General features: G+C 37.4%; 2 protein-coding genes across 3 annotated transcripts; one reads left to right on the top strand and one right to left on the bottom strand.

Annotated features, from left to right (window-relative positions):
• Positions 1-22803: 22803 nt before the first annotated feature.
• On the top strand, positions 22804-122087 carry LOC129247085 (zinc finger protein ush). The gene is made up of 12 exons (XM_054886000.1): positions 22804-23975; positions 47720-47764; positions 107125-107899; positions 107992-108304; positions 108416-108516; positions 108576-108830; positions 108918-109220; positions 110551-111550; positions 111621-111919; positions 115839-116121; positions 116191-116303; positions 120192-122087. Exons 1-12 carry the CDS (start codon positions 23969-23971, stop codon positions 120703-120705), a joined length of 4008 nt encoding a protein of 1335 aa, XP_054741975.1. The 5' UTR covers positions 22804-23968; the 3' UTR covers positions 120706-122087.
• A 17613-nt stretch (positions 122088-139700) lies between these two features.
• On the bottom strand, positions 139701-140858 carry LOC129248472 (SUMO-conjugating enzyme UBC9-B). Of its 2 annotated transcripts, none has more exons than XM_054888027.1 (2): positions 140729-140858; positions 139701-140672 (listed from the first exon to the last, which is right to left on the bottom strand). In XM_054888027.1, exon 2 carries the CDS (start codon positions 140513-140515, stop codon positions 140036-140038), a length of 480 nt encoding a protein of 159 aa, XP_054744002.1. In that variant the 5' UTR covers positions 140516-140672; positions 140729-140858; the 3' UTR covers positions 139701-140035. The 2 variants fall into 2 exon arrangements, with proteins under 2 accessions (XP_054744002.1, XP_054744003.1); XM_054888028.1 differs by having other exon boundaries at positions 139701-140669.
• Positions 140859-144179: the final 3321 nt, after the last annotated feature.

Here is a 144179-nt window from a genome sequence, read left to right as displayed (position 1 = left end):
TGGTTATCGCAACCGGAAAGGCAGCACCGTAAAAGGAAGGTGCAATAAAATTTTTTTTTTGTTTTTTACTACTTACAGTACATATGCTGTGTTGTTTTTGCATTGAGTTTTAATGCTACCCGCAGCTACAGCAAAAAGTTCCCCTTTCATTTTTAAGGAAATAAAATTAACTTGAAAATTTTGTACAGAAATTTAACGATACGAATATCAAGTAAATGTTAATGCAGTGCGATGAAAAAATTGTGCCGATAAAAAAATTAGATACAAGTGCATTCATATTTAGGGCTTACAATAATAATAAAAAAATTAAAAAAACTGCATAAAAGGCAACAACATTCATAACTAGAATTGAGTCATAGTAACGCTTAATCACACGCACAGCACTTCCACAAGTGCACTTGCTGGGAATCATACCTTCACAAGGCATAAAGTATGTAAGTGCCCTGCAGGAAAAAAAAACTTTAATTTATATATTTTTAAAGTTGGCTCAAAGAGTAAGTCTTACAAGCTTCTTCTTCTTCTTCTTCTTAATTGGCGCTACAACCGAGTTTAACAAAGCGCGCCAGTCGTTTCTTTCTCGTGCTAACCACCGCCAGTTGGACACACCAACTGCCAAGTCCTTCTTCACCTGATCTTTCCAACGCAGAGGAGACCTTCCTCTGCTACCACCAGCTGTTACCGCATCAAATACTTTCAGAGACGGAGCGTTTGTATCCATTGACCCACATGACCCAGCCAGCGTAGCCGCTGGATCTTTATTCGCTGTGCTATGTCTATGTCGTCGTAAAGCTCATACAGCTCATCTTCAATTGAATGCGATATTCGCCGCTGCCAACGTGCAAAGGTCCAAAACTCTCACGCAGAATCCTTCTCTTAAACACTCCAAGCGTCGCTTCATCGGATTTTGTCATCGTCCATGCTTCTGCGCCATACGTTAGGACAGGCATGATGAGAGCCTTGTAGAGTGTTAGTTTTGTTCGTCAAGAGGGGACTTTACTGCTCAGTTGCCTACTTAGTCCACTTTAAACTTAGCCTACTTTAGACTAAATAGGCAACTGAGCAGCAAAGTCCTCTCTCGACGAACAAAACTAACACTTTATGAGGCTCTCATCATGCCAGTCCTATTGTATGACGATGATCTTTGGACCTTTGCACGTTGACGTAGCACAGCGAATAAAGATCCAGAGGCTACGTTGACTGGGTCATGTGGTCGGAATGGAAACAGACGCTCCGGCTCTGAAAGTATTCGAATAAAATCCATTGCCGAAAAGTTAAATACGCAAACTTTTACGCCTGGTTTCAATAAAGTGCTGCACGAGATTACTCAATCTTTTCTTTTCATTTAGTCATTTGAGACCTGAACAAACTTAACGCCCTCTTTAGCTCTAGATGACAGATACAGGGTGCAAATTCGACATCTTACATCTCCTTTAATTATTGTTTCACTCTGTATTTATTTATCAGTATAGATGAGTCTTAAAATTTCGTGTATAAAACAAAATCAATTATTTTGCACACAAATTTACTACTGGTACCGTTCTATTCAATGACGAACTAATGGGATTTCTTCTCTACAATGCCAATATCTGAACTAGAGTATTTCCATACTACTATTGTTTGGTTTTTCCCGGCAGGGTCTTCACATAAGGGCATATATGCTAAGCAACATTATAAACATACATACTAAATTTCCCTCGCACCCACCATCCACCTCGTGTGCTGGCTGGCAACACTCTTCAGTTGCGTAATGGGTGCAAGTGCATGAGTACTTAATGCACTGCCGTTTATGAATCAATAGGTATCTCACTTTGCCTTTGCCATATCAGCTAGGATGCACGGTAGTCGATTGTATTGGTGTGTGAGCAAACTGGTTACATGTAATGAAGTCCGATAGACAGCGCTTGCACAACTAAAAATGCACTCAAAAGCACTTGAAGGTTTCCTGGACGATAAGAGACGTTCTTTTATTGGCAATCGCTTTTGAATCCTACAATCGGTGATATGGGTGGCATGACTCATTGTCGCCGTTGAAGTCTTGGGAGTTAAGTGTAATATGTAAGTGAGTGAATGTTGCATAGTCTGTAAAGTGCTTCATATAGTAGAGAATCACAAATTTACTGCATGTAAATGAATTATTGATGTCGGTTGGGCTACAATTTTCCACACACGCGGGTCCTCTTTGTGGCATTTGTCTAAAAATAGTTGATAACCAATTTTCTAGAGGAGTTTAAAAAGTTCCACAGAACTTTAAGCTCAAAATTTGACTCTAAATCGCCATAGATTAAAAACTCTTACAAATAAAAAAAATTGCATAAAACCTGAGAACGCGTTTGAGCAATGATAAAATGATTTTGTCGTACCGCGTTAGCGCACTTGTTGCATAGCAAGAATATGTCACCTGCGAGCGGAAAAATATGTCAGCATCCTCGAAGAAGGACTCTAAGGAAATACCAATCAATGGATGTGTCGGACATTGCCTTACAGCAAAACAATAATGCGAAACTCTCCGCTAAAATTACAAACGTTTGGATGCGAGACAACCGCATTACATTTCTTGATTGACCACACCAAAGTGAGTTCAAGTCAAAAGACCTACATACATTCTGTCAAAAAAGTACCGGGATTGTTCAATAAAACGCAAAATAATTGTTTAATCAACAAAATTTATTTTGTCGCCTTCAAAATAGAGTCCATTCGAGGCAATATGCCAATGATTAGTCCAGTCATCGAAGCACCTTTTAAACGCGTTTGAAGAAATCGTCTTCAACTCCTTCAGCGAGACGATGCGTTATCATGGTGCCCGATTTATGAGTTTTGTTTCCACAAATTGGGCCGTTTCCTACGCAAATTCCCGCTCAAACGTTGCATAACTTCCAAATAATATTCTTTATTTACCAGAACCATTTGGAACGAGTGCACAACACCACGATAACCAAAGAAAACGAGTAGCAGGACTTTCACTTTTGACCCCCTTTGACGTGGTTTTCTGGGTTTCGGCTTATGTGGATAGCGCCATTCAACAGCCTTGGTTTGATGTTCGGGAACAAAATGAAATCATTAGGTGAGATATCAGAGCTGCAAGGTTGGATGAAGCATTAATTCGATCTTTTGAATGCTCAAAACCTCGCTTGTGTGAGCCAATACGTGAGAGCTCGCATTGATTTAGTGAAGGATAATTATCCGAAAACTTCTTGCAAAAAAATGGTTGTGTACCCCTCAAAACTGACCAAGTTTCTCTAGTATTTAGTATAGTTGCGACATGCCCAGATTACCCGAAGTAACAGACGTCCATTTACTTTGTGGTGTCCCTTCTACGAACAACTTCTGGTGTATTAAAATCGTCTTAGAACACCCGTACTGTAGATGAGCTGGAGCTTATATGAGCAAATCCAAAAGATGCATCGCCTGTTATGATGTCACAGAGGTGCTTTGAGCTACCGCGGCTCAATTTCTTCAACCTTTCTTTATACAATTGACACAAGTCCTTTAGTGATGTAAGTTTCAGAATTCATTAATTGGATAATTTTCGAATATTGAATGAAGGTAGCAAATCTATTCAAATGAAGTTTTGAGGAAATATTTTTTCAGTAACTTTCGTGTGAAACTCATATTGTAATATTTTATTTTAAATATTGAATCTAATTTTGTTTAAATGATATTCTTGATCTGAACCCTACCCTTGTAGTGCTGTTTGTAGCCTATTATAGAAGGTGGCGCAAAATTAATCATAGATTTTTTTTTTTTTTTTGCTTTATAACTTTATCAAAATCCAATTTTTTAAGGGATGGAAATCTTTGTTTTGATCTTTACGCGCTCCATTACTTGTCTGTTCGATACCGCAGTTGTTTAGGTAATAACTGTCTAATATGATTGACATACAACGCCATTTGCAAAAATTATGAATTTTCCGTAGGGTGAAACGATTTCTGCGATTTGCATTAACTTTTTCTTATTTATTGATATATAAAAAAAATGTTTTTCACTGCTTCTGTGATTTTATTGATACTGTGATCTATGCTGAAGAAAATAAGCCAAACCGGATTGAAAAATATTAATATTTAAAAAAGTTACTAGGGTTTTTAGAAGTTTAAACTTTAACTGCTGTTTTCTCGAAAACTTGTTTTCGCACGTAAGGTACCTTTTCGTAGAGCAGGTCACATATTAGTATTTTAATTTTACAGTCAATGAGAATTTTATTCATTTGACTAAATAAATAAATAAAATTCGTATATTATTATAAGTTTATATGGCAACCCCACTCAAATGAAGGGAAGATCTCATTCCCTTTATAACCATATTGTAATTCATGTTTAAACTCATATAATATTTATTCTAGTTGATTAGTCAAATTCATTAATCAAATTGATTATATCAAAAAATATGTGGAAACTCTGCTCAAAAATATTTCTGTAATCAAATATTTTTAAAAACACATTTCGTTTTATGAGTATGTACTTATATAGCAGCTCATCCTCAATCTATAAAAAAACACCGAAAAGTCATTGAGGTGCTGACCCTTAAGTACTCGCCCTGGCATGTAAGTAACTCCGAACGAAACATTTTTAGATGTCAGGCGTTTGTGTGTTATTCACAGAGCCTGAACTAGCATTTATTTCTAGAACACTAATTTTAGAAATAAATTTCCACGTTGTTTAGATATAAATAATTACACAGTAACTATCCAAAGTGTATGGCACAGAAATGGCAAAAACATTTGTTTACTCTGTGTATAAAAAATATATTTACCAATAGATTCAAAATTTGTTACTGAGCCGTAGAGGATATCCTGTGAAAAAAGCAGGTAAACAGATAAGCAATTTCGATTTTTTTTTTTTCAGTAGTAATGCATATTTCTAAAATCGCTACCAAACTACTCATTTCTTCCTAAGTACACAACTCGAAATTACGAGGCTTAACAAAGTAGTGGAATTTTCTTCTATAATAAACACATTTCTTCCGCTACCTCCAAGCACAGCGTCTTATCGATATTCCAAATCAAATAGCCAAGTCGACAGCGCACGAATCAGCGAAGCATCATAAAAGATAAGTAAATATTGTAAACAACCAACCAGCAGCCGTCTGCCAACAAATACCAACCACCAGCCGCTGTGGGCTGTGCGGTAAGAAGATATAAAATTTAAATTATTTGATTGATTGCAAGATTAAGTGTTATAAATTTACTGAAAAAAGTCATTGAATCTACTGAACTCGTGGTGGGAAATCAACGTAAGCCAGGGTGACAGTACTTAGAAAAGTTTTACTTTGGCTGCCAAAATCTTCAGAGCTTAAAGACTTTTTTGATAAGATGGCAGCAATGCGAAAATATAGGGAAATGCATGACTTCTTTAGCGTTATTTTGAGTACCTTTATTTCGTTTTTTTGCAGTATATTGCCGTAGAGTTGAGTTATTGTTGTTACTGTTGTTTATGTTCTCACTCAAATTCGACTAAGTTCGTTGAACATGTGGAAAGTGTTCATTGAGGTAATGCAATGCCTGGATCAAAAAATGTGCTTGTTTCGAAAAGCTTGCATCTGAAAGAGATAGAAGGGCTTAGACTAAGATGTTTTTTTTTTGTTTGCAGGACATATGTATATTTTATCTTATAAATGTCGTTATTATCTGGAATAAGCCTTATAACATCATTGAAATTTTCTTTGCTCAAGCGGGACTAAATTTTTCGAACTTTCTGACTGGTGGTCTAAAAATCTGAAAGATGACCTGCACTAAAAATGGTTCCGGATGCGTAAAGGCGTTTTCCAGCTCGTCGACGATCCTACTTTCTTCGAACGTACAGTGTAAAGGTACTCATGTACGTTTTACTACCCGAAATTGAAGGGCATCAAAGCACATCTTACCAAATTTGGGTCTAAATTTTTTCAGTGAAGAGAGCTATGTTGGCCGTTCGGCTATCAGAAAAGATGTATCCTCGTATATGTACCTAAATTGAGATTTATGCTGGTGCAGCTCAAAATGACAAGCACCGTTTCCTGAAACATGGTACAGTCGGCTTTCGTTAATTCAAACCTGCGATATTTCGAACCTCTCGTTAATTCAAAGTTATCACGAGTCCCCTACAAAATCTCTATATATTTCGAATTATGTCCATACATTTTTATGCACTCCGTCAATCGAACTCATACAGTCAAACACTCGTCCATTCAAATTTGCAAAAATTCTTGGAGTGTTAATAAGAACTTTGAATTTTGGGACTCCCCTGAAAATACCTTTACTGTGCGCGGTTGCGTGTTACGCATAAAACACGCATAAAACATAGGCACATTTTGACGCACGCTTCCGCACGAATCGCTTCGTTGGTATACAGATTCAAAATCTGTATTAAATATGAGTCCTAAAAAGTATAAATGTTTGACGATTGCTAAAAAGAAGAAATTAATTGAAAAAGTAGGGGGGTGAGAAGAAAAGCGATGTTGCAAAAGAATTTAAGATTCCTCTCAGTACTCTTTCAACTATAATAAAGAACAAGGAGAAAGTTATTGTTGCTCAAACTGCTGGAGCACGGAAAAGAACAACTAAAGATGAATTTTCTCGTCTGGAAGAAAGTCTGGTCATTTAGACAGTGTAGGGGACCATCAATGGTACCAGTAGTTGACATCAGCGGTGTGAGTTTTTCTGACTATGTGCAAGTGTATGAAGATGTTGCTGCCTCAGGATCACTAACCAATGGTGAAATTTTATCTGCAACAGATACGAATGAAAAGAGCAACGATGAAGATGAAGACGATACATCAGAACCTTTGGCAAAGGTGTCAATTAAGCTAGCAAGAGCCTCATTCGATAACTTACAAAGCTTTAGTCTACAAAACGAAACTGATGAAACAGCATATCAGACACTTTCTCTCCTTAAAAAAATTATTGAAAAGTCTGAGCAGCAACAATGTGCTTCGAGGCAAACCCGTATAAATGAGTTCTTTTCAAAGATTACTCGTAATTAACTCACATTATGAAAATGTAAAACGTTAGCAGTTAAATGAAAACACTTGATATATATATAATTTTATTTTAATTTACTCTATTTGAATCTAATTTTCTTTCTTTATATTACCTATATTTATTTTTGACGTGATAACGTCTTATAATTCGATTTAACAGGCTGCACGCACGAAAAAATGTGTCGTTACCTTGCTCATTACTGTTCATATGTAGTTACCTTGCTCATTACTGTTCATATGTAGTTACCTTGCTCATTGCCGTTACCTTGCTCATATTAGTGTTACCTTGCTCATTACTGTTCATATGTAGTTACCTTGCTCATATTAGTGTTACCTTGCTCATTGCCGTTACCTTGCTCATTGCATTGAATGAACTGCAAGCGAAAGGGCGGAACGAACGACAAAGCAAACAAAGCAAACGAACGGCAACGTTCGATATCTTGCTCTCTCCTACTTAAGTGAGCGTATATATGTATGTATGTATATGCGCAAATGTACATATATAAATTCACGTATTTGTATTTGCATATGCCTTCTTATTGATTATTATTAATTTGATTTACTTGAAGAATTTAAAATAAAACCAAGTTTGTTAATAATACCTGTTGTTTTAATGTTATAATTATTAATTTTTTTATTATATATGAAGGAAAAAATGTATGGTAATATTTACCATATACCTTATAAGATATGTTGTCTATACTAATATTATAAAGAGGAAAACTTTGTTTGTTTGTAATGAATAGGCTCAAAACTACTGGACCGATTTTAAAAATTCTTTCACCATTCGAAAGCTACATCATCCACGAGTAACATGGATTATATTTTATTTTGGAAATAGGGCTCGAGATATAGGTCAAAACGTGGACCCGGGTAACCTTTGGATGTGTATGTACAATATGGGTATCAAATGGAAGCTGTTGGTGAATGCTTTAGTCCAGAGTATGTTTCATGCTGCTCCGTGACTAGGGTCTCGAGATAGAGACCAAAACGTGGACCCTAGAATGTGTTTGTACAATATGGATATCAAATTGAAGCTGTTGGTGAATGCTTTAGTACAGAGTATTTTTCATGCCGCTCCGTGACTGGGGTCTCGAGATATAGGTCAAAACGTGGACCCGGGTAACCTTTGGTTGTGTATGTACAATATGGATATCAAATGAAAGCTGTTGATAAGTGCTTTAATACGGGGTAATTTTCATACCTATTGATGACTAGGGTCTCGAAATATATGCCAAAACGTGGACCCGCCGTGTCTTTGAACCGAATTAAACCAAACTTACACACATTGTTAAGTAGGTATTGAAGATGATTTCCGTATAGTTTGAATACCTATTGGTAGATAGGGTCTCAAGATATAGGTGAAAACGTGGACCCGGGTAACCTTCGGACGTGTATGTACAATATGGGTATCAAATGAAAGCTGTTGGTGAATGCTTTAGTACAGAGTATTTTTCATGCCGCTCCGTGACTGGGGTCTCGAGATATAGGTCAAAACGTGGACCCGGGTAACCTTTGGTTGTGTATGTACAATATGGGTATCAAATGAAAGCTGTTGATAAGTGCTTTAATACTGGGTAATTTGTTATGTTATGTAATGTAATGTAATGTTATGTTATAGTATGTTATGTTATGTTATGTTATGTTATGTTATGTTATGTTATGTTATGTTATGTTATGTTATGTTATGTTATGTTATGTTATGTTATGTTATGTTATGTTATGTTATGTTATGTTATGTTATGTTATGTTATGTTATGTTATGTTATGTTATGTTATGTTATGTTATGTTATGTTATGTTATGTTATGTTATGTTATGTTATGTTATGTTATGTTATGTTATGTTATGTTATGATATGTTATGTTATGTTATGTTATGTTATGTTATGTTATGTTATGTTATGTTATGTTATGTTATGTTATGTTATGTTATGTTATGTTATGTTATGTTATGTTATGTTATGTTATGTTAAAGTATATTATGTTATGTTAATGTTAACTCATTCTCTATATCCATACAAAATATCTATCAAACAAATAAAATTAAAATTTTCTTTTGAAAATGCAACCATTCAATCAGTATTTTCTTATGACGTTATCACGTTAAGCTATCGTCAGTAAACCGACTTTACAGACAACCTCTTTTTTTTTGTTTGTAATATTTGTAAATACCAAGTCAGTCCATATGTTCGTGCGTTTTTTAAAGGTGGTTTTAAAATTAATAAAATAGATGTTTAAAGTATGTATTATTAAATAATATATTATCCCTCATTATTTACAATATCTTCCTAATATTCAGACAAATTTTTAATTCCCTACTCAAAAAATTGTTTGTCCTTGGAGCCAAAATACGCTTCGATATCCCTTTTTATAATATAGTTTCTTTTGAGGAGTATTTCTTGTTACTCGTATGGGATTGAAGTCCACGGAAAAGATGATAATCACAAGGTGCAATATCCGGAGAGTATGGTGAATGCGGCATTATCTCCCATCCGAGCTCGTTCAGCTTGCCTAATGTTTGCCTTGCGGTATGATGTTTTACGTTGTCGTGGTGAAACAAAACTTTGCGTCTATTCACTAAAGACGATCGATTTTTGTTAAGTGCCTCATTCGGGTTTGATAGCTGATGGGAATAAAATCAGCAGTTATCGTCTGGTTTGGTTCCAGAAGTTCATAATAAACAATACCGGCCATATCCCACCAAATAGACAAGAGAATCTTCTTGGGGTGAAGGTTCTGGTGTTTCATCTTTGTCTAACCATTGGCGTTTGCGAACTGGATTATTGTAAAGGACCCATTTTTCATCACCAGTAACGATACGGTTCAAAAAACTTTCATTTTCAAGCAGTTGCAGCAGCTGAGAACACACATTCACTCTCTGCTGAAGGTTGGCGACGGAAAGTCTATGCGGAACCCATTTTCCCAGCTTTGAAACCTTTCCCAACTGAACCAGGTGCCTGTGAACTGTTCCATGCGACGAATTCAAACTCTGAGCTATATATCGACTGTCAAATTCGGCTCAGCCTCCACGTGTTCGAGCAAGGCGTCGGAGTAAAAGACTTCAGGACGGCCAGCGCGTGGGGCATCCTCCACGTCGCAGTTACCACTTCGGAATTTTGAAAACCACTTTTGCGCAGTCCTTACACTCACGATATCCTCTCCGTGAACAGTGTTTATTTCTGCAGCAGCAGTTGTTGCATTTTTACCACTTTTATAAAAAAAAGTAGAAAATATGCCTCTTATACGCGTTCGAAGTTTCCATTTTATTTTTTAACAACACGTGCTTCTACCCGCGACTAAATCACTTGTTAAGTGCACTATATATCAAAGGAAATATAAATAGTTCCGTTATATTCCGCGAATAATTTTTTGTGTGCAAAAATCGTACAAAAGTGAAATTATGGGTAAAATACGCACGAACTTATGGACTGACCTGATATTTTAGAAATGTATTTTATTAATTTTTTTACTTTTTTTATTAATTAAAAGTATTAAATTTCTTATTTCATTATACCACATTTTAATATGTTTTATTTTAATGTGCCTTGATTTATTTCATTATTTTTTTATTTGTAATTAAAAATAGTAAAGTTAATTATTAAAACAAAAAAAATATTTTCTTGTACTTTTTCCAGTTCTATTTTTTGTTCTTTATTGGTTTTATTTTTTCATATTTTATTGTGCATTATTTTTAATTGGTTTTACTTTGTGTTATTAAACACATTTATTTAATTTTATTTTATTTTAATTTCATTATTTTTTATTCTTAGTCGTCTGTGCTATTTTCAGTTAGCTTGGCAAATAATTATTTTATTTTATTTCATTTTACTTTATTTCCATTAAATTTTCTTTCATTTTACTTAATTTTTTTAATTTTTAATTTATTTTGTATTAAGTTTTAAATATTTGCATAAAGTCATTACACTTTATTGTACTATTTCCAGTCCTTTTTTGCTTCTTCGTTTTATTTTGGTTTCATTTTTTTAATATTTTTCATATTATTTGTAATTATTAAAAATAAAATATTTTATTTCATTTATTTTTTACTGTACTTACTTTTTTCTGTGCTTTCTTCATGTTCTTTTTATTTTGTTTAATTTTGAATTTATTTTATATTTATTATTATATTCTGATTTTTATTTAATTTTTTTATTTATTTACTTCACTAAATTTTTTTTATAAACATTTTTTATCATACTTTGTTTTCCCTTTAATACAAATTTTCGAGTTCAGCACCGTTTCTGGACACGTTCAGTAGAAACTACTTTTAAGTATTCTTAAAAAATTGCTAGATCTTTCTTATAAGTATTGGCCCATGTTTCATGTGATCCTTCATATTTTGACAAACCATTATTGCCATGGGTATCAAATTGCTTCAGAGGCACGAATATTTTCACAGTTAATAGATATTTTATGAAAAGTGAGTGAACTCATTAACTGCATGAGACGCTTTCAAAAGAATTGAGCTGAAATACCGCATGGTCCGTATAAAATATCAGTAGCCAAACAATGGGTATGTCAAAATTGATAGTATAGGCATATTGTACGAGTATCGATCTTATCAATATGGCATCTTCAATCAAATGTTTGTCGTGCCAACGAGAAAAACACAGTAAAACTGAAGGTAATGATACGAAAAAAACGTTTCAAATTTCAAATCAAAATAGTACATACACATACATGCACATACATAGGTATCATGTCACACTCACACATGAATCCACGATATAATACATTTTGCGATAAATTTTTGTAGATAAGCAAATGCAATCATACCTAAATATGCGTGTCTGTATGTATGTATGTGTGTATGCGACTGTGTGTATTCATTTATAATACAATATTTAATGTTGTTGTTGTTATTTTTTTATTGCATTTGTACATTTGCTGTTGTTTACCGCAATGCCTATCGCGGCTGTGCATCGCTGTAGTACGCCGGCGGCGGCGGCGGTGGCACTACCAGCAGTAGCTGTAATAATATTTGAAACAGTAACAACAGCCGCAAATAAAAAAATAAATGCAACAACAGCAGCAGCCAGCAATAATGTAATAACACAAAGCCGTACACAGCAAATAAAGTAAAGGAAAAACTGAGTCACTATCAACGCCAGAATCTTATCCACGGCAACAATCTAAGCGACCGACGACGCTGCCGCTGCCGCTGACGCCACTGCTGCTGTTGTTGCCGTCATTGCCCGCCTTGCTTGCTGATTTTGGGCTGTCGATAATGCGATGTACTTGTATGAGTATTTATCTGCACATACACGTGCGTGTATGTATGTATGTGTTTTTGTTCGACGGCGGTGGTGGTTGCTGCGCATGTGGCATGCCATGCAGCAATGCCGCCTGAATGTATTTGCTCATATATGTACGTAGGTTTGTATGTGTGTGAGTTCATACCATAGCCTTCCGTTTGCTGCTGTTGTTGCAGATGTTGCACGCGCGTAGGTGTGGGCCAAACTTAAATACTACCTTTTTGTTGTTGTATTATGTTCCGATGCTCGCTTATCGCTCGCTCAGTTTCAGTTCGCTTGCAGTTTTTAATGTTGTGGCATATTTTATTTCATTCCTTATCGCACAAAGATCATTTTTAATGTTTTTCTTTACACAGCACAATTGCAGAACGAGCAAACAAACGACACAATGACACAGTCGAAACTCACTTTAATATGTTTGTTTGCATGGAAATGTACTCAGGCCGTTAGTAACATAGATAAACACTGGCCTACATACATCAATGTCTGGCATCTAAGCTCAAACAGTAGCGAATTGGAAAGGGAAAATCAATTTGGGCCGAACACAGACAAAATGTTATGGTGATAAGAGGTGAATACTCGATCACTCCGAGACTTTACACAACCGTTTCGTGAAATGCTGTCGCAGTACTCGGACAATTCAATAGGATTTTTCTCTTTCAAAAACGGCTTAACCACTCGAATCTCCCTGAGGAGCTAATCCGGATATCACATGAGATATGAGAGATCATGGTAGTACCACGCTAATGGCTGAAAATCAGATCAAAAGAAAGTTAGAGTGTACCCACAGAAGCTTTCGCTCAGCCTTAGCATTCGGATTCGAGTCGACTTCACAGCAGAAAAATCAGCTGCACTTAATTTTTCTCACGATCTCTCCTTTAACGCTGCTATTAAGACATAAAATAATTAGATTATTGCGAAACCTCTTCGAGTACAGCAATTGAATGCAAAAAAGGCGTAATTGGGCTGACCATCGATATACGAGGGTTGTTTAAAAAGTACGTGCATATTCCGAGAGATGGCACTACTGGCACATATCCAGGTTATGTTTAATTAGTAGCATCTCTTGAAAGTGCACACACCAAGTTTCAACCAGATCGATTTATTTTTTTATCTATGGCATTCGTTTGAATCGAGGAAGTTGAGTGATTTTTCTTTCCCATCACCACAACGCACCAGCTCACGTCTCAGCAGTCGCGGCCACAAAATTAATGCAAATAGGGTTTCAACTCCTTTTACATCCCTGTAACTCTCATCCATGCAACCTCTTCTAACGCACAACTCTATTAACCCCACACCTCCCTTAAACGGACATTTCTTTCTATACCAAATCTTATGTATCGAAATAAGCTACCGTCTTTTGAGTAAACACCTCTATTGGACGGACAAAAACTGACTGACAGTGAGTGTCCACCCAAGGGAGTTTCCAGTGTAATTAGTCTTAAAAGCAGCATAGCACATGCCGGGTATTTGATAACTCCAGATAAATGTGCAGCAGATAAACTGATAAGAAAACTGATTTCAATATCCCTGATAATGCGGCTGTACCGCTATCAAGTTGCATGATATAGCTTATAACGAAATTCCGTAAGCAGGCAAACAAAATTGGATGCAGAACATGCTAGTAAAGTCATGATGAAAAGAATTAAGAAGGAGAGGAGGACCAATACCAAACCGTTAACGGACTCTCTGCGAATTTGAAGGAATCGGCTGATTTGCTGACGTAACAGAGGAAAAATGTTGTTTAGAAAAACATAAACATGTCGGTGACATAAAAAAATCAACGCTGCTCATCTTACTTTGTTGCCGTTTGATAAACGGCTGATTGGACGAGCGTAAGATTACCATAAGTGTGAAATGTGCGGCCAGATTTCTGCTGCCAAATCTTCTATGACGTGGCAGCCGAAGTTACTGCCACTAGTTTGCTTCGGATGGCCAAACCTTGTAAACTATCATCCTTCTAGTGAAATAGAATCTATTTTCCATAAGATAATCTATACTATCATACACTTGGGACCCTCTTTCCGTCTCATATGTCTGAGATTATTACTGATCGCTGCATAATGAATTTTTGTTTTCAATAAAAATGAGACAGCGCAATCTCATCATCAATAAAGATATCGCAAAGGGCTTATTACCAGCCAGCTAATTTACAGTAATGCAACCTAGCTAGATGAGTGAGATTTCTGGGACGCCATAGGCACATTTCTTTCATATATTCTAAGAAGTCCCTTTTCTACGGTGGATCCTTTGAAAGTCTTATCGGAGCCTATCTAGGAGGGTTAGCACAACGCACAGGGAATCCTAATTGTATACCTTGTAGACGAGAATTACCGTAATTCACTCTCTTAGCTACTCTGCAATGCAGTTTACTTTAACGCTACAGAAGCGTTGTTTTATAGTTCACAGTATTTAACAATGTATGATACCCGAGCCGAAGATCTCATTTAGTTCGAATTTTGATTGTCCTTTCGAAGTCACCGTCGATAGCCCAAATGAATTTCCAAACTTTTAATGGGAAAGAGAATAATCAGGATGCACGAAGATCCTCATAAAACAATCCGCTACCTAATTCTAAAGGACTGGGATCTTAATGACATCTTAGTAAATTCATTACTGAAGCATGTTGGGCCGGCAACTTGAGGTCTTAGTTGATTTTTAGATTTACAGAGTAGACCTAAAATTTAAGGTCCAGGGTTAAAGAAATTAATAAATACTTCATTAAAAGTAGGGCAAACAATGGCAGATATCGCGGCACCACTACTCGAAACTCAATGAATTAAGAAATCAGTAATTGTTTTAACGGCTTTTTATGGATGACGACCGAACGATGACTAAATTATGGTTTTGTTAACCATTTCATGTTACTGATGAAATTAATCAGGTAACCACCTGGGCGGCCTACTTTTCCAGAAAGTTTAGTAAAGCAGCGAGAGCCAAGATGTCTACATCTTAACACGGTAAAGCAGCATAGCTAAGGAGAAGACGCTGAGATGATTCATAGCATGCATACTTCATGAACAAAATGCGCACACAAAGTTCGAGAGCTGAAGCTTTATTAACCTTGGAAGCTCTCCCGAGCGTATCTGAGCTAGACGTGGACAGATTGATCTTGTCGAGCTTATACCCTATGATCAAAAAAGTACCGGGAAGGTGATGCTGACTATTTTCTTCGGGCCAGACAGTCAATAAAGAATATTATTCATCCCTTTTGAAGCGTTTGAGAGATGCTGTCCATCGCAAACGACCGGAAATATGGGCAAACAATTTTTAGATTTTACATGATAATAACTCGCCATCACACCAAGCCCAAATTGTGCTGGATTATTTGACCAAACACCAACTAAATACCATCGTGCAAGCACCGTATTAACCTATGGCGACGTACGACTTCTTTTTGTTGAAGTTACCACTTCGTGAAAGGAGATTTCAGTCGATAGAGGATATCAAGGAATGCGATGAAGGAGCTGAAGGCCATCCCTTCGTCGACCTACCAGGGTTGCATGGAGGACTGGGTTAAACGTTGGCATATGTGTGTTGCTTCAGACGGGTCATATTTTGAAGGAGATAAAATAAATTTGCCTGAAATTAACTCTGTTTTGTTTTATTTAAACATTCCCAGTGCCTTATAATCATCGGGTAAGTTGGTAGTATTGCTGAGTTAATGAGAAGTCCACCTTTCCAAGAGTAGACCAGGGCTTATCCGCCCTGCAGTATCCTGAAACTACATCCTGAGCCTCTCAGTCTGATGTAGGCATAAGTGCTAGTTCAAAGGGCCCCACTAACTCCGATAAGGCCAGACCTTTGGACTCACTTCAGCTTCTTTACCGACCTTGCCCTTTTCTAATAGTGTCACCAGACAACGACTCCATACAACCGAATTGGCTTTATGATAGTATTTCAGAAGTTATTCAAAAACAAAATTGGGTGATTAATTTTGCGCCACCTTGTATATAATTAGTATATATATATTTATACTGAATGTAAAAGTATTAGCTTTATCGTAGACTGAACAATGTGAAACAATGCATTTCCCCAAGCAACAAAACAAAAGTAAAGTTGGAAGATAAGAAATAAAAATCGGTTTACATTTTTCATGCGGCATTATTAAACAGCCAAGTCAAACTTGAATTCAATATTACATGTGCATATACATACTTATATACTTACATACACACATAGCTATAAGTATCATAGTTTTAATTCAATTTATGATCTTCGACCGATATTTTATCATATCCATGCAGATCAGGCGATAAGCACTAAACAAAAACAAAAGCGGCTGAAAAGTAAGCGAGCACAGAGTCCATTGCCATTATTTTATGTGGTTCAATGAGCTTGCCTCCGCTCTAATCCGCCCCTGTAGCAACGACTTACGGCTTATCAATGCGAAACAGATACGAATATAGGATGATGTGTTTATCGCATAAGTGGCAAAACAACACCCACCAGCAAAGCACAGCACATCAACCAGTCAGCCAGTCAACCAGTCAACCAGCCGGCAGGCCAACGAGCCAGCGAGCTATGTATGTAGCTCGAAAGCCCCTTGGCGACTTGATAGTGAGCTTGGCAGTTGAACTATACATAAACACACAAACATATCTACTAAAGTATAAATGTGTGTGTGTATGCTGCTGCACGAGAAGTGGCGTTGGTGATGGTGAATACGAATAACAACCCTAAATGAAAATTTCCCAATGAATCTAATTAAAAGTCAACAATGAATGAAAACAATAACAACAACGGCTATGCTGATAGTGGGAGAAAAGTTTATCGGAGCAAACGGCAAAAAATGGATATGAAAGTTGTATGTATGAGTTTGGTTATTGGACGACGGCAAAGGGAAATTGATAGTAGTGACTTTGATAGTGTTGCGTGCAGCCCTGGTGCTGATGGTGGTAGGAATGATGGATTGCACAGTAGCTAAGACGGCGCATGCGCAACACACAACAGCTGATTGTTATGGCAAATCCACACAAACAAATACATGTAAATGTCAATTGGCATAAACTAATACATACATCTACACGAATATTTGCCTACGATAGTCAGAGAAAACACTCATCGGAGAGAGTGAGTGGCTGTTGGACAAAGAGACACGCGAATGAAGAATTCAAACAAAATTCGGAGAATAGTTGAGCAAAAATGTGAAAATCGAGCGTCACAAAAAAATGAAAGCTACTCAAGTGCAAATGAATATTAGTGCAAGAGTGCACGTGTGTGTGTGTGTTTGTGTGCGCGATGTGGCCGCCAAGATAGTGACGTTATTATTATAATGCCAAGAAAATGCAAACAGCGATAAGAGTGTTCGTTGTGGCGGACAAGCGAACGTAGAGCAACATTAAAATTGATCAGAGAAATTTGATAAGCGGCCCCAGCTAGGTAGATCCAAGGCAACAAACATAGCAACCGAACAAGCGTTCAGTGCAGGATAATATAAAGGGGCCACATGTGTGAGTCCGCAAGAGATGTCGTGGAGGGGAAGGGAAGGGCGACCAGTGGAAGTGGTGTAAAGCGGCAATGAGCGCGCACTATCTTCCCGCTCACGCGTTCACTCACCGCGTTCACTCTTCCACTGTTCACTTGCTACCCACAATCAAGACGGCTGATTTGTTGGCTGACTGGCCAGTCAGTCGGCTGGCTGATCGACCGTCCGACACAGGCAGATAGATAGATAAACATCCGTCTACGGTGGCGGCAGCAACAGCAACAGCAGCAGCCGCTGCACCATCAGCGCCAGCGATGTGTACACTGACTCGCTCACCGTTCGTCGTACATTCATAGCAGCATTCGCTTTGACTGGCTGGCTTGTTGGTTGGTTGGTTGGTTGTGGCATTGTGTATAGCGTCAGATACAGATACAATTATATGAAACGCCTTATCGCCGCACAATAATCAGAATTCCATTAGCTGTAGACGCGCTATCGCACAAAAGCATCGCTCATCGTCTCAACTTGCCACAGACACACAGCCACCACACAAGCGAAAATCTACAGATACAAAGTACACAGCACACAACTCATTTCGACTGTATTTTGTTTTGTTTTATTTAGTTCGGTTTGGTTATGGTTTTTCGTTTGGGTCACAGTTCGACACAAAATGTTGCGATTGGCATTGTACCTACACTTATGGACATACCATATGTACAAACATATATACATATATATGTAGTGACGATTCATTCTAGTATGGGTGTGCAACATATTCGTAAAATTATTTGAGTTACTCCGTAGGTATGTCCATTTGTAGCTGCCAAATAAGCCGAAAGGTACAGTGTTTTGTTTTGGGTGAGGACTAATTACAATTATTTGAATGGACTAAAGAAAATAACTGTGAAATTATTTTTAATTTGGCTTGCGAACAGTTTTAAATAAATCGAATTTTCGATCAGAATTAACTAAAAAATTTTAAAATTTTCAAAACATTTTACCAAAAAAATTTCACAAATTATTTGAACTATTTATGAAATACCAACTTTCAACATCTTTAAAATTGTCCGCATTAACAAAAAAAATAAATAGGGGAACTTATTTTTTTTTATTTTTTGATAAATGCCATAAATTACACAAAATTTGAAAATTTACCTTTTATAAATAATTTCATAATTTCAGTGATTTTTTGGATCTACCAAAATTTGTTTTAAATTAGGAAACTATTTTTGAAGTACCGATTTTCAAATGCTTCACAATTTTCTGCATTTAACAAAAAAACATCATTGATACGGGAACAAATTTTTTTCTCTTGGATAAACGCCAGAAACTACATGTAATTTAAAAATTAACGTTTTATAAATAAATTCATCATTTCAGAATTTTTTTTGAATTTACAAAAATTTTGTTTTTAATCCTGAAATCATTTATGAAATACCAAATTTCAATTTCTTTACAATTTTCCGCATTTACCAAAGAAGGAAATTGATAAGGCGCTAATTTTTTTCTTTTGATAAATGCCAAAATTTACAAGGAATTTGAAAATTTGCGTTTTATAAATAATTTCATAATTTCAGAATTTTTTTCGATCTACCGTAATTTTTTTTAATTCCGAAATTGTTTATGAAATATCAATTTTCATGTCTTCTCAATGTTCCGCATTTACCAGAAAATAAAATTTATAGAGGTACACAATTTTTTTTTAATAAACCGCAAAAACTAATATACATAGAATTTGAAAACTAACGTTTTATAAATATTTTTGTTTTTTAAATCATTACAGAATTTTTTTTGGAACTTTCAAATTTTTTTCTAAATTTTTTAACGACAAAAACTACAGAAAATTTGAAAATTTTATAAATAATTTCAGAAATTTTTTTCGTCTAAAAAAATTTATTAAATGCCAATTTCCAAATTCTTCACAGTTTTCTGCTTTTAACAAAATAGAAAAACATTGATACGAAAACTTAATTTGTTTTCTTTTGAATGAGCACCAAAAATAGACGAAATTTCCAACTTAACGTTTTACAAATTAATTCATAATTTCAGAAATTTTTTCGATCTACCGTAATTTTTTTTTTAATTCTGAAATTATTTATGAAATGCCAATTTTCAAACTCTTTACAATTTTCTGCATTTTGCAAAGAAGAAAATTGATAGAGGGAATATTTTTTTCTTTTAATAAATGCCAAAATTTACACGAAATTTGAAAATTAACATTTTATAAATAATTTCATAAGCTCAGAAATTTTTTGAATTTAAATTTTTTTAAATTTTAAAATGCTTATTTTTTAAGCTCTTAAATCCTCTGGAAGTCTTGTATAAAATTAAATAAGCACGAAATAAATAAAGGGTCTTTCAAAAGAAGGGCCTAGATGTCAATAGTGAATAATAGTGCCTAGACGGCATCTTTCTTTTATGTCATCTTTGGCATTTGTCAAATAAACAGATGCACAATTTTACATAATACAACAACAACGCGTTAAAATTATTGAATTATGAAAATGGTCGATCTCTAAGAACAACACATAGCAAAGATGCGTAATTTTTTTTGGTGGAAATAAACGTCCGAATGAGTCGACAGCTCAAAAGTTTGTGAAAAAATTTCAATAAACTAGTTTTGTCGAGGATAGAAAAAGGACTGGCAGACCAAAAACTTGCCGTCCTGTTGAGAATATTCTTGCTGATAAATCGATATCCGAGCGTTCTCAACAATTAGGCTTTCAGGAATCGACCGTTTGGCTTATTTTACCTGTCTGCTTATGATGAGCACCTTAAAATGTAATTTTTCACATAGACCTATCAGGAGCCGTATTTTGAATAAATTTAGTGAAACCTAAATGAATCTAAATTTTTACATGTTTTATTTTAAAACAACATCTCGGCGTGTCTCTTGAAATACCCTTTACATTCAAATGTCACAGAAATATTGAATTTTATAATAATAAAACTTCTACCTATAAATTGTGATTCTACGGAAGATTTTTGGACCTTTGAACATTGGCGACGGCGAGTATCGTAGGCATAGCGCAGAGAGTAAAGATCCAGCAACTTCATTGGAAGGTGTCCAAGTGGCGCCGTTTATATATATATAATTGGCGCGTACACCCTTTTCGGGTGTTTGACCGAGCTCCTCCTTCTATTTGTGGTGTGCGTCTTGATGTTGTTCCACAAATAGAGGGACCTACAGTTTCAAGCCGACTCCGAACGGCAGATATTTTTATGAGGAGCTTTTTCATGGCAAAAATACACTCGGAGGTTTGCCATTGCCTGCCGAGGGGCGACCGCTACTAGAAAAATATTTAATTTAAATGTCGCATAAGAAAGTTTGTTTTTTAATTTTCTCCCTGTTTCCTGAATTTTGAAACTCCTATGCCATCGTGCTCATCTCGTTTTACGTTAGTGAGTCTGAAAACACTCGAAAGCCGTAGGTCTACTTTACCATAAACTTTTGTCTACAACGTTATTCCTAGAAAGGTTTAGTTTTAATGTTCCGAAACGCAGTCTAGGACTCTCGTTTCACTTCTATTGAGCAAATACTCAAACTAAGTTTGCAATCAATGCTCCCTCATCCCTAGCCATGCGAGAATTCAATATGATATCCCAAATTGTTATAATAGATTTTACTTTATCTGAACCAGCTTTTACAAATTTCCTAAGCACAATCTTTCGATGTTAAATAGTATTTTTTATTTTATTTTAATTATAGTCGTAAGTCTATTAATTAGTTTGTAAGAGTTTTTGGTTTATACACTTAAATAAATGAATAAATAAATAAACTTAAACAGTTGAAATGTGTGGCCAGATGTCGAATATTCGACGTATAAAATTATTCAAAATCCTCATTTCTGACCGAGCGAGGACACTGTGCCTAAGATTGCCTAACTGACTGGCAGGCTGGCTGACTGACTGCCGGCCTGCTTCGTTGACTACTCACACATACATTCATATATATAAGTGAGTGTGTGCCGGAATGATGCATTCGTATGCTCATGTGCGCATGACCAAATGAACGTGTGGGTATGTGTGAGGGTTTTCACTAAAGTTTCAGCTGTTGTAGCTGCTTATGGATGATGTTATCTAACTGCGCTGTGCTGCGCGCTTATCAGCGTTTTATCAGTTTTTCATACCCTCTTTTTACTTTGCTCTTGCTGTTCAGCGAGTTCGTTCGAGTGCTGCTTTTTCGAAACTAAAATCAGACAAAACACAAGAAAAACAAAAAAAATAAAAGTATACGAATAACAAATAACAAATAGCATAGAGCATAGAGCAAATGAGTGAACGACAGGCAAGCCGAAAGCAGGGTAAGCGTCTGAGTGCGTGTGTGCGCGCGCGCGAGCGTATCAGTGAACAGGCATACAGCCAAATACAGCTAGCGGTTGGACAACGGCGACCAGCGGATGGGCGGTTTGCAAGTTGGACAATTGACCGTTATACAAATACCCAAAAAAATATACCCTATTTCTTAGACAAGCTCACAACTTACAACTGCCAATTTATGAAACAAACACAAGAAGCTTGTGCAACTGCAACGCAATGTATGGCAAGCTGGTTGGTAAGCTTGTCAGCAAACAAACAAGCGAAGGACGCGGCGGTCAGATTGCGAGAGCACGTAAACTGCGGTTTTAAGCGCATTCAATGCGTTACATAGCAGACGAGGATAAGGAAGTGGGAAGTGAGGTGTTTAATGGAAGTTTGTTGGGAATAAGTGCTGAAGAGTTTCGCAAACTCACTATAAAAGCTCACAATGACTTACTCTCTCTTAGGTTATAGCAATTTCAGTACATCCACCGCCCTTAACAGAAATATCCTGCACCAAAACACAATTTGCTACTTCCACTGCTGCAACTTATCACCCCTTTTGGGGAGTTGCAGTAAATGCGCCCCCAAAAAGCAACAACACTTCTTGTAGGCTACACATCAGCTGTGCTGGCAAATAACAAAAGCAAATACACCAACAAACAGCAAAGCGCTCACTCATTCACTTGCCATTCGCTCAGCGTTCGCCATTAAAGAGCACACTTTGACGCGTAGAGAGCGCATTTCCGCTCTACAAACGATTGCGGCAACGAGCACATCCAACGCTGAGTTTGTGTGTGTGCATGTCTGTGTAGCGCTTGGGAATAATTTCATTGTGGCCATTTCAGTTAGTCATAGAACGTGAAACGAGTAACATAACTTGTGTTAGTCGGCGCCAAAATATTTCGTTACGCGTTGTCCGTTGCTGCCGCGGTTACTAACAAACTCAGCCGCTATGAAATGTGTTTGGTTTTTTTTGGAAATCAGCGCGTTGTTATTCGTTTAAGGCATTATTTAATTGTGCTTTCAAATGAACGCTTTGTGTTTTTTGCGTAAACTTGACCAGAATCGCAAGAGTGTTTCGAAGTAGGCAGTTTGTGGCTCCAAATGCGCGCGTAAATTTTAGCTTTTCGAAAAATGCACTAATTAAATCTTTGAAAGATAAGCGCGAAAGAAAAACAAACAACCAGTGAATGCTGATGCAAATTCTGTGATAAAAAGTGAGGTATGCAAACATACATACTTCTTTGCGAAAAAGTGAACAAAAGAAAATTGCGAAAACATCAGTAAACATAAGCAATAAAAACCCAAAGAAAGCAAATAATACTATTTTGGAGTTAAGCATTAAATTAAAACGAATTCAATGTTTATGTAAAATGAAATGGCAAGTTATTCATCAATAAAGCGATAAAAGGAAGCTTTAATCTGTTCAAATTATTTCATATTGCAAGTGCATTTTAATCGCATTACTCAACTTTTCGAATTAACCGAAAAAAAGATTTAATTAAATAAACTCCAATTGTTCAGTCCACCAAATCGCCATTCCGTCACTTCACAATCCGTTCGTGCATTGTTTTCATACATAAATACTTACCACATACATACATACGTATGTCGGCGCTGAGTTATAAAATATGCAGCGATAAAAATCATCAACATTCAACATTTTTACTCTACTGCTGGTGTCGTGCATTTTTTTCTTGCTCTTCTCATATATTTGTTGTGATAAAATCAGAGTGCTTTTTTTTTTTTGGTGTGTTAGTGTTGTAGTGCATGTGACTGACTGCTGTTACAAACACGCTTGCACACACACTCACTCACGCATCAGTGTTTTGGCGGGGGTGCACGCCCCATTCGCTTGTCACGGCATTTGTCACTCACTAAGTGTTCATTATCGTGCGTTCGTTTATCGCGAGAGCGTTAGTGAGCGAATGAGAGAAGCGGAGAGAGACAGTTGAAATAAAGGGCGCATTTTGAGCATGCATTTGCATCCACAGCTGGTGCTTAGTGTTGGGTAGCGGTTTATACTATACTATGCTTGGTAATACTCGTATTAAATTAATAATTTTTTGAACGAATTTTATTGAAGATTATTTAATATTTTTTTTAGAAAACTTCGGATTTTTGTATACATTTGTTTAAAGCCTTAAATATATCTCAAGATTTTGGGCATGTAATAGGAAAATCTCATATCTACTGTCACCCGGAAGTATAATTACGCTCGCTTAGTGCTTTGAGCGGGCACATTTCTCCCACCCGTTTTGCTTTAATTCCACTGTACTATAATTTCAAGGCCACTCAAACCAGATTGGAGTTTGTGAATATTTTCTGAAAGTTGTGTACTTTATATCTATCCAGAAAACAAACACTCCCAAAACGAAACCTTGTAATCTGTCATCGTTGCTGCAATCTACTATCACTGCCAGGCGGAAGTATAATCCTAAATGTTTGAGTCGCTGCGCCTGCAGACCTAGAGTAGAAGTAGGGAGTTAGGAATCGATAGTACCTGTTCTTCATCTTGAAAATTTCTGACAAATGCGCTTTTAGTGAGGTATACGATCGTACACGTACATTCTTGCATTATTGCCGCTCACACCTGACCATACCGTCTTCGATCTGCGTGTTATCACGTTCGCTCTACATGTAATTTATTATGACTATGTAATATTCGCGAATTATCCTCAATAGGAAGCTTTTATTTTCGCGTAATATTTATTTAATGGTTCAAAGATTTGTATTCGAAGAATAAAAATTATATCTTTGACTACTTTAATGATAACTTTAGACTTTAATGATGACTAAAAGAACCATTAAGAAGGGACTTTATTTATTTAATGGTTCAAAGATTTGTATTCGATGGGTAAAAAGTAGTCAAAGATAAAAAGACTTTAATTATGACTAGGAGAACCATCAAGAAAGGACTTTAGATATTTAAATCTTTTTCAAAATTTTTGGTATTATTTATTCTAAAATGAAACTCTAAAATATTTCGTCAACATTTGAAGTCGAACGCCGTAAAAGTATTTGAGCATCTCTTTATTCAGGTCAACCTTCTACGGGTATTCCTGCAAAGCTTTAATGCGTTTTTCTGAAACATTTTATTTTTGAAGTCCTACTGAAATAACCTTTTTAAAATTTTCCACAGTACTATTCATATAATTCACCAGGTATACTTTAGAGTTTTCGGTAATTTTTTTTAATTATTGTTAATCTTAATTAATAAAATCAGCTTACCTTTTTAACGAAATTCGGTTTTTTGCCTTACGAAAAAACACAAATTTGTACGGGGGGCTCTCATTAATTAAAATTTTTGCTTAGCTTCCATCGTACATCATTTTTCTTTGACAGCTGTCATTTGTGAGCTTCTTAGAGAATTGTGCGGATTGACAACAATTAACTGTAAAGATCCCTTATCGAGACGGAGACCAAATTTTCCAATACTGCTTCGGAAGGTTCAGCTCGCTTCGCCAACCGCTTTTCAGACTTTATTCCCGTATATGATCCATTTTTCAGCACCAGTAAACTGCCGGTTAAAAAATTATAATAATAATAATAATTATCGCTTACACCCAATGTAAGGGCTGAGCTCCTCCTCCTATTTCCCACAAATTGCGGGATCTTAAGTTTCATGTCGGCTCCGAGTTGTAGATGGTTTTTTATGAGAAGCTTTTTTATGGCAGAAATACACTCTGAGGTTTGGCATTGCCTTCCGAAGGGTGACCGCTATTTGAAAGAACTTTTTCTATTATTTGTTGTTTCGTTCCCGGAGTTTCGAACTCATAGACTACCGAGGGTGACCGGTCAGCTATTCGGCTACGACGATTTGAAAAATCGTTTGGTTTAATTCCATTTCAGAAGTATTACGCAAACAGAATTTTATACCGTCTTCTTCCCTTTTTTGTGGGATGATTCTATTGACTTTTCAAGCAGTTGGGTAACCAGAACTAGGTTTATCTTCCACATCGAAATTTTCAAAAAGGAGAGTAGCAAACTACTATTTTTCTAAACATCAGGTTGATATCTGTTGATAACTGGTTTTTAGTAAAAAATATATTTGTGTTCTACTTCGATACTTCAGTTTGTAGCTCCTTTTGATATATTCTCCTTGGGAATGTTGCTAGGATGGATGTCACAATGGCTTGAATGGTTTCTCTTTTTTCAGCCCCAAATGCAGTTTAGTTAAAAGTAGTCAAAGGGTAGCAAACCAGGTCAATCATAACAACATGGATTTTGAAACCTCCAAGTAAATGCTGAACTAACATATCAATTTCAAAAATTTTTTCTTTTTATTTATTTTATTAACTGGTGAGCAGAAATTTTTTGTCTGTTGTTGTTGTAGCAGCATAAGCATCCGTTTCATTCTGGAAACGTAGAACCAACTGTCGTGGGAATGAGAATGGGCAGTCAGCCATATTCAATAAACAAAATTTCTGTTGATATTGAGAAAGAGAAGATAAATTTTGGTGCCTGCTGAACATTATTTTCCTATGTTTCAGCATTTGTAATATATTTTCCCATTATTTGGAAGTGTTGTCGAATTGATTCAAACAAGGATTCCTGACACTCAATAATCATTTTAAAACTCTCCAGACCCATAACAAAAATATACATTGTTAACTCTAATCCCATGTCGTTCCATTTGGCACCTTAATCCCATGATGTCGATGGGTCGGTGCTTATTTCTACTATATGACGCCAACAGACAATTAGAAAAAAACGCTAAGCTTTTCTTAAACACATCCAAAGAGATGTTTCAAAATATTTTATTTTAATAATATTTTATCATAAACAAATGGTATGAACCATGCATCGCGCAGTAGTTTCATAAAAAACGGGCCGGACTCGAACGACATCGCCATGGGATTAGGGTTAATTATTGTGATGTGAGTCCCCAGAGCGACTATGAGCAGCTGAATAAATGGTTTCTGGTTTCTTTGCTAACCCGTTGCCTTAGAAGGTATTTGGGTGTATAAGAAAAATGCCTTCAGAAGTTTCTGTCTCCCCTTTTTGTCCTACGACTCATGCTGCTTAGGTTCGGATCTGTATCGATGACGTTTCGTACTGTTTTTTTTTTTGTTTTTTCTTTTAATTTTTGCACTGAGTTTTTGTGCACTATTGCAAGGACTTCTGTATTCTAAGAAAGTATCCCGTCTTTATTGACAGCAGAATGCTTCTATTTCCACTTGGATCCAAGAAGTACATTGCCTAAACGCTCCTGCGCGAAAGGCTTCATCCGTAGTCTTATGTCTACGCAAACATGTTTTCCTTACATCCCTTTTACTATGTATAAGTATATATGTGTGTATTTCCAAGGTATAAAAGGGTACTTGCCATTCGAGGTAATTTGAGGCTGCAGGGAAGAAAATTAATCGAATTTCAAATTGCTTCAATATATACCAAAAAAATTCAATTCAAAAACGGCCAAACAGCAAATGCCAAACTTGTACTCTTCTATGTGCATCCTGAATGTATGCTTCAATACTAGTACTGATACTGAATTAAGGAAACGTGTTAAGCAGCGGTTTGGAAGTAAGATTGAGATTAAGATTAATACAAAGATAAGGGTAAAGGTGAATATGTATGTATGATGAAAGGGATAAAGGCGAAGAAAATAAAAATAAAAATTTCATAAGACAAAGACAAAAGTGATGGTAAATTTAATCTCTTAATATTATATAAGGGCAGAGGTGAAAGTGGAGAAGTATGTCGATAAGGAGTAGTATAGAGATAAGGAAAAAGGCGAAGATTAAGATAAAGCATAAAAGATAAATATTAAATGCAGGATAGAAATAGAAACAAAAATAGAGATTAATAGACGGATAGAGATAAGGATAAAGAGACGAAGGTAAAGATACAACTGAATTGAATAAAAACAACTACAGTAAAACTTCCATGATTCGAATTTCTTTGACTCGAATTTACTATATTCAAACTAAATCGAGTGGAGATAGCGTTTAGAGATCAGTATGCATTAAATTTTAGTTCCTCGAGCTTTTCTAACTATAAATTTAACATACTTCTGCTCAAATATGAACGAGACGGTATCAATAAAACGGTCCGGGGATGACATATGGCAAAAATAAATTTTTTGTTTTTTGGTAGGACTGTTATAAGCTTACATGACAAATTTCAGCGTGATATGTCACATAGTTTGTTTTCTGTGCTACTGTAAACAAGTCAAGCTCGAGTGTGTTCTTCGAATTTAACGATGGAAATTCAAAGAATTTTTTTGAAATTTTGTTATTCCAACAAAATTTCGGCTTCAGATGCCTTAAAAATGTTGCAGACAATCTATGGGGTATATTGATACCGTCTCGTTCATATTTGAGCAGAAGGTAAATGGAATAATGGCGCAAGCTTCTCTAAATCGCATAGAATAAAAAAATTTGAAATTGTGTTATTTTTTTTTTTTAACCTATTTGTTGAAGCATTTGTATATTTATAAAGCGAAAATCCTTTTTTAATTTTTTTATTTTTATATATAGTACATATATTATTTTTTAATTTTTTTTTTTAATTTTTATGTATTTTCTTTTTTTTTTTTGAATTTTTTTTTATGTGTTTTTATTCTACGGTTAGCAGGTTTTTCTCACAGGCAACACCATTATTAAGCACTATAGCACTAACTCAGCATATTCGAAATAAAGTGGCATGCAAAGTGATGTTGAGGGTATAGTGGAGGAAAATATTTATAAGCCTTCTAATGATTTTGTAAAAGATTACTTCAGAAGAACGAATTTATACATAATTTGGAAACAAATAACACTGCCACTGACGATCACTATAAGGCTTTGAACAAATTAGAATCTCTTTTTACTGAGAACTCTAAAAAGAAAGTAGGTCTTCAGTTACTAATTTTTGTTTATTTTAACTCATTGTAACTTTTACATAAGAATTAATTTTTTTTCGATTAATTTAGTAATTTCGAGTAAATAAATGTGTTTATTACTTAAGTAAAAAAAAATATTAAAAAAAAAATTGTCTATAATTTCAAGACCCTATCGGTCGAAAATTTTCATTAGATCGAATTATAGAAGTTTGACTGTACATTACTTTGGGAATTGTTATTGAACGAATTTTTTAACTATACTATATACATATATACGAGGGTCGTTTGAAAAGTCTGTAGAAGAATAAAAACTATTTACTTGTTGGAGACACTTTTTTTTATTTTTCGACATAGTTTGCGTTTAGGTTGATGCATTGCGGAACAGGGGGAATTTGGAACGAATTGAAATCCTCATGCCATTAATTTTGCGGCCACAACTGCTAAGGCGTGAGCTGGATCGTTGTCGTGATGGAAAGGAAAAATCATTCGACTTCCACAAAGAAATAGCCCGATCTGGTCAAAACTTGATGTGTGTTCTTCCAAGAGATGCTACTAAATAAACATAATCTCGAAATGAGCGAGTAGTGCTATCTTTCAGGCTTTACACAGACTTTTCAAACGCTCCTCGTATATAATGTCCTATTGCTCCGACTATTGGTATTTTAAAATTCCCGATATATCTTGAAACAAAAACTCCTGAAATGTTTTATAAAAACTTTGAACCGCGCTTTGAGGCATTAATTATGCAAGGAGTCCCTTTTCTACGCCGTAATCTCTTTGTTCATTTTCATGGAGGCGAATTAACCTGCCGTTATCTTAGGTATTTAAGTTAATTAAAAATTTCGACTTTATTTTGCTGATGGCTTAGACTTCAAATAAAAACAAACGAGACCAGCCGATTTTTCTAAGAAAAAAATTGCATCTTTGCCTTAGACTTTAGAACATAAAAAAATTGCCAAATAAGCAAAACAAAGTGGCAAAATGATGGATAAAATCGGGCTACCAAACTTTCATTAAAAATTCTAAATTGATTTATTTCATAAACTACTCAAGAATCTTCTGCATCAGTCAAATCATGTATAGCTTGAAAATCTAAATTTTTAGGTTAGAGTCGGTAGAACTGGCTGATCTGTAAAAAGATCTCACTTAGACCTCTTGGATCCATTGTGCTACCAGTGCTTTGTATTTGAAGTCGAATTACTATTTCATGTAATTCTCAATGCACATCTTCGCAAGTTTTAACAAGTCGTTCAGCCTTTTGTCAGCAATATCCTTCGAGGATGAAAAATATGTTGATCCTAGGCACATTTGTCGAGCCCTACAAAGAGCAGATCAGTGGCAAAGTAGGTGTTCCAAAGTACCCATAGTATTCGCTTCGTTGCATTTGTTACACGAGTCCGCTCTGGACTAATCCCATTTTGGCTGCATGATGTGGGGTGAGACAGTGTCCAGTCAGTACTCCAACCAGTATTTTGAAGTCTTTTCTAGAGAGCAATAAAACAAAGTTTGTAGTTTTCGTATTCCAAGTCCTAAGCATAATTTTGGTAGTTTTTTACGAGGTTGAGTATTCGCATATCGACTGTGTTTCCAGAGATAGTTCCTCATTTCGTTCGGTTTTCAGAAAGGAGAGTTGAGGGGGGGTATCGTATTTAAACTTTTCTATGTTCTATTTGAACGAATGCACAATATCTCAAGAATATTGTGTCAAAATCTCAAGTACATCACAACAAAATTTACGAGGTAAATAATATTTGAGCATCTGTTGTTCCGGGTGTCTGTACCTACACGACTTTAAAGCGTTTTTCTGATTTTTTTTTATTTACTTTTGAAGTCTGCTGAATTCGTATTAAAATTTTGCATAGTACTTTTTCACATAAGTTATCAGGTATCCCTATTTATTTTTAATAATTATTAGTTCTACAATTTATCTTAAAATTATTCATTTTTTTAGCGAAAACCAAATTTTGGTCAAGTGCTGCGAAAAATTGAAAAATCGGAAAAAAGTTCTCCCATGCAAACTTCGAGAAATATAACATATAAAGGGTGATCAATTTAGAGGTATCGAATTTTAAATTGAAATAAAATAACGAAAATTTAAATTGATTGGGCAATCATTATTACTTTTGTTTAGAACCATTCATGGCATTTATTTTTTAAAGCTAATAACTTTCAAATGTTAGCCGCAACTGCGCCATAATTCCGCCATCCGTAAACTACAATTTTAGATGACTCGCTGGAGGACCTCGGTCGATATCTCGTGAATAACTTTAGTAATATTGGCTTTCAATGCCTCACTCGAAGCTGGTTTATCGACAAAGCAGGTGTGATATCACAGGAGATTGGTGGCCAATTCACTACTCCGAGACGAGAGATAATTTATGATGGCGCGATAGCGTTCACCATTTACTGTTACAGCCTTGACTTTTAAGAAATACGGCCGATGATTCCTCCAGCCCATAGGCCGCACCAAATACCCCTGGAGGTTAACTCTCCTATGTTCCACAGTAAAGCTTGAGTAAGCTAACTACTATGAAATTAGAATTTTTAGCGACATTCTAAAAGTAGCACTTAATAGGATTCTTATATTTTCTCGCTATCTTCATTGGAAAATGGAAATATTTCTTTCTACATATGCTCATAGCTCTACACAACACTAGAATTAATGACTTTTCATATGTGTGCGTATGCATGTACTTATTGCCGACTCGACAGCATATTTCCTATGCCAATCATAAGAAATTCAAATTACTGCTAAATAACTGCCAAAACGACTGACTAACATCTGCACGAATAAACAAAATGTAATTGTCCATATTCACGCCTGACAGTGTTGGACTTCCTGCCTACCGTCTGCCACCTAACTTGCCAAACGCTGAGTTAACAAATAAACCAACCGGCCGAATGAGCGAACAAACAAACGATCAGCCGGCTAAACAAGCAGCCTTACGGCCAAGCCGTTTGTCAGCCAGCCAGAAAGTCAGCCAGTCAGTCGACCTGCCTACATAGACGTACACCTCTGTAGGGGAATATTGACTGCTGCTGCTTCTGCTGCTGCTGCCGCAGCTACTCCAACTCGGATTCTTATCAGTTTACTATCTGTTGGATACATTCATTTATAAAAACACACAATCCACCTTACATACAAGCATACATACAACCCCAAAACACGTGCACATGTTAATACAGCAACTCATACTTACATAAATAAACATCCCTATAAGAATTGGCTGATGAAAATTAGTACATACAAAATTTTCTGACTAATTCATGCGCAAATGCTTTGCATATTGTTTTTGTTGGTAAAAAAGGGGCCATATTGTTCTTTCTTGCATTCCAAAAATGTATATGCAAATGGGAAACAAATAATCGCATTCGCCAGAGTTGCATTTCTCATGAGAGAGAGATAGAGAGAGGAACTCAAAATTGATAATTGTTTTATGCAGTCCAAAAGCATTGGAAATTTTTGAATGACAAGCATTTCTCATCCTTATGATGGCAGAATCAGCTGATGGGCTGACGTCACTAGGGATGTATTTACAAAAACATTTACAAAAAAGATTCTGTTGGTGATACCAACGCTAAAATCAATCAATCATACTTTGTTGCCGTCTGAACAACGGCTGATTGGACGAGTGTGTGAATGCATGTGAAATGATCGTGCAGAATTCGACTACATTTCTCAAGTGACGTGATAGCCGAAGTTCTCTTCAAAATTTTCTTTTACACCACAGTTAAAGAGCAAATGTGGTAAATATATCATCCTTGTGATTGGATTAGTGCGTGAATACGTGCGAAAGGAGAATTCTGAATTCTGCTTCCGAGTCCCCGATGACGTGGCAGCCAAAGTTACTCGCTTAATTTCATTCTCCACCATAATTGAAGTCCAAACCTGGTAATCTAATATCCCTGTGTCCTTTTCCGATTTCACTGAACTATTTGCGATGGATATTTACATACAGTGGCTCACAGAAGTATTTTGCATAATAGCGCGTATGTACAAATTTAAGATTTTGTATGTACTAAGTATCCGAAAATAAAAATGTTAATACTTACACGCATTATTGAGCACTGTCTTAGCAATTGGGCTACACATCATGCACAAAAATTGTACCGTTAGGTGCATATAACAAAAAACGTGCGTAGCAATGAAAATGTGTGCTCACAAAAGTATTTTGCTTATTGTTTATAGATACCGTTACTGGACGCAGTTCAGTTACTTTTTCTGTTTTCGCTGAAGTTGTGGCTACAAGTGCGTATTATAATCAATTTTATTTGTAATTGAGTTCATTTCGTTTGTAATTGTGGTACTGTGCATATCGGAAATGCCAAAGGGTAAAGAACTAACTACAGCTGAAAAAAAAATTATTTTACATCTCCATAATGAAGGAAAATCTACGAAATATATTTGCAATATGTTTAGTCGATGCCGCCAAATGATAGAAAATGTAATGAAACGGTGTAAAGAACGCGGTAATTTAGAAAATTTAACCCGTTTTGGTCGACCAAAGTTGCTAACTGAGAGAGAAGAACGCCAAATATTGAAAGAAAATCGCAAAAACCCACATTTATCAGCCCCAAAAATCAATGACAAAATAAAAGCAACCTTTCAGATTGAAGTATCCGATGAGACAGTGCGCAGAGCCCTCAGAAGCAACAATATTCACGGTCGTGCAGCAAGGAAAAAACCACTGATTTCACAAGTCAATAAAGCAAAGCGGCTTTTATTCGCCAACACCTATAAAACCAAAAGTTTTGAGTTTTGGAAAACCGTCATATTTAGTGATGAAAGCAAATACAACATTTTTGGTCCGGACGGACGTCGTATGGTATGGCGGAAGCCAAATGAAGAGCTGCGATTAAAAAATGTTAAATCCACTGTTAAGCACGGTGGAGGTTCCGTCATGGTATGGGGTTGTATGTCGGCCCAAGGAGTCGGAAAGCTGGTGTTTATAGATGGAACGATGGATAAACATCTTTATTTGTCTATTCTCAAAGACAACTTACATTCCAGTGCAGAAAAAATGGGAATGTCGTCTAACCACTTTTTGTTTCAACACGACAACGACCCCAAGCATACAGCTCATGATGTCAAAATGTGGATACTTTTTAATACAAAACATTTGCCAACACCTCCTCAAAGTCCCGATATCAGCCCCATAGAAAATCTGTGGGCCTATCTCGAAGAAAGAGGGCGAGAACACAAAATTTCGTCAAAAAGTTACCTTAAAGATGTTTTACTCCAAGAATGGGAAAAATACCTCTTGACTTTTGTCGCAAGTTAATAGAATCTATGCCAAGGCGCTTGGAAGCAGTTTCCAAAAATAATGGTTATCATACGAAATATTAAATTAATAGAAATTAGTATATTTGTACACCACCTAATCAAAAGCAAAATACTTTTGTGAGCAATGAATTCTATTTTATTTTACTTTTTTTACGTTTACATTGGAACATATTTTTCTTTTAAAGTTTTAATACATTGTTTATGTAGATATAAGGTTTATGTTTAAGAATTTATGAAATAATTAACAAATGAATTTAAAAAATATACAGGAATTGAAGCGTGAACTTATTTGTCTTCTCATGCAAAATACTTTTGTGAGTCACTGTACATCAACTGTGACTAAAAATTACATCAATTCTGATTTTTCGTATGTGCTGACTATTTACTTCATTGTTGATCATAAAGCAGCATTAGAGTGAGCAGTATAGCTATATTTTCTTCTTCTTCGTTTATTTAGGAAAATTCTTGCTTACAACCACATATTTGGATAACTTTTACTGCAGTTCAGGGGGTTCAGATGCCCAGCATTCATGCCATCTCTTCGGTGGACGCTCGGATGGTGTGGATCATCCTGCCGTTCAACGCCATGCTCGCTATGCGTTCGCTCGACATTCTGCAAACATTTCTCCACATTTTACTCCTTCTTCTTAGTCACTAGTTTATGTCTGTTACATCACAAATCTCTTTAATTTCGTCATTTGGTCTTCTATCATAAGACGCTCCGTCTCTAAAAGTATTCGATGCGGTACCAGTTGGCGATTGCAGTGGAAGAGGAAGAACTCCTCTGCGTTGGAAAGATCAGGTGGAGGAGGACTTGGTTTCACTTGGTGTGCCCAACAGACGCCGGTTAGCACGAGAAAGAAACGACTGGCGCGCTTTGTTAAACTCGGCCAAGATCGCGTAAGCGGTTATCGCGCTTTGTCTTTGGCCTTTCCGCCGATATCTGCATATTTAAGTATGAAGGCGTTTTCTCAAACTTGAACAGTAATCTCTACAGGTCATGTTGTTGTTGTTGTTGTTGTAGCAGCACAAACATTCCCCCTACCTACATACGGGGAATGCTGCTGGAGTGACAGTCCTTGGCCGGATATAAATCCGGGTCGTCTCTACAGGTCATCTTCGTTTTCTGCTATCAACATAGCATAGTCTGCGAAGAAAATTATTCTACATACATCAGTTGTCATGCGGAAACCCGAGGCGGCTGTTTTAACTTGTTCTAAGATTTCAACCATAATAACATTGAACAGTGCTGGGCTTAAGTTATCGCTTTGCCGAAATCCTGATGTAACCAAAATCAACGCTGTTAACTTGCCTTTAACTTGAATCACTGTTTTCATTTTGCTGTAATTTAATTGTCGGCAAAGTCCATAAGTTAAAAGCGGGCAAATCACAGGAGTAGAAATATCGCCATCAACTTTTTCCCCATTATCATTAAGAATGTGACGGAAACTTTGTTCTGAGCATTGCTGGATATCGCCATCAATAATGACTACAATCCTCTTCGTTTGGAATAGCTGAAGCGCCTGGTTTAAAAAATATGCTGACAGCTGGAAAAAAGCTGCCAAAAAATACATTTGTTTAGGCCCCTTCTATTCGCCATTTCCCCGCTCGCTATCTCTATGGTCGATTAACTTGACGAAAAATTTGCATTCGAAAGCAACAACAAAGTTATCGAGTAAGATTCGCCGCTAGCGAGTATGACTATAGCTCATTAGGCCACACTGCCTTACCAGCACACTAATTTAAAGCAGTTCTCTTCCCGCGTTGCCGACATATGTTCATTTGCTTCGTCTATTCGCCAGCCGCTAAGTCTTGGCGAAAAAAGAGGACTTTTGTAAAACTAGTGAGCTATAGCAGTTTTAGTCGCTAGCGGCGCATCTTACTCGATAACTTTGTTGTTACTTTCACATGCAATATTTTCGTCAAGTAAGCAGAGCCCAAAGATAGCGAGCAGATAAGTGCCGAATCGAAGGCGTCTTAACGGTTAAATTCCTGTCACTGTTCTTGCAGGGATATAAGTTGTGTAAATATGTATATATGTATATGTGCGCATACGGTATCTACGATCTAGAAATGAAGAAGGAGGAAACAAAAACAAAAATAAAAATAAAACAACGAATTCTGCGGATTGTTGTTATTATTGTTATTATAATTCCTTGAAGTGAATATCAGCAAAATTTAATCACATTCTCAACAAAACACAAAAAGCCAAAGCTAGCAAAGGCAAAAGCAAAAGCAAGACGCGGGCAAGAAGGCGAAGCAGAAAAATTGCGGGGTTAGCGGCAGAGAATGAACAGTCAAGTTACTTACCACTGGAGATACTCAACCATATGGATATGTGCGCAAGTGTGTGTGCGGTAAATTCAACATCGGTATTTACATATACTTCATAGCTATACAATCGTACAATCAGCGAGTTAACTACATACAATAATGGAGTATGATACAATACAATACAATACTAGCTGTAAAAAAAAAATATATATACATACATTGTTTCACTTGAAACAATTATTATTCCCTTAAGATATCAACAATAACCGCAACAAAACAGCCAACCAACCAACCAACCAACCATCCATTTACTAAGCATATGCGCATATGTGTATGAGTGCCTGTGTGTGTGTATGAACATATTCTCAGTAGCGATTGTAATGTAAATTTGTTAAGAGGGCGAACACTTAAGACTTTGAAATGCGAAACAAAAACAACAACAATAGCAAAGTGAAAAACCCCACCACCATTTGGATTTTGGCGGCGTGTTGTCGAGTGCACTGAGCCATCGCATTATTATGCTCGTCTAAAGTCAGTGGCGGTTATCTGTGGATTAACTTAAATCTAGCGCACAGTTGAATTTAGTGGGTGGGTGGATCGTAGCCTGATTTCTTTGGAAAGTGATATGTATGTTATCAACGCATTCTAAATTTTGTCGGAGAGAAAAGTAAATACTTCATGCTGAAATGGAGTACACGCAAATATTAACACACAATTTACTCAATTTTTCGAGTTTAACCCTCGCGTATAGGTTTAAATGCATTAATATAATTTTATATAATTACAAAGCCATCGAGTAATAAAGGGTTGTCATAGCAAATAAAAGGCTTTTTATTTGGAAAACAAATAATCTTTCTTCAGATATCTGCAATGTATGCAAAATTATCGGTAGCAGTGAAAATTATCAGAATCAGTTCGGGTCGTGTTCGTTGTACTCGATAATTACAGCGATACTGCAACCCTGTTATTATTTTGCAATTCTGCTGCCTATACCCAGCTGGTATTTAACCAAGCATTTGCTATAAATGAGATTTTAATAATGAATTTTTTGATAAATTTACCAGTGGCCAACTTGGAAATCAGTGGAAGGAGTCAAAACTTGCTGCGGATGAAAAATGGCTTATGAGTGAAGGAAGAAGGGAGCGCGAAAATCATCAAATTTCTTTAAAATAATTCAATAGATATTTCTTATATTTTCGGATGCTGAAACATTCAATGAAAACAGTGCATTAGTGCCTGTTTTTTTTTTTTTTTTGGTGAAGTAGGGTTCAAAATGCCTTCGCATGCCTTCAATGAAAACAGTGCATTAGCGCCTGTATTTTTTTTTTTTTTTTGTGGGTGAAGTAGGGTTCAAAATGCCTTCGCACTTACAGCAACCGTCGTCCACTACGTCGAGTGGTGTGGCCACTAAAACAATCCCTCCTCCTCTTCAGCGGAGGGAGCCTCCTCCCGGCTTGTCTTCTTGTGTCTCTGTCTGTGAGGTCTCGCTTTGTTGTACTGCGTCTTTGTCTTTTAACCGCATACCAGCACCCTCGCATTTAAGCATCTTGCCAATAGCATTAGTCGGCGCGATTTTGCCAAACTGCTCCCTCAGAACATCGCTTTCCACATGCCATCTGTCGCAATTACGGAACGTGTGTTCGGTGCTAACATCCACCTAATCACTTCTGTACTCTTCTGGCTGAGCTGACAGCAATAAAGGAGACGGCACTTTACACGAGACAGGCCTAGACAGAATACTGTCATCAGTACAGTGACCGGATGTCCCCAAGCTCTACGATGAGGCTTCTGCGCTCCGAGTTAACGGGCACAGTAAGATACTACTACTAACAGCAACACCTCAACGTCGTGGCTTCCAGTACTCCATACGGGCAATAAGATACTCAGCGAGAAATACCTCCTGGGATGCTATCGCGAGCATCACCCATGCAGGCACTTGCTAGAGGCTGAGACACCTCTCAGGCGAGTCAGGAGGCATTTCCTCTCCTATAGAAACGAGATTTAAGGTCAAACACGACTACAACTATTGCGGAGGACAGTTTACAGACAGACACTAAACGACATTCATCGGGAGTCTCTTATCACCTTCTTAAATTCCCAACCTCTGAATGTCGTCATCGGAGTCCAACCACCACCCATCACAAATGCAGAGCTTCAGCTGTTTTACTCTTTATTTAAATCCACAGTTGATCCCATAACCAACTTCTCAGCGTTTAATCTGACGGCAGCAAGTTGTAAATATTTTTTTTATTGCCGTCTAAACTTCGCCCGCAGTTGGTGTTCTCGGATTATGCTCTTCTTCCTACGCTGCACTCCAACTTTGGTCAGTCGGAGAAAATAGAGATCATTTTCATTCACTACCGACTGAAAAACATATTCGAAAATCTATTTAAAGAAGCTAATAATAATTCCGTGTGGCAGTACTTTTTGACTAATTTTCAAAAGTGCAAAAAAATAAGCAGTAAGAAAGTTCAACATTGTGAATGCCAACAGAACAGAAGGCGCACTGGGTTTAGAGATCTACTTTGAGGCAATCATTATTTTTAACAATTTACTCACTCCACGGAAGGTCAGCTAGCCGCAAAATGTTTTATCAATTCAAAAATCATACAATTTTCCTCGAGGCTCTTTTGGACTGATCGGTGAAACTCAAGCTAAAAATCAGGTCTGAGTATCATGGATGATATTGACAACAACGACAACCCTAGCTTCAGTTAAAAAAAGTTGATTCGTTAATCGCGCTCCCCTCATAAAAAACAACACCAGTGACTTTAATCGGCTGTTAAAAGTCAAGCGTGTTTTTTTCACTCCAAATCCATTATTCTTATACTATCTGAGCAAAAAATTAGGTTCGTCGTTAAGCGTTAAGTATTCGATCCACCTTCAAATTGATTTTCAGCCCATTTAGCGAACGTACAGCGCAAACGATGGTTCGAAATCCCAAAATAATTAATTTTTTTTTAAATGTTTAAGACTACTTCTTATTATACTCAAGCCTACATACAATCAAACGTATTTTCCGAAAAATTTACAATTTCCAAACTACTTGGATCACATGGTAAGGGATAGCTATCGTGCTAAAAAATCATCCAGTGACAGATGTTGGAACTTCTTTTACTGCTGAACTTTAATTTGTATATTCAATTTCCAACCAAGTGAGAAGCAATAAAATAGATTGGAGTTTTCACTCATCTCGATCACTTAAAATCATTATGCAATGACGGTTTTCACAATTCTTACACTTGCACGTGCATATGTATTTTATGTTAACATACAGTAGTACTTATGCACAAATAGACATGCATACATATGTAATCGGATACTCTGCCTTTATTTGAAAGAAATTTTTTAAAGTAGGCAGCATTTTAACGAAAAAAGCTTTGAGCACGTGCCGCTTGTCCAAATAATCATACCTGCGTACGTACTTTAGTAAACATTCAAAAACCTATGTTTACGACACGCGTCAGTAGACTTTCGTACAGTAAAACTTGTTAACTTGGGCACCCCTATTATATGAATGAGAGTCGCACAAACTATTTAATGAAATAAGTGTTTATATTTTCATTTATTTACGAGTAGGAGTCTTTGCAAGGCCAAAACAAAATGCTTTTTTTTAATTTTTTTTTTTTTTTTTGATACAGTTTTGAATAATTTTTGGTATATTTTTCTCAGTTCATAAAATATATGTTTCAGGGATCTACAGTATTTTTTTCTTATGTTGGATAGAAAACCCTACAACATCACAAGAATGGTCCTTGACTCTAAAACGCAATGGGGTTGCAGTAAATCTCCTAAAGATCTACAAAAATACGATGTTTTGCGGTGCGTAAGGCTACTCATAATTGGATCATCTGAAACAGGAAAACCCACAGCATTTGTTAAAAAAAGTAGTATTCTCTTATAATTTTCAATGTGGTTTTATCAAAGTTTATCGTTTTAAAGTTAGTATACAGATCTTAGGAAACTTGAAAACTCCATGTAAAAAAATGCTAACTCCATATAAAGAAATGATGAAAGAAAAAATTCGCATGTCAAATTTTTGCATTCGATACCCAGTTCTTAAATATATTCGTACACATATAACTACTTATATTCGATTATATCTGTTTTTGATTATTCTATTTCCAAAAGGTTCTTTTTGAAAAAAAAAATCACAGGGCAACCCAGGTTTTGCACAGAAATGTAAAGGGTTTCCCAATAACAGGTGTTAGGTGTTAAAGAGGATGATTAACAATTTTTTATGGATGGATGGTATTGATCTGGACAACGTTGCTACGCTACGTGTCACACAAGCAACGAAACCATTGATCTTTTACAGGGAAAAATTTCCGGACCGTGTTATCTCTCGAAGAGGAGATCACAATTGGCCTCCAAGATCTCGTGATTTAACACCTTGTTACTTTTTTTCTTTGAGGCCACGTGAAAGAGAAGGTCTATGCCAACAGCCCAGGGTCGATTCAAGACTTCAAAGGTAGCCACTTTGTAATTCGGTTATGGAAAATTTCATGAAAATGATATTGTCCTGTAAGCGTGGTCGTGGTAATCATTTGCCTGATGTTATTTTCCACTATTAACGACATACGTTCCTCTTTATAATGAAATAAACATCCGATAATTTATATAGAAAAATAGCATTTTTCTTTGAATATCAAAATAACACCTCTTAAAAAACCCCTATATGTACTTTTTGTGCTTTAATATTTCTCAAATGAAAAGGGGCAACGTTGTTTTCTTCTTCTATGGAACCGCTTGTCAAAATTACTTCGGCAGTGCTATTTCACAAACAAGGGATAATAGCAATATTTTCCTAGGGTATTTTCTTGGAAAAAAGGGTGTAAGCGCTAATTAAATATTTATATGTACTTATATACTCTCTCTTGAGAGACCTGTAGTCGCACTAGCCTTCAGCAAAATGATAAATGTTTAAAGCACATTTTTTCTTAAGCATCGTCCATTTTTTGGTTATATAAAAAAGTTAAAATTCAAACTGCTTCCTAGGCAAATACATCAGAATAATGTTGCCAAGAAATGAAAATATTATTTCGAGAAAAATGCGTTTAAAGTTTCTCCAGCAGCCCTAAAGTAACTCCAGACGGATTTTAATTAAAACCACATAGCTCCGTAAGTTATGTTCGGATTTTCATGAAATTTAGAGACGATATTTTTAAAATTGTATACTCTCAGGAAGTGGTAAAATCGCTATTTTGAAAATCGAGAAATGAAAGTGTATCCAAGCGTTTGGCTGTGTATATCGGAGGTTGGACACACTTTTTCTCAATTTTTGCACAGCAGTCATTAATATCTGGTCTTATGCTGAAGACTACTTATTAATACCTAAAAAATGTTCCTCAATTTCAAACTTTTTCGTCAGCATTATTAGAAAAATTGTGACCCATCCACTTTTGATATAATATTGTACAAATTTAAAGTAAAGATGCTTCGAGCATTCTTTATATGGAAAGAAATACATAGCCAGCCACAACCCAGAGTCCTAACCACTAGTCAATCACGGCCAAGGAACCGTCGACAAAGAAATTATCAAAATTCAACGCGAGTTTTGCATCAATTTAAACTGGCTCATATTATATCCAAATTGAATGAGCTGAAAACTACATACCCAGAATTATTCTAAAAATGCTGAACAAGACGTTTCAAATTTTATTGAAAATTTGTTGAGTTTTTTTTTTTTTAATTTTGCATGAAGTTTGAAACATAGAGTTATACGGGTATGGTTGTAATATTAACTGTGTTTTCGTTAAAAAATGAGAAAAAAAAATATGAATATAAAAAAATCAATAGTTTAAACAAACAATGTCTCGCACTGCTATCATTTTAATCGTCACTGTATATACATATATTATACAATATAATATGATTGGGGCTTACACTCCTGTTGGGTGTTTAGCCGAGCTGCTTCTTTTATGTGTGATGTGCGTCTTGATGTTGTTCCGCAAATGGAGGGTTTTAAGCCGATTCCGAACGGCAGATATTTTTTTATGAGAAGCAAAAATATTCTCGGAGAGGCGGAGAGGCGAGCGCTATTAGAAAAACTTAATAAAAAAACAGAAAGAGAGGAAAAATTTATGAATTTTTTTCTCTATATAGAGAAAATATCTCTATAAGCCACTAACGAAGAAAATCGTTTGATAAATAAGAAAGTTGTGAATAATAAAATAAAAATATACGAGTTATGTATGTTAATCATTCAAGTGGGATTAATTTTGCGCCATAAAAGATACATATATAAAGCCTAATTTTATAGCGTTTCTCTCAAATATATATTAGTTTGGGTGGAAAAAAGTCCATTATTTTCTCGCTGGGTGGCTGTATCTCGTAAAACATAGATCAAACAATCTTAAGTTTATGCTCGTTACCAAGGTGACATTTCACACTAAAAAAATCGTTAACTGTTCTTGGTTTGTTAGTAGTCGTGGCATAGGCCAGAAACTAATGATCGACCATTAAACAGTGTTAAACCATTTGCCCAAAATAAACAATAAAAATAATGGAATTATTTTTCCCCAAATTATATGCATAGGTAAATTTTTGTTTTTCTTTAGCATGGGCAATCACACAATTTGGGCATAAGGCCTGTAGTATCCAACTTAGCCAGTGTCCACTGTATAAAGAAAGTGAGCGAATCATTAACATCTGAAATGTATTAATACTGTAACCATTTAGACATTTCAAGTCTATTCATAGCAATATATTTTAAGTTATCTTGGAACTTTGAGCGTACACACACACATACATATCACTTAACCCAGTGTGAACAAGTTTCATTTTGAAAATTGATATGTAATATACATAAATACAGAATAACAAGACGTGCCTGCGATTAACTATTTGAGATAAACTCTTTAGTATTTGAGTTATACATTTATTTCGCATACCACGCGTAAATATCATGAATAAAATCTAATATTTGATTATACGAAGTGTATTTGGATAATTTTCGAAAATTGTAGTCAAGTAAAATGAAAATACGCAGATATCTTCTTGCATGACATTCTCATGAGACGCCTGGTATCAATCAATAGAGATTTAACTTCATTCGTTTAATTTTTTTCCAACGCCATCAATTGGAAAAGTGGAGAAGTTCGTCGAATCTGGGGAAACGAAGAAACCTCTGGCTACTGTCAGATATGCCAAAAGTTGTCGGAGCAGTGCTCGCTGTTCTCGATGCCAGCGGACAATCGGCTGCCACGCTGCTCTTCGAAATTGGTCGGTGAATCTAAGACAAAAGGGAACAGTGTTTCAAAACACAACAAAGTTTGTCTTGTTTGGATGCATGGACATTGTGGTGTTGGAGGGAGCGAGTTTGCTGATAAACTGTCACAGAAGCATACCACTAGGCCCTGAACCCTTTCTAGGTGTCAATTCTGCGTCGATTCAACTAAGGATTGACAACTTCATGAGGTCTACCCATATAAGATGTTGGCCTGAGTTGAACTTCTGCAGAGTAGCCTAGGGCTTTGAGAAAGAACCAAACAGGAAATTAGCGACCTTTCTCCTAAAACTTAGTATGAAGGACCTGAGAGTATTGGTGGGTATAGTCATAGTGCACAACGCCTGTGGTCAGCATATGGCAACCATGGGAATCATTGGCAACCCAATATGCCTATCCTGTCTTGAGAATGAGGACACTCCAGAGTTTTTTCTCATAGTTGTCCGGCGTTTTCTAGAATCAGACTTAGGCTATTGAGTTGCAATGTACTGAGTATGGGTAAAGTTCATAGTCTTCCTCTTCCGGATCTCTTAAGATTCATCGCTGAATCCAAAAGATTTGCGGAAGCAAGACATCAAGCCAACTTTTCCGTCTTACAATCCATATTGTATCTATCCCGCCTCTCTATTCTTTGTACTCTAATCTATCCGGGTGTGAAACAATGGACTTCCTTACCGAGTGCTTAGACTTGTCCAACCCCCTCACAAATCTAACTCATGGCATTGCACAGCTTACTGCGGTTCTTTTGAGTGTCAAATTGAACTGAAGCCAATTTTAAGGCCAAGCATAGCGGCAAGAGTTAGGTACATCACGGTACGCCGTAATAAGTTTCGGTTCTTGGTGCAGTGCTAACACCTGCCAAAATAAGCTGGTATTCCCTAAAACGGCCTGACTAAGTGGAGTGGGACAGGGGACGAGTGGGATACCAGCCCTGTTAGGACTAATTACTGGGCATAATCCATGGGGTATCGTCAATGATTCATGCATGATGATGATGATGCAGGTAGTACAGAGCATTTTTTTTGCCGTTGTCCGGCTTTTGCCATACTTAGGTGGCACATCTTTGGGTCGAATGCATTGAGAATGAGCTACATTATCTTTCCTTCGACTAGCTGCTAAGATTCTTAATTTGAGATGTTTGCTGATGAATCCGATGAATATTGAGTAAATTGTGATACTCCAAGCAGCTTACGGAGAAAACGAAAATACGCAATTTTAATTTTAACAACAAATCCTTCGTATTGTATGGCCGTGAATCCTGGCCAACATCAAATGAGAATGTTTTTAAAGTGCAAACGTAATCGATGCTTCTGCACAATAATACGCGCTTGGTAGTCAAAAAACTGGTTAGAGAACGCCGCACAAAAGATGCAATCCAGTTACAATTGGCGTCAAAGTCCGTAAGAGGAAGTGGACATGGATTGGGCCCACGCTCAGAAAACTAGCCCAAAAAATTGCAACGATGGCTTTAGAGTGGAACCCGCAAGGGTACAGACGATGGAGGATCCTGGCGACGCAGCCTGCTTGAGGAAACAACGCGCATTGGTCTTACTGGACTCATTTGAGGCAAAACGCAAACGATATAAATAAGTGGAAATCGTTAACTTTGGCGCTATGTGTCACATAATCGGCGTTTACGCAAACTATAATAATATTGGGTATGGGAATAAGTGGTGGGAATAAGTTTCCTTTCTTAGCCAAAGTTACGAATTATTTAAACAATTAAATGATACATAATATTATATAAAGTATGCGCCATTGGAATCTACCACTTTACTCCATCTTTCAGGCAGTATACGGATTCCTCTGACGAAAAATTCGAGTTCTTTTGACTTGATCCATTTATTGAGCCAGTTTAATATGCTCTCGTAAGAAGTGAACGGCTCTTCAATAAGGGGTGACTTCATTGATTAGAACAGAAGGTGCAATGTCGGGGTAATACGGCGGGTGGGACAAGATTTCCCAATTCAGTTCCTATAAATATTTCTGGATCGATTTAGCAACGTGTGGCCTGGCGTTGTCATGCAGCAAAATCATTTTGTCATATCTACCGTCCCATTCCGGCCGCTTTTCTTTAAGAACTCGATTCAACGGCATTAGCTACAGTCGGTAACGATCGCCAGTAATGGTTTCAGATGGTTTAAGAAGTTCATAATAGATACCACCCTTCTGATCCCACAAGATGAACCATGATTATTTATTTTTTTCGCTGTCGATGGGCAACTTCTTCGACGCTTAGGGTTATCATAATAAATCAATTTTTCATCGCCAGTGACGATGCGATGCAGAAAACCTTCTCTTTTCTGCCGTTCAAGAAGCATCTCACATATCATCAAATGTCTCTCGATATCTCTCTCCTTCAATTGATGTGGCACCCAGTTATCTGGACCATTTCTATCGCGTGCAAACGTTTACCGATGTTTGATCTGTCAACATCCAACTCGTTAGACATATCATTCCCGCAAGTGCTGTGTTTTCGGGACGAACGTAGACATTTTTGACATCAAATGAAAAAGGATCTTCACGCTTCAAACGAATGTCAACTACTGCGATCGAAACCTCACACATACACTTTCAAATCACCAGTATATTACTAGAGCGAACACAAAAATAGTATCAGCAGCGGCTCCTCTTTTACGAGGGCGTAAACTTATTCCCAAAAATAATTACAAAAAAATATATATTCATCCTACGTATCAAATTTCATGAATTCACACCCCACCTGTCCTTATCATTTGAGTTCTATCTCTTGGCCTTAAGTGCAAAGGACAATATTGCCTGAATACTTGAAAAAATTGAATAAAAAATCAAAGCCCACGAAATTTTTTGCTTCCGGAATCAAATAAAGGGTGGTTAAGTTTCAAGGGCCGGTGTTGATTTTGGATAAAATACAATTTTTGTAAGAAATTATTATCACTATTCTTTATTATGATAATAATGGTATGGCTCAATTACACACAGAACAAAATATTGGCCAAATTGCTGCCGCGGCTTTAGTGACACACCTCCATCCGATGGTCCAAATTTTCGATGACGCTGAGGCATAATTGAGGTTCTATGCCGTTAATGTGCCGAATTATCTCATCTTTTAGCTCTTGAATTGTTACTGGCTTATCGACGTACATCTTTTCTTTCAAATAATCTCAAAGAAAGAAGTCCAACGGTGTCAAGTCACATGATCTTGGCGGCCAATTGACATCGCCGCGACGTGAGATTATTCGGCCACAAATTTTTCGCGCAAAAGGGCCATTGTTTCGTTAGCTGTGTGACAAAAGGCACCGTCCTGTTGAAACCACATATCGTCGACATCCATATCTTCCAATTCGGGTCATAAAAAGTTCGTTATCATCTCACGATAGCGAACACTATTTACAGTAACTGCCTGACCGGCCTCATTTAGGAAAAATACGGCCCAATGATGCCGCCGGCCCATAAACCGCACCAAATAGTCACTCTTTGTGGGTGCATTGGTTTTTCGGCAATCACTCTTGGATTATCATTCGCTCAAATGCGGCAATTCTGCTTATTGACGAATCCACTGAAGTGAAAATGTGCCTCATCACTGAAGACGATTTTCTTCTAAAATTGGTCATTCACTGTTGCCATTTCCTGCCACCATTCTGACCATTGACGACGCTTGAAATGGTCAAGAGGCTTTAGTTCTTGAGTCAATTGCACCTTGTAAGCGTAAGTCTTTATGCATAATGTTCATCAACGACGAGCGTGAGAGGTGCAATTGTTGGGCACGACGACGAGTTGGGGTGGACGGCTCTTCAACCACACTATCGCGAACAGCAGCAATATTTTCTGAATAACTTTAACGCGTTGCTCGATTGTGTATCTTTCCATGGTTCAAATTGAGTTAGTCTGAAATTGAAAAATGTCAAATTAAATGCAGAAAAAAACTTGACGTTTATGTGTGGTTCACATTCAACATCGGCCCTTGAAATTTAACCACCCTTTGGAAAATGGGTCTGACGACAGCAGTATAAAGCCACACATTATTTAAAAAACTATACAAAATCCCTTACATTGAACGCATTGTGTCCATTTTTTGTTGCTATATTTTTTGACAAAATTTTATTACTTAACAAAGCTACATATCTTTATTATTGAAATCTTCTAATGAATATTTTTGTATTAATTTTATTTTCAACATCTTAATTATAGGTGATTGTTCCGAAACGACAGACGAGATGACAGCCGATAGTAGAGGTGAGTTCGAGCAAAGTGGTTTGAATGCTTTTTGTTTTCCTATAATTTATATGCATTAATGGAAATTTAAATAAAACACATTCGACACCACCATCGATATGTAGTAAAAATTTGAAAGAAACAAATTGATGCACAGGTATAAGTAGATTAAGTAAATAAATGAAAAATTCAATAATGGCCATAAAAAACTTTTTATGGTTTTTATTCAATATTAGTCGCACAAATATTTACGGTCACTGTGAAAAAGACTATCAAAATAAGCCATAAAATTACGAAATTAAATTTCACACCCAGCGTGAAGAAGTGGTAAGAGCAGTGGAAAGATTTGTGAATAATCTGTAATTGGGGCCAGGAGGTTAAATAAATCGAAATTAATCAGTAACTTTATTACCAACGGCTACTTTGGCAAGAGAGTGTGTCTCCATAAAAATCAATCAATAAAACCGAATGTTTAAAACTGCAAGGCTAAGAAAGCTAAAAATGAAAAAATAAATATCCAGTACGTATAGATAAGAGAAAATGAGAATGGATAAATGCATATGTATGTATGTATGTATGTATGCACATATGTATGTATTAATGCGCGCACATACCCATTCACACTCACACACACATATACATTTTAAACTAATATAAATATATTTTTGTTTGGGAGATGTGAATTTATCGATTTTTACGATCCCGTAATTTTCGGGGTCTCGTTATTGCAATCCTGAGCTTTCGGGTCTAGTCCCGACCTTGAGATATCCATTTTTGCCAGCACATGAAATTCTTCTTCAGAAATTACAAATCCCGAAAATTTTCTGGACTATAAGCAAAAAAAAAAATTAATAAAAATACCTAAATCCCGTGCTCTCGAGATCCCGGTATCCCGGGATTGGCATTCCTAATTTATGTATATGCGTTCATCGGGCGTGATCTCTCCTGCTGGCCATTGAGTTGCCGATGGCCAGAAGTTGGCGGCAAAGTCGCGTGCTAAGCAACAGATAACATTTTATACACTGATTTGTAACATTTATGTGTGAGTAAGCTGATGTATGCGTATGCATGTATAAGTGTAGGAGTATTTAGAATAGAGTGAAAACCCAAAGTTTATCACCATTTGCAGGAGCCGCAGCAGCAGCAGCCACTAGCCGCCGGTATATCCTTTTGCCACCATCAGCATACTCAGCCATGCGTCAGCGCTTTATTCGCATTATTTTGCCAATAAAAATTTAATCTCCTTCGATCCTAACGCCCGCCGCTTACTGTCCGCCCTCGACAACGCCTTGCTCTCGACGTACTTGGTGATATGCACATTCGCAGTCATTTGAAGTTCCTTTTTTTTCTCTCCCTTTATTATTTTAATACTAAGCTTTATCTATCGTAAAAACACACCATCCAGCGATGATGTCAAGCGGCCAATTGCAGCTAGTCGATTTAGTTAAAGGATGCGAAAAAACGTTGGGGGGTGGGAGTTTTGTCAGAGTGATTGCTCATGCGATGGTGTTGTAGTTCACACGCAACCCCTTTTTCGAGTGACGTTGACTTTGTTGCGCCCACCCCTGTGTCTTTTGACTTTTTGTCATTCGGAAATTGATTATGATATGTATACTTGTCACTCATCTACATAGTTACTCGCCAGCGCCCTTGTCCACACGTCCATCCGCAGTGTGGCGTGTGAATGCAAGCAACCAACCAACCAACCCTACTTGCCACAATGGATGTTTTGTGTGTTTTTCTGTAAATTTTTCGGATTGACAATGGATTTGTGCGGTGGTTATGTGTGATGGGGTGCTTGTGTGGGCCAACGGCGGTGTCAAATCAAATAATTTTAAGCATAATCAAAAACGATATCAACAACCAAACTGAAAATAGAAATAAAGTTGAGTTTGTGATGGGGAGAATTCTATTATGGGTCACTTTGTATTTGAATAGACTGGGTGAAAAAGCGACGTAATTAGGTAAGCTTATTAAAAGGGATAAATAAAAATTATCCAAACTTAAACGGATTGCCCAAATGTTATTATAATCAACCAACCGAATTTTCCACAATTTAGAGCTTAGTTGTTAAAGAAAAATACAAAATATTTCCGCTTCATCCTGCGTTATTGAAATTGTCAAAGATTAATTGCTTTATGCCTAGTAAATATCTCCTTTTTTTAATATAATTATTACAACATGCAACAGTTGATGAGTGGCCTATAGAGGGTTGAAAAACTATATTCGAAAAAAACTGGCAGTAAAGACAAAACCTATCGCAATAGAACCGTGAGAAAAACTAAAAACAAAACAAAAAAAAAACGTATGAAAGCGCCGAGACGTACGCCACACTTAACACACTCGGTTAACTACCCGAGAAAGGATATATGCGCCAACTACACGAGCATTTATCTTCTTTTCCCAGTATCACCCACAGGTACGAGGAGTTTAAAATAACTATTTTTTAATCCAAACTGAGTCTATACACAAGGTGAAGTCCAAAGTAAACAAGACTGAGCTAAAATATAAACGACAAGAGCTTTGTTCTGATAACTTCGAGTTTATTTATTCAAATAATCCCCGCTGGACTCGATACACTGTTTTACGTGATTTAAAAGTTTTTCGAAAGAGTGTTTCAGGTCATTGGCCGAAATGTCCTTTAGGATGTCGGTACAAGCGTTTTGGAAGGCATCAACGAACGCAAAACATGTTCCTTTCATTGCCAAATGCAATTTTCTGAATAGGTAGAAGTCACAGGGAGCCATATCAGGCGAATACGGTGAGTGATTGATGGTTAAAATGTGATTCCTAATCAAAAAATCAGTCACAAGAGTGTATCGATGAGATGGTGCATTATCATGCAATAAACGCCAGATTCCTCCTTCTCGGTATTCAGGGCGAATTCGACGAATGCGATGCAACAAACGCTTCAAAATGCCAAGATAGAAAATTGTATTGACGGTTTGACCCGTTGGCACGAACTCCTTGTGGACGATTCCCTTGGTATCGTAAAAACAAATGAGCATTAACTTGATTTTTGACTTCTCCAAACGCGATTTTTTGGGTGGTGGCTCATCTGGGGCCTTCCATTCGGCACTTTGGCGCTTAGTTACATGTTCATGTTGGGAACACCACGTTTCATCAGCAGTTACAATGTTGTAAAGAAAGTTCTCGTCTTTTCTCGTCTCTTTAATGAGGTTTTTCGAATGTTGAATTCTGAGCAATTTTTGGTCCTGAGTTAACTTGTGCGGAATGAAACGTGCATAGACCTTTCATAAGCCCAAATGATCAGTTAAAATGCGATAAATCGATGTTTTGGAGTTATTCAACTTCGATTCCATGAATTTCAACGACGATTTCAGTTCACTTTTGAAATAAATTTACTAACGATTTCGATGGAGTTTTCGATGATTACTGGTTTTGGGCGGCCCGTATGTTCATTGTCATTTATGTCCTCACAACCATCTCTAAAAAATTGCCAAATTTTTCGTGGTAAATGCTATTAAGTTAACAAGTAGAAACATCATTCAACTGTTGACTCTCAATAAGTGCATAATTAACCGTTTAACTAATTTATGTATACCTACATGCAAAAAATGCGATATATAATGGAATTGCATGCTTAACTTTTTTCTACTAAAGTGAGTTTCACAAGTTTTGATAGTTTTTTTTATTTATTTTAATAAATTTTTAATGAAATTAGAGTTCATTCTCCAATAGTCAGGCGGTAATTAGTGCCCTTGGTCCATTATGTATGTGTCGGGCAATGTGACTTCTTTCGCAACTGTGGCAAAGAGGCTTGGCTGATGAGAGACCCTAGAGACGGTTTCATCGCGAGGATTGGGGTTTCCTTGAGAACCTGTGGTCTATTCCTGGAAAGATGAGCCTCGCGACAACTCGGCGAGGCTAGTTTGGGGTAGATCAAAAGAGCTCGAGGGAATTTCTAAGGATAACAAAGCCACAACTCTCGAGTTTGAAGGATATCCTTGCTGTGTATTGTCCGTTAGTTATCCATGCGGTGAAACTTGAAATGACTTCAAGTACTTCCTGCAAAAGCTGTTTGGAGTGTGAGATGGAATCATCTTTGCCAATTCTTCTCAACTGCTCTGCTCTCATCGGGCTAAGATTCAGACATCTGGGCTCTCACTTTTTTGCTACACCTGTAGATTTACCAGTTTTAAATATCAGACACATGTGGAATTTCATCAGTAGCGGGAAGCGGTTAATACAAATGTAATTAGCCACCCTTGGTCGTCCAATCCAAAGCCCCTTTTTCCTGTTTGGTTCTTTTCCCTCTGTTTTTTCTCTCTCTGTATGACATCACAATGGAGGAACTCTGATTATTTGTCCAAGTTGGCCCCTCGGGTGAGCAGCCATTTATTCTAAAATTCACTCCACTACAAAAACCATATCAATTAAAGTATAATTTAAGCTTTGCGCAAATTGGAAAAAAAAATCAAAAAAATATTTCGTAAAAATTGTAATATTTTTAATCAGGCATTTTAGAAAAACTTCGAGTACGCAGTGTTTGTTAAAGCCATTGAAATTTGAAATAACAAAGGGCGATTTTAAAGTGGCTCAAAAAACGTGCTGATTTTTGGCAATTTTTTGGGTGAGAGTTGCGTGTTTTCTTCCATAGAAAAAAATGTATAGCATTCGTTATATGGCGCACCCAGTTATTTTTTTTTTTTTTTTTGTGTTTCACAGTATAATATTTCTGTATAATTTGTTTAATAAAAACTTGTACGTATACCACCATTTGTCTATGTGCAGATTAAAAACTATTATTCATATATTTTTATGGTCACCTTACTTATTCCCTTTCATGCCGTAGTAACTACCAGCATTATTTTTCTCCATCATTAATTATGCTCAAAACTCAATCCTTTTGGACGTGTCACATTTCACCTAAAAAAGGAAAAGTTTCAGATCTCACACCAACCCTTGACCTCGGTTCTTGCAATCACTTCGCTACTGCCAAGCTCTGCTCCCAGTTTTTGACACGAAATTTGAGGCAAATGCGTTGCTCTAAAAATGTATATGCGCAGGTATGTATGTATGTATTGTTGAATTGTATGATGGCCTTGTAGTTGTGGTTTTTAGTAATGGTCACCTAGTGGGTGGCATTTTTTACATACCCAAGGACATACCTATCTATAATCACAGCGTTAGTTCTGTGTATCCTTTAGCAGATTCTCCTTTTTTTTGGGCTTACTGCCATACTGGTTTTTTATTGCTTATGGTTGCAAGTATTTTGTTGGTTGATTTAATTTGATTATTATTGTATGTATTTTAACTTTTTGGGTATTTTAATCTTTATCTGCTGTGGCCACACTCAATGAAGGCACCATTTTTTCCGATTTTTTTCCGCTGTTCGTTGTCACTCTCACCATTCGCATTTATTTTTATTATTTTTAAAATTTTCCAGGCAAGTTTTTTTAGCCTATGAATATCTCGATTTATTTTGCTATCAATTTACTAACGTGTCAATACTGCAACCAATGAAATTTAAAATTTTGGGATGATAATTTTTTTAACACAAATTATTTGGTCCGGTCTTATGATGAAAGTACGAGCTGTGTAACTTTGAAATGGAAGTATATGAAGAAGCGGATAAATTAGCTAAACAGGCCGCCAAAATTGGCTGCACTTCACAGGGCAGTACTAGGTAAAGCGTCTGCTAGGAATTTGAGCTGTGAATACTGATTTTTCATACAGTTCTGCCTTAGCTTCTAATACTCTATCCGGGCTGTTACTTCTACCCAGAATAAGTTTTGGCATATTTTTTAAGAATTTATATTTACCCACAAACCTCAACAGTGGATCAGCTCTTCTGTCATAGCCATGCTTCGATCAGGGTTGGGCATTTCGCACCACCTCTAAATTGCACTATCACTAAGTCTTCAGTTTTTCTGTGTTTTACCTATCGGATTATTGCATTAAGTATTTACTGCACTATGCCTAACCCTGGTGTTGATCAATAAGCTTACATAATTTGACTGGTTTTTTATTATTACTTCATTTAAATGCTCTTATGTGTGGAATATCTATTATTTATCGGGCTGTCAAGCTAAAATGAATATTTTTTGTAACCTCAACTCTCAACATATGAACACGTAATAAAAAGATAATCATCCACGGCCGACATTAGCTACCCTTAAGCTCCTCACATTTTTCCTCACCCCAATCGGCCCACCGGTCTTTCTGAACTATTTACAGAAATATGAAAATTTTTTGCAATTTTTCCCATTATTTTATTTGCAACAAATCGGCAACTTCATTTTTATTTATTCATACTTGATTCGAAGTAAATAGACTAGTCAGCATAATTGACAGTTTGACAGTTGTCATAAACAGCGATAAAATTTGATGACTGTTGATTTTGTACATATACATGTGTGCATATGCATACACACATACATGTACAAGTTTGAGAACATTAGTTGGTAACATTAGTCAAAAGCGGTCTAAAGAAGAAGGTTATATAATATTCTACAATTATTTTCGTTATAAAACATTTTAAATGCCACCACGGGCAGAAGACCTCAAATTCCGGAACACATTGATAAACCCACTGCTCTCTTATCACACAATTTTTTTTATATTTTGTTTTTATTTATTAAAGTGCTATAATATGGCAGATCTTCATTACGTAGCTCAAGGAGTTGTATTGATTCCCCTGATTGCGCTATCCATGAATGTTGGTATTTGCGGTACATGCCCATAACTGAAGACCATTGGTTCACACCTTGAATGAGGATTTTGTTTTGGTTTGAGAGCTCAGAATGTGTACCAAGGAACCACTGAAGCTTTGGCATTTTTAAATTCAGCTCAACAGCTTTGATTTTGATTTGCTTTTTCCACTTGACCTTTGCATCCAAAGTCATGCCTAATACTCTTAGCACTATTGGCATATCTATATATGGCACTATCTCTCACAGGATATAAAAAGGTTTATTTAAAATATTTTTTTTAGTGAAATCCACGTGAACTGATTTAGTTTCATTCAATTTTATATTCCAATTTTTAGTCCATGTAGCAATGGCTAGCAAAGTATTTCTGCAATTTCATGTTGGATTCGTTTTCGATAAGCAAATGTAGCTACTTTGCACGTTTTCGGTACTGATAGGTCTGAGGTCTGTGGCTAGCAAAGTATTTCTGCAATTTCATGTTGGATTCGTTTTCGATAAGCAAATGTAGCTACTTTGCACGTTTTCGGTACTGATAGGTCTGAGGTATAGAGTAAGTATTGCCTAAGTAGTAAGTAAGTTTACTGCCTTGTGGTACTTCGGCCGATATTATTATTTTTTTTCCATTTCCGTATACGCCCGTTTTTGCTTTAGTATGAAGTACTTTTTTGACATGTACGATTTCAGAAATGCCAGTGAACTGCAAGTAGGGTTTTTAGTTCATAAAGCAGTTCTTCGTGCCTAACTTTATCAATTGCCTGGGCGACGTCAAAGAGTATTGCTAAGCAGACTTTATTCATTTCCAGCGCATTTTCTGTTGTATGAGTTATTTGTTGCATTTGATCGATAGTAGAATGCTTTTCCCGGAAGCCAAATTGATGTGGTGGTATGAGGTTTCTGCATGTGATTATTGATTCCAAGCGCTTTGAGAAATTCTTTTTGAATTGTTTACCCATTACCGAAAGCAAAGCGACGGAGAGAAGTTTTTCCTGGTTTAGGCATCATTGCATATTATTTTCGATACTTCCCATTGAAGCGCTATATATTTGAAATCTTGGCATATGTTCCTCATCAAAGTAAATTTTTTTAGTGTTTTCCTGGATATGTTTTTCAAAACTTCGGCGGGTATTAAATCATTAAGTTATTTTATCACACCTTGAAGATATACTTGCATGGGCTAGAGCGAATTCAAAACGGAATTAGTCAGACTTCATATTCACGGATATTTGTAGGACTTTAGTAGGTTTTTGGCCAAGCTTCTTCTTCAAATTGTGCTGTGCATCTTAATGTTGACCTTCAAATTCTGGCCGAGGCGCGATCACAATTACAAAAAAATTCTTCAATCATTTGATGATTCATGTCCCCGGCAGCCAAATGAAAAATTTGCAGAAGATGCTTGGATTATTATCTAGCAAAGCAGAGTTGCCAGCTGCAAACTTTTCCCATTTTTCTGGAAAAACGCCCAATTTATCTAATTCAATATTCGTAAACCCCATTTATGTATAGTAAATATATTTAATACTGAGTAGTAAAGTCCTCTCTCGACGAACAAAACTAATAATTTATAACGCTCTTATCATGGCCGTCCTAATGTGTGGCGCAGAAACTGGAACGATGAGGTGTCCCTTGGAGTTTTTGACAGAAAGATTCTACGGAAAATTCTTGGACCTTTGCACGTTGGCCAAATCGCGTAACGGTTATCGCGCCAATCAAGAAGAAGAAAAATATATTTAATATTATTTTAAAAATTATTCTATTCATGCACAAGATGGCGCGAAATTACTTACCATATCGGAAGATTTACTTATATCAATTTTGCAAATGGCCTTGCTCCTCAATCATATTTGACACTAGACAGCAACTGTATACAATAGGCCGGGTCGATTTGTGGGGAGGCAAAAAAATCGCCCATTGCTCTGTGAAAATCATATTCTAGGGATCAAAATAAGAAATTTTGCCGAAGGAACCATACCTCTAAAACGAATTCTGATGTCCCCCAATTTGGGCCGAACTTTTTAGTTTCTTTCCTCATGTAAAGGCCAAAAATGGTGATATTTTGAAATGATTGTATAGGGAACCCCCCAGGGGAGTTCCAGGGGGTTGCCACTGGCATGGGTGAATCAGCCGTCCAAAGTTAGTGGCGGTCGGTCATACGTTTGGACTCGATTGGAGCACTCTAAATGGGTCAAAGTGGGATTTTTCGTTCGGCCCCAATTGGGGGACATCAGAATTCATTTTAGAGTTATGGTTCCTTCGGCAAAGTTTCTTATTTTGATCCCTAGAATACGATTTTCACAGAGCAATGAGCGATTTTTAAATCGACCCGCCCTAGTATACAATCAGACAAGGACCAGAGCACGGCAAGGTTAAATAAAGATTTCCATCACTCAAAATCATTTTTTTATTTAATAAAACAGTTATTCAAAAACCCAAATCGATGATTGATTCTGCGAAATAAATAATTGCATATAAATAATTGGTTTGACTTAGCTCTTCTTCCTATCTATGGAGTACACCTTGATTCTTTTCCACAAATGGAGTCACCCCCAGTTTTATGCCGCCTGAATGGCATATGATTTTTTCATAGCAAAAATATTCTTGGCGGTTTGCCATAGTCTACCGAGGAGCAATCGCTATTAGAAAATACTTTTCTATCATTTCTTGTTTCGTTTCAAACTCGAGCTCTTCCGAATGGTAGTTCGGCACCAACCCATTCGGCTATAGAGGTCGCCAAGGGTATTTCATTTATAAAAGCAGTACGAGGAAAAAATGTTGGGTCAATTATCACAACCTTTTAGACTTTAATTTAGAATCTTAAATGTAAAGTGTGGCTTTTTAAGAGCTTGAGAACTAATAATACAAATGAAAATATGAAACAGAATTTTTTTAATTTCATGATATTTACTTTTTAATCTGATATACGGCATGTGTCCGCCGCGGCTACGAGTTACAAGGTCCATTCGATCAGTCCAATAAATCGATTGTTAAGCGCGCTGTATGGGAAATTGCGCCGTCTTGTTGGAAACAAAAATTCAGTCAGCGTAGTTCGATAGCGCTTGCCATGCACCGTAACTGCAACTTCTTCCTCAGTGTGTGCTTCTTCCTCGAAGAATAGATTGCGAATAGATTCTTTTTCTCAATGATGGCTTGCCAAACCTTACTTAAAAGAAATGTCAACACAGTTTGCCATTCTCAGCTGTCAAACCATAATTATCGATATCGATAGTTCGCATGCCGCTGAAAAAATGCCCGATTTATGAAAAATATTTTGGCAGCTTTCTATACATCGCCGTATTAAAAAATTTACACCCTACGGCAAAATAGTGCATATCCATATTTTGGCCAATTTTGAATACTTTCTGTTTTTTTTTTTGGAATGTTCATTACTTGTGTATAAAGGTACAGTTCATTGTTTAACAAATGCAACATATTTCCTTTTTTTATTTGGAAAAAATTATAAGAACAAATCATAAAAAATCAACCGGATTTTTTAGCAACTTCAAACTTCCACTTTGTTAGCAAAAATTTAATGAGCTATAAAACTGCATAGTACAAATCTTTTTGGAAACTCCAATTAAAGAGTGTGCAATTGGGAGAAAGCGTTGTGGCACTATTTTTCTCTAATTTTTGCATACAATTTGAAAATTGCATTTAAAGAAATGGTTTTTGTTAGGCAATGAACTATGCGAGTATTTTTATGCATCGTTAAGGGAAAAAATTATCAAAAATATATGAAAATCTTGGGCACTTCAAACTTGCACTTTGCTGTACTAAAATTGAATTAGCTATAAAACTGCGTACCTAATTTTTTTTAGTTCTTTTTAAAAATTTTGAAATTTAGTTGAAAATCTGTCGACGTTTCCTGTACAACGTTTGAAACTTGGATTATTATAGTTTTTGTTACAAAATAAGCCATATTTAAAACAAAATATATTTAAATTAAAATTAAATAAATAAATAGTCAAACTTTTCAATGTTTGTCAAATAAAAAAAATTAGTAGGTACATACATTTGTCAATAAAGGCTATTTCAAAAGTTATGCGTAGAATGTCGGTTGTTAATAATTCCTTTACGGATACGGTTTATGTCATCTCGGATATTTGTCAAAACGACAGTTGTACAGTTTTAATCATGGAAACTTAAACATAAAGCAGCGCGTTAAAACTATTGAAATTTATTATGAAAATGGTCGATCTTTACGGACAACACATCGCAAAAATTCGTGGTTTTTTTTTTTTTTTGGTGGAATCGTCCGAATTAGTCGAAAATTCAAAGGTTGGTGAGAAAATTTCAACAAACTAGTTTTTTCGAGGATAGAAAAAGGACTGGCAGGCCAAAAACTGGACGCTCTGTTGAGGTTATCGCTGCTGTAGCGCAAAGTGTTGCTGAACAAACTTCAACATCGATAACTCGACGTTCTCAACAATTAGTTATTAATTAAATAAATCAACTGTTTGGCATATTTTACCTGTAGACGTGGTGGAAATGGTGGACATATAAATGTATGTAATTTTTCACATATTTATAACAGAATTTATAATTATTAAAAGCCGTTTTTTGAATAAAAATAGGGAAACCTGAAACAATCTGACTTTTTACATTTGTAATTTTAAAACAACTGCTAGGCGTGTCTTTTGAAAGGGTATTTTTATAGCGCCTTTATAATAATTTCGTGAGGTGTGCACATACATATAAAATGTGTCTGCCACTCAGCGTGTTTTTAATTATAGCTTCCCTTAGCCAAAATTCCATATTCTAAAGTAAAATATGCTCTCACCGTCTCACTTGCAACTTCTTTTACGGCAATCATAATTTACGGGTACAACACACGCAGACTCTACTTTTTTTTGCTCTGGCTACCAATCTCTTCAAGCAGAAGGCATTTGTGGTTTAGTGCTCCCTATCATTTTCTATGTACTTTTTCATCAACTCAACTCCCTCACCCACTCAGCACTTTGGCTCCGCATATTACCATCAAATATATTAGCCGAAAGGATACTTTATTATGAACCGAACAAAGGAAAGCAGAGAAATTGAAGAGAATTATTTTGATAAATATATGAATGTACAAGTGCATTTATGTATGTACAGTGGGGTGCACAAATGAGTACATGTTTGTACTCCGTACACTTCCAAGTGCATAACAGTAACAACAATAAAGCAATTCGCAAAATTTTTTTTCAATTTAATTTTTTATTCAATTCTTAGTAAAATAAATAATAACACAAAACAAAAAGGAGCAAATTCTAGGAAATAAGCGAATAAAACAAAAACAACTTCTATGTACTCAATTTTGCACCTTTCACCAATTGTACGGATGGAGTATGTTTTTAGTATTTTGTCCATAAACCTTTATTACGTATGACATTTTTCATACGGTTTGGCATACTTCCTACTAAATTTTGTGTAATTTCAGCCGGGATAGTTTGCCATTCGTGCTGTACACGCCGCCCCAATTCGTCTGTATTGGCTGGGGCTCTTTGATATTGTCCTAACTGTCTTTTCACGATTGACCACAAGTTCTCAATCGGATTGAGGTCAGGACTTTAAGCGGGCCACTGCATTACCTCGAAATTGTGCCCAGCTAGCCATTCTTTCACAATTTTGGACGTATGTTTGGGGTCGCCATCCTGTTGAAATATTACTTCTTCTTCAGGATAAGCGGCTATGTCAACAAAATGGGGAAGATGAGTCTTTAGAATATGCAAATATTCCTCCTTCCTCATTATTCCGTCAATTTTTTGCAATGGCCCAACTTGCCACCACGTGAAACAGCCCCATACCATGACGTTTCCCCCACCGTGTTTCACCGTCTCTTTAATATGGTGTCTTTGTATGGTTTCCCCGCTACGGCGCCAGCAATACTGCTTACCATCGCACTGAAACCGATTAAATTTTGATTCATCTGACCAGATTACCCGCTTCCAGTCATCTTCAGTCCAATTTTGGTGTTCCCTGGCGAACTTCAACCGCGCCTTAACATTTCGTTCCGACAGTGCAGGTTTTGGTTTTTTTACCGCTGAGATATAGCCAATGTTATGAAGGGCTCTTGCTGCAGTCCATCGGCTAACGGGTTTGTTTATAGCTATAGCCGCGCCCTTTGGGGTTAAACATTTGTCCTTTTTCAATTGTGACATCATGACACGTGCATCCGAATCCGTTAAAAGTTTTCGGCGACCTCTAACTTGTGCTTTAGTGACCACCCCTTTCCTTTTCTGGACTCTTATAACCACTGATTGGCTTATGTTCAGCTGCTTGGCTATTATTCGCGTCGCGGAACCAGCCTTTGTCATGGATATAACACTGTCCTCAATTTGTCGCGATAAATTTTTATGACTTTAATTACGTATTAAATTGTTTCACTTACTTCCTCTATTTTATTAAATTTAAATGTGCCGCGTTCACAGTTTGCTTTAAACTAAGTAATCTTAAAATTTTCGAGAAAAAAACCAATGGTAAATAAATTTTTTCGCTGATATTATTGAGAGAAAACTGAGATCTTGCAGGTGCAAAATTGAGTACATAGAAGTTGTTTTTGTTTTATTCGCCCATTTCCTAGAATTTGTTCCTTTTTGTTTTGTGTTATTATTTATTTTACTAAGAATTGAATAAAAAATTAAATTGAAAAAAAATTTTGCGAATTGCTTTATTGTCGTTACTGTTATGCACTTGGAAGTGTACGGAGTACAAACATGTACTCATTTGTGCACCCCACTGTACGTATGTACATATCTACGACGAAGAAAACGGATTCTGATATGAAGCAAGGACATAGCACTAAACAGGATGTGGCGCAAAGAAACGACCACGCATTGGTTTGAGGCGCTTGGTGCAAAGGGCGCTCGCGCGTCAACTTGAAATTGTATTATAATATCGTCTGGTCGTCAAAGATAAGAACATTTATCCTACGGATTGTGCGTATACAGACTTAGATGGCTGGCGCTAACTGGAAATTATTTAGATGTATGTAGATGTGGATGTAGATGTGCGAGTAATGCGGTTAAGTACATGGAATACCAGCTATGGTTGTATTTCCCACTTTGCGCCCACTAAGTTGGCTGGGCCAAAAGTAAGTGTCAGCTAGACCGCCAACTGTTACTTTGCGGCTCTCTTTTAACTTATAAGCCGGCCTGCGGTTGATCTCCTTCTCGCAGTCCCTCATTTTCATGTCGCACTTTTCTTGTCACCAGCGCCGGCTGTTGCTTTTGTTGGTGTGGAGATTTTCATCAGCGATAAGCTTTATTATTAATATATATTTTTTGTTTTGTTTGCTGAAAGAGGATATATCATATTTTAAACTAACAGCGTCGTAAAATGAAAGGATTACGACAATTCGGCAGTTTGAACGTTTCAACGTTTGCGCAAACATATAAAAGTGGAAATAGTGTGCACACATAAGTATGTTTTGTATTTAGTTTATATGATTAAAGTATACATTTCATACTCACACATACGAGTAAGTGATATAGCAACATCCGGCTTATCGCCTGCATGCTTTTTACCCCCTTTAGTGCGCTTCGAGCACTCACTCGCCACATCTGTATGTGCGGCGCTGTAACCAAAAGGAAGTTAAATGTAATTTATTATTAAATAAGTATGAATTTTTATTCACATACCAAACCATAAATACTCAAACCAGCATAAATATGTGCACAAGCACACATGCACACTGCCCCTACATACATACACATACATAGCATACATACATGAGTGTGCGCTAGTGATTCTGCGTTGATAAGCCGCATGCACTAACGTGGGCCGTATTATTTGTATGTTGCCTTGATTGTGCTCACATATCGCATATAAGTATGCATACATACATACACACGTATGTACATATTTAATATATATTTGCTATTTATATGTGCCTGTTTTTGTGCAGGCAAGGAGTTATTTTATGTGCTTCGACGACGCGCTACTTCCCTGTTGATATCATTCTTGCTATTCGCATTAGCCGCTCTGCTAGCCATTGTTGTTGTTGTTGTTGTTGTACGAATGGACGATGGCCATGAGCGATAAGGCTAAATGGAATTTTGGGTATACCAAATTTGGGACTTACGCTCACGCATCCACATACGCACACGTACGCAGCACGAAAGCTTGCATTGTGGCCGTGATTCGCTAGCATGTTGCTAAGGAGCTTGTCGAAAATTCGAAAAATGTAGCGGTTGTCATTTTCAAGTTTGCAAAATCGTGGTAAGGATTGAATTTACTACTACAAGGTGGCGCAATTCGATTTTGAAAAACTTTTTTATTAAATGAAAAAATGAATTGAGTGATGGAAATCTTTATTTTGACCTTTACGCGCTCTATTTCTTGTCTGTTTTCATATTGCAGCTGCCTAATTCATAAGGGTAAAATAATGGATGACGTACGACGTCATTTGCAAAAATTATAAATATTCCGACTTTAACACTTACACCCTTTTTGGATGCTTGTCCGAACTTCTCCTCGTATTTGTGGCGTGCGTCTTAATTCCGTTCCATAAATGGAAGAATGTACAGTTTTTTAGCCGTCTCCGAACGACAAATGGTTTTTTATGAGAAGCTTGTTTATGGCAAAAATACACTCGCGGGCTTACCATTGCTTATCGAGAGGCGACCGCTATTAGAATAACTTTTTTTATCATTTGATGCTTCATGCACGGAGACTCCAACCTGCGTGCATCCGAATGGAAGTCGTGCACCAACCCATTCGCCTACGGCGGCCGCGGTAATTCTTGCGATAGGGTGATTAGTTTTGCGCCACATTGTACTAAGGCTGCTACTTACGTTTTGTCATAGCTTGTCTAATGAAAAAAAAGTGTAATCAAACATCATGTGTGTTAACTAGTTTTCGGAGCGTTTTTCCATCCGATTGAGGTCCTCGAAAAGATGTAATTTGAACGCATCAAGTGATCCCTCAGACACTGAGATCACATTTTATTTTTGATTTACAGGAAAAAGAAGAAATCATTTGCTGTCAAATCACGCTTATATGGTAGGCCAAATTGTGCCGGATGACTCATCAGTTGGTTGTTTTAAATGCTCAAAAACTCAGGATGATTCGTCTTCGGAAGTTGGTTTTTCTTAATTTTCCGAAACTTTTGGCAAACAAATGGTTGTGTGTCACTCCGAATTGATTGGTAGAAGTTTCTCTAGTGGCACTATTGCGATATGGCCAGAGTTCCCGGAAAAACGGACGACCATAGCCCTATTTTTTCAAAAACTTCTAGCAAACAAATATCGTGTACCATTCAGAATTGATCATCCACGTTATTGTTACAAGGACATCCTATAAGGAATCAGAAGCAGTAGAAATAGGCTGTCCCCAAGGAATGCGCAAAAAGGCAGATCTTCTCTCTATTCCAGAAGCAGGGCATTGAAAAGTAGACTTAACCGGAGGATACCAGCAAAATAGCTAAACAAACGTGGCCATATTTCAAAAAATCCAGAAGTGACGAATTGTTAAGAAAGCCACAGGCAGACATTTTCAAAATTACATCAACAATAACCGGTCACTGTCCTTTTGGAGGTCATACCAGGAAGATGGGGTGGCCGTTCAACAATAAATGTAGAAGCTGCAATCAAGAAGCCTGGGGCAGCGCGTCAACCTAAATCCAATCAATCTTCTCCATTATATCAACAGCTCTGGCTGACTTTAAATATCTACTGTTGGAGGTCTCATAATGGTATCAAAACGGCGCTTTAGTGCTACTTAAGGAGTGCCAGGTGCACTTCAACCATTTTACACCTACCTAATCAAGAAGAATCTAGAGAAACAATTTTTCACTGGCTATGTGAGTGCCCAAGTCTGGGTGCTCTACTACATAGAACGCTGGAGGAATTCTCGATGACCAACTTGAAAGAAATTAAAAAGAAAATTGACGACAAGTGGTGTATCAAAATGACATATTTTATGCTAATTGGGTCTGGGCTTTGTCGCTCAGGCAGCACCAACACCAATCAACCTACTGTAATGACACATTGACGAAAGTCTAAGCATTCCTAAAATAGACACTATCGAACTGTGGGAAAACAAAGAAACGAAACTTGCACGTGAAATACCACAGTCCCATTTTGTCAGTTAAAATTTAGGAGGTCAAAAGAAGAATATGGAGGAAGAGATTGTTGCTTTTTATTGGATTACAATAAAACGCAAAAACTAAGCAAATATGAATAAAAAGTAATTTGTTTATCTTCTAAAAATGTTCGTGGTAAAATTCTGATCAGTTGATTTTCTTACAATCCTTACAACAAAGAAAACATGTCTTTCAAAACTAGCTTCATTCATGAACGTAATTTCCATCAAGAACAACGCAATCAGTCCAGCAACGCTCTAACATCTCAATACCACTTTTGTAGAACGATTTATCTTTTATCGCGGCGAGCATTTTTTTATGTCCGCGAACGGCCAGTAGTCGCTGGGAGCCAAATCTGGCGAATACGGTAGACGAGGTTCACCAGTTGTTGTCCACTCAGAGGACGATCGTTTTGATTCCGGAGGGAAGTGACGGATCCATATTTCATCTATCGTCACATATTGACGCAAAAATTCCAGTTAATTACGTTTAAAAATGGCCAAACACGGCTCAAAATCACCAACACGTTCTTGTTTTTGGTCAACATTGAACAAACGCGGCATCCACTATAAAGCCAAAACTTTCTTTTGATATCTTTACGATGTCAGCTAACTCACGCAACTTCACTTTTCGATCCTTCAAAACTATTTTGTGGATTTTTTTATGTTTTCTAGTGTTACCGCCTCATTTGGACCAGCATCATCGGATCATCGGTGTCTCTACGACCACGTTTGAAACCAGCAAACCATCGTTTCATTGTTGTTTCTGATATAGCAGAGCCATTTTTCAAGCCATTGCTTTGCTTGAACGATATTTTCTCCCATCACGAAGCAGTATAAAATTAATAACACGAAATTCTTTTTGATTCATTCTTTTGAAAATAACAAAAGTGCATAGCGTCTTTCTTACCACAATAACGCACGAACTAATGAACAGCTGTTTTTGAAGGTTAGTAATAACTGGAAAAGACGTGAATGCAATAAAAATAGTAACATCTTTGTGTTAGGTCCGGTGCTTTTCAACCTATGTGTTATGTTGAGTACGTCGAAGTCGATTCTGGATAGGTAGGAATTTAGCCTCTTATGTAAATACCATATCCTAAACTTAATTGTGCCAAGATAACACAGGCCTCACAAGGCAGCTGAAACTCTTCGTCTGCATTAGGTGGTAGCCAGCAAGCTATCTCGTCTCACAATCCAGTTTGATAAGTTATGTTTGTCCAGAGTTAAAAAAAGATTTGCTATCCACAATTGCACGCTCTATAAGAAACCTTCTCAGCCTGAGCGGTTGTAAAATTATTACAGACTATCTCAGAGGTCAAGCTAAGACGCCGAAGGCAAGCTAGCAGCCAATTTAGTAAGATGGTTATTTTTGTTGCAAAGATCTGTGGAATTGATTAATGAGGTAAGGAGTGGTCAAAGTGCATATTTGGAAAAGTATCTTGCATAGGCCCAATATCATTAGTCCGTAAACTGGATCGCGACTTCGACTAAAGTACGTATTTTGCAAAGCATCTTGGAGAGCCCCAAAATCATTTATGCGTAGACTCGATCGCGGCTCCGACCAATGTGCATATTTTGGAGAGCATATTAGAGGGCCCAAACAACATTAGTTGGGAAACTGGGTAGCAGCTGCGGTCAAACTGCATATTTTGAAAAGCCTCTTGGAGAGCCCCACAGCTACCAAAACCGAATGTATTTATTTGCAGCATACGGGCTGAAGTTTCTAAGTCCAAAAACCCTTGCGGCATATATACCAACCAGATAAAAAAAAATGTCTAATAGATTTAGCTGACCCTAGTTGACATTTGAGGGCATTTCTGTTATAAACAAAGCTTCTAATAAAACCAATCAACATTCCAAGGAGTCTTAGAATTGTGAGGTTCTCTATTTATCGCACCACATCACGACGCACACAAGAAATTGCAGAATTCCAGTCAAAATACACAATGAAAGCTTCATATTTTTCTTCTAATAAAAATTTGTTTAGCCCTTTTTGGAGCAGAATGATTTTCCACACTTTGGTCTTTAAACATTTGTAATAATTTGGACATTTGTACTTATTTTCAAAATTACCGTTTTTTCATTACTTGTTGCTAGTTTTTACAGTTCGTCAATTATAATTTTATTTGTCACCTTCCAGTTACGCGAATTTGCACTATCAACACCGTTTGCTCGTGGGGCCATTATTTATTTTTATTTTAGTTTGTATTTCTCAATTGTATTGTATTTATTTTGATTTTTTATATACTTGGTTTTTTTTTTGTTTTTGCATTTTGACTCTCTGAGCCTGCATTCCGGCACATTCTGCTTATTTGTAAGATATTTATTGCCTTCGATTGTAAAGCGATAAAAGCGCACACGTAAAGTGTACACATTTTCGTTTGGAGTTGAATTGGAGGTTGTGGCACGGACGTGGCAGCAGCAGCAACTCTATACAAAGGGAACAACAGCAGCCACAGCTCAACGCTATTGTTGCTATTGGCTTTTGCCCGAAAAAGAGACAGCGGCAACCAGTGACTTTGGCAGATTTTTGAGGGCCGATACGTCAGAGGCAGCAGCAACAAAAAACACAGGCAGCGCGCTAAATTGCTCCTACTACCGCTACAGAGGCGACAGCAGTAATAACAGGCAAGACTGAGGCTGGTGCTTTTTTCTTAGGCCTTCTCATCTTCTTCTTATTCTTGCTCATACAAAAGCTTTCGTTGCTTGGTCTGCTGGTTGCGATCGCTGGTTGCGAGAAGGTCGCGTTAAGGCCTTTCCAGCCTTCGCGCCGCCGCCCTCACTATGATCACGGTTGTTATGGTGGGCCTGTCATGCTGTGGCCAACAACGCGCAACGCACCATCATCGACAACAACAACGGCAACAGCTAACAATTGGTGTATAACAATGCACGCGTGTTATGTTGTTAAATTCACAATAAAATTGTACAATCAGTGCAACGCGCCGCTCCGTACAAATGGTTTGTTTTCGCAATTTAGCAGGCGCGTTGGTGGCGGCGCACATTGGGGCAGGGATCATAAATGAGTGGCAAAAATATAAAAATAAAAAATACAGCTGAAAATGGACATCTTAGCGTTACGTTATAGGGACATTTTAAGGTTGGCTCAGGGTGTTAAGCAAATTAATATGATACTCAAAGAGTGTAGCTTTGATTACCCTTTTTTTTAATGTTGAGCAGTTGAATGAGCGCTGTAAAAATTTTTATAAATTTTCTAAATAAATGCTAGAATTTTCTTGTAATAGAACTTAGCAATTTGCAGGAATTCCCAAAATCTGCTCACTATGTAGTCAGATCGTGGGCATTTAATCCAGGACGGTTTCGTAAATTCCTGCTCTAAGGGTTTTTGGAGATATTTCAGAGTATTATTAAAAGTGAGCAGCACAATAACAAATCCGCACATAGAGAAAGCAGAGAGCATGCAGAAGCGCACATTGAAATCCAGCCAATGAAAAATCAATGCAGTTTTTATCGCATTTTTGCACAAAGTATAAGAACGGATATATATTTGTATATGACTTAGCTTTGTTAATATAAAATTTCGAAAAAGTGTAGAACATTTGGTAAACATTTTAATTTATTTATTAAACGAGTTTTTAAAGTTTTTAATAGCTTTCAAGCAGAATAATTTTAAAGTAATATTTTTGTTGCCTCCAAGTAGAAATTAGTCCAAGTAGAAATTAGTCTAAAAATTAGTTAGGGCAAATTTTAACGTTAGCAAACTAACTTTACCACTAATTTCGCGTAGGATGTAGTTTATACGAAGTTAAGTTAAAATTTAACACTTATCGCTTATTTCAAGTATTTTCCAAGAATTGGTATGGTAATACGTGGTATATAATAGATTTTCCAGATCTGAAGCCACATTGATAAGCTGCAATCAGTGAGTTGACGGTGCAGTTCAGCCTTCCAAATAAAACGCTCGATATGCCGCTAGAGGTATTCAGAAAACCAATTCCACTATAGGTGGCGCAGTTTTCAGAATTATGGAACTCCAATGAAAAGGAGTGCATTCACCCGACCATATTTTACATAAGAACTGATAAATGCACCTTACCAGCTCCTTGTCGCCTTAATTCAGTAGTTTAGAACCTTCCGTCCATCATATCCCTAGGCTTTATTGTTACTTAGTCGCGCCGTTGATATTCGCACTTCGCCATGGTCGGGTAATGGTCCAACAGTTCCGTCGCAAAGGATTTGGGTTTCAGGGTCTGCCCCTCCTTTCTGACATCCACTGCTGCACCATGCGCATGCAAGTGTAAAAAGTGGTTCCTCTATAACTTAAGCATGCTCTGGATGCCATTCTTGAATCCGGTTTTGAAACTTTCCGTAAGCGATATAACTTTTCTGTAGAATATTTAGACGTTTTTGATATCGGCCAGCACCTCAAGCTCTCAAGCACTCCCAGTTCTTTCAGATAATATGTAGACCTTTCTTCCTTTCTAAACTCGCAATAGTGATATCACATAGTTCGCACTGTCCCTGATCTCAGCGTCTCCGAATGGCAGATGGTTTTTCACGAGAAGCATTTTCACGGCAGAAGTACACTCGGGGGTTTGATATTGCCTGCCGAGGTGCTACCGCTACTAGAAAAAAACTTTTTTTATACTTCTTAGTGTTTCATTCCCTCAGCGGATTTCAAACGCAAGTACTACCTAATGCTAGTCACTTAACAACCCATTCAGTATAACTAAAACCAATTTTATTACTTCATTTTGGGTCCTTACTCTGCTGCTCTGTTACACTGTGCGGCAGTAGCGATAACTGTGACGGTTGTTATAGCGACTGTCGACTGCCGAACTTGGTGCGATTGCGGCGTGATGATGATGACGACAATGTGAAACCACCAAAAGCGGCACAAAATGTGCTGGTATGAGGATTGCTGAAATTGCTTTCATTGTTGTTGCTGTTGCTTTTGCTGTTTTCGCTTTGCCAATTGCTTATCACTTTACAGAATCAGTGGTCGCTGCTGCGCGTAGCGCGTCATCGATGGCAGCTGATAAATATTTCTTCTTTTCCCCCATCTTTCAGTTAATTTTATTGCATTTCGGCTCATAATCGCCAACCAAAGCCGCCTATTCGACGCACTCAATCGCAGCTTAGCTTTCCACTATGCCACTAATACTAGCATTTAAAAAAATAAAAATAAACTTAGAGAACGCTCGGCATTGACGCTGTTCACCGCTCGCTGCCCGCTGCTTGTTGCATGCACCGTAGGCGTAGAATGCAATAAACAATCGAACAATTTGGTATTAACGCAGCAATTCGTTTGCTGGTGATATTGTCGCTCACCTCGTGCGTTCGTGGATCAGCACATTGTTACTGTAGTTATGACGCTTCTTCTTCTGCATTTTCATCTTCCTTTCCCCCCCCCCCCAAGTTAAAGAGCTGGAACTTGCACGCCTATTTGTCTACGGTAGGCTGCTTCAGTGCCGAAAGTATGTCGGCCCGTCCTAAGACACCTACCCTGGTCTTCTCCTTCTTCTACATTTGCGACTTACCCGACTTCACTAGTCCACAATCCAACCGTTAATCGCTACACTCGCTGAGGTCATTTTGCACCATCAAAACTTGGAAAACGCAAGAGTCAGTCCTATTAAAATAATGCGCATTATATATGCACGAGTACGGCGGAGTGTTTGCGTATCGCCATCTGCTTTGCCGGTTCTTTGTTGCAATTGCAATTGCTGCTTATTTCCAAAACTGATCGCGCACTGATAGGCCACCAGCAACTAGCAACTTGCACTTTTGTGCAACGTTTTGGCTTAAACTTTATTTTCGCGATATCTCTTGGTTAGCCTTCCTGGCATTGCTGCTATGTGCATATGTGTGTGTGTATATAAATATGCACATGTGAGTAAATGTGATTTTCTGCACTTCTTTTGTTTGAGGATAAACTTTATTTTTTCTTTTCAGTTTGATTCCCAGGTATCATTGTGGCTTAGCAGATGGAATAAATGGCGCGAAAATTGTTGTCGTTGCCGCCAGCTTGTCTGGTTCGACAAGGGTTAAATGGAGGATTGTCTAGAGTTAGTAGTTTTAGAGGACACATACAGATCCAGTTTATAGTCGATATATGCATTTATATCTCAGTTTTAATTAAACATTAAAGCCATGGAGTGCTTCTCGATAGCATTTTGCAAATGGTGGGTCGACTTCAGAATAAGTATTACTTATTGTGAGGTGATACGAGCAGTTTTTAATAAAAAACCTATCATTTTGAAATTTCTGATCAAAAGTGAGGTTTCTTAAGAATAGATATAACTCGAACGACGAACATTTGGTAACTATGTAGATAGCGTAGAAAGAAAGATAAGCTCGGTTTTTTATTTTTCAATGTGGTCTCCCTCCAGTGAGATAGCTGCGTTTGTCAGATTGTATCATATTAAATGACGAGACTAACGCTGCCAACACCACCAACATCAGTTTTTTACGACGAAACCTTCTTTTTCGAATGCAATACCTCCTGCTTTGGCCCACCTACGACCTTAAACAAACGTCACCATTGGTATACATGAAACGATGGGACGCCTAGAGACTCGCGGCAATTATACCATAACTGGCTTTTGGTCTGTCGGAGAACAAGCAGCCAAAATGGGCATGCCTCACAACACACACTGTCACAGTTGTAAACAACCGGAGAAAAAGGTAACGATTTTCAATTTCCTCTGTGAATGCCCTGTCCTATGGAAGGAGAGAACGTCAACCCTGCGCAAACCGCTATTTGAGAGTCTCGAGAGTCTTCTCTGTCTTCCCATTCTTACCGATCGCTGTGAAAGAATAAGTAAAAAGGAAACCGAATTTCTAAAGCACAAGTCATTGGTTCTCCACCACTACAACTTTCCGCCTCTTTCCGGATAGTCTAACCAAGTACAGTAGTATTGTATCCAAGTAGAGCACACCACTTGAAATTGAAATTTGAATAGGTCGAGCCAAGGAGCACCAAGAAATTTGGTGGATCCTAAAACACTCAGACTAAAATGCCCATTGTATTTAGAGCTCTGGAAAGAGGGTAGATAGTCAAGGATGAAAGGCGAAATGTATCAGAGAAAGAGGTAAGACAGAGAATTTTCATGGTTCTTTGGCAAATCTGTAAATATCCTACAGTTTTAGAGAATGAATATTACTCAATCTCACGGCATCGAAACCCGAAACACGTGGCCTTATTCTAGCAAATGCAGGAAACTCACACAGTAAGTGCTCAGTGCTATCCACCTCCTCCAAGCAAGACAGGCACATCGGGTCGTCAATGATTCCAATAGTGGTCATATGCTGACCTCATGGGTTGTGACCATCAACCGAACGTCTTTCCTTCCAAGTTTTAGTAGAAAGTTTGACAGTTTTCTGTTCGGATGTGTCACAAAACACTTTGTAGTTCTGCAGCGTTCTAGATCGGACCATCGCTCTTTATGTAAATTGCATACATAATCGCTGATCCAATTCATGATTCCTGCGGAACTGATTCCGATTATTAGCTCTGGCACTTGTGGGGGCACCACTTTGGCCAATTCATCGGTAATTTCGTTTCTTTGAACACCGGAGTTCCCTGGAACCCATATAAGTACAAGCCTGTTCTGTATTGCGACAGAATTAGACACCCCTCTTACTCGCTGGATACTACGCCATGTAACATCTAAGAGGAGTAAGATTTACGTCTGATGAAGCTGTGCAAGGAAAGTGTCACGCGAACTGAAACAACTGGCAGATGAAGACTTTTAGAGCTACTTTGAGCATTATAGGTATAAAAGGTGATTGCATTTTGGAGTTGTTAAAAATTAAGTAAACAGAATATCAAAAAAAGAATGTCAATGTTTTAAGGAGTTAATATTATGAGTCGAAAGAAACAAAAAAGCTTTGGTAAACATATTTGGAGGTAGGAAGTTATGGAAAGTTATTCTCTTTTTAGCTCCTCTTACGCATCGTAGTCTATAAAAAAGTGATATATTTTCCCTACGATTTCTCTCATATACACGCAAAGTTTCAGACTCTATACAAAGTGTTTTCTTTTCGTCCAAAGTGCATGTTCGAATTTCGATGGAAGAAAACGCCTGGTAATGTAGTTGTGTCCGTCCTCATGTTGTTCCACAAATGGAGGGAGCGAGAGTTGTATGCCGTCTCCTAAAGGCATATGGTTTTTAATGAGCTGCTTTTTCATGTTGGATATAAACTTTGAGATTTACCATTGCCTGCTGAGGGGCGACCGCTATTTGAAAACAACCCTTTTCTATCATTTGGTGTTTCACGCCCACAGGGACTTTGGAATAGTAGTCACCAAAACCCCATTGTGCTTCGACGGCCGCCATTATATACATACAATACTAGAAATAAAAAAATCAATGAAAAGCTGTTTGGGCACTTACTTCATAATAACTTGTAATAACTTTGAACAGTTAAAAAACTAATTATTTTTAAATTGGCTCGTAAAAACAATTGTTTTTTTTTTTGAATGGCTGTTGTCGGAATTGGTCGAAAATTTGGTCTCGAAAAATATTTTTAAATGGCAAGCATTCCATCGAGTATTTCTAAATATGTTGGAGCTTGCAAGAAAAAGTTACAGGGTTGCAAAGCGTAAACCTACGATGCATTAATTTTTTAATTATCCAATGTATTAATGTAGTACTGATGTTATATTTTTTTATCGCATGTAGTGCGCGACAAGTTGAAAAAAAGTCAACAAATTTTCTTCAAAACTTCAAACTTTTGAATTCGATTTTTTGGATAATTCCGAGTTGCGTTTCATAATCATAAGACACCCCTATTTTTTCAAAGTATTTTAATTTATAGAATTCAAAGGAAAACACATCGATTAAAGTAACAAAAGTTATATTATGCATTACAGAATTTAGAACTTTTTTTAATACATAAAGAAAAATGTTTAGCAAAAACGTATTTCCAGCCGCTTCCAAATGATAAGACCCTGTTTAGTTAAAATGATCGTTTAACAAAAGTATACTTTCTTCGATTTTTTTTTCTGTCATCTAGAATATTTTAGTATTCTGGGGAAGCACCAGTTGCTTCAGCGACACAAAATAACCTTTTTTTCGTCGATTCTGCAAACTTTTTAAGTAAATATTACATCAATTCTGCCTTAATTCTCGCTTTAAGCTCGTTGGTGTTGTCAAATTGACGATTGTTGGCGTAAACTCTTCTGACTAATATACCCCAAATGTTTACTATTGGGCTTAGATCCGGAGAACACGTCGGCCAATCCATAGTTTCTATAGAACAATCGGTCAAATACTGCCTTGTTTCCCTGCTTAAGTGGATTCGGGCGTTGTCTTGCTGAACAATGAGGGGTACGTCCCGATTAAAGTGAATAACAGGATGGAGATTATTTTTCAAAACGCTTTTGTAGTCCCCACTATTCATTCGCGATGATGTAAACTGTTTATCAAGAGTTGCTTTCGATTTAAATGCGCCGCAAACCATAACAGAACCTCAATCAAAGTTGCGCTAAATGCGAATAAATAAAAATTTAAAAAGGAATACCATCTACTAGACGGACCCGTGCGCACCCTGCGCAACAAAATACAAAACGTAGTTGTGACTTATGCAAAGATACACATTTATTTTTTCTATATATAATGTGTAAGCATTCATATTAAAGAAACTAACTACATATGCAAACATTTTTTACAATACTTCTTTAAATACAATATTTGACGTGAAAATAAATTCTTGGGACTGCATCATTGCGCTCGATTAGGATTTTTAATTCCTCGCATATAGAAATTTGCGGCAAACTCACCTTTCCTTTGTGACAACAAATAAAGGAACTGCTAGCGATAACCCCACCTGCATAAAGTCTCGCCGTGCAAAACATACATTGTTGATCCATACGCCCAACGTTTATAGTTCTACCGAGATGCCGAGCGGTGCGCAACAATACGTTTTTGGAAGCTTTTCCTGGGTGCTTCTAGCGTTCATATCACTGCTTAATCTTAAAACATAAGACGGCTGCAAATCCATTCTATGCTGAACTATCACCTGTTGACTTTGTTCGTGTCGGTGGTTACACATACTATACCTACACTCATGATTCAATGATAAAAGGTTTGCTCAGTAAGCAGCTTTCTCTTTCTCTATTGACAAATCGGCTCCCTTAGCAAGACACTGGGTTGCTAGCTCTAGAAATTTTTAGTAAAAGCGAAGAAAAAGTAAAAAACAACTCGCTCGAGAGTATTCATCGGTATGTTCAGGACTATGGTAGTATGACATGGAATACATACCCCTTAAGTCAGGACATGATAAAGTATTTGAAGTAATCGATGAGTGGAGAATTTACAAAGCTTTATTTCTTGTGATGCGTTGGCTTAGAAGTAATTTATGTTTTGCAAAGAGCTAGCATTTCCCCAAGAGTTACGACAGGGAGAATAATTGAATAGTCCCGACGCGACCGATAACATTGCATACCTCATTATAAAAAAATTGGGATTAACGGAACTTGTTCCTAATGAGTTCACCTTACCATGGATGGATGAAGTGTCCAGAGGAGGCTTGGCCAAGTACCAGCATGAAAAAGCTCCTCATAAAAAACCATCTGCCAGAATCGGCTTAAAACTGCAGGTCCTTCCATTTGTGGAACAATATCAAGACACGCGCTACAAATAGGAGGAGGACCTCGGCCAAACAACTAACAGAATTATACGTGCCAATTATTTATTTATTTTTAACAAAATAGTTTCATATTGGCGAAGCTTCGCAACTTCGCGATCGGTTTTAAATTTAATAATTAATTCACAAAATAAAAATCTTGAGTTAAGTGAAATAATTTTTTGTTTTAATATTAGACTTGGCAATTTCCGCAAATAACTTCTATTTGTACCATTATTTACATTCAAATATTAATTAAAATTAATTTTTTAAATCGTTCGCAGTTTGTTTCCATTTGAGTAAGAAAATACTTTTATGTTACCATTTTTATCAAGAGGGATTAATTTGTTCCACTTTATTCACCTTCTTAAATACAACCTTTTGTAAGGGAGTGTCAAAAATCGAATGTCACTAGTGAGCAAACCTTTAATAATTGAATCATGCTATACACTGACTTAAACGCTGTATATCAATATTTCTTTGTTTAGTTGTTTGACTCCGTCTAGCGTTTTGACGGCTTTTTCGCTTAGCTAAGATATATAAGGGGGAACGCCACTGTGAAAATTCAAAAAAATTGATTTTTTTTTTTTGCATAAATTGTTAGTAGAAAGTTAGAAAATGTGGTAAAAATTTTAAAGCGAAATTCGCTTTATTCCCGATTCTGTGTGCACTTAAGTGAGCGCCCGTCGGTTCGGCCCCTTTGCGCTTACGATACGATGCTTTATTTCAAACGCGTTTTTCTCGAAACGACTTTTTTGATATGTTGGCAACGATTTCTCGAAGACTAATGAACCGATTTTAATTTCTTTTTTTTCAAAATTTTTGTTATCGCATTGGCTATCGTTGTACGTAGCCGATTTTTCAAAATTTTGAAAATAACTATTTTTTTGGGTCTGCTGAATATCAAAAAAATGGTGAAAAACATACATCGAAATTCAAATCACCACCATTTTGTCAAAAAACAAAACAAAAAACCGCTACGTACAACGATAGCCACTGTTGTGTAGATTAATCAAATTTTTGGGTTTTTGATTTCAGATGATTATTCATTGCTGTATCGCTGCCACCAGATGACGTCATTTTTTAACTCGTTACATTTATTTACATAAATTTGTCAATTTTCAATATTTTTTAATAAAAATTTACATCAACATAGTTTAATACATATTTAATAAATTGCCTTTTGTCCGATCCTCGACATTCCTACTTACAAAAAAAATTCCCAAAAATCGACTATTTTTTTACCCCCAGTGACCCCCTTAAGGTCCTTAGGCATTGTAATCTATGGATAATAATGAAATGTGAACAAATGTAATTGTAATATAAATTTAACAACTTACCACCTACGTTTGGAATAGCCTTAACTTCAACGGTTTTCAAGCTTTCAAATGAACAGACATCAGCTGTTTTTACTGCCATCCAAAAATATGAAAGTCGTATGTATGTATGTTTTATGTATGTATGCATGTACATATATAAAATTGTCATGTCCATTATCAATAAATCAGCTTTCTATCCATTAATCAGCTTTCAATCAAAACTAATATAATATGTGCTTGCCCTGTTATCTGACGGGCAATAGTCGCTAATGAAATACTCACAATAGTATCATAGTGCAAATAGATTTTTTTGTGCGTTCAAAATCGTTAATTTATAACATTTTATTTTAATAAAATATAAGTAGCTAAACAAAAGCACTACCACCAATAATGCCTAGAGCATGTTAATAGCACTAATCTCCACCTTTATAAACAAAATCTCATTTATAGATTTGGATTCCAAGTAAGTAAGGGACATAGAAATATCAATTAGAAATAATATATAAGATAATTTTTTGTTTGTTCTTTTATATGGAATTACAGTATAGCCTACTTCATTTCGCTTCAATTCCCCTTCCTTTTTGTCGATAAAAGGCCGGAACAGACGAAAATATGTCTTTATTTTTGCTTAGCGAGCCATTGTAAATTGAAAACTTTGAAGCCGTTTATCTCGACATTTTGGTTCTTCGAGTTATGCCACGATTGAAGGAAATTCTCGATATATATTTTTTCATTAGCGCTGCGCAACATCCTGCAACTTAACCAAATGAACTCAATCGCTCACAGCGCGCAACAATAAATTAAAAACGTGAGTTTTGACACGAAATTAAAATAGTTAATCCCAGCCATGCCATTATCAATTTCGTAGAAGAACGCAGCGAAATGTTTGTTTGCTCTGTGTCAGCGTTTTTTGGCCTTCGCGATAGATTAGCTCTTTGGGGTGGGAGAAACTGCAAGCGACAAATACTCAATGCTCAGCGCTCGGCGCAGTGCATTGGTGTTGTGCGAAACAAGCGCGAAAATTTAGCCACCTTGCGATGGAAACTTTTGTTGCTGAAAGTGCTGCAACTGCTGCAACTTTTTTCAATCACACAACTCGGTTTGCCTTTTTTTCTTTGGTTTTGTTTTCGCCTGGTATGAGAGTTATCAAATGTTATTAATCAAAAATAAAAGTAGCAAAGGTAACAAATGCAGAGAAGGCGCGTGCAAAATGCCGTAAAGCGATACCAATAACAACAACAACAACAACAACACTGAAAGCAACATCTGCAATGCTGGCAATGCAAAAAGTGGGAATGCTTTTGTGGCGTTTTCGCACTTGGCACCTAGAGATCAGCCAGCAGCCACCAGCTAGCCAGCCAGCTGCCAGTATTTAGCTTTTTTTTTGCAAATATTTACAACAACAATGCATAATAGTTTGCGGCACACGGCGTGAAGTGCAAATAATCAACGTTGCCATATCTTACGCTCGCCAGCTATTCGTGATTTACTCGAGTTTGAATATCGCACAGCGTTTTTCGCCAAATGTAATGAAATGAAATGGAAAGATTTAGCAAAGCAGCAGCAACAAATGTGAAGTGTAAAAAAAGCATTGCACAAACTTGAGCAAAATAGAAAGAAAAAAACTAAGCAATCACAAAGTGACAAACAATAATAAAAACAAAGGCAGAGGCAAAAGTGGCTGCAACAATTGCCAAGTGTGGAAACTTACATAGGTTGAACGCTTTTGTATCGCTTCTCTTGCTATCTATTGTTGGTGTTGTTGACTTGTATTATTTCAATTTCTGTTATTTTGTTGTCGTACGGTTGTTATGCTGTTCCTGTTGCTGTTGTGTTCTGCCGTGTTTTTGGTGTTTCAGCACCTATTCTTCTAAATTCTTTTGATCCCTAGATAAGCTTTCCACAGAGAATTCATGGTCGCGCAGACAAATGTTCAAATGTTGTTGCTGTCTTTTGCACTTTTTAAAGCTTTACCGTATTTTTCTTTCTTTCTGCTCACATTTTTGTTTGCCAATTTGTGATAGTGTCGATGTGATTTGCTTGCTACTAACTATACTGGCGAATTTCGCCTTTTCGTCGATCTGATATTGACTACCTTTTTCTCGTTATGCTCTTTTTTATGCTTTTTTTTTGTTTATCATCTATACTCCTGAAAAGGTGTTAATTTTTCGCAACCAATTAAAAATTTCATTTCTTGGTACTGGCAAGGACCAAGATAGTAAACGAGTATATAAAATTGTATTGTACATAAAGGTTAGGTTAGGTTATAATGGTTGCCCAGAGAGTAGGGCCCACTTGGACGAAATAGTTTGGTTTCGTCCTTTGTGATACCATTTAAGGACAGAGAAGGGGGAGGAAGGGAAGGGATGGGGGAGTGGTGAGTGATTGTGGACTACGAACGGTGACTAGTCCGCGGTTGTGTTAACCTCATTATGCTGCTGATGTAGTTCATCAGATTTTTGTTATCAACACCTGCTATATCAGCAGGCGCAGAAAAGAAATGAGAACCAAGATACTTGAATCTTAGTCCCGCGAAGGCAGGGCAGCTAAGGAGCATATGCTGAGATGATTCCACCTCATCCTCCATGCAGCTGTCGCAAAAAGGACTCGAAGTGATTCCGAGTCTCACGGCATGTGTACCTCGCGGACAGTGCCCCGTGATGATGCCCACGAAATTTGAGAGATGACATTTTGTCATTCCCAGGATATCCCTCGAACGCCTCCTATCCAAACGTGGCCAGAAGGACTTCGCGACCCTACACGTTCGTGTACTTGCCCAGCGTTCGCTGAGTTGGTGCATAGCCCAGCCTTCCAGGAGTAGAGCGCAGGTTGTCAAGGGGATCCCGATCCTCTCCTTTCGCGGGCATATTGCCTCACAGGTCCCCTGTCTGGCCAGCTCGTCGGCTTCGCAGTTTCCTGCAATGTCACTGTGACCAGGTACCCAAATTATCTTTATGTCGAAGAATTCTGATGCAATCGAGAGTGAGACCAGGCATTCCCTGACCAGCTTCGAATGCACCATAATAGAGCCTAGGGCCCTGATGGCCGCTTGGCTATCGGAGTAAATATTTACCCTCTTAACAGTTGTTACGCAAGTAAGTAGCCAGTCAGCTGCTTCTTTAATTGCGGCCACCTCTGCTTGGAACACACTGCAGTGATCCGGTAGCCTGAATTTGAGTTTGATGGGGAGCTCTTTGCAGAATACTCCTCCTCCAACCCTACCGTCCAACTTCGAGCCATCCGTGAACAGGTTAACGAGGCCCTGTCCCCAGGTGTTGCCCCCGGTCTACTCCTCCCTTGGTGGAATATGGGTGGAGAAACTTCCACTTGGACTTAGCGAAGGCACACACTGGTCCGTCGACGAGGGGATGAACTCAAAGTTTCTGAGGATGCTTGAGTGCCCATACGTGAGGTTGAGCTTATATCCCAAGCCCCTCAGTCTGATTGCGGTACGAGCAGCGGCAGTTCTGCCTGCGATGTCTATAGGTACCACGTTTAACATTACGTTAAGCGCCAGAGTAGGAGTAGTTCGAAGCGCCCCACTGATTCCAATGAGTGCAGACCTCTGGACTCTCTCTAGCTTTTTGACTGATGTCGTTCTCTCTAGTGAGTTCCACCAGACAGTGACTCCATATAACAGAATTGGCTTTATTATGGTATTATAGAGCCAGAATACAACTCTGGGCGAGAGGCCCCACCTTTTGCCAATTGCGCCTTTGCACCCATACAAGGCGATTGTTGCCTTCCTTACTCTCTCCTCAATGTTGGGCTTCCACGTCAGCTTACTGTCAAGGATTAGACCTAGGTACTTCACCTTGTCAGAAAGCACCAGCGGAGCGCCCCCCATCGAGGGGAGCTGAGCTCTGGGTATTTTGTATTTCCTCGTGAAAAGAACGAGCTCCGTCTTAAGAGGATTCACCGATAAGCCGCAATCTGCTGCCCATCGAACAACTACGTTCAGATATCCCTGCATTAAATCATACAGGGTATCTATAAACTTTCCTCTAACAATTAATGCCACATCATCCGCGTAGGCAATCACCCTACAGCCCCTCCTCACCAGCTCCTCACCATATTGTACATAAATTGAAGTAAATAACTGCTTTAGGTTTTGGAAATTTTTTAAATAAATCATTTATTTATTTGTTTCAGTCTATGAACTTAACTAGTTTCAGACTAGTAGTCAAATAGGCTTATTAACGCAAATTCCCCTATTGTAGCCGAATAGGCCGCCGTAGCTGAAGCGGTTGGAACGTGTCTACCGTGCAGAGGTTTGAAGCCTCAGGCACGAAACACCCATTGATAGAAAGAGTTTTTTCTAATAGTGGGCACCCCTTGGTAAACAATGACAAAACCTCCTTCCTGCCATGAAAAAGCTCCTCATAAAAATCTGTCTGCCATTCGGAAGATGCATAAAATTGTAGGTTTTACTATTTGTCGGAAAACATTGAGACGCATACAAAAAAGAGGAAGAGGAGCTCGTCCAAGCATCCAAAAAAAAGGGTGTAGGCGCCAATTACATAGATATTATATAATAGCGATATTTTCATTAAAAAGCAATAGTGGATCATCAGACCCATTTTTACTTATGGACCTTTCGTGTGGTGGGAGGTGACGCACAGACAATCCTACCTAAAGAATCGCATAAAAGTCCAACGATTAGCTTGTGTAAGAATAACAGGTGCGCTCCGATCGACGCCTCAGGTAGCAGCGATCAAAGAATGCACCGTGTTAAAGAATGCAGAAGGTCGCTCTCGCTTATCCAACACCACACTTTGTTGAGTACACGGCCACTCTGAAGTGGAGGGAAATGAAAAAGCGAATGGGAGTGTAAGAAGAGGCTCTGACCTTGACCTTCAGCGAGTGATAAAGGGCATAAGCATTCCTCTAAACGAACTGTACACTCCGATTGATTTGAGCGGAAACCAAAGAAGGTTGTCTCCGATTACTAACAGCGGGTTCTCCAAAGCGCTGTGGTCAAAACTGAATCTTAAAAGAACAAGTGGTTTAAGTAACTCAGTTAGGGGATGAAAATAAAATGCAGGCATCACAGGGCCACCGCTAACCTAATGAGAAATCACTGACGATAAAATATTAAATTATCGAATCGTTCTCGCCAAGGGCGCATTTCCAGTATATTTTGTTTTGACTTCTGCTAAATAAAATGGATAAGAGACTCGAAAAGAGATTCCCAAGCGTCATTGAAGCTTATCATTTTCAAAAGATGAGGAGAACCAGTGGCACCTTAATTAATATTAAAGGAAAAGCGTAACGACAAGATAAGTCTACGGCTTTTTGGCGACATTTAAAGAAATTAAATTAAGCTGCGGACGTCTGGTCGCCTGTCTCTATTGATTCGCAGTGGACAAAGCTTCAGACCTGTCAGAATACTGCTATCAAGAATGCGCTCACCATGAGACTTTCATGTCCTACAGGCACCTGCTATAACCTGAGCCAGCTTTCAGGAAAGGCAGAAGCCATCTATTGTTTTCTTTTCCTTTTGTGAAGTGGCAGGATAAAAATGTCAGAAACATGCTATTGGTACCGTCGCACCAATGATATGTGGGGCATGCTCCCACTAAACCAAGCCTCCTCTCTTCGGCTGACTTACACCCGGCACTGCATGTACATCGAGGTGGAGCCGTGATTGTGTCTATTGACCATAAAGGAACCTGAGTCCAGGTCCTCTGCCTGAAACGTATGGAGGTAATACGTCGAAGATAGTCTCCAATACCGTCATAGTCGTGAGGGATAAACTCAGACGTTAGTGATTGTCGTCAGTTCGTCTCTATTCGACCTCCGCTCGAGCTCATCTCTTCTTATACTGACGATATCCAAGACAAAGAGTATCTTACCACCTTCCTGAACTCCAGACCACCGAATGTTGTCAGTGCAGTCAAACCGCCGAACATTGCAGTCGAAAAGCTTCAGGTGCCTCGTGAGTCCCGTGTAACTTAGGCTCAATTACATTTTGGATATTGTAGCATTGTATACTCCTAATTATCCAAAATGGACCCCGACATGTGGAGCCATCACGCACGATATATATATATATAATTGGCGCGTATACCCTTTTTGGGTGTTTGGCCGAGCTCCTCCTTCTATTTGTGGTGTGCGTCTTGATGTTGTTCGACAAATGGAGGGACCTACAGTTTCAAGCCGACTCCGAATGGCAGATATTTTTATGAGGAGCTTTTTCATGGCACAAATACACTCGGAGGTTTGCCATTGCCTGCCGAGGGGCGACCGCTATTAGAAAAAAGTTTTTCTTAATTTTGGTGTTTTCACCGAGATTCGAACCGACGTTCTCTCTGTGAATTCCGAATGGTAGTCGTGCACCAACCCATTCGGCTACGGCGGCCGCCACTTCGCACGATATTAACCATCTACTCACATGCCCTCTTAAACCCGCTCACTTAACACCCTTCTGCCTATGGACCTACCCCATAAAAACAGCATTGTTCCTGGGCCTACCGTTAAATGAGATGGACAATGGCGATCGCTGGCTACACCGCACCGGTAGGGCTTAATAAACTGCTACAACGACAATAACAACTCGGGCGTAAATACAAAATGGCGCAAAATTAATCATCCGATTTGTTTTAATAACTCTTATAATAAATACAAAAATGATTTCTTCTTCTTCTTGATTGGCTCGACAGCCGCTTAAGCAGTTTTGGCCGAGTTTAGCAAAGCGCGTCAGTCGTGCTACCCGGTGCCTGTTGGACCCACCAAATGAAGCCAACTCTTCTGCAGCAGGCCTTCCTCTTCTTCTGCTGCTACCAGCTGGTGCCGCATCAAATATTTTCAGAGACGGAGCATTTGTATTCATTCGGACGAGATGACCCAGCGAACGAAGCCGCTTAATCTTTATTCGCCGCGCTATGTCTATGTCGTCGTAAAGCTCATGCAGCTCAACGTCTCCAACGTGCCAAGGTCCAAAAATCTTCCGCAGAATATTTCTTTCAAACACTCCAAGGAATGTCTAAGCGGATATTGTCATCGTCCAAGCTCCTGCGCCATGCGTTAGGGCGGGCATGATGAGAGCCTTTAGAGTTTTATGTTATGGAAATCTTTATTTTGGCCTATACCCGCTGAATTGCTTGTATTTTTGTACACTGCAGCTGTCCACTTCACAAGTGCCAAATATGATTGACGTGCGCCGACATTTCCAAAAAATTATAAATCTTTCGATAGGGTGATTAATTTTGCGCCACCTTGTACAAATAAATTTTAAATATTTTAAAAACATTACAAAGTGATATATAATATTTCCGTGAGTAATTTCATATTATTTACGGCTAACCGCTTTACTGTCTCCGAATCAATGCCGGCTTCACTCTGACTTAAGTGCTGGCTGTTCGGACTTATAGTATTAAGTGTCCACAAATTCTTGCCACCAAAGAGGAAAGACATTGTCCCTTGAATTGATATCTAGCCAAGCAAAATAAGGATATAAGTACATGAACTTGTAAGCTCTGAATATTCACATGCATACATATACATAAGTACATGTGTATGTGTGAAAAGTACAATAATAATTATTCGAGTTTTATTAGCAACTATGAATATTCCGTGTTATTCATATTGAGTTAAGCTTTTAATATGCAACATGTCGTATGTACTTGTCACAAAATCTCGCATGTGTTAATATGCAAATGTTGAACAACATAAATTGCCCGTCTGCAACAATTGGTGCTGCTGTTGCTGACTCTTACCACCTCATGCCGCTCGTTAACAGATCAATCTGTTGTTAAGGAAAAGGCAAATACTTGCACACACATACACCTATTTAAGTGCTGAAATGCATATGCAGAGAATTGACTAAGGCTAGCTAAAATTGAATGGGTTCCGAAAACTCAATTCGATTTTCGCCTGGTGATAAGCGACACAAAAACAGCAGCAACAGGGCAACAACTTGCGCCAGTTGGGTCAGTTTAATTTGCGCGGGAGTAAAGCTAAAGACTAAAAGTTGTTATCCTTATTGAACGATGCAAACCGAAAAGTCTCTATGTAAACTATTGAAGTTGGTTTGTTGTCTGCGAAGGCAGGCAGTGTCTTTGGGGCGCAGAGTTGCAGATCCCAATTGATCAAAAGTGAAACTAGCTGTCGTTGTTTATGTCGCAGTGAGTGCTTTTGATATTATTATTGTTGTTGCTTTTTTTATTTTTTATTTTTTGCTACTGTTGCACACATGCGCAGAGGATCACTCAGATCTACATTAAATAAAGAAAAGTTGCCATAAAGCAGGCAACATCAGCAGGCATATCAGCATCTCAGGCGCAGCAACAGCAGCAGCAGCTGTTATTGCCCCGCCAAGCGTGCTCACACGAAATTCGCTGCCAATCGATGCGGCAAATGAAAAAATAAACTGAACAAAAATAAAGCGACAATTTTCAGTTTTCAAGTTATACGAGCAGAAAATTAACTAAACGTGCCAGGATGGCTGCAAAAGACACGGAAAAAAGTAGCAACAGTCGCTTATCAGCTGGTCATATCCCGATGGTAAAAACCAGGCAACAACTTTGTTGCATGAGCAACACGCGTTCACCAAAACAGCAATAGCAATAGCTGCCTGCGCTCGTTGTCGTCAATGGAGAAGCAGCAGCATCAGTTGGATCAATTGCTCAACAGCATTGAACTCTACGCCAAGTCTTCGCTTCACTTAAAGCTGCAAACCAAAAACTACACACACACACACACATATATAATATATGTACATACGTAGATTGTATGTATGTTGGATGGGCGATTTTTTTAATTAAGACATCAAAAGCGTTTGACTCGAGCGAGCGATTTCCTAGAATTGCTATCGAATGAGAATTCTGTTGGCTGCTGCTGCTGCTGTAGTTTTAGGTAAATTTTACACAGCCAGCCAGCCATGGGCCAGAATATACAATACTTCATGCAATTTTAACAACGGCAGCAGCACAATGAGATCTTAGATATATATTGACAATTGTTCCAGCTGTACGTACATACATACAGATGTATATATGTATGTATATGTAGGCCTTACTACTCCATTACTCTTCTTTTTTTTTTTTGAAACACATTTGTGTGACTTGCCTGTGCTTGTGGGAGCAAATTAGTTGAGTGCAAGGATCAACTTTAAGGGGCACAACATGTTACAACAACTTGGAAACACTGAGGCTCCCATGTTTCTACAACTGTGATATGTTGTAAGGAAAACTAAAAGAAAATTATCTTTAGATAAATAAAACGCAAACATTTCAAACTGGAGTCATTTAAGATGTTAAGCAATTTTTTCAGGAACCCGCCACTTGAAGCTCACATTTGCGGAATGAAATATAAACTGGCGGCTTTGCCGAAATTGTGGGACAACATCAAGACGCACCCTACAAATAGGAGGAGGAGCTCAGCCAAACACATAACAGACGTGCTCACGTCAATTATTTATTTATTTTTTTGACCAAATGAGCAAACGCTTATTCTGACAAAAATATTTGTCTTTTGTCTTTTGACCAATATAAATACTATTCTTAAGAACAGGAACGCTCTTTTCGATGTTCATATCAGCATATTCAGTAAACTTCGCTTAAGCTATGTTCACCATTTAAAACTTTCTTGGGCGACTTAGTCTTGGCAATACCAATTACTTTAGCAGGTGATTCGATGTTTGGAAGCATGAAGCAATATTTTTAACTTTATTTACGAGTATTATCTTCAACTGTCTTCAACCGCAGGATAGCTCTTATCGTTTGTTAAATAAATGAAAGAAGAACTTTAGCAAAAAAATTCCTGGAGAAAGTCGCATGATCTACCTATGATTAACAAATACTGACTGCTGTTCAGAAACTGATAGTACTATTTTCCTTGCCCTCATATTATTTCACATATCTGTAGTATACTTTTTAATAGTCTTGCCATTGATAGTATAGGTTTTGGCCATGGTAAACCGAACGTTTTTCAATTCAATCGATTATTAGAAATTTTCTGCAAACTTTGGAATTTCTAAATAATACACAAATTAATTGACATAGAATATTTTCAAATTCCGCAGATATTACTAAAGCGTTTAAATCAGCAATTAAAAAATTTGTATTAAAAAATTCAGGTTAAAAAGTTGAAAACTTCAAGATGGAGTGTCCATCAATGAATATAGCTTAGACATAACCAAAAATTTAAATCTTGTAAATTGAATTTAAACACTCACTTGTACCTTAATTAGTCTTTGTTAAACACTCGTAGGTTAAACACGTTTTTGTATTAAGGATCCCGGAAATTTAGGTTATTTTCGGGATTTAATAAAAAGAAAAAAAAAAAAACAATATTTAAATTCTTTAGGCTTCTTATTAAAAAAATAATAATAATTTTAATAACTTTGAAAATGGCGCTGAAGTTGTTTCTCCCGAAAAATTGAACTTGGACGGTGTTGTCCATTTTGGCTCTTCTATTTATCAGAAACACAAAAACCAAAAAAATTATTAATCAGTACGACTGTAACCCCGTACTTAAAATTCTTAAAAAAAAATTGACAAAATGGCGCCGTTTTGAATTTGACTCTGTAAAAATCGGGTTTTTTTAGTTTTATAATATAATAAAAAAAATTCGAAACAATTGAAATAATAATATGATTCTAGTACGGGCGATAGCAACATATTAAAATTTCAAACGATTCGCTTGAATGGTTTTTTTTTTTTTGACAACTCGAAGCCGACAAAAGTGGTTTCGAGATAAATGATTTTCAAGTTAGAGGTACAGGAGCGCGGATCGCTCTAGTTAATGGGCTGTAGAAGCTATAATATTGGGAATTTCCGCATTAAAATTTCACAGTATATTCCTAAGATACTATACTTTCGAAATATCGAAAAAACAAAAAAACGATTTTTTGAAATTTCTAGACCACCGGATTCCCGTAAGGAAAAGGTTTCTCCAGCAATTGTGAGAGTGATTTGGGTTTATTGACAAAAGTTGTGGAACCGGATCGCCTTAAGGAAAAGGTTTCCCCAGTAATTGTGAGAGTGATTTGAGTTTAATGGCAAAAGTTGTGGAACAGGGTATTAAGATGCCGAAATAGCGGATGCTTTAATTTTATCTCAAAAGCTAGTATCAATAGTCAAAACAGTGCGTAGCAGAGTTATGCATGGTCAGAGTAAGAAAAAATTCCAAAATTACATTTCAGTAATAAAATTTTCCACGCTCACTTCTTCTTCTTCTTAATTGGTGCGATAACCGCTTACGCCGCTTAAAGGAGGCCTTCCTCTTCCTCTGTTACCACCAGCTGGTACCGCATCGAATACTTTCAGACACGGAGCGTTTGTATCCACTCGGTCGGCATGACCCAGCCAGCGTAGCCGCTGGATTTTTATTCGCTGCACAATGTCTATGTCGTCGTAAACCTCATCTTTCTCACAAACACTCCAAGTGTCGCTATATCGGATGCTGTCATCGCTTCTGTGCCATACGTTAGGACGGGCATGATGAGAGCCTTGTAGAGTGTTAGTTTTGTTCGTCGAGAGAGGACTTTACTGCTCAGTTGCCTACTTAGTCTGAAGTAGTACTTGCAAAAGAGATTCTACGTTGGATTTCCATCACTGGCTTCATCGCTTCCTACTTTATCAAAATTACCCATTTTTCGTTAGAAGTGAATTTGAAAATAAATTTCTAGTACTGCAGTTGTCTCGAAGAAATATTTATGACCACGTTTAATAAATCGGACGTGGTTTTCAGCTGCATGAGTTCAAACGATATCGATAACTATGGTTTGACAACTGAGAATGTCAAACAGTGTTGGCATTTCTATTCAGTAAGGTTAATCAAGTCATCCTGAGTCGTTTAACGTCAGAACCACACTTACAAATTGATCAGATTATAATAAAAAAAAGATTAATTCCAACAATATTTCTGTCTTGAAAAGATAATATTTTAAATTCTAAAACTCTTAAAAAAACCCCTGAATGATAACTAAAATAATTCTATTATACTTCTTTTAATTGTTTTATGATGCTTTTTTGGATATGCATGTAATATATGTATATAATATTATATTATATATGTAATACAATATATGTAATATATATTAGATTGGGCCGAAAAAAAAAACATTTTTAGGATCGAATTCTAATAGTGCGGAAATGTTGCACTGTTAGACTAATAAAGTGTGTGCCAAATTTCAGCCCAATCGAATGATATCCTCTGTCGCCAGCAGAGGCCTCAAATATTGAAATTTCAGTTGATATTCTGAAAAATTTTATTTTTTTAGGATATTTTTTTTCTTTATGCATACATTCCGGAGCACATTTCATACCAAAACTAAGGACTGTAAACTAATTTCGGATACATTTATCCAAGATTAAGCATCTGTAAACTATAAAATAATAATAAAACGTTATTGATTGTGCGGCCTTTTGCCTACTTTTTATTACAAAAATACAAGTACAGCCCAGAACCCACCACGTGGAGGTTCTGGCACTTAGGGTTCCTATTTTTTTTTCTTTTGTTGTGTTTTTTTTTTTTAATTGTATTTTATTTTTTTAACTTTTAATTATTTTTTAATTTCTATTATTTTTCATTTTATTTTTTTTTTACTGATTTTGTTCTGTTTTTCATGTTTTGTAATATTGTAAAAAAATAACAAAATAAAAGGTATTTCAAGAAAACACTGCGGCTTTTAAACTTAAAGCAATAATTCATTTCATGTTTACCAAAGTTTTTCCTTTTTATCCACATGTTGTAATATTGATAAAAAATTATAAAATAAAAAGTATTTCAAGAAACTCTGCGTTTTTTAAACGTGAAGCAATAGTTCATTTCATATTTATCAACTCAGAGGGAGTATTGTGCTTTGTTGTCAAACTGAGGCATCGTTTGACGGGATGCTAAAGTACACCGAATGAATCTATCCCGAGCGTCACTTTCTCATTACATCTTCATAACTTGGTAGTTGATGATCTGGCAAATCTTTAGAACTTCCAAACAATGGGCAATTAAACGTTTGTCTTAGGGAAAATTTGGTTAATGCCGTTGTCGTCACATAAACTTTCAATAAAAGATTATAATATAATTAAATGCTTTTATACGAAACAATATCTTTCGAATAAAGCGGAAGAAAAAATAGACAAAGTAATTGCTGTAACTTCAATTCAACTCGCAGTACAAGGTCGAGGTACTGGGATTCTAGTGATTTAATTTGTTTCGGTGGGCCTTCTCATATAAAATTTGTATTTAAAATATACCGTTATGATAACAAATAGTATTTTCAAAAAAGTTAAAATTGTTCAGAATTTAAACTGAATTTTCAAAATTTGAAGCTTCTGCTGGCAGAAAATATCGTTCGATTGGGCTGAAATTTGGCAAACACCTTATTAGTCTAACATTGCAACTTTTCCGCACTATTAGAATTCGATCCTAAGAAAAAATTTTTTTTGGCCCCTTTCTAATGTATATACAAGGTGACACAAAATGAATCACCCTATCGGAAAATTTATAATTTTCAACACTAGTAAACTAGGCAGTTGCAGTTTGCAAGCAGATAAGCAACGATCAAATTGCAGACTTCCAAAACGCAAAATCATTGTTTTATTTAGTAAAAAATTTCCTTAAAAACAAAATTGTATGATTAGTTAATAATATTAATTGTAATATTGGAACACCTACCCTTTATTGGGTATTTCACAGAGCTCCTTCTCGTATTTGTAGTATTTGTCTTGAAATTTCCCCACAAATGGAGGTATCTCTACATTTCTGCCGCCTCCTAACGGCAGATAGACTTTTTGTTAGAAGCTTTTCATGGCAGAAATACCCTTGGAGTTTTCTCATTGCCGTCGAGGAGCGACCGCGATTAAAAAAACTTTTTCTATAATTTGGTGTTTCCTGCATGGAGATTCGAACGTGTGCACTTCCGAATGGTAGTCACGCATCAACCCATTCGACTTTTGCAGCCGCTGAACAATACCCCTTACTCTTCTCTTAATTTTTTTTATTTTTGCTTTTTTTTCATTCCTGTTTTTTGAAGTTACCTAAATCCTGCTAATGCAATAAGCGCTGTGTTGTTTTCATTGGCTGCCGAAGTTTTTTAATGTCTTCAATGCGTCTAACTGCATCTCGAATATTGTTCTGGGAATTATAAGTGATGTCAAGTATTTTTATTTTTCTGAAAATTGGTTTATTTATAGACTTGAGTGTAATAAGAAGTTAACCGGAAAAAATTAATAGCTTTTTAAGTGAAATATCTTCGGTTATTGTTAACATTTTTAGACTTTTTTTGGTAGCATGAAATATACTTAAAAAAATTTTTTTTGGAAAAAAATTTATCAACAAATTTTTAGTTAATTTTGGAAAAAAATGAATCAACAAATTTTTTTAATAATATAAATTTTGAAAAAAATTGATAAAAAATTTTTTAATTAATTTTGGAAAAAAATTAAATTTTTTTGTTCAAAATTTTTGCTATATTTTTTATTATTTTTGTAATACAACTCTCAGATTTTTTCCTTATTTTTTATTAATAGCTGAAACTATGCTCCCTGAAAGTTACATAGCGGGATTCCTATAACTTTTAGAGTTATATTCAAATAGAGCAGCGAACCCGTGAAAAATATCGGCCATCAGCCTAGCGACTCTTCGATTTACAAACTTAGATCAATTTACAAACGGACGTAATATATGAGTACGTATGTATGTTAGTGCTTCGCTTGAGCTGAATTTTTCATTGATTTTTAATATATACTATTGAATTTCCACATCATAAGAAATATTTTTTTGTTTGCTTTGTTCTTACGATTGCAAAACATTGAACTTCTCAGACTTATTAAAAGGAAAAGAAAAAATACCTGAATCTAAACCTCGTGAAAGCAGTGTAGCTGAGAAATAGATGTTGATATTATTCCACCTCAACATACTTGAAACAGTGCAAATACAAAAAGAAATTTGAAGTTATGCTGAAGCTCACCGCATGGGTATCCATCGAATAGTACACGGATAAGACATCCAACACCAGCTAGAGTTGCGGCTGTGTAGGTCTTAGAAGGCCCGAAAGACTTCGCAATTTGTTGTCGTATTAGTATAATCGCTCAACACTCACTGATCTGACTCCAGGTCCATCTATCTTATCAAGAGTAATTCATAGCCAGCTTGTTTCCAGATGTCATACAATGTCCACACATCCCAAATAAGACCATCTCACCTACCGTTGAAAAATCTCTAGCACATTTTTTAACGATCGTGTAACCAACGCTGATATAGTAAATGAAGGGGGGAAACAAACGAGAGAGGGAACATCTGTCCATAATGCGGATGTGGGCTGGTGTCGGTAATGTAGCATGCGGCTCGCTATATAAATGTGCCAAACGCTCATGACTGGTTAGCCTAAAATTTCCAGTACCTATCCCACTGATACTTACGGGGTTTCACAAAGCTGGCATCCTTACCCAAGAAACGAAAATTTAACGTAATGTAATGTAAAAGTAAAAATGTAAGCAGTGACGAAGACCTTTCAAAATTAATGATGGCCCTTCGAGGGAGCTTCTGAGAGTCTTATTTTTCTAGTTATCCATGAAGATCTCCTGTATAAATCCTACATTATTCACGGGAGACACTTCATATCGGAGCAAACACGAGAGCAATGAGTTTTCCGATCTTAACGCCCTCCAATCAAAACTAAACGACCTGATGCGCCTGCCCTAACATTTTCTAACGAACAAAACCTGAAAACCAACCAGAATGTGCAGATGGCTATGTTCCAATCATATAGAGTTTCCTGCTGTCATGCACAGGAAGTTTCCAGCCATTGGCTTACGGTTTCATATGTTGTAAGCAACACAAGACTCGTCTTGACGCCGCACTTCTTTACTCAATGATTTCAAGTGAATTCTGCTGTATATGTGGAAGTTCTAGAGACAATAGTGAAACCCTGGATTAATAGTGTGCGCGGTGATACCTCTTACATCTTTTAGCGAGACGCTACTTCTCCACACAAAGCGATGACAACACAAGATTTGATGGCTGAAAATTTCCATGACCACATAACACCGAACTTATGTCCGCCTAACGCGCTAGAACTTTATCATCTGCATTACTACGTATGGCGCGTAGTTGAGCGTGAAACCAATCAGAGGATACTTATACCATTTTTCTCTGAAGGCTGAAAAACAGACTCTATGCTCCACGAGGAGATCAGGACGGCTGTAAGCAATTAAAATAGCAAGAACTGTTGATGTGCTATCATTTTGCCGTGGGGTGTATGGATGTAACATTTTTTGAAGTGAAACTTCTTTTGTCTCGAAGGATGAAACGCTGTGAGGAGTAAAACCATAGCGTTTCATCGATATGTGACGCTACGCCAGCGCCATCTGTTAAAAGCGTGGCGTGGATGAAACGCTGTGAGGAGTAAAACTACGCTAAACTACGTAAAACTCACGCTATGCCAGCGCCATCTGTTAAAAGACTGGCGAAATATGGCAACAATGATTGCAATTTGTCAATATGACATTTGATTGACGGCCGCCGTAGCCGAGTGGGTTGGTGCGTGATCACCATTCGGAATTCACAGAGAGGTCGTTGGTTCGAATCTCGGTGAAAGCAAAATTAATGAAAACATTTTTCTAATAGCGGTCGCCCCTCGGCAGGCAATGGCAAACCACCGAGAGTATTTCTGCCATGAAAAAAATCTGCTCATAAACATATCATAAAACAAAATGAAATAAATGTATAAAAAAAAAAAAAAAAAAATTTTCTTGTGATTCGAACCAAGGATTTCGGATCGGAAGCCCACATTGCTAGCCGCTGGGCTATTGCGCTGTGCTGTCGCCGCAAAATAATGTATCATAAATCTGTTTACCATACCAAAGACCATACACTTTGCGAACGCATTTCGGTGGAAACAGTTGACAGTTCTCCCAAACACAATATTATTAGTAACGCGAGACGCGTCATAGAGTGTGTGTGTAGTTTTGAGCAAATCTTACAAACATATTTTGTTTTGTTGATTGATTTCTGTTAAATATGGCATCAAATCAACAAAAACGGAAACCGAAAACAGGTGCTGAACGGCAACGTGAGTATTTGGAGCGTAAAAAATTAAGAGCTACTGTTGAACACCGTGACAGTGAATCCTCCGGTTGTACGATAAGTGATAATTTGTCATCTGTGCATCAGGATATCGATGAAGAACATTTCTCCGTAAATCGATCAGTCGATGGGCGGTCATTTCATCAGTATCATGGACCTAATTATGTTGTCTGAGTTGCTAGGACAACATGATCATCAAATTCCGATGATTTTAAGTGGCGACTTTAATGTCAATTTTGCAGAAGAGCGATCAAAGACTCTAATAAGTTTCCTCAAAGAAAAATTAAATTTAAATATGGTTAATGATGGTGAAGTACCAACAACAAGATGCGGAACTACCATTGATGCAGTATTTCATCGATACCTTGATAGATTAGAATGTAGATCATTTTTTACGTATTTCAGTTACCATAAAGCCCTTGTTTCATTTTTGGAAAACGAATCCAATAATGATAATGACAATGCCGAGAACCAAATGTAATTGAGTACAATAAATTCATTTCTTTTTATATTAAAATAAATAAATAATTCTGTTTAATAAAATTCCATTCCATGCTGTCCATGACTTCTGCATGCATTATATTGAAATAATAGTTAAATTATTGATTTGTTGATAAAAGAAGTTTCACTTCAATCGTGCGGGTTCCGTGAACTACCACACACTTTCTTTTTTTTATTTCGAGAGAGTCCCGGGATCGCGAAACCACAAAAAAAAACCCTGAAAATCTCGGGATCGGTAAAATCCCAAAATTTTACATCGCTAGTGCTACCCCACCACTTATCACGCCAAAAGGTGTGTCAGGAGACTTAGAAAAAATATATATAAACACTTACGCATGAACATTGCACTCCCTCCCTCTTTAGTTATTGTAGCTACCCTAACTGTTACCCACCCCTGACAGAAACCTATTTTGAGTCTTTTGAAACTCACCAATCGTCTTTTTTCTAAACTGCGCTATCACAGACTCTAAATTGTAAACCAAAAAAAAAACAAAATAATAATACCAAACGACTGTCTCACTAAATGGCTTCAATTAACCATAAACAATTACGAATTGTGCCACCCATCCAATTGGCAGCCGGGCAACAGCAGCAGTGCCGCCAAAGTAAGTGAATGTGAAAAGGGGCGAACAAATAACGCACAAACACAGACACACCGTAATATTATTGTTATTATTATTATTATGTTGTACCGGCAATAAAGTGTTGTCCTTGCCAAAGGTGCCACCATACCGTACAATGTGAGATGCGAACATGAACAAAAACAAGAGTACATGCCACACACTGCTAACAAGACGCACGCGCTACAACAAAAAGCGCAGCTATGATCCAATAAACATACACACCGATGGCAAAATAACTGGATGGATGGATGGCTAGCTGGTTGGTTGGTTGGTTGGTTGGCTGGCTGGCTGGCTGGCCGGTCGGCCGACTGTGTGGCTGATGCGAGCGCGACTACAATGCGCCAATAAAACATTTAACAAACATTTAACACACAAAAACATCCTCACCGTTCCGCAAAGGAGTAGAAGATTTAACGTGGCTGGACGGAATGTTGTTTAGCTTGTTTGGATATTTGGCTGTTTGGCTGTTTGTTGCGTCGACAGGCGTGCAAGAAAAGTAAAAAGTGCATAGTTGGCATAAAAAGGCCGACAATTGACGGCAGGCGGTAGGCGACAGGCGGCGGGTAGCAAGCAACAGGCAACAGGCGGACAATGCTAGTGGCAGGCAACTTGCAACCATGTACAACACGTCATTACCCACCAATTAGGCCCAAAAGTAGTGGTGGTCAAGTGGCAAACGAGGCGAACAAGTTTCGCGCGATGAGAATGCGACAAGATGTACCTGTATACATGCATACATACATGCATACATGCATAATTCAATATTCATATACACACACATACATACATACAAGTAACGCGCACATACTCGTACGCATCTTTCAACAAGTGTATAAATTTTCGAGGCCGCTAGCCAACAAACGAGTCTAACAGAAGGCTCACGGCTGGGCAGCTGCTGTTGATCCACTTGCTGGACACACTCACTCACACACATCGGAATTCCCATGCTGTTCTCCGACGTTGCACACACGCGGTCTATTTGCGCTTTTGGTGGCACAATAAACATTACTTGCCACCAACAAAGCGAATGCACTTGTGCTGGAGCTGCAATCGGGTTGGGGCTTGAACTTGATTTGGGTACGCGTTGCGAGTCTAAATACCCAAAATTGGTTTGCAATTAGCGCTTGTATGTACCTGTATGTATGATTGTTTTTGTTGTTCTTGCGTGAGTTGTTGACAGTTTGTTGTTGCCTTATTAAGCGGAGTTTTATTGTTACAGGTAGTTCGTTGTTGCAGCCAAAGGCTGAAAAGCAAAACAAAAAGAGGGCACGAGTAACAATAAATACAACAACAACAATAATAACACAATTGACCAGAGCAGCAACGTAAATCAAAAAAGCAACTCCTTCACGCTTTGCTTGCAGCGTGTAACGCTTTAGCTGCCGACCACCAATGAATCGCTTGTTGCCAGCCGATCTTTTGCAAGACCACTTTTTCTTTTATTTATTATTATTATTTTTTTTTTTATTTTATTTTATTTTATTTTTTTTTTTAATGCAACATGGTTTCTTTTTTAATGTTTTTGTAATTGAGTTAAGTGATTTCGTTATACTAAAATTCTTTGTTTGATGATTTAATGAAGCGTTGACGTGCTACGCCGCTTTGACGTTCAATTTGATGCTGCAGTAAATGAGGTAGAGCGCCCGCTTTGTTGGTATGGTGTAAATAAATTCCAGTTGATTAAAAACAAAAAACGAAAGGCAACAAAGGCGGCTGTTGCTTGCGGTTATTTGCAGTTTTTTTTCGCATTCGCTTTTTGCTTACCTACTGTTGGTTTTTATCTCAATCCGTTGATGAGGTGTTTCTTTGTGGTAACATGCATAAATCACGATTCGTGCATCTGTTCATGTTTAATTTTTTTTTCTTTTTGAAGATATTTTTCTTATTCCCATTGCTTCGATTTCTCCGTTTATTTGTTTCTCTTTTCAATGAAGTGCCATTTCTAATGAAGCTGATTATGTTAACTAAATGTACTGCGGAGCATTTGATGTTACAAAGAATTACAAATAATGCAAATCATTTATTCCACTTTTTAAGGCAAAACAGAAAAAAAAAACAAAAAAAAACAAGAAACATCCTTCTAGCATGCGAAATTCGCTTCATTGAGGTGGTCAAAAAGGTGGTTGATGGGAAAGCTGTCGCCCACATTTAATTATGTTCGCCTTTCGTATCCAAAGGCACACACTTTCCACCTACACGGTCCGGCACTCGAAGTGCTCATGCATCAGCTGTCTGTTAGTTGGCTAAATGACAATCCAGAGTATTGTCTACAAGCGCGGAAGCATTTTGCCGAGAGTAAACCCGAAAAAATAAAATCAGTAATGGACTTCAAACTTAATAGTGGGATTGCATTATATTTGGCATGGAAAATCATAACCACTGATTGTTCGTGAGCTCGAGCACTTTAAAGTAAATAAAGTTTTGGTTTATCGCAACATTACTCCTTACTATAATTCTGGTAGCATCGCTAAACGTCATGGAGGTGCCCATCAAAAGATTGCAACGTCGCGTGAAATGGTTCAAAAAGTGAAGAAGTGCCTTCAGCGAAATCCCCGATGAAGGGCCAATCAAATGGCGAAAGAACTGAAAATATCTGGCCGTAGTAACCACGGCATATTCAAAAAATAAAATCAATCTCAAAGTCAAGCCATACAAGAACCAAAAGGCACATGATCTCACACCAGAGCAGCAACAAGTCAGACTTGAGAGAGCGAAGAAGTTGCTTCGCTTGGCCGAAAACGGCCATTTTCCAAACATTGTGTTTTCTGACGAGAAAATTTTTCAAATTGTGTAATTCGTAAACTCCCAAAAACGATAGGGTTTATTTGACCGACCGTTCGTACGAGTATATGAGTTGTCGATTAACCACCAGGAGGCAGCAGCCGCCACAGGCAATGGTTCCAACCGCGCTGTAACCGTAGATGGACGCTCTCCAATCATTTTCATCGAGCCTGACGTCACGGTAAATGGGAAATATTATCGGGAAAATATTCTGGAGGTTTCTTTGAAGCCGTGGGAGGACAAACATTTCGATAGTAGACCATGTTTCAACAAGACCGTCTCACCATCTCACAAAGCTCGAGAGAACCAAGAATGACTAAAACACAACGTTCCGAACTTCATAACGTGCACACAATGGCTCTAAAATTCGTCAGACGCAAGTCCGATAGATTATTCTCTTTTGGCCATTTTGGAGAGCAAGGACCGAACTAAAAGATTCATCAGTCCCGAGGCGCTGAAAAAAGCCATTGTACACGAGTGGGCCAAAATACCTGCAAGTCACATTTGGGCAGCTTGCGATTCGTTTCCGGACCGTCTCAAGGCCATAGTCAAGGCAAAAGGTGGTCATATCGAGCAAAAGTAAATTTATTCTTAATTTTGTATTATTTTCACACATTTTTTACTTTAAATTGAATAAAAGTAATTTTCCTAACTAAATTTATTGAATTTTTAATTAGTTACACTTTGAGTGCCGGACCCTATATATACAGTCCGCTTCACTTGATTAAAAGCAATAATTTTTAAGGAAGAAAATGGTTATTAAAACAACCGTATTCGATCTAGTATTCCATTGTATTCGGATAATTCAAGTGAAGACTGTACTTTGCTCGAAAATAAACTTCCATCAAAATATTATTCCATCTAACGGTATTTCCCAGCAGTAAAACTTCAACAGATGTAATTCGGTGCTTGATTTATTGATTCACTTCAATAGAGGCTCTAACCAAATAGGAAAAAATAATGGCAAATATTAGAAATTTTGTCTTATTTACATTTACTATTTAAAACTGAATAGTTTTTGCTGCCACATTGTTTATAAATTACTTCGTAAATACGTTGACGAATGGATTTGTACAAATTCTCCAGATGGCCTAATGAAATTTCAGGCCAGACCGTTTTAATAATTCGAACTAAAGCATTTGGCTTTCAAATCGTTTCCCATTCTCATAAACCATACGAGCCAGCCATCGCCATGGATTTTCGATCCGAGGAATACGGTGGTCATGCTAAAGTTTCAAAGTTTTGGAACGCAATCCAAGTTTTGACCACACTTGAAGTGTGGACAGGTGCATTATCCTGTTGAAAGATCCAATTAAGGTTCAGATATTTGACTAAACTCGGGAAAAGAGGATTCCCACAGAGCTTTATAGCCGTTTCGCGTCATTTTATAGCCTACAATTTTCAATTCGAACGCGCCATAGTACGATATTGCTCCCCATACCATAACACCGCCTTCACGACTGTGATGTCGACTCAAGTATCATACCTTTTTTCTCCTTTCTTAAGTCCTGAAAGTAGTAATTATATACATCCGGCTCATCCAGATTGAACTACTTTTTGTCACTAAATACTACTTTTTTCCATTCAGCGGGATCGTTATTTGTAACAGAACTCCAAGCCGTGTGGTCCCTTGCAAAATCGAAGCTGCGTTCTCCACGAAATTTATTCAAAGGTGGTTTTTTTGTAATTTGTGTGCTTCAGATGTGCCGGTTTTAGAATAGCCCCTCGAACAGTGGATTTGCTGACTGTAGCATTGTTCATTTCTTGAATTTTTACTGTTGAAACGGCGGATTTTGATGCAATCTTAAGAATTTTGTGGGTTTTCTTTCGTGTTAGAGCCATCGCAGTTCTGCCTTTGTGGCTCTTACTATAGGAGGCACCTTGTTTCACACAAAGATCCACAGCGTTTGAACATCGACTAATCTTTTGGCAAACTGACGATTTGAAAGACCCTCTGAAGTCTCTGTGCGCTGCCATCATGAGTATTATTTGATAAGTGATTTCACCGTGGTGTCAGTGGGTGTGGCAATGTTGCCTTTTTTCGCCAAAAACTAACGCACAATGAACGAGGCGAAAAATAGACTAGCGCGTCATGAAGCAAAATCTGGCGAGTCCGCGTGGAAAACGCGTTTTAAAAAATGAAATAAATAAGTGAATAGAACTTTTGGCTCCGTCTATAGCTATAGAGCTGGCCTGCAGTTCTGAGTAATTGCTTATTAGCCTCACTCAATGGAGAAGCAGATATTTCAAAGTTTTTTTTTCTTTGCTTTTTATTACCGAATCCGAATTGAAACTCAACTGAGATTTTGTGGCCGATCATAGCCAAAGTCGAGGTTCGGTCGTTCTCTAGTAAAATTGCTAACACAAGTTGCCTGGACACGAACAGGGAGATGCTGCAGCGTTGCCAATTCTCCAACTCCAACTATCGCATGTTTTTTAAGAGCTTGAGAACTTAAAATTAAAATACAAAACAGAAATATCGTTTGAATTATTATTTTTTTTTTAATTATTGTATAATTTGGCGGATAATTTCATGGCATTTATTTTTTGTATTATATCCGGCATGTGTTCGCAGCGGCTTCGAGTTACATAGTCCATTCGATCAGTCCAATAAATCGATTGCTAAGCGCGTTGTGTGGCAAGCTGCGCCGTCTTATTGGGGACAAATTGCGTCGCTGTTTAGCTGATTAATTTTCATAAATTCATTTAGCATGGCCTGATAGTGCTCACCATTCAGCGTAGCGGCAACTAGTTACTCATTTTGAAAGAAATAAGGACCGATGATGCCGGCGCATGTAAAATGGACGAAGTGCTCTATGAACTTCGCGAACAATTTACGAACGACTTGCCAAACATTACTGAGCATATCAACAGAGTTAGCCACCCTCAACTGTTAAACCACAGCTATCGATATCGATAATTCTCTTGCAGCTGAAAAAACACTCTTTGCATTCCCGGAACTAATTGCCACACCTCGTATGAACTATACTAAAAACAAGCTCACGCCCAGTTATTGAAGAATGTGTTGAAAAAAAAACGCAAAACAATACTTATCGAAGATAAGTATAAAATCTCCCAAAAAAGGCCACTCAGGGTTCCCGTTTACTCGTGTGAATTTATTTTGCATAATAGCGCACTTGCAAATGCCGTCGTATACTCGTATCTATACTTAGTTAAACACATATCCACACATACACACACATTTGATCCCATTGAATTGGCTACATGTGTACCTTTTCAAATATGGCAAGTCGAGGTGACACTGCAACAGCCAAACTTGGTATTATGGCACTGAGGCGATGCGAGAAACAAACGAGCAACAATCACCATTGACAGCAGCAAATTCCATACCATACAAAATCGATGATGGACGCATGCATACAACTAAACCCATGTTCAATGCGCTGAAGTGCCGAAGTGCGGTTAGTGGAGGCGGCGCGCCGCTGTTCAAACTGGTGCAACAAAACGCGCCGCTGCAATAATGCGCCTTGCACTCAATTACGAGCAATGGACATGCGCACACGCCTTTGGTGCAATACGCCGCTAGTATTGTTGTTGCTGTGCTGTTGCTGCGCGTGATTATGCAGATACAGAATATAAGTTGCAGTTAATGCAAAGTGCTGACATTTCAATAGTTACAAATTGACAGGTCAACGCGCAAGCGCTACAACACACACTGCGCTAAAATATGTATGAACGCGCAAAAAGAGGTGGTAAAAAATGCGCTTTTATTGTTGCTGTTTTTATGCCATTGAATTCGTAATGCCAATACAACCTGTGCTTGATTGCCCAGCTAGTTGGCCGGCCGATAGCGACAGAGATTGCGCACGCCAAATTGAATGCGTCAAGTCCAAGTAAGCCCAATGCCTTTGCTGGCCATGCGCACTAAAGCCGCTCTACTCCACAAACGCTGCGTGCCACATTGGCGGCGCGCTGATGGTCACTTTTTGGTTTCAGCGTTGCACACATGATTCTTTTCTTTTATCTTTTTTTTTTTGATGTAGTTGATTTTTTTGTGTTTTGTTTTCTATTTCTTATCGCAACTGTCATATCAAATGCGTATCTACATACGCGACACATGAACGCACAGCGCTTCAACAGTTTCGAAGCTTTGGTTTTTGGTGCGCAACTTCTCTTGTCACATCTCAGCGTCGTTGTTTCTTTATCGCTGCGCACATCTACGGTCGTTATAATATTTTGTAACATACAAATCAGATGTCAACCGCTTTTCTAATCATTTTCCTCTGGCCAGCATGACCTCCCGAGCAAGTAAGTGGCAAAAGAGCGCTGAAGTTTTTCAATTTTTGTTTTTTCAATTTATACCCACTTTAGTGCGTTTGCAGCGTCATTAGACTTTTAGATGTTGAAGCTTTGTAATGGAACCGATTTTGTTTTTCGTTCCACTTACCCACAGCCGAGTGGTTTTGTAGGTAACTACAATTCGGCTGGTCTCGAATTCGAAGCGCACTGTGGACAAGAAACATTAAAGCACCCTCGGAAAGTACTGTAAAAATCTTCGAGATTCAAAAACAAGCTTCTCATGAAATTATAGGAGGACGACATCAAGGTGTACCATAAATGCAAACAAAGGCTATCTGAAGATAAAGAAAACAAATTATTGGATTTTCTAAAATAATCGGAGGAGGAGGATTGGATTTTCTAATATATGTAGTTGAGGAGTGCCAGACTGGCACTTCAACTATTACACCTGCCTGCTTAAGCACAGAAACTACCGAAAAAAATCCCTCCACTGTACATACAAGCATCTTATATAGGATTTGCAAGCATTTCTTGTTTGTTGCAAGCAAGCATCGATACATCTACACTTCACTCCCGAAAGCGAAGCCATTGTGCAACTTCCTTCACTAGCATAAGTACTTACACATTTACTACTCCTTCTCAACATCATTCCTATTCATTTTCAGTGCTCCGCAATTTACTTATTCCCCGTTGCTGTCGGCTCTGTGTCGGCGACGGTTTCCACGCCTGACAATTTGTTGGATAATAATTGTTAACCTTTGGTCAATTTGACACATACTCAAATACATAGACACATAAGTACTCGTGCAGATATACAAGCGTGCATACATGCATACATATATACTATTTGGAGTTGCGTAGTCTATGGTCAGTCAGAATTTCTTCTGAAACTGCTTCTACCCAAACTGTTTGTCTGCTGAGTTGTGTGTGTGTCTGTGCACAATTCTTCTTCATCTAATCCGTTCTGCTCGATTCGCTTATTCGTCCATACATACATACAAACATGCACGTGTACATACATGACTTTTGGCTGCTTTCTGTAAATAGGATTTCCAGGAATTTTGTCTTTGTGTGCGATATTGCTGGGTCGATAAGCCCAACCGAAGAACAAAGCTTATGAATGGGCACACATTTTTTTCTTGTTGATTTCAGCTTCGATAAGTCAAGATTGCGTTTTTAATAAGCTATGAGAGTCGTGAATATTTTTAATTGCAAGCGCATCCGATTGTCTACGGTGAAATATTGACAGCAGAAATGTGCGGATAAATGTTTTTGAGTGGCAGTATTGGGAGATAATCAAGGCGTATTGAACTCGCAAAAGATTTTAAAGTACTATAAATTTCCCAACGTTCATCCAGAATTTTTTTAGTTCTTTAAAAAATTGTGTGTATTAGAATGAGTTTTTAATAATTTTTGTAGTAGTTAAAGAACTTTTTTTAGTTATTTAAAAAAATTTTGTGTATTAGAATTTTTAGTAGATAAAGAATTTTTGTTTAGCTCCTTAAAAAAATGTTTGTATTAGAATTTCTAGTGGTTAAAGAATTTTTTTTAGTTCTTTAAAAAATTGTGTGTACTAGAATGAGTTTTTAATAATTTTTGTAGTAGTAAAGGAACTTCTTTTAGTTATTTAAAAAAATGTTGTGTATTAGAATTTTTAGTAGATAAAGAATTTTTGTTTAGCTCCTTAAAAAAATGTTTGTATTGGAATTTCTAGTGGTTAAAGAATTTTTGTTAATTCTTTAAAAAATTGTGTGTATTAGAATGAGTTTTTAATAATTTTTGTAGTAGTTAAAGAACTTTTTTTAGTTATTTAAAAAAATTTTGTGTATTAGAATTTTTAGTAGATAAAGAATTTTTGTTTAGCTCCTTAAAAAAATGTTTGTATTAGAATTTCTAGTGGTTAAAGAATTTTTTTTAATTCTTTAAAAAATTGTGTGTATTAGAATCAGTTTTTAATAATTTTTGTAGTAGTTAAAGAGTTTGTTTTTAGTTATTTAAAATAATTTTGTGTATTATATTAGAATTTTTAGTAGTTAAAGAATTTTTTTTAGCTCTTAGTTAAAGAATTTTTTAAGTAGTTAAAGAATTTTTTTTTAAGAACATCGGTTATAACTAAATTGGAACCTTGCAGTAAGTTTTCAAATTTTCATGCAATTTAACTGCTTGTTAGCCCATTGCGTAGACTCTTTTTGATCTACGTACATATCTCCATCTAAGGTGGCGGGATCTCTTCGTTCTAGACATGAAATGCCTGTCTGAAATGCCTAGGTCTGTAATTTTTCTTAGTTATTTCTCTCTATTATTTTTTATTTGGGTATTTGAATATCTCTGTGTATGTTTGAGTTTTTGACGTCCCATGGTGCCGCTGAGATTTTTTTGATTGGCTTGGATTATACCCTTTCCAATAATATTTTTCAAAATAATGCATAACCGTATATACCAAAAATTTGAAGAAGCCAAGGGTTTATCATAATTTAATTGTCAAAAATGGCATTCGAACTCGTGAAGCGTTGTTTTTTTTAATGCGTTCGTTCAAAATTGTAAGGACGTACAAAAATATATCTGTTTGTGTTTCCTTGACTATGAAAAATAATTTGACAATGTACCACCTGATAAGCCTTTTGACCAATACGATCTCTAAATTTTGACAAAAAGGAGATTCGATGCCTGGAAAACTTATATTGGTATCAGAGTTCAGAATATCGAGTTTACAATCAACAGAGTACAGTGGCTCAATGAAGATCTCGGCCAGACATAACATGCTGCTTCAAATTCAAATTATGAGCATCGATAGACAGCCTGGGCAAAGCTCAATTGAAGTTAAAAAGGTAATTATTAGTCATCATGAAAAGGGTAAAACCGTTCGGGGAATCGTAGAAAGAGTGAATAGATCCCGTTCGATTTTATGCGACATCATAAAACGTTTAAAAGAAACAAAATCCGTGGAAAATAAGAAGAAATCGGGACGAACAAAACCGTTTTCGGGTGCAAATGAACGGTGGATAGTGCAACAAATTAAGAAAAATTCAAATTTGAGCGCTCTAAAGCTCGCAACAGAAGTCGCACACCAGCTTAATATTAACTGCGACCCCGAAAGTATACGTCTAGCGTGGCGAAAGAACGATTATAATTGAAGAGTAGCACGAAAAACCGTTCATCAACGAGATTAACCAACACGCAAGAGAATAAAATTCGCAGAGGAAAGCAAGTTAAGCATATGTAGGTCAAATGGACAATCATATGTGTGGAGAATACCTAATGAAGAGTTCCTGGAAACAAACTTACGCCCGACAGTTAAACATGGGGGTGTGTCGGTAATCGTATGGGGTTGAATGTCCGCTGCTGGTTCCAGAAATGTATGCTTCATTAACGGCAATATGGATCACAAACAATATCTAACAATTATGAAAAAAAATGTGGTCCAAAGTGCTGAACAATTGGGAATTAAGGACAATTTCCAGTACTATCAAGACAACGATCCCAAGCATAAGGCACTTAATGTCTGTGCCCTGAAGTAGTTTAAACACTTCCTCAATCTCAAGACTCATTTGAAAAACCAACTGAAAAACATGTTATTAGAAACAAGAAAGACCTAGAATATGCTATTAAAGGAGAGTGGGAAAAAATAGATCCTTTGACATGTAAGAAGCTGGTCAATGTCAAGAATGCTATGGGGAAAAAATGAAGGATTGCCGACTAAATACTAATTATGTATATGGTTTTTTTTTAAATATTACTTGCCAAACTCTTGGGAGGTAGGCACTCCACGAGTAGCACTAAAGCGCCGTTTTGATACCATTATGAGGCCTCCAACAGGCAGATATCTACAGCCAGAGCTGTTGATATAATGGAGAATATTGATTGGATTTAGATTTGCCTAACTCTACTTTATATAAATGTGCGAGTTTTTTTTTGTCATGTATTTTGCTAAGTTTTTATGTTTGTATTTTCTCTGTACGATTGACTTAAAGTTTGTTAATGTTTTTGGTAGTTTTGAAAAATACGCTTGAAGAACGAAAATAAATGTAACACATAAACGCATTAGATTTGCATTTTAATATTAATTTTTTTATTTTTATTTTTATTTGATTTTAAACCATATCACTTGGGTGTTCGAGTTCTTTATTGAACCACTGTATGTATGCTATCGCCCCTGCTATTCAAGATTTACGCTGAAAGACTTTTTCAGGAAGCTCTTTTGTCTCTCTCCCGAGCTTGTCGATAGATTTCCGTTGCAACTTTCGCAGTGTGTGGCCTATCCACCTCCACTTTCGTAATCTATATGGTTGGTCATTGGCCGTAAGTTGCACTTTTTATATAACTCATCGTTGCTGATGACATTTGGTTTACAAAACTTTGAATTGTTCCAGTTAGATGGTCGGTTACAAGCCAAGTCTCGCACCCATAGAGCAGTACCGAGTTGTCATTTGATTTAAATAGTCTCATTTTTGTTTGGAAGTATATTTGTGATGAGTTCGAGATTTGGCGCAGCTGAGTATATGCGCCAGTTGCTTTATTTATTCTAGCCAAGTTATCGCTTCTCGCACTATTCCCAGCAGACATTACACTGTCTAGGTACGTAAAATCTTCCACTTGCTCAATTTCTCTACCATGAAGCATAAAATTGTTGTCATTCTTGGTTTTGGAACCTTAAACAGTTGAGCCGAGTTGCTTCTCAAATTTTGAGTAGTTTTGAAATAGTAAAGAGAGCGAAATTGAGCACAATAGGTCTCTTAGTATGCTCGTAAAATGGAATTGTGTAGCAGCATGGCTCATAAAAAAAACGTGCGCCGACGTTCCGAAAATTCGAGGGGGCAACTATACCGAAAAATTATTTACCGGCAAGCTGTTGTGAGCTTAAGAGGTTGAGACGAGCTTATCTAGATTTTCTCAATATGGACTATTTGGCAGTTTTATACAGCCTCCATGCACCAGATGGTTTTTATGCGCAGCCTTCCATAGCACTTTCGATTACAGCGTCAGCCAAGCTATTGGAGACATACAAATCTAAAATGGAGAGTATTAACATTTGAGATTAAGTTCAGGTAGGTGTTTGTTAAATTCTCCAGCAAATTGTTTATGACAAAAAAGCTGAACAAAACATCTTTCCCCTCATAAATATGTTTTCTTGGCCAACTGCATATATCCAACCTTGGCATTTTTGGGTTAAGAGCAAGTTTTTCCTTTAATTACTGCGTTACAGAAGTGAACGAAAAAATTTGCCGTCAACATTCTGCGTTTCTGTATTTGATCATAGTAGACAATATTCCTAATTTCACATTATTCAGTTCATTCCAAGGCGCTTTCATTAAAAGTGGTGGCACTAGACCAACAACAATGTTTTGTATGTTTGATTGTCACCTTTAATAGATTCGCCTTGGTTAGTTGCATTCCATTCAACAAAAGTAGAAGGATACATCTTCTTTACTGTTTATTGGCAGCTTATTTCATATATTTCTCAAAAATTTATTACTGGAGTACTTGATTTACTAGTAAAATGCGAATTCACCGTAATTCTCCTATTCGATTTCATCTTTCAGATTCCAAAGATCTGAGTCCCACCGACCTATCAGATGATCAACATCATTTAGAGAATGATGATCATCGACACGAAGAGACTGACATCGAAATGGAAGACGACACAGGCACAAGAGAAGGCTACATTCGAATATCTACTCCAACTACAAATCGAATATCACCCGTTATAAGAGTAGAAAATGAAGTAAGTCGTCCACCGAGTACAATGGCATCGAATGAGTCGAATTCTACCGATACATTTCACACTTATAACGAATCCACGGAACGCAAAATCGAATTAAATATAGAACCTGAGAAACTTCAAGAACAAAACCACATGAGTATCGAATCAACTTCATCAAATTCAAATGACAAGCGTCCGGTCAGCAGCAGCCCGCATAAGGACGAACCGGCAGGTAATGGTACACCACCCGTATCGTCACCAACAAGCATAATGCCAAAGTTACGCTTGAATGCGCTACTGGCTTCAGATCCAGCCTTGAAGCCGGATGCAAGAGATCTTAAAGTTTTACACGAAGAAACGCAAACAAAAAATCGGCTGGCACAACTGCCACCACCACCGGCGCTTACCAAGCAAGAAGACCTAGAAACGTTGATGAATGCGCCTGGGGTAAGTGTGGTGGAACCGGTGCTGAAAACGACTACAGCCGCACCACCACCAGCCACAGCCACAGAAATTACGCCACGTTTGAAGTTGTTCATGTGCTTGCCATGTGGCATCCACTTTAGCTCGCCATCAACGTTGGAGGCACATCAAGCATACTATTGCTCGCATCGGTAAGTACTTATCATGAATGCAGGCGGGGATGCTGCTTCTGAACGCATATTAAGATGTTGTTGGCTATTAATGGTCACTCCTACTGTTGCAGCAACAAGGACATGGAAAGCGATGGCGCTTCACTCTCCACGGTAATAGCTGAGAAAAGTGCCGGCATGAACGCGAACGCCGCCAGCACATCGGGTGGCACCAGCGGTGCCGGTGCGGGCAACACGAGTGGCGAACCAAACACTAAAGCCATTAAGACTGGAAAACAATATGCGTGCACACAATGCTCCTACAGCGCCGACAAGAAGGTCTCCCTGAATAGACATATGCGCATGCATCAAACATCGCCCGCCCATAGCAGCAACGCGCCACCATTGAACGGGGCAGCCGCGCTGGAGGAGGGCGTTTCTAGTCAAGTGAGTCAGTTGTTGGTTGACGACACCAAAAAAAAATAATTCCACCCAAAAATGGGATTTATCGGAATAAGTAAGTATTTTATATATTTTTTTCTCTTCTTCTTTTTTAAGCAAACGGATCGTTACTGCAGCGATTGTGATATAAGATTCAATAATATAAAGACGTATCGCGCGCACAAGTTGCATTACTGCAGTTCACGTCGTACTGAGGGGTAAGCGCAACAGGAAATTAAGGAATCCTCAATCGTCATTAATAACTTTTACATTACAGGCAACTAACACCTAAGCTGGAGGTTAGCACTGCTAATGCAATAAAAGCGCCAACGGGTGCAGCCGCCATCAGCCCACAGACGCGCACGAAAACACCAACACCGGCTATGGTCGCTGCTGCCGCTGCGGCGGCTGCTGCTGCGGCCGCATCTTTGCAAACCACGCCGCCGCAACCATTTTTGGCATTGCCCACCAATCCAATATTGATAATTCCCTGCTCATTAATACGCGCTGCCAGCTGGATACCAGGGCCACTGTAAGTACGGACTGCATGGCACAAAGTTCTCGATTTCTAGCTTAAAAGCATTTCTTTTTAAACTCACTATTCTTTTGCCCATTACAGCACCTCAGTATCGGCGGGCATTCCACAGCCTGACAACACCTGCTATATGTTGGATAATGGCAATTTGAAACCACTAGCCACGGCTTTGAATATAACCGGACTGAATCCCAGCGTAGCAACAAGTAATAATAACTCAGCAGCAGCAGCGGCAGCCTCACAAATGTCTAATGTAGAAACGCTGGCGCCACCACGTCAACCTTCGTTGCCCAGCAGTAACAGCGAAACACTGCTGGCCGAAAAGAATGCTGGATGTAATTTGGAGAGAAGTGGAACATCAACACCAAAACGAAAAGAGGGGGCACGGTAAGTACCTAGAAGTTTTGAAAATATCTTATACTTTGAAGACCAAAAGCGCCTTAGAAGAAGGAGCTCCATGAAGCACGTCGTGTGAATAGAGCTCTAACTGAAGCACCGTAGATTGTTTTCCAAAAATAATAGAATACAAGATTGTGGCCATCGGAGAGGTGAACGCTACACTGGATAAGTTGCGAAATTTGAAATACGAACAAGAATGCAAGTAGGAGAAGAAATTACAACAGTATAACGATACTTCTCCGGAGTATTCTGCGAGGAGCTCCTCATCAAGCTCGAATTTAGTAGATATTTATTCCGACAGCCAAGCGGCAATTAGGGCTCTCGCTTCGTTGTTTGTGCGTTTGAAATTAGTCTGGGAATGCCTGACTTCTCTCTCGACGGCATCCGAATACTTCGATAAAAGCTCATTTCGGTTTCTAGGCGCAGTGGCATAGATGGAAACTGCTGGACTGATTAGCTGGCACGACAGGGGACCCTGGAAATGGTTTCATCGCGAAATGGGAGGATTTGGGTTCTTTTGAGAACCTGTGGTCGGCTCCTAGAAGGATGGTCCTCGGGTCAACGCAACGAGCGCTGGGCTAGTGCGTAACGTACAAAGTCGCCAGATCCTTCTGCTTACGGGTAGATCGAGGGCGCTCGAGAAAACTTCAGAGGCTGATAAAGCCGCAGCTCTCGAATTTGGTGGATATCCTTAGCGGACACTGTCCGTTAGGTATCCATGCAATGAGACTTGGGATTCCTTCAAGTCGTTTCTGCAGAAGCTGTCTAGAGGATGAGGCGGAATTATTTCAGCACCTTCTTCCTAGGTGCCCTGCTCTCATCAGGCTAAGATTCTCAGTTTTTTGCTACTCCTGCGGATATAGCAGGTTCAAATACAATATCACCCAGCTGGTGAATTTCATCAGTAGCTTGAAGTAGTTAATACTCGTCCAAATACATATTCATACACTCGTCCAATCAGTCAGTGTTCAGACGGCAGCAAAGTATCATTGCTTAATTTTTTCCGTATACCACTAACACAAGCTTAATTTCGTTAAATACAACCCAAGTGACGTCAACCCATCATCTGATTCAGTCAAATTCGCTCAGAGCCGAATAACACTCTGCTAAATAGCACACCTATGAAAAATTTTCACATATGTAATGCCTACATACGTTAGACGGTTAGCAGCTCATAATAGTCCTGGAATTAAGAAGAATTAATCTGAATTGCTTTGTCATTCCTTAACCAAATCTTACTATTTAAGGCTTTTTCGGACAGATTTTAATCTTTTACTTAGTATGCTTCAATAAATTCTTTTTTCACTTTTCCCCTTAGTGAATCTACACCATTGGACCTCTCGCTACGTCGTTCTCCCACCTCCTACACCAACCTGCAAAGGCAACGTGTACACTCGGCATCCTCCTACACAGACCCTGATCAACAACGTATGGATATGGAAACTTTACTGGAGGCGAGTAAGGAGAATCTGTCAATGGACGAAAGTGGCACAGTCACACCGGAACAGATCGTTTGCGCACCTTCACTACCGAACAGCCCTTCAATGAGTCCTTCACCGAAGCGACGCGCAATCAGCCCACGAAGTTCTGGTGCTGGCAGCACATCTTCCATGTCACCACCTGTAAATGTTTCGACCGCGTCTTTGGTGGCAGCCGCCGCTGCCGGTAATATGCTTGATTTACCATTACGTTCCATGTTACCCGCCGATCTGGCGCTGAAACTCTCCGAAACAAATATAATGAATCCACTGCTTGCCAAGCAAAATCTCGAACTTGCTTTCAAACTCTCTGCTGCAGCAGCGGCTGCGGTAAATAATAACTCACCAACTGGTAGTGGTTCGACAACTGCCGATTTGGCAGCAGCCGCCGTGGCAAAATCTTCACTGCTCGGTTTGCCGGTTTTAGGGACCGCGACGACTGGAAGTAATAGCAGCAATATAGGCGGGCCAAACAATGCAGTGCAACCGCAGATTTATGTGAAGCAAGGTGTTTCCAAGTGCAAAGAATGCAACATTGTATTTTGCAAATATGAAAATTATCTGGCGCATAAGCAGCACTATTGCTCATCGCGCACCCAGGATAATGGGGACGGTGAGGCGAAAGTGACAAACACATCTCCGATTGGAGTTAGTGCGGCTGCCAGCGGTGTAGAGACTGCGCCAGTTGCATATCAGCAGCTAATTTGCGCGGCCTGTGGCATCAAGTACACCTCTTTAGATAATTTACGAGCTCATCAAAACTATTACTGCCCCAAAGGAGGTGGCACAGCTGGAGCAGCTGCAGTGGCGGCTGCAGCAGCGGCAGCCGAAGCTGCGCAGGTAAGTTTAAACTATCGACTGATTGTCTCATTCAGAGTTTTACCTTTAATTTTTTATAATCATTTTGTAGTTACCATTGACCAAGGATAAGTGCGGCAAATGCAAGACGGTGCATGAAATAGGGCTGCCATGCCCACCACCGCCCGCACTGCAACAATCTCATAGCGGAGCGCAACATATGTCTAGCGCTACAAACGTCAACATGACAGCGGCATCCGCGATTGCGGTACCCAATCATAATGTCTATAAGTGCCCCGTTTGCGATGTTGTTAGTTTGACAGCCACAGAGAATAGGAAGCATATGGAGACGCATGGCACAGTAAAGGCATTCCGTTGCACCATCTGCTGCTACAAGGGCAACACGTTACGGTAAGAAGTTTACTATCGATAAGTCTCGCTTGAAATGCGGGCATCACATTGGCTTAGATTAACTTTCATTAGAGGGGCAATTAGGTGATGGAGGATAGAATTCACATTTTGAACGAATAAACAAATCTGACGAAAGGTCGATAAGGAAAGGACTAAGTCGCTAACCTACCTTGGCCGTCCCTCCATAGATCCAGTGGTCGATGTAATAAGAGGGCATTATTTTATAGCAAAACACAAAGCTGAGAAAGTGTATGATGTTGAAAACTACTGTGCCGATCTGCCTAGGGCTTAACTCTACTTTTCTAGCACACAGTATTCGCACTTCATGGGAAGATATAGAACAGGCGAAGCAAAAGCTTTTTTTAGACTTAGTATTTTATAATTGGGCTATAAAGTAGCCACTACCACGACTTAACCTATCTTAACCTAAGATGTTGTGTATAGGTATGTAAGGCTGACATATGCAGCCGAACTATATTGATAAGAACATTTGGTTTCAAATGACTCATCATAATTATCATTCATAGCATTGTAACGCGGGGTGCGTTAAGACTTTCTTGACAAGGCTCCTCCAAAGCGGTCGATCTTGAGCTTTTACTTCGTAGTTACAAATTTCTAAATTTTTGAGTTCGTTTTCTACTGCATCTATCAATCGGTTCCTCATATGGGTAACGTGATCTAGCCGTCTTATCCACAGTGCTTTAACAAATCGCACTCTTCTTTGGCCTTTTTTGCCCTGTTCATGGATCCATAAATCGATAGAAAATTAAATTAATGGTCTAGAGCTCGAAAATGTATGGCATTTTCAGGAATTTTTGTTTGCAATGAAAAAAAATTAAAAACGATATTTAAATTTTTTAGGCTTTTTATTTAACTTCTTTTACATACAAAAATTAAAAAAAAATTTTTACTTTTAATAATTTTAAAAATGGCGCTGAAGTTGACCTTTCCGAAAAATTGGATCTAGACGGTGTTGTCCATTTTGGCTCTTCTATTTATCTGAAATACAAAAACCAAAAAAATTATTCATCAATATGACTGTAGCTATGTCCCGTACTAGAATAAAAAAAAATTGACAAAATGGCGCGGTTTTGAATTTGACACTCTAAAAACAGGGCTTTTTTCAGTTTTTTAATCAAAAAAAATACCAGTCTAACGGTTAGACGCGATAGAAGTGAAACCTTCCGTAAAACAAACTGAGAGAGAATGAGACGAAAACAGCATTAGGGGCGGGATAATTATAGGTTCATTATAATATTGATATAAAGTTCATATTTTATTTTCTTCATTTTATTATTATTCATCCTCAATGTTTTCAATTTCAACAAATGATACGAGTGGCTTATGATAGCTAAAATATGATACAAATGCTTTGGTTTCGATGTTGTCAACATATCTTTGAAATACCGCGTCAATTGTTGTTTTTGATCGTGTTGTCGATTCAGTGCGATTGTTACACATTTTTAAATTGAATGTTGTATTGAGAAAGTCAATTGAAGGAACCGCTGTGTCCAATGCAAAATTTACGTTGAAATCACCTCTTAAAATCATTGGAACTTTATCGTATCCGCGATACTTCTGGTGTATACTTTATTAAATTTTCGTGAATGAATTCCGTGATGCTATTTATTGATTTTGGTTCTCCGTCACCTTTGGAAAATGTGTAAACAGTAAGCAAACTTTATTCAAATATTTTCCCTCATTTTTGCATCAGTAAAATTAAACAAACGCCGTAGCCGAATGGGTTGGTGCGTGACTACTATTCAGAATTCACAGAGAGAACGTCAGTTCGAATCTCGGTGAAAACACCAAAATTAAAAAAAACATTTTTCTAATAGCGCTCACCCCTCAGCAGGCAATAGCAAAACACCGAGTGTATTTCTGCCATGAAAAAAAGCTCCTCATAAACATATCATAAAAAAAAAAAATAACTGTATAAAAAAATTTTTTTTCTTGTGATTCGAACCAAGGATTTTGGATCGGAAGCTCACATTGCTAGTCGCTCGGCTACCGCGCCATGCTGTCGGCGCTGGCCTAAAAGTTATTTAGTTCGTCGCTACGTTTATATCAACATATAATATAACGCTTCGTAGCTAAATAACTTTTAGGCCAGCGCCGACAGCATGGCGCGGTAGCCGAGCGGCTAGCAATGTGAGCTTCCGATCCAAAATCCTTGGTTCGAATCACAAGAAAAAATAAAAGTTATTTAGTTCGTCGCTACGTTTATATCAACATATAATATAACGCTTCGTAGCTAAATAACTTTTAGGCCAGCGCCGACAGCATGGCGCGGTAGCCGAGCGGCTAGCAATGTGAGCTTCCGATCCAAAATCCTTGGTTCGAATCACAAGAAAAAATAAAAGTTATTTAGTTCGTCGCTACGTTTATATCAACATATAATATAACGCTTCGTAGCCAAGAGGGTCGCTATTTCCGTTTCACTTTTTCTCAAATCACTCCCAACGATTCTAAAGAAGTTTTCACTTCAAAAATACAAAATAATTGAAATAATAATATGATTCAAGTACGGGCAATAGCCACTGATGTTGTGAACAACATATTAAAATTTCAGACGATTCGGTTGAATAGTTTTTGTTTTTTTTTTTGACAACACCAGGCCGAGAAAAGTAGTTTTGAGATAACTGAGTTCAAAGTTTTGAGAGTGGCCGCGTGACGAATCTGACTCTACCTACCAAAACGGCTGTAGAATCGAAAATACTGTGAATATTAGGCCGGGTCGATTTGTGGGGAGGCAAAAAAATCTCCCATTGCTCTATAAAAATCATATTCTAGGGATCAACATAAGAAACTTTGCCGCAGGAACCATACCTCTAAAACGAATTCTGATGTCCCCCAATTTGGGTCGAACTTTTTAGTTTCTTTTCTCATGTATAGGCCAAAAATGGTGATATTTTAAAATGATTGTATGGGGAACCCCCCAGGGGAGTTCCAGGGGGTGTGCCACTGGCATGGGTGGATCGGCCGTCCAAAATTAGTGGGGGTCGGCCATACATTTGGACTCGATTGGAGCACTCTAAATGGGTCAAAGTGGGATTTTTCGTTCGACCCAAATTGGGGGACATCAGAACTCGTTTTAGAGGTATGGTTCCTTCGCAAAGTTTCTTATTTTGATCCCTAGAATACGATTTTCACAAAGCAATGAGCGATTTTTAAATCGACTCGCCCTAGTGAATATCCTTCCAAAAGTTTTACAGTTTATTCTTCGAAATATCAAAAAGAAAATCGATTTTTTGAAAATTCTAGACCACCGGGACGCTCTAAGCTACCTGGAAGCTCAAATCGTTAATTACAATAGAAATATTATATGTTATATTAAATGTACGTCCCAAGTCGAAAAAGTCAGTCTGGCCAGACCTGGGTGCTCACTATTTAATCAGAATTTTTAGAAAAATTTCGTGTTCGAAGTTTTATGGCCCATTGAATTTTGGTATAACAAAGTCTAAATCTCAAGTGTCTCAAAAATGGTGTTAATTTTTTGAAAATCTTTTTCGCTGACGGTGTTGTAAAAAATGTAAAGTAAGTAAAAAATGTCGAGTATTCGTTATGTGATGAAATGCAAAAAAGCGGTAGAAAAAAAATTACAAATTTCAGCACGACTTTTGAGTCACTTCAAACTTGCATTTTATATACCAAAATTTAATTGTCTATAAACCCGTGTGTGAAATTTTGATGAAAATTTATTTATTTTTTTGTTTTTTTTGCTTAATTTGCACAAAGTTTCAGTCTAGGATTTATATGATTTTTGTATGAAAATGAACTATATTTTCATTAAAAAATTATTTAAATTCAATACGAAATCAATAAATTTTCAAAACTTGCCAATAAGTCGCTGTGCCATAGTTATTCAACGCTCTATATTATAGTTTGAGTCTAACGTAGTAGTCTACTTTATTTTCAGTGGTATGCGCACGCACATTCGTATGCATTTCGATAAGAAGGCGACCGACATCAATGAGGAGCAGTACATGACTTGCATACTGGAGGATGAGGGCATGGAAATTCCCAGCATTGCCTCTACGCTAAACCAAGAGCAATTAGCACAACAAATAGCTGCTGTACAACAACAGCAACAGCAATTGCAACTTCAAGCACAGCAACAGCAGCAGCAGCAACAACAACAGCAGCAGCAAATATACAATTGCGATTTGTGTAATTACTCTTCCTCCTACAAGGGCAATGTGGTAAGTTTCTACAAAAGAAGTGAGAAAAGAGCGTTCAGATTAAAAAAGTGTATTTTCTCTCCTGTCTAGCTGCGTCATATGAAACTTGTACATCCTCATATCAACATCAACTCACCATCGATTTCACCTGAAGCTAATGATTTAGATGCCAGCGATGGGGCATGTTTGAATGGCGAGAATGGGTGAGTATTCAAGATGTGGCAAAAAATAAGAAGCGTTTTTGTAATCTTAGCCGAGTTTAGCCAAATGAATTTACCAGTTATTCCTTCGGTTCTGATCGATTTGATGTTAAATTTAAGCCCCAAATAAGACTAATTGCTCTTCCACTAGTTTTTTTTAGCTAAAGCTTATCACAGCGTAATGTACAGGGTGCGGCACTCGAAGTGTAACCAATTAAAAAGGCCATACATTTAGTTGGGAAAATAACTTTTATTCAATTCAAAGTAAAAAATGTGTGAAAATAATACAAAGTTAAGAACCAATTTACTTTTGCTCGTTATGACCACCTTTTGCCTTGACTATGAGACCGTAAGACGATCCAGCAACGAATCGGAAGCTGCTCGAATGTGACTTGCAGGTATTTGGCCCACTCGTGTATAATGGCTTTTTTCAGCGTCTCGAGAGTGGTGAATCGTTTAGTTCGGACCTTGCTCTCCAAAATGGTGTCTGATGAATTTGAGAGCTATTATCCCGACTAGAATTACAGTGAGGCATCCCGAAGAATCAGTTAGGCCCGAATTAGGCAGGCCTTACTGAGGCACGCCTCACTATTACCTTACCAGGCCCACGTTAGGCAAGGCAAAGATTGGCATGCCAGAACAATACCAAATTTGGTTGTGGTCCCGAAAATCTGTGGCAGTGTTTCACTTAGGCATAAATTGGAATCCCTAACTGATTTGTAGAAGGGCATCCGGAGTATTACCGAAGTTCGGTTTTTCGAACCTGCGCCTAATGAGGCAGATGTGTGGCGATATCTTTCGGGACTTGGGCCTAGTTTGGCTGCCTTATGAGGCGCAAATGTGGAATGCGGTCTGCCTTATTTGAGCCTAATCACCGCCTTACCAAAATTTCTAGTCGGGATGTGGACGTTATGAAGTTCGGAACGTTGTTTTTTAGCCAATCTTGGTTCACTCGAGCTTTGTGAAACGGTGCCGAGTCCTGTTGAAACGTCCATGGTCTGCCATCGATATGTTTGTCTACCACGGCATCAAAGCAACTTCCAGAATACATTCCCGTTAATATTTCACATTTACCTTAACGCCAGGCTCGATGAAAACGATTGGAGAGCGCCCATCTGCGGTTACAGTGGCCCAAACCAAATAAACCCTATCGTTTTTGGAGTTTACTCAATTTGAAAAATTTTCTCGTCGGCAAACACAATGTGCGGAAATTTACCGCTTTCAACTAAGCGAAACAACCCCTTCCCTCTCTCAAGTCTGACTTGTTGCTGCTTTGGTGTGAAATCATGCGCCTTTGGGATCTTGTAAGGCTTGACTTTGAGATTGATTTGATTTTTGAATATGCGGCGGATGCTACGATCAGATATTTTCAGTTCTTTTGCAATTTAATTGGGACTTCGTCGGGGATTTCACTCAAGTCGCTCCTTCTCTTCTTGAACCATTTCACGTGACGTTGCAGTCTTTTGATGACCACCTCCATGACGCTTCGCGAAGCTATATTACTAATATCATTATAACGAGTAATGATGCGAGAAACAAAAACCTTATTTACTTTGAGGTGCTCGAGCTCACGAACAATCACTGGTCGTGATAACCAAATATTATGCAATCCCACTATTCCGTTTGAAATCCATTACTGATTTTCTTTTTCGCGTTTACTCACGGCAAAATGCTTCCGCGCGCTTGTAAACAATACTCTGGACTGCCATTAAGCCAACTAATAGATAGCCGATGCCCGTGCATCAGCTGCGCGAGCGGTCTGAAGTTGGTTATACTTCAAGTGCCGGACCCTGTAATACATGGGCCATATTGATGGCTGTTGTATGGTATTCCTTTCGTCCTTGGTCAAATATATAGTACACTGATAATGATGGTACTGCGCGACGGTGCGTTATGGTAGTAGTCCGGTGTAACGACCGTAATTTCGACGTTTTTTCATGAATCTTTTTTAAAAAGAAAATAAAATGCGATCGTTTTAAAGTTTTTACATGTTTTTATTGGTGTTTGGAAGTACTTCTGCTCAAATATGAGCGAGACGTTATCAATAAAACGGCCCGCGGATGACATATGGAAAAAATAATTTTTTTGTTTTTTGGTAGGACTGTTATAAGCTTGCATGGCAAATTTCAGCGTGATATGTCACATAGTTTGTTTTCTGTGCTACTGTAAACAAGTCAAGCTCGAGTGTGTTCTTCGAATTCTCTTTTATGACTTCAATTGTCTCAAAATGTTTTCCACGGAGCGGCAACTTGAGCTTGGGAAACAGGAAAAAGTCACATTGAGCCATATCAGGCGAATACGGTGCTTGCGGAACGATATTAACATTATTTTTGTTCAAATAATCGCGAACAAGACGTGATGTGTGAGCTGGTGCATTATCGTGATGCAAGAACCATGACTTGTTGTCCCACAATTCCTTCCTTTTAAGACGAATGTTCTCGCGCAAACGCTTTAAAACGTCTAAATAATATTCAGCGTTAACCGATTTTGCGATTTGTGCGATTTTCAAGCACAATTTCCTTTACTTTTGCGATGTTTTCGTCGTTTACTGATGTTGCTGGACGACGTTCATGAGGCAAGTTTTCAACCGATGTACGGCCCTCTTTGAACCACTTTCTCTTTGTACCACTGGAAAACACGTGCACGCGATAGAGCAGAGTCCCCATAGGTTGTCTGTAACATTTTTAAGGCGTCTGAAGCCGAAAGTTTGTTGGAATAACAAAATTTCAAACAAATTCTTTGTTCAACTTGAATTTCCATCGTTAAATTCGAAGAACACACTCGAGCTTGACTTGTTTAAAGTAGCACAGAAAACAAACTATGTGACATATCACGCTGAAATTTGCCATGTAAGCTTATAACAGTCCTACCAAAAAACAAAAAATTTATTTTTGCCATAAGTCATCCGCGGACCGTTTTATTGATAACGTCTCGTTCATATTTGAGCAGAAGGTATATAAAAAAATTTTTTTAAAGTTAATTTTATATTAATTTGTTTAAAATTTTTGACGTCAAAAAGGAGTCCTTAAAAAAAGATGAGTTGGTTCGGGGAAACACGCAGCCTTCAAAAGTCATCTGAAATAAAAAGTTCAAAAAAATTATTATTCTGTAGACTTTATTTTAGGTCCCGAACCTAAAATATACATAAAAAATAAAAAAAAAAAACAAAATGGCGGACTTGTGAAAAAAGTTCTCAAAATCTAATTTTTTTTCTTCATAAATTGTTTAAATTAAATAGTTTATTATTAAAAAATTAAATGTTTTAAAGGTTCGGGATCTAGATATGTGTGTCTAGAATAACGGGTTCAATTTTTAGCCAAATCGGTTTAATAGTTTTGAGTCAGTGATTCCCCGAAATTTCGAAAACATGATTTTGAGAAAAATGCGTTTAAAGTTTCGACAACAGCTGCTGCTGGCGTGTCACGCGCTTTAATACACACGGCGCGCTCTCTTATTTATATATAACTTTAACTTTAAAAATATTTAAAATTTCTGTCTGAAATTTTTATAGTATACTTTTAAGATGTTTTTCTTCCGAAAAATGTAAAAAAAGAAAAATTCGATTTTTTGAACCCGTCACACCGGGCTACTACCTTATCATAGTGCAAAATTCACTAGTTGTTTTCCCACAAATCATTTCTTTTTTTGCGGGTTGCTTCGTGAAAATGTCTCATAGCACCCGCCCAAATTATAGTCCTTATTATCTGACAAAAATTCTTTATGTACAACACCGTTTTAATGCATAAAAACCTTGAGCTTCGCTTTCTTTTTTGACTAAAAACGACCTAGTTTTTTGGTCTTGGTTTATTCGGAGCCCTCCACTCACTTCTAATTAATTAATTAATATCTATAATTTCCAATATAATATTAAATATTTTTGAATTTCTTCAGAAATTTCACCATAAAAACGGAACCACTCGAGCAGACTGCCAATGCAAGTCTACCAAATTCAGCACAAATATTAGACAACAACAACTCAAGAATATTGGCTTCCACCTTGACGGCACCTCCCCCTCTAAATAGCTTGAATGAGGAACAAATGCCACATATAAAAACCGAACCGTTAGAAATTGGAGGCGAATCATCACTACCAGCAACCACACCACTACCAGCACTAAGCTCACCATCCATTGGACCACCACCACCACTCAATGCTGCCACCGACGAGAATACCACCGCTGCCGCGAACCAAAAATACTGTCAAACTTGCGACATCTCCTTCAACTATTTGAAAACTTATTTGGCGCACAAGCAATACTATTGCAAGAATAAATTAAGACACCCTGAAGGCAACGATAGCCCCAGTCCCAATGCTGGACTCATGCCAATGTCGGTGGCATCGCCCAATTCGTTGCTGCTGTTGCAGAAGAACAAGGAGAACTTGCAGCAGGAGGCAGCCATTTGATAGAATGAAATGTGGCAAGCGCGAAAGCAGTGGGAGTGGTATTACAAGTGCTTTTGAAGCAGCGCGAAGTGCAGCAAAGTGTGCAGCAAGAGGAGTAGGCGAATGAAAACTTTTGAAAAAACACAACAAAAATTATATATGAAAATTTAAAATTTAAAGAAAAGTTATGAAACGTGCAGTATTCGACTTGTGAATCTCTGTAGATGGAAATATTTGAAATGAAATACAAAAAAAAAGGAAAATTTTTGGATAATCTATTAGAAAATAGTTGTATGTAGATAAAGGTGCTTTTGAAGGCGCGCGATTTTCTCTTAAGTATGTATGTAATATAAAAAATATGTAAAATATGTGGTCACAAATCAATTATCGATATAATCATGACTTAATATGCATGCCAAAGTTAATTAATAAAATTATAGTAATAAAAAATTCAATAAAAGCAAACAAGCGATGCGAACGTATGTGTTAATGTGTAAATATATGTATGTATATGTATGTAGAAATACGTTATAATGCAAGCCAATACGAATGTTTTTAATTTAAACACATACAGGCGCATGCCTGTGTGTGTATTTAGTTACTTACAACTTTGGGAAATGCAATTTTTCAAAACTTTTTACTTCTAATTTTATGCATTCTATTTGTTTTAGTTGATGCATACATATGTACATGTAAATGTTGATAAAAATAAAATTATAAATTTTGTAATTAAGCGAAAAATATTTTTCCGTTATTCACTTCTTTGTATATACATAAATATATTTGCGGTACTTAAGGTCAACTAAATTTTCTGAACTTACGCATGATCTGCACAAAAACAAAAGAATTATATATAAAAAACTGTTAATATAATTATAAATGTTTAAAATAAAAAATTAAATATAAAAAGAAAACAATTTCAAGGAACTTAGTATATTCCAGGTAAGCCCATTTGCATGATTGCGCATACATATATACGTATGTATATATATATATACATACATGTATATATGTGTGTGTATGCGCATGCGACTGCAATAGATATTTAACTATAAGCACATACAAGTTTACTTAGGTATGAGACAATAATTATTTATTTAAAATGCAAACATATACATAGTACGTATGTGTGTATGTATGTATGCAAGTAGATATCGAACCTTAATATTGAATAAATATGTATTTACTTACATATACATAAAACTCAATGATTTATCTCAGTGCATATGCGCATACGAGTATGTGGGTGCGTGTGTACGTATTTGCGAGTAAAAAATACCTTCTAATTAAGTTTATTGAAAAATTGTACCATTACTGCGTCAAGTGTTTTCCTTGAGCTAATACATACATAATCAATACATACATCCATTATGAAATAATAAAGTGCATCCATATATTTCAAACTATGCTTATTTCTTTCATTGTAAGTAGGTTTTACCAGCGTGCCACCAAAAATAGCATAGTGCTAGTACAAATTCTCAAGCAGTTCTAAATCAGCTAATGGACATCACTGTTTCGATGGATTACACTGTGTGACAAAAAAAAAAAATTAAATATACTTTTATGGAGACCTAGCACAACTTGTGGCTATAGAAAAACTAAACAAAATGGTATAGGAGGAATTTCCAATACACCCCCAAAATCTCATTTTATGGCCATAAAACCGTTTTTCAGTAGGTTGATGTGAAGAATCACTCCTAACTTCGCCAACTTCCATCCGAATTCGAATTTGTTTTTTTAGTTCGAAAGAACAAAAACAAGCCTTTTTGACAGTGCGTTGACAATTTTTCTGAAATGACAACTGACGAGACTGTAGGCGGAAGTATTTGGAATTTTTTTATTTTTTCTCTATTTTTTCAACTTTGACATAATTTTTACGATATTATCCGATATTGAGGATTTTTTTAGTACACTACTGTTATAGTAAATTTAATTTTGCGTCGAATGAGTTATATTTGACTGTAATTGAATTAAAATTAATAGAGTTGTGTGAGTTTTAAGATTTTATTTTTTTTTTTTACTAATGTATTGGAAATTTCTCCTACACCATTTTTCTTAGTTTTACTATACCTACAAGTTGTACTAGGTCTCCATAAAAGTATAGGGTTATTCAATAGGTGCGCTTCAACCTTTTTCCGATAGGGAGAGCGAACGACGCAATATTTTTTATTTTTCGCTTGTCATTTGTAAAGTTCATTAGTATACATTTCATCATGGAACGCTACACACTTGAGCAACGATTGCAAATCGTGCAAATTTTTTATGAAAATAATCGTTCTGTTGCTGCTACTTTAAGAGCATGATTTTGCCAAAAAATCATCTTCAGTGATGAAGCTCACTTTTGGCTCAATGGCTTTGTCAACAAGCAAAATATGCGTTACTGGGCAGAAAGCAATCCACACGTGATTCATGAGGCACCGTTGCATCCCGAAAAAATCACTGTTTGGTGCGGTTTACATGCCGGCGGCGTAATTGGCCCATATTTTTTCGTTGACGAGAACGATCGCCACGTTACTGTGAATGGAAATCGATACCGCGACATGATAAACGATTATTTTTGGCCGCAATTGAATGGTATGGACTTAGACGACATGTGGTTTCAACAGGACGGGGCCACAAGCCACACAGCACACGCTACAATTGATTTGTTGAAGAGTAAGTTCGATGAGCGTATTATTTCCAGAAATGGTCCGGTCGAATGGTCGCCGCGCTCGTGTGATTTGACGCCTCTAGACTATTTTCTTTGGGGTTATGTGAAGTCATTGGTCTACAGTAACAAGCCGGCGACGATTTGTGAGCTCAGAGCCAATATTGAACGCGAAATTGCTGGAATTTCGGCCGATTTATGCAAAAGAGTGGTCGAAAATTGGGTTCAACGATTCGACTTCGTAAAACGTGCACGCGGTGGTCATGCAAAAGCAATCGAATTTCATACTTAAATGTATATGTTCAAACTCGATAATATAAAAAAAATTAGTTAAAAAGTCAAATCGTTTGTGTTTTATTCAAAAAAGTTCAAAAGTTGAAGCGCTCTCACTGTCGCACCGTGTTATTCGATTTTACGGTTAGCAACTTTATTCAAGTAACTTTGTTCAACATCGGTGTAAGCACCTAGCATTGGTACAACTAACGACAGCTCTGCAAGTTGTGTGTGACGGTTCTAAACAAGGTGGAGTTTTTTAGTCCCATCCCTCTGCTGCGACGCAACTTTCATGATACATTAAGCATTTCAAACCCGTCATCCGTAATCAAAAAGCAAAAAAAAACACTGTTGAAGTGAAAAGCGACACATCTCGTAAATATCTAATCACATACAACATATCTGACTTATCATGGATGCTATATTAGCTAACAATTTTCAAAGTCAAAAATTCTATGGTAAAAATTGCAATGGGTCTGATGGTGAACGAGGACAAAATGAAGTACCTCCTGTCTTCAAACAAACAGTCGGCGCACTCGCGTATCAACACCCACGTCACTGTGGACAGCTATGATTTCGAGGTTGTAAAAGACTTCGTTTATTTAGGAACCAACATAAGCACCGATAACAATGTCAGCCTGGAAATCTAACGTAGAATCTCTCTTGCCAACAAGTGCTACTTTGGACTAAGTAGGCAACTGAGCAGTAAAGTCCTCTCTCGACGAACAAAACTAACACTCTACAAGACTCTCATCATGCCCGTCCTAACGTATGGCGCAGAAGCGTGGACTATGACAACATCCGATGAAGCGACGCTTGGAGTGTTTGAGAGAAGGATTCTGCGCAAGATTTTTGAACCTTTGCACATTGGCAACGGCGAATATCGCAGGCGATGGAATGATGAGCTGTATAAGCTTTACGACGATATAGACATAGTGCAGCGAATAAAGATCCAGCAGCTACGTTGGCTGGGTCACGTCGTCCGTATGGATACAAACGTTCCGGCTTTAAGAGTATTCGACGCGGTACCAGCTGGTGGTAGCAGATGAAGAGGAAGGCCTCCTCTGCGTTGGAAAGATCACGTGGAGAAGGACTTGGCTTCACTTGGTGTGTCCAATTGGCGCCGGTTAGCACGAGAAAGAAACGACTGGCGCGCTTTGTTAAACTCAGCCAAAATCGCGTAAGCGGTTATCGCGCCAATTAAGAAGAAGAAGAAGAAAGGGTTAAGAACAACATATCGCAAAATTCGTGATTTATTTGGTGAAAGTAATCGTCCTTATGAGCCGACAATTCAAACGTTGGTGAAAAAGTTTCAAGAAACTGTTCTGTTGAAAATACTGATGCTGTAGCGCAAAATGTTGCTAAACAACCTTCAACATCGATGCATCGACTATCTCGACGTTCTCAACAAATTTGTTGGTTTTGACTTGTGGACGTGCTTATGGTGGTGATTTTTCACATATGATTGCTAAGAGCCGTATTAACCCTTCAAATGTTTATGTCGCAAATACTCGTCAGAGCAAAACGAAAATCGTCGTGAATATAAAAAAAAAAAATCCCATTGGCATCAACTTTAATTTGTTCCCCTGAAAAAGGGCAAATAATGATCTTTTCAAAATTGTAAATTTTACAATATAACGGGTGGTCAATCATGAGGCGCTTTTTTCAATAGTTAAAAAAAAAAAACAAAAATGTAAATTATGTTCAAAACCTTTATTTATCATTTGAAAGGACATTCTTTGACATTTACTTTTTGAATATGACTTCATTCAAATGTTGGCCGCAACTACGCTTAAGGTGGTCCATTCTGAAGGTCCAATTTTCAATCACTCGTTCGAGCATTTCGACTGGTATGTCGTGAATAAAACGCGTAATGTTGGCTTCCAGAGCTTCAATCGTAGCTGGTTTATCAGCATAGACCTTGGACTTCACGAATCGCAAAAGAAAAAAGTCCAAAGGTGTGATATCACAAGATCCTAAACGTGAAATCAGCTGCTCTCCGAAATGACTTCTCAATAAAGTCATTGTTTCACGAGCTGTATGGCAAGTGGCTCCGTCTTGTTGAAACCAAATGTCGTAGAGATCATTAGATTCAATTTCAGGTAGCAAAAAGTCCGATATCATGGTACGGTAGCGAGCACCATTCACAGTTACGTTGCGGCCATCATCATTTTTGAAAAAATATGGACCGATGATTCCACCAGCCCATAAACCACACCAGACCGTTGTTTTCTCTGGGTGTAAAGGTAGCTCTTGAACCTGTTCTGGTTGCTCTTCATCCCAAATACGGCAATTTTGCTTATTGGCGTAACCATTGAGCCAGAAATACGCCTCATCGCTGAACAAAATTTTGCTCGAAAACAGCGGATCTTCTTCAATCTTTTCAAGAGCCCAATCAGCAAAACGGTGACGTGCAGGAAGGTCATTTGGCTTTAGTTCTTGTACGAGCTGTATTTTGTATGCTTTTAAATGAAGATCCTTCCGTAAAATTGACCAAGTTGTTCCATACGATAGTCCAAGTTGCTGAGAACGGTTCCGAATCGATTCATCGCGGTTTTCACGTACACTCTCTGCTACTGCCGCTATATTCTCAATGCTTCTTGCTGGACGTGGTCTATTCGGTCGAGAATTATCCACCAATGAATATTCGGATTCAAATTTGTTGATGGTATGTCGAATAGTGTTTAAGGCAGGCCGATTATGTTGACCATAATGCGGTCTTAGCGCACGAAAAACATTTGTCACAGAACGCTGATTTTCATAATACAGTTGAACAATTTGTAGACGTTGTTGCGGTGTGAGTCTTTCCATGATGAAATGCCAAACGCTGTTCAACAAATCCACGATGACAGTTTGCCACAACTCGCGCGCGATCTGTAAAAAAAACGCAAATGAAAAAAACTCCTCTTAATTGATCACCCGTTACATATGTTAGTCTGGCAACCATATTTATTTCAATACACAATAGCTTGTATTAAGCTGAAATAACAAATTCTTGTAAATTACCGTTACAAAACGATTTTTTTTCAAATAAAAAAGCATTTCGTATGCATTTCTCAGTTGATTATGTGGTGACATATTTGAGAGAACGAAAGTCCTGTGGATTTATTGACAGGAAAAGTAATAGTAAGTACCTTTATGCCTTTGAGGAATAAAATTGTGAAATACATAATTTTAATATCCCTACCGTATGAATTACATATTATGATAGTGATGGTGGTAAGTGTTTAAACAGAGAACAACGCAAAATAATGATAATTTTGTCGTCTTCTGATGAGAGCAGTGATGAAGGTGCAAAAAGCAGTGATCAAGTTGAATTCGACAGAGCGCCGTGATGAAGGTGGAGAATACAATGATTCAGAAAAAGAGAATAAAAATAATTCTAGTTCAATATGGACGGCTGTAGGTAGAGAACGAAAACCTTTTGAGTTTTTATAGAATTGGGGGAAGCACTTCGATATTTCGTCATCTTGCAAAACCAACCCTTTATTTTTATGAAAATTGTTTGGATACTTATGTATCTAATGAAAATAGGTATTAGTTAATCAGACTAATTCATATTGTTAGCAACGAATAAAAATATTGTATATTTTTTCTAAAAAACCAACACGCAACGTTCGATTTTTAGTCATACGAGTAATTGCCTACTTTTACAGGCAGAAACATTTTACTCTGCTTATGTCGAGTATACTCGTCACCGCCGTAAAATAATAAGTTTTTCGGAACAAAATTAAACATTTTTTATATGTTTCGGTAATAATAAGTTCTATGCGTGTCTTTATCTATGCGACCCTTTACAATAATTTGTAATAATTACATGATCAGGAAGCATATTTTATGAAAGTTTCCTTTTTTCTGGCAAGTGAATGGACAATTTTGAGAAATTCTCAAAACAACTATGATGAAAGTTTGTTAAAGAGGCAATTAGAGGTTGAAGTAATCCACGAAAATTTTAAGCAGACAATTTTACGAAAGGTATCGGCCACCGTAGCCGAATGGATTGGTGCGTGACTACTATTCAGAATTCAGAGAGAACGTAGGTTCGCATGTCGGTGAAACACCAAAATGAAGAAAGAGTCTTTTTCTAATAGCGGTCGCCCCTCGGTAGGCAATGGCAAACCTCCGAGTGTATTTCTGCCATGAAAAAGCTCCCCATAAAAAAACCATTTGCCGCTTGGAGTCGGCTTAAAACTGTAGGTCCCTCCATTTGTGAAACTACATCAAGACGCTCCTCCCACATATAAGAGGAGGAGCTCGGCCAAACACCCAAAAATGGTGTAAGCGCCAAATACAAGGCGAAGCCCAAAATAAACAATGCTGGCGTCATTAAAATGTTTTTGATGGCGCTATCTTTTTATTGAGTTAGAAGTTACATCTCTAGCTGACTTCCAGTGAAAGCTTGGGGACATTCGGTTCAGTGGAAGCGAATTTATTCCGTCTAAAGTGTCAGTGTGTTTGTGTCATCGGTACAAAACGGAGTTTCAAACAAAGCGCTAATATGAATTTGGGTTTTAAAATCGGTAAAACGTTTACCGAAACATTTGAATTGATAAACAAAGTTTATGGCGATGATTGTCTATCTCGTGCCAGAGTTCATGAGTGGTTTACACGGTGCAGAAATGGTTGTGAGGACATAAATAACAATGAACATACGGGCCGCCCAAACCAAATCACCGAAAAGTCCATCGAAATTGTTCGTAAATTTATCAAAAGTGAACCGAAACCATCGTTGAAATTCATGGAATCGGCGTTGAATATCTCCAAAGCATCGATTTATCGCATGTTAACTGATCATTTGAGCTTACGAAAAGTCTGTGCACGTTTCATTCCGCACAATTTAATTGAGAACCAAAAATTGCTCAGAATTCAACATACGAGAACTTCCTTTACAACATTGGAACTGATGATGAAACTTGGTGTTTTCAACATGAACTTGAAACTAAGCGTCAAAGTGCCGAATGGAATCGCATTTTAACCATCATTCACTCTCCGTATTCGCCTGATATGGCTCCCTGTGACTTCTACCTATTCAGAAAATTGCATTTGGCAATGAAAGGAACATGTTTTGCGTTCGTTGATGCCATCCAAAACGCTTGTACCGACATTATAAAGGACGTTCCGGTCAATGACCTGAAACACTCTTTCGAAAAACTTTTACCTTCTGCTCAAATATGAACGAGACGTTATCAATAAAACGGTCCGCGGATGACATATGGCAAAAATAAATTTTTTGTTGGATGGTAGGACTGTTATAAGCTTACATGGCAAATTTCAGCGTGATATGTCACATAGTTTGTTTTCTGTGCTACTGTAAACAAGTCAGGCTCGAGTGTGTTTTTCGAATTTAACGAAATTTGTGGAATTTTCTTCAAAAAGAACAACGCAAAACTGTCGCTAAGGAAATGCTCGCCATGACTGATACGGAGTATGACGTCGAAACAGCCCAACAATCATCGGAATGGCGCTCCCCGGAGGAGCCGAAACCCAAAAAACCACGCCAAAGTCGCTCAAAAATTAAGGTTATGCTGACTTTTTTTTTCGATTACGAAGGTGTGGTGCACTCGGAGTTCCTTCCGCAAGGCCGATCGGTTAACGCTGAATATTATTTAGACGTTTTAAAGCGTTTGCGCGAGAACATTCGTCTTAAAAGAAAGGAATTGTGGGACAACAAGTCATGGTTCTTGCATCACGATAATGCACCAGCTCACATATCACGTCTTATTCGCGATTATTTGAACAAAAATAATGTTAATATCGTTCCGCAAGCACCGTATTCGCCTGATATGGCTCCATGTGACTTTTTCCTGTTTCCCAAGCTCAAGTTGCCGCTCCGTGGAAAACATTTTGAGACAATTGAAGTCATAAAAGAGAATTCGAAGAAGGAACTGAAATCCATACCGAAATCGGCCTTCCAGAAATGCTATGATGATTGAAAAAAATGTTGGCATATGTGTATCGCCTCCAATGGTGATTACTTTGAAGGAGATAAAATAAAAATTGAACAATAATTAACCGTTTGTGTTTTATTAAATCAGTCTCGTTCATATTTGAGCAGAAGGCAGATCGCGCAAAACAGTGTATCGAGGCCAGCGGGGATTATTTGAATAAATAAACTCGAAGTTATCAGAACAAAGCTCTTGTCGTTTCTATTTTAGCTCAGTCTTTTTTATTTTGGACTTCACCTTATATATAGACTCACTTTGGATTAAAAAATAGTTATTTTAATCTCCTAGCACCTGTGGGTGATACTGGGAAAAGAAGGCAAATGCTCGTGTAGTTGGCGCATATATCCTTTCTCGGTTATTTAACCGAGTGTGTTAAGAGTGGCGTACGTCTCGGCGCTTTCATACGGCTTTTTTTTTTTGTTTTTTTTTTTTTAGTTTTTCTCACGGCTCTATTGCTATAGGTTTTGTCTTTACTGTCAGGTTTTAAAAAAATAAGATATTTACTAGGCATAATCCATGACAATTTCAATACCGCAGGATAAGGCGGAAATATTTTGTATTTTTCTTTAACAACTAAGCTATAAATTGTGGAAAATTCGGTTGGCTGATTATAATAACATTTGGGCAATCCGTTTAAGTTTGGATAATTTTCAGTTATCCCTTTTAATAAGCTTACCTAATTACGTCGCTTCTTCACCCAGTCTATTCAAATACAAAGTGACCCATAATAGAATTCTCCCCATCACAAACTCAACTTTATTTCTATTTTCAGTTTGGTTGTTGATATCGTTTTTGATTATGCTTAAAATTATTTGATTTGACACCGCCGTTGGCCCACAAAAGGCACCCCATCACACATAACCATCGCACAAATCCATTGTCAATCCGAAAAATTTACAGGAAAACACACAAAACATCCATTGTGGCAAGTAGGGTTGGTTGGTTGCTTGCATTCACACGCTACACTGCGGATGGACGTGTCGACAAGGGCTCTGGCGAGTAACTATGTAGATGAGTGACAAGTATACATATCATAATCAATTTCCGAATGACAAAAAGTCAAAAGACACAGGGGTTGCGAAAAAGGAGTTGCGTGTGAACTACAACATCATCGCATGAGCAATCACACTAACAAAACTCCCACCCCCATCGTTTTGGCACTTCCTTTAACTAAATCGACTCGCTGCAATTGGCCGCTTGACATTATCGCTGGATGGTGTGTTTTTACGATAGATAAAGCTTAGTATCAAAATAATAAAGAGAGTTCGTCATGGAGCCTCATGTGATTTGAAGTGTCTTTATATAACAGTTTTAATATTTCTATCATATGGGTCGAGAGGCCATAAGATGCTAGTTTATAAAAAAATATATCTCGCGACATAGTTTCGAATGCACATGAGAAGTCAACAAAAAATGGAAAAGTTTTCTTCTTAGCCTTGAAGTTTAGATGTACAATTGAAGTCAGGTTAAAAGGATTATATAAATATTGTTGGTTATCCTCTCCGAAAACCTGCTTGAAATTCACTAATTATTTTGTTCACATTCGCCCATGCGTGTTAAAAGAAGTCCAGTAAAGGTTTTGTTCAAAGTATCACGCGGGTGGAGGCCTCTATAATTTGAGGTGAGATATGGAACCCCTTTTTTGAATAAACAATCTAGTACGGCTTTTTGAAACGAGGTTGGAATTTGCTTTTTTTTTAATATCATCTGCTAATAGGTGTTGGTCCTTCTTAACAGCAGTTAAAACTAATATTCCTATAAGAGATGATATTTACTGTTGGGAAGTTTGTTTCCTTTGCGGCTCACTGGTAATGGCAAGTGTAATTGATTTTCGATTAGCTATCTCCACATTTATCCATCGAACTATTTCGTTGATAATTTCATTAGTTATGAACATCTGAAAACACTGTAGGGTCCGTGATGTTCTTACACTGTCGTGTAGGTCCTCGTACTTGATGCACGATATTCAATCCATTATGGCGAGACTTAGGTTTTATAGTCGACCATTTGTGTATATCTTTTCCACGTAATATCGAATTTAACAACGGCACTATATTTGACTTGCATATTAAAGTGTTCACAGGCACATCGTCGTCATCTGAATCGATGGGTTCACCTGATGAAGTATATTCATCTTCTTTTAACACCTCGTCATCTGATACATTGCTATCCTCAAAATTTTGATCTTGATCATCGTTCAATTCGATTTCGTCATCGCAAATTGCAAGAAATTTTTCAAATTCTTCATCAGGAAGGAAAAATGATATAAACTTCATTGTTAAGAAAAATGATATAAACATCTACACAGATGGCTCAAAACTAGACAACAAATTAGGTGGAGGGGCTTACTCCGATAAACTCGGAGTATGCCAATCATTTCGTCTACCTGATCATTGCAGTGTACAGGTGGAAGTCGTTGCCATAAAAGAGGGGCTTACGGTAATAAAAACGAGAGTATTAGCCTCAAATGAAGTCTTCATATACTCGGACAGTCAAGCGGCAATAAAAGCGCTTGCATCTAAAGCACACTCGTCAAAAACAGTTTTAGAATGTTTCAAACTTCTAAATGACGTATCTAAGTGCTACAAAGTGCACCTTATCTGGGTGCCAGGCCACCGGAATATAGCAGGAAACTGCAAGGCGGATGAACTTGCTCGAACCGGTACAACGCTCGATATCCAACCGGATAGGGTCTGATACCCATGCCTATAGCCACTTGTAAATTACTTATAGACAGGGAAACCATCAAAAAGGTAAATACAAGCTGGCAAAACCTCACAACATGTGAACTAAGCAGACAGACATGGCCGAACTGGAACAGCGGTCGATCGAAGATCTTGCTAAGATTTAACAGAGAAGTTATAAGAAAAATGATAGAGGTATTAACTGGTCATTGTTTAATAGGCAGCCACGCTAGAAGGTTAGGACTCCCGTACTTCGATTTCTGTAGAAGCTGTCTTAATACAGAAGAAGAGAAAGCAGTGCACTAGGCCGGGTCGATTTGTGGGGAGGCAAAAAAATCGCTCATTGCTCTGTGAAAATCATATTCTAGGGATCAAAATAAGAAACTTTGCCGAAGGAACCATACCTCTAAAACGAATTCTGATGTCCCCCAATTTGGGTCGAACTTTTTAGTTTCTTTTCTATAACTCACTTAAGGGAGGGGTCTAGGGTTTGACTTTCAAAAAATCGATTTTTTGGAAATAGCTTTTTCTTATAGTAAATCATCTCAAAAATATTGTCCCAAAATTTCAGCTCAATCGGAGCAAAACTTTTTTAGTTATAGACGTTTTTGCCCCCACTCCTCTGCGACAGCTGCGAGCGTTTGGAGCGGAGCGTTACGTTTTTCTCGAAACCACTTTTTCAAAGTCCGTGACTATTAGAACTTCAACAATATTTAACCGATCCTTTTCAAATTTGGTATACAACTTCTATATATAAAATACCTCCCCCCCACTGAGAGATTTTTCACTTTTTGTTTTACATTAAGGGCGGTTTCCACTTATACAGCGAAAAAATCAGTGAAAATCGCAATTTTTGCTTCAAAAACGCGCTGGCAACGTAAAAATGAAAAAAAAAAATCGGAGCCAGTGGGGAGGAGGTTTTGGTGATAATTTAACCAAATAATTCTGTTTTTTTATTTCAGGTGATTCTACAACTAGATACGATAGTCACCGCAAATCACCTTTTGGAAAAGGCGTTTTCGGAAAAGTTACCTCACCGGCTTATTTCCCGATATTTTCTTACAAAAATTTAGTACAATATTGTTGAAATGATGCTTTATAATGTACAAAAAGTTTAAATACATTTTCACTATTCATATCTCTAAAGCAAAGTCTCAAAAATTCATTAAAAAAAATGCTCAAACCCTAGACCCCTCCCTTAAATTAATTTTTTCATTTACATATGTATGTTCTGACTAAATAAATTTCTTAAGAGAAAAAATAGATATTATTATATAATAAATAAATAAAAATAAAGAAAAAACATAGCCATTTATCTGATTTTTTCATGTAAAGGCCAAAAATGGTGATATTTTTAAATTGGGGGACATCAGAATTCGTGTTCGTTCGGTATGGTTCCTTCGGCAAAGTTTCTTATTTTGATCCCTAGAATACGATTTTCACAGAGCAATGAGCGATTTTTTAATCGACCTGCCCTACTGCGCCCTCTTGATACAGCATTTTTAACCGATGTAGCGGACATAGCCCATCTAAAACTAACGAAGCTCTGCTCGTTTATTAAAGTTACCGGATGGTTTCAAAAGGAACACGCAGGGTAAGGATAAGCTCCAGTGGTATCACAATGGACCTGCGAAAGGTCTAAGTGTGTATTTACGACAACCACCCAACCTACCTACCTAAGTCACTAAAAATTACACAAACATCATACTTCGTCGTTTCGACGACGCAAACACAAAAAAAAAAAACTTACCCAAACAGAACTGAGCTGTACATGCACACACTAAGAGAGTTCAGCAAACACTGATGCTATACAAAAAATCAGCAACAAAAAAACATAAAAATTAAAGAGAAACACCAAAAACAAAAACATGCGTCGTCGTTTCGACGAAGGATGATGTTCTAGGGTTAATTAATTGTAATAAGTTAGGAGTGATTGTTCACATCAACCTACTGAAAAACGGTTTTATGGCCATAAAATGAGATTTTGGGGGTGTATTGGAAATTTCTCCTATACCATGTTTCTTAGTTTTACTATACCTACAAGTTGTGCTAGGTCTCCATAAAAGTATATTTAATTTTTTTTTGTCACACCGTGTTATAGGTATAAAGATTCTTTTCTCTCTTTGTCATATTTTACCTTTTGATAAGCAACAGTGTGTAGAGGTAAACGAGCTGGATATTTCAAGGAATACATCAAGTGATTAATATTTATTGTAGTTACTACAAACAAAGGCACTCTTTTAAAACACAAACGTATAAACAGACAACAGAAATCTATTTTTTTATTGTTACTCGTATGGTTTACGTCGCCGATGATTTATTGGTTTTGAACCTTTTTCCATTTTCATGAATTTTAGCAGATAGGCGAGTGATAATGCGACACATTGAAAAGACCTAGAGAAATTTTTGGTCTTCACAAATAATGAGCTAATTAGTGCAGCTGTCACCTGTTAGTTTATGAAAATCAAACTCACCTGTGTTTGATTTATGTGGTTGTCACAGTAGCGTTTTCGGTCAATTTTCCACTAACGACTGTCGATTTCTGGCTCGATGCTACAAATGGGTCGCGCGATATTCATATTAAGTAACCCAATCATTTCTATATTACTCGCAGGATATCGATCTATCCGAGATCTGCACAAATGGCAAATTAACACCGCCAAAACAGCAAATTAGCCAGACTCAATTTCAATGGAAATTATTTTAATTTGCGCAATCTTATATATAAAATAAAGTCAACTTTTTGTGTGTGTTCGCTAACCGGCCGTGTCTTTGCACCGAATTAAACCAAACTTACACACATTGTTAAGTAAGTATTGAAAATGGGTTTCGTAAAGTTTGGTTGTAATTCGGAACACTGGCAACGCGTACAGCGTTCTTTTGAACCAGCCATAATGTCGCTTACTTCTTTAACGCTTGGGGCGGAACTGAACTGTCAAATTGACAGTGTGAGTTACAATGTGTCAATATTTCTTTCTGATTTGGATGGCATAAGGAAAAAACGTAAGTGCAAAGTGTAAAAATTTGTTGTGAACTTTTTTGGAGTGGATTTTGGAACAGTGAATAATTTCTTACGAAATTTGAGAATTTAATGTGAAATCCGAATGTTCAAATAAAATTACACTGTGCGACAGTGAAATTATACTTTTATGGAGACCTAGTTCAACTTGTAGGTATAGTAAAACTAAGAAAAATGGTATAGGAGAAATTTCCAATACACCCCCAAAATCTCATTTTATGGCCATAAAACCGTTTTTCAGTAGGTTCATGTGAAGAATAACTCCTAACTTCGCCAATTTCCATCCGATTTCGAATTTGCTTTTTTAGTTCGAAAGAACAAAAACAAGCCTTTTTGACAGTGTGTTGACAATTTTTCTGAAATGACAACTGACGAGACTGTAGACCGAAGTATTTGGATTTTTTTATTTTTTCTCTATTTTTTCAACTTTGACATAATTTTTACGATATTATCCGATATTGAGGATTTTTTTTAGTACCCTACTGTTATAGTAAATTTAATTTTGCGTCGAATGAGCTATATTTGACTGTAATTGAATTAAAATTAATAGAGTTGTGTGAGTTTTAAGATTTTTTTTTTTTTTTTTTTAGTACGAGATTTGGTAAGCGTTTCGAAGCATGAAAATGATAAAAGGTGTCATTATAAACACATAATATTTATTGGAGTATTGTGCAGTGCCTAAAAAAGAAAAAATCTTAAAACCCACACAACTCTATTAATTTAAACGTATTTCCAGCCGCTTCCATATGATAAGACCCTGTTTAGTTAAAATGATCGTTTAACAAAAGTATACTTTCTTCGAACTTTTTTTTTTCTGTCGTCTAGAACATTTTACTATTCCATGGAAGCACCATTTGCTTTACCGACACAAAATAACATTTTTTTCATCGATTCTGTGAACTTTTTAAGTAAATTTACATCTAGAGAAGCCCATTCTGCCTTAATTGTCGCTTTAAGCTCGTTGGTGTTGTCAAAATGGCGATTGTTGGCATAAACTCTTCTGTCTAATATACCCCAAATGTTTTCTATTGAGCTTAGATCCGGAGAACACGCCGGCCAACCCATAGTTTTTATGGAACAATCGGTCAAATACTGCCTTGTTTCCCTTCTTACGTGAATTCGGGCGTGTTTTGCTGAAAAACGAAGGGCACTTCCCGATTAACCTGGATAAAAGGAAGGAGACTAGTTTCCAAGACGTTTTTGTAGTCCCCAGAATTCATTCGCGATGATGTAAACTGTATATCAAGAGTTGCTTTCGATTTAAATGCACAAAGTTGCGCTTGGAGAATAAGAGAGGGCTCTTGCGCAAATCTCTTCAATAATTTAAAAAACCATCGAGTCCATCAAGGTTCCATTTTTTTTTTCTTTTTGATCATTTTAAATGATGAAGCAATGTGCGCCAAACTGTTGTTTTGGAAACCTTATTTTGAATAACAGCGGCCAAGTTGGCGCAAGACTTAGTCGAGTTGGAAGCTTTTCTTATAATTTCTCCCTGTTCTCGACTTGATAGTGGGAAATTTCGGATAACACAACGACTTCTGCCTATTTTTTCTTTTGCAATTAACTTGATTGACAAGAACCGCGACAGGATGTCTTATGATGTCACCGATACAACACCTACACGATGAGGCCCTTATGCTGCCTGTTAAGGAGCATAACAAACTGCTCAGTAAGCAGTTTCTGCTAGGGTGTTACCGCAGGCCTCACCCGTGCAGACACCTGCTTGAGCCTGAGCCACCTCCCAGGCACGTCAGGAGGCATTTCTTCAACTACGCGGACGAGATCCAAGACAAAACAGACAGACAGCTACTGGATCGGACAGTGTACAGACAGGCCATAAACGACATTCATCGGGAGACCCTCACCACCTTCTCAAGCTCCCAACCCCCGAATGCCGTTATTGGAGTTCAACCACCACCAATCGCTGACGAAGAGCTGCAACTTCCCCGAGAGTCCCGCGTAACCTTGGCACAATTACGTTCTGAATACTGTAGCAGGTTAAACTCCTACTTACTACTGTGTCCAAAAAATAAGGTGACATGGTATTTATTTTGAAAATTCTTTATTTATTCTTCCAAATCAATTTCATCCCCTTCAAAGTAATCCCCTCCCGACACAATGCACTTATGCCAACGTTTTTTCCAATTTTCGAAACACTGGTTGTAGTCACTTTCCGGGATGGCCTTCAGTTCCGTCTTCGTTGCGGCTTGAATCTCCTCTATCGTGTCAAAACGGTGTCCCCGGAGCGGTCTTTTGAGCCTGCTGAACAGCCAGAAGTCGCACGGTGCCAGATCAGGTGAATACGGTGGTTGCGGAACGATATGGGTTGAGTTTTTGATGAAATGATCACGAATTACGGTCCAAAAAATTCAATGTTTTCGGTACCAGTCGAGATTTGACGCGCTTGAGGCCCAAAACATCCTTCAAAATGGTATTGACTGAGCCTTTCGATATGCCAACATCATCAGCAAGGTCTCTAATCGTTAATCGACGGTTTTTCAACACCAAATCTTTGATTTGTTGGACGTGAGCTTCGTCAGTTGAGGTTGATGGTCGCCCAGGACGCTCTTCGTCTTCGACACGTTCACGACCGGCTTGGAACTCACTATACCACTTGTAAACATTTTTTTTAGACATAGCCTCATCACCAAAGGCTTTCTGCACCATCCTCAACGTATCCGAAAATTGATTCCGCAAACAAAATTTAATGCAAATTCTTTGCTCAACAAATTTCGACATTGCAAAAAACGAGAAACTCACTTTTAGCAGCTCACAAAACGACGCGTATCTCAAACAGTAAATGAATATTTCACATGAAATTTGACATAGATGTCACTCACAGTACTACCAACCTAAAAAAAAAAAGAATTCTCCTAATCCTTCAAAGCGCGCAGTTTAAAATCAAATGTCACCTTATTTTTTGGACACAGTAGTATATAGAATCGATCCCGACATACTAAACATATGCCTAGCATGTGATGGCACCCCGCACGACACTAACCACCTTTTCACATGCCCCATCAAACCCATTCATCTAACACCCCTCTCCCTCTGGACCCAACCCGTCGAAACAGCTAGTTAATCTACCGTTAGATGAGCTAGACGAAGATGAGCGGTGATTACACTACAATGACAGGGCAATGTTACTGCTACAACAACAACAAGCCTGAATCCTTGTAGACCAAAATTATTCCACGCTCCTCTTGTGATAATATTGAACCCCTTGTCATTTTACGTTAAAATGGATAAAATTATAATTAAAGTCATCCAAAACAATTGCTGATTGCACCTTCTATCTATTCAGAAGCTTATTTTCGAATAGTGTCTTATCATTATGAAACGCCGAAAAGAATAGCAAAAGTACAGCTTCTTGGAAAAAGATAACGGTTCTACAAATTAGAGTGAGCTGTCGCACCAGAAACAATTGATGGAAGTCTTAAGTCTATAACTGCTAATCCGGAAAGTAAAAGCGAGCTTATGGTAGTTTAAAAATTGTATACCAATGGTGTCTTATGATTATGAAACGCACCTTAGTCCCCATATATTTTATTAAGGCAAAAACCTTATTTAAAGACACGTGTGTGCATACATATTTCTAAAAGTACAGTTAAAAAATCATCGAAATTTTTTACTAACCTTGGTTTATTGTTGCTATGTGACAGCGAAATGACTAATCCACCAATACACACCCAACGGTATGACTACATTTTCAATATGTACACACTTCGGATTTGTGTACATAAATAATGAAAAATGTCAATTTTTGTATAAAATATTTTTTTATGTTTAATTATTTCCCGTTAATTTCGTTTAATTTCAATATTTCAGCGAAGTTGCTAAAATCTGAGAGGTTAATAACTTTTTTGCGCATATCCACACAAAGTGAGGTTAGCCAATATGCAATTGGACATGAAGCTGGCGCACACGTACATTTATTATTGTAGATATATTATTGCACAAGTCTTTATAATTTTATGTAAATACATAAAATATACAATTATAAATCGCTGCTTCAACTGCGTCATACAATTTTCCTTCTGCACATATCGTTCACAGCAGATCTGATCTAACTATATTTAATTGTCATCCGCCTCATTTTTAAAATCCCACGTAAAGCTAGAAAATACTTACTGCTACAACAACTACTTCCAATAAATAACTACATTATTAGAATAGAAGCAAATTGACTACCGCCTGCTACATCCAGTCCCCTTTGTATCTAAGTATGACAATCAAGTCACTATTTCCAATATTTATTTCATCAAAAAACATCATTTTTTCCAAATCACGGATTGTAGTTTTTATTTATAAAAATTAAACCTTTCCTTTTCGAATGTATTACAGGTTCTTGAAGCTCTAATTTTAAGTTAAAATTAATATCAAGTTCAGAATGATGAATTAAGAAAACATAAAAAGAGTTACGTCGAGATACAGTACAGTTTAAGATCTCCACTTCTTTACATATCTTTGTTATTTATTATTTTTCTTCTCGTTTTTAATACATATGTAAATACAGTAGATTTATTTCAATTAAAAGTAGGATCATATATAGACAAGTACAGTAATAATTTATTTTAGATTGCCCCCTCAGTTACGGGCAACACTATAATTCGAGCATTTACAAAAAATGCTTTGAAATCACTGTTTACATCTAAACGCAGTTTAAGCACGCACCCTTAAGACCCAGCTCTCAAGCTACGCTCCTTTATTCTGTTCTCATTTCTCGTCTTCTAACTAATAATATATGTATTTGTGTGTGCGAAATGCCTTTTTATACGTCCTCCTATTCAGTGGCAGCCATAGCACGTGCCTGTGCACGCACACGTTTCTCGTATTCCAAACGATTTTGACAATAGATTGTGTATGCTTCTGCTTGCGCTGGATCCTTGATGTTCGGTTCATTAAGCAGATCTTGAATGCCGAGCAATATTTGTTTGATAGTAATGGCAGGACGCCAATCTTTCTCTTCATCTAACAATGACAAACAAACCGTGCCAGACGGATACACATTGGGGTGAAATAGCGGCGGTTCGAATTTGCACTTTGGTGGCGATGTGGGATAATCATCTTTGAAAATCATTCGCAACTTATATAGGCCACCTTCCCAAGCGGTTCCCTTCTTTCCGGGAATAGCACATTCCCAAATCATAAGATTCAAAGTACCATCTGGGTTTTTGGCTGGACGAGCGACAAAGCCGAATGGATGATCCTTACGCCAAGCTTTGCGTTCTTCCCCTAAACGTGTAATTGCTATTCCAGACATAATTTTTCTGACGGATGTTTTCCCACTCTAATCTAAAACAGTAAGACTCCTCGTCTTTCGCTTTTGTTCTATTTTCTCCAACACACGAACGCTCACACGATTTTCTCTTCGGCGATGTTAAAATGAAGCCTTTTTTTCGAAGGTACTTCTTGGTCTTCTGAAACAAAAAAACATATACAATTATATATACAAAATGTTGTGGAGCGATCTAACCTTAGTTTTCTTAATTAATTAAAGTTTATATTTAAATAACACGCGGAATTTTTCGTTTTTACACTGCAGCTTTACAAATTTACCGCTTAATTCGTGCGTCGATATAAAAATGTCAATGTATGTGTATTCGAGAGTTGTCAAAAGTGACAGCTGCAAGAAAAACTGCTAGAAAATGCTGAATAAACGGCGTCCTTGCAGGGTTGCACTTAACAAATTTTCCGACAGCTTCCTACTTTCAAGCCGGTATCCAATGTATTTCTAAATCGAACTTAAGTCTAACTTAATAGGCTTCCTTCGAAAAAAAAATGACAACTCATTCTATGTCGACATTATGAAACTTTTGCCATATTTTGTATTTTATACGGGAAATATTAAAATACAAATACAATACAATACATACAAATTCTGTACAAAGTTTATTTAAAACAAAATCGGTAAATCAGTCTAATATAATAGGTTTACATATAACTAGATTATCTAATTTTTCAATTTTAACTCTCAATCCGTAATTAAATAGCGAAATCACCCATACAAAATGCTTCTTCCGAAATCCGAGATTGTAAAACAACCTGAAATTATAAATATACTTTTTGTTGTACTACTGTGTGTTTTCTGAATGAGGATAAACCTCAAAGTAAAAACTAAGTAAAATAGGCGTTGACAAAAAAAAATATTTCTCTAATGAAATGTTTATTAAATATTATTTTATTAATTATGCCTGCGAATTAGAGAAAACAGCGATCGCTATGGTATAAAAAAGCAGTCGAACTTTTTCTGAGCTTATGGCAGGAGAAGCTGCCGCAAAAGGAACTCGCATGTACATATAAGCAGGCATGCCACTGAAAACGGCCACAGAGGCTATGTGTTTGCATCAATTAAGAAGCTGATTGTTATTTTTGTAACTAATCTGTCGTATACGAACGGGCAGATTAATTTTTGTGGGTTTATTGCTAATCGCTGTATATGTGAACGAACTTTTTGCCAACTTTACAAACGGGTATCGATAGCATCACTGCATAGGTATCGATACCAATATGCCCGATATCGAAACAAAAGTATCGATACCAAGATTATATCAAAAGTATCGCAACAGACCTAATTCTAAATGAATGAAATTCATTCTTCTATTGCTTTCTCCAGTTTTTTTTTTCAACTTAGAAAATGTAATTATTATATTATATTATACTTATATATTAAATGAAACAGACCCGAACCAGCACCTCTTCAATTATTTCGCATCTTGACAAATGTTAAGATATGTATACAGATATTTTGCGGAAATGTTACCATATTTTTGAATGAAACATTTTCTATAATTAAGTAGTACTTAGTTTTAAAGTACGTTCACATATGCATTAATTACGAATAAATCCACAAAATTAATCTACCCGTTCACATATGGCACATTATCTGCCAAATTGATAATCAGCTGTCAATACTGTTGTGAAAGGTTTTTCTTCATAGAAATTATTTTGGTGGAATATTTCGGTGTTTTTGGTTTGTTTATTTATTACTAACGATATGAGAAAAATACAAGGAGACGGAATAGCTTATTTAATTGCGCAATTGGCTGCTAATAATAAACAGTTGGAGGAAATCCGTAAACGACGTTTACTGAGGTTTCAAAAAATTATGGTAGCAATACTCATTCGAAATGCGATATTACATTTTGTAATAAGTAACAAGAGGACACACACTCTTCTTCTGTTATATGAATGCTAACTATGCAAACCTCACAAACATTTTATTAGAATTATGTCTGCAAACCTGTTTTCTCTCTGCCGGCATTAATTTTAATTAGTTTTTACTTTGACGTTTTTCTTTACACTCGTAAAAATAATTATCTATTACTCGCTTTTTAATTACGGATTGGGAGTTAAGCACGAAAAAGTAGATTATCTACTTATATGTGAACGTATTATTAAGATTTAGTTTAAATGAAACTTATACATATTCAAAAGGTTTGTAAAACCGACCCTTAATATCAACAACATTCATGCTCCTAGGTAAAATGTCAATTTAGCGTCACAATTTCCCGTGTTTACAAATTTAAAACTCATCTGATGTTTGCTGATCCTTCAATTTTCCCACTAATAAGACACATAACATAATTCATTCTTTATTTCTCCTAATGTTTCTTAAAATTTTCTATTATAGTCGTGTCTGGATATAGCGAACAGCTAGTTTTAATGTACATTAAAATTTTTACATCCAAACAGAAAGCAACGAAAAATAACAAAATAATCAGAAATGACAGCGGATATTCCCAGAAAATGCTCTTTGGCTGTTAATTGCTAGAAAATCTGCTGTTGTTATTCTAGCAGCATAAACGATCCTCATACAGGGGAATTATTCTGAAGTGATAGTCCTTGGCGGGATATAAACCAGGGTCATTCCGTTAACATAGAACCGACTGTCGTGGAAACGAGCAAAACTGCTGGATGATAAACGGTTCATTAGACAGGGCTAGTTTTCCCTTGGTCGGGAAAACCCCGAGTCATTCCGGCAACGTAGAACTGGCTGCTATGGGAATATCTGCTGTTATTTGACACTAGCATTAGCATTTAATTCGGTTCTTCAGCTGAACGCCTTGTAGCCAGTGCTGCGTTTATGTATTTACATAATAATTTTTTTGTTATATAAATTATAAGTAAATAAATAATTTGTTTTTTTTTCGAGTGCAACGTTCCTGAATGCTTATAAATTGATAGAGGAAAATTCTTAAGTTAATGAAAAAATCTCAAATCATCAAAGAATTGGAAAACGTCTAAATGTTTCATCTTTGGCCAAAAATATTTAAAATAGCTAAATCAACAATTTCGGAAATAAACAACAAGGGAAATAGACTCTTAGAACAGCCGAATATTTCCACCAAAGATCTCTTACGTTTACATATACACACAAAAAAAAAAATAAATGCATTGAGAGGACCGCGTAACCGCTGAGTGCTTGAATTTCATCGCATTTCTCCCGTTACGGAACTTTGTGCATTCTTGAGTAATTGCATTTTTGAAAGCGTTTTTAAAATGCTCGAAGTTTAAATACGTTCAGATTCGTATTATTTCAGAAAACGTACTCGCATATAATTTAGTCATCAATGGTGTTGAAAAATTGTTCAACCACATCTAATGTACCAATTGGAGATAATTCAAATGGTGTTTTAATTACCAGAACCGTAAATGTATGTTGATATCTAACCAAGTCGGCCGCTGCAATGCGTAAATTTTTGATAATTTTATCAATGAAAAATTACCACAATATGATTTCAGTAAATTATATTATGGTTTTGTAAAAAATCAAGCAAACTCGCATCATTTATGTATAGGTATAATTTAGAAGCATGATATATTCGTCGTTATCTGGGAACTGTCTGATACTCGATTCTTTCGCCTATAGTGTCCAAATACGTCGATAGATTTACATTTTTTTAATTATAAAATTAAATTAAAAT

This window comes from Anastrepha obliqua, chromosome 5 (assembly GCF_027943255.1).
Source record: "Anastrepha obliqua isolate idAnaObli1 chromosome 5, idAnaObli1_1.0, whole genome shotgun sequence".
Lineage (NCBI taxonomy): Eukaryota > Metazoa > Arthropoda > Insecta > Diptera > Tephritidae > Anastrepha > Anastrepha obliqua.
Note: the sequence above shows the minus strand (reverse complement) of the source record. Positions and strands in the feature narration are given on the sequence as shown.

Bases quoted from the DNA above. Each gene is read 5' to 3' on its own strand.
- LOC129247085 (XM_054886000.1), top strand. The intron at 107,900-107,991 runs GTAAGTACTTAT...CTACTGTTGCAG, and splicing joins GCATACTATTGCTCGCATCG to CAACAAGGACATGGAAAGCG. The intron at 111,920-115,838 runs GTAAGAAGTTTA...CTTTATTTTCAG, and splicing joins TACAAGGGCAACACGTTACG to TGGTATGCGCACGCACATTC.
- LOC129248472 (XM_054888027.1), bottom strand. From the start codon at position 140,515: ATGTCTGGAATAGCAATTACACGTTTAGGGGAAGAACGCAAAGCTTGG.